The sequence below is a fragment of the Sorex araneus genome, chromosome 1, assembly GCF_027595985.1.
Source record: "Sorex araneus isolate mSorAra2 chromosome 1, mSorAra2.pri, whole genome shotgun sequence".
NCBI lineage: Eukaryota > Metazoa > Chordata > Mammalia > Eulipotyphla > Soricidae > Sorex > Sorex araneus.
In genome coordinates this window covers 178019302-178163480 of record NC_073302.1, presented here as the reverse complement: position 1 = coordinate 178163480, position 144179 = coordinate 178019302, and the positions used below count along the sequence as shown (strand labels likewise).

Below are 144179 nucleotides of genomic sequence, written 5' to 3'. Positions count from 1 at the left end.
AAAACTCTCATAAAATGGGCTTAGAAGAAGCATAGTTCAACATTTTAAAAAAGCGAAACAAAATACCACTTATGGAAAGCCCTAAAGACCATAACAAATATTACACTAAATATTTACACCACATCAAAGAACATACATATGTATATGTACACATGCATTTACATGCATTTGTCACATTTGTCACATCATATTGTCACATGATAATAAATATCTTATTTGGATTGCATTTATATATAAAGTGATGAACTATAATAAAGAGAAATTTAAAAGAACACCCTCAATTACAACCCTATCAAAGCAATGTAGCACTGTCATCCTGTTCATTGATTTGCTTGAGTGGGCACCAGTAACATCACCATTGTGAGACTTGTTACTGTTTTTGGCATATCGAATACACCCCAGGTAGCTTGCCAGGCTCTGCCATGTGAGCAGGATACTCTTGGTAGCTTGCTGGGCTCTTCAAGAGGGATGGAGGAATCAAACTCTGGTTTGTCGAGTGCAAGGCAAACGCCCTACCCACTGTGCTATCGCTCCAGTCCTATCAAAATAGCACTGTAGCACTGTCTTCCCATTGTTCATGGATTTGCTCAAGCGGACACCAATAACGTCTCCATTATGAGACTTGTTATTGTTTTTGGTATATCGAATACTCCACGGGTAGCTTGCCAGGCTCTGCCATGTGGGCAGGATACTCTCGGTATCTTCTTATCAAAATATCACTGTATCACTATCATCCCGTTGTTCATTGATTTGCTCAAGCAGGCACCAGTAACGTCTTCATTGTGAGACTTGTTGTTACTGTTTTTGGCATATTGGATAGGCCACGGGTAGCTTGCCAGGCTCTGCCATGCAGGCGAGATACTCTTGGTAGCTCGTTGGGCTCTCTGAAAGGGGTAGAGGAATTGAACCCGGTTCGGCCATGTGTAAGGCGAATGCCCTACCGCTGTGCTATCACTCCAGTCCCTTATTAAAATAATGAGAATAAATTACTTGGCAATAAATATAACTATAACAAGGCAAATAATATTTACATTGAAAATATAAGACTCCATTTCATGCTCATGGACCATACTATAATGGATGTTTTACCTAAACTAATTTTCAGATCAATGCTATTCTTATCAGAATTATAATAGCATTTTCATGGAAACAGAATTAAAACTCCTAAAACCTGTATAGCAGCTCAAAATATCTTAAGTAGCTAAATCAATTCAGAGGTAAAAGAGAAAAAAAAAGGCATTATGGTGCTTTACTTCAAATTATAGTAAACAAAACATCACGGTAGTGGGTGATAAACATAGATCTGCTGAAGCAGAGCAGAGGGGCTAGGAGTTGGCTCATGACTAAAGTACCCGTCTCATAAACACGAGGTCATGAGTTTAAATATCCAGTGCAATCCTGCACTCAGTGTAATCCCACTGTGCTACTGTTGCCTTTTTCTTTTCTTTCCTTCCTTTTCAGTTTTTGGGCCATACCTGGAGGTATTCAGGGTTTACTCCTCCTCTGCTAAGGGATCACTCCTGGTGGGACTGGGGGACCATATGTGGACTTCACTGTAACTCAGCCAGTATTCTGGAGAAAATACGGTTTTAAAACAATGGCTATGCAGTTCTTCCACAGGCTAAGCTGTCAACCCAAGTGTATATTGGCAAGTTTTACAGCTGGCTGGTGCTGTCTAGGAATACCTCTCGATTTTCAAATACAGTATGGCCCAACACTGCTGTATGTTGAATGAAATTAATTTCCAATTTTTATTTTACATTGAAAAATTGGAAGCAATAACAAATGTACAGAAAGATACAAGTACACAACAATGAACTTTTTCCTGGTCCATAAATAAAAAAAAAACTTGCTAACCTAATTCCCATCACTCCTAAACAGTTCAGCACGTTTTTCTTACAATCAACCCTTCACAGAACTGCAACACAACTGTGAGAATAAAGAAATTACCTCTGATATATTGCCACCACCTAACCTTCAGACCTCTTCTAGTTCAGTCAAAAAGGTCAAGTTCTGAATAATGCCTTACATTTAATTTTCCTGTCTCCACAGTCCCTGCTAGTCTGGAATAGTTTCTTATTTTTTATCTGACTTTCCTGACCCGAGTCCTTTAAAGATTTCAGGTCTCATGGTGTACTCCCTAACTTGATTTTCTGATGTTACTTCAGAGTTAGATGCAGATTATATATCTCTAGAAGTTTTCCTTGATACCTCCACTTACATAGCACCTTACTTCATTTATGACTATTGATATCTGTTCTCTTTGATGTCAGATAAGGTAAAATCTGCCAGATGTTTCCTTTGCAAATCATCTCCTTCCTCTTTATTATTGTTTTGTGGTGAAGTACTTCAAAGTTATGCAAAAACATTGTTTTATAAACTGATTTTTCTGTTTGTATCTGAATGGGTACAAAGTTTCCTACTTTGTTGAGTGGGTTGTTTTTTCATGATCATTGTTAACTTTGATGCCCAGATGTTCTGTAACTCTGCCAATGGGAGTTCTTTCAAACTAGTTTCTAAATCTTTCTGACCTGTTTCTCTCCTCTTATGCTTTTTTGGGTTTCATTTATTTAATTAATTTATTGTTTATTTAATTGAAGTTGAAGTCCTCCGGAACCCAGCCATAGCCATGCTCAAGGCCACTCTCCACATGTCAGAAGAGCCTCACACATGAGAGATCTCCAAGGCTGCTCGGATCGGGACTGGGCCTCTTCCACCCAGATTTCCCATTTTCCAGTAGCTAGGGAATCACACCCAGAAACTCCCCCTGCAACGTGTAATCCTATCAATGGCCAACATCCAGAGACTATAAAACCAAGCTCCCGGAAGCGCACAGCCAGAATGTGACTGCGGGACATCTGATAAACTAGTTCTCCCTCTTGAAAAACCTGGCAAGCCAGCAAGAGTTTACTGCCCGCACGGAGGAGAGCCTGGCAAGCTCCCCATGGCGTATTCACATGCCAAATACAGTAACAATGATGGGTCCCACTCCCCTGACCCTGAAGAGCCTCTAATGCGGCACCATTGGGAAGGATGAGTAAAGAGAGACTGCTAAAATCTCAGGGCTAGAATGAATGGAGATGTTACTGGGCCCGCTCTAGCAAATCCATGATCAATGGGATGACAGTGATACAGTGACTGTTTATTTAAACACAGTGATGTGCACACTTCTTTGCTCTAGGTTTCTGGGTATTTGATATTCCCACCTCCAAGTCCAAGCCCCCAGCCCCCTACTGCTCACCCCAGATTCTCTCCCACACTTCATCTCCCAAATTTGCCTTTCTTAATAATTACCTCCAGTTCCATTTGTTTTGCACCAAATTGATTTTATCATTTTTTGTGCTGAGTATATTCCACTGTTACATTATCCACTCTTCTGTTCTTGACACCGGGGCTGTTTCCATAACCTGATTATTGTACTAAATGTCACAGTGAGCACAGGTGTGCATACATCTTTTTGAATGAATGTCTTTGGATCTTTTGGGTAGATGAAAACGGGCAGTGGAATATTATGGTCATATGATAGCTCTATTCTCAGTTTTTTGCAGAACCTCCACATGTTTTCCGTCAGGGCTGAACTAGACAACATTGCCACCAACAGCACGTGAGAGTTCCTTTTACATCACATCCATGAAAACACAGCTTGTTCCTATCCTGTCTGATACATGCCATTCTCACTGGTGTGAGGTGATATCTCATTGCCATCTTAATTTGGATTTCTCTGATAATAAGTGACAATGAATATTTTTCCATATGCCTATTTGCCATCTGTCTTCTGTTCCCTCTACCCATTCTTTAATCTGGCCGCTGAATTTATTGATGTTGTTTTTTCCAAGTGTTTTGTATATCTTGGATATTAATCCTTTACCTGATATATCATGTGCAAATATTTTCTCCAAATAAGTAAGGTGCTTAATCTTAGCCTGTGTCTCTTTTTGCCAAGCATGAATTTTTAATTTTACATAGTCCCATTTTATTTTTGTTTCTGGTATCTTTGCCAATGTAATCATCTTCTGAAAACTTCCAATGCTTCATAATGCTTCAGGACCTGAGGAATTATGCCTATATTTTTCTCAGTGTATCTTATGAAATCTGGTTTAATGTCAAGGTCTCTGATCTAGTCTGAATTGACTTCTGTGTTAGTAGAGATTCAGGTCAAAATTACTTATTTTTCCATGCATTTATCCAGTTTTCCAAGCACCATTTGTTGAAAAGGCTATATTTACCCATGAACCCACTAATTTCTCAAAAAAATTTCCGTAGATCTGACAACTTTATCGCTGGATATTCTTTGGCAGTCTATCCTTATTTCAATACCTTGATGGGCTCTCCTGTGTGGGCAGGAAGCTCTCAGTACCTTGCCAGGTTCTCTGAGAGGGAGAAATAGGCTATAAGATGTCGCTGCGTGCTTCTGGAGCTTGGTTTTATAGTCAGTCTCTGGATGTTGGCCATTGATGAGATTACATGGCGCCAGGAGCAGTTTGTGGATGTGATTGCCTAGCTACTGGAACATGGGGGATCTGGGTGGAAGAGGCCCAGTCCCAATCTAAGCAGGCTTGGAAATCTCAGCCCTGGGTCCCGCACACCTGGGTTCCTCTGCCAGTTCCTTCATACGTGAGGCTCACCTAAACATGTGGAGAGTGGCCTTGAGAATGGCTGTGACTGTGTTCTTAAAATAGACATCACTCAGATTCAAGGGGTGGTGGGGAATCCTGATGGCCCCCAGTACTGTTAGGCCTCTTCACATTTGAAACTCTGTCACCGAGAGTGAAAAATCTGATTTCCCTTATCATTAATATAAGCATTCATTTTGTCAGCCTCACCTTGGGCATCATTAAGTGCCTCTCCTGCCACCACGCCACCCCCCACCCTGCTCACTGGACTCTGCTCTCCATACAGAGTGACCCACCAGATACCCCTGCTCAACTGGCGCAATGTGGACACTGTCCAGCCTCAGCACCACTGGACCATTCCCTGTGAGAACAGTCTCCACACCTGGAGGGCCTCATGTCCCTCCCTTGGGGACTGGACATGCCACACCGACTCCTCTCCTCAGCGGTGCCACTGTCCTGCACAGACATTGGAGCCTTCTGGGTCTCCCAAGGGATTCCCTAAGCCACACACTCCCTATTCAGCCCTGTGATAACTTCAGTGCTGAGCCATTCTGAAATAGAAAGAAAGAAGGAGGATTTTTGAGTTTGAGAGTAAATATCTTGTGCATTAAAAATATATCTTCAGAAAGAAAGGGTGGTGGGGGGAGGGGAGACAGATGAAAAGCAACAGGGGCCAGGTCAGGGCACAAAGGTGGTGTTAAGCAATGATAGAGCCAAGTATCCAAACCACAGCCAACCACACTGAAATCAAGAGGTCCAAACTTTATTATTTTTTTTTAAGATTCAACTAAAAAATTTTTACATCAAGATTTGAAAAACATTATTTTTAATTAAAAAATTAATCATTATAGTTTGGGTAACATGTCTGCAATGGTGTTAACATTTCTGGGGGCTTGGGGAGTATTTTTATATTGGAGCACCATAAGATACACAGTTACAAAGTTGTTCATGATTAGTTTCAGTCATATGATGTTCCAACATCTGTCTCTTCACCAGTGTACATTTTCTACCACCAATGTCCCAAGTTCTCCCACTCCCCTGAATCTATTGCAGGCTCTTTTCTCCTCTCTCTTCTCTCCTCTCCTCTCTCTCTCTTTCTTGCTCTCTCTATTTCTCTCTCTCTCTCCTCTTTTGGCACTATGGTTTGCACCACAGGTACTTAAAGATCATCATGTTTGTCCTTTGACCTACTTTCAGCACTCAGTTCTTGTCCAGAATGATCATCTCCAACTACCCTTGCAAGAGACCCAAGCACAACAGAACTGACGAAGGTCCCTGTCAAGAGGGCAGCTGTGTGTTTGTGTGTGTGTGTGTGTGTGTGTGTGTCTGTGGTGGAAAGTGGTGGGGGTGTGGGAGAGAACCTGGGCACATTGTGAAAAGAAGCTGACATTAGTAGTGGGATTAGTTCTTCAATATTATATATCTAAAACTCAACTGTGAATAACTTGGTAAATCATAGTGCTTTCGTTTTAAAAAGGTGAAAAAACTCAGTGAAAAGTGTCATAGAGGCAGGCTGGTGGGGGTGAAGGTGGGGAAACTGGGAACATTGTTGGTGGGAAAGGTACATTGTTGATAGCATGGGTGCTGGAACATTGGATGACTGGAAACCCAATCGTGAACAGCTTTGTAACTGTGTTATCTCACAGTGATTCCATTAAATGTGAGGCTGAAGTGGAGCCATGACAGGATCAGCTGTCATGAAACTCAGCAGGCCTAAGTCTCAATTTTCCCCATCAAAAAGTCCCAGCTTCTCAGAAAATAATATAACCGTGGGCAGATAAACCGTCCCGTGTCAGCAGCCTATCTGAGTAGGAGGAATGGGCGGTGGCGCCCAGCCAAGCAGAGAGGGCCTAGGGAGTGGAGTCACAGGACGGGACAGAGACCAAGAATTGGAAACAATGTTGGTCCCTGAAATCATGGGACCAGACAGAGACAAGGATTGGAAACATATTGCCAGTTCCTAGAAAAAAAAAAATGCTGTTATGTAACCAAACCCTATATAAACTGCTTAGAATCGGGGTCCTTGTCAAGACTCCACTGCGCTGGATGAGACTGGACCCTAGCTTGAGCTAGAGATAAAGGGGCCTTGCATTTGCAGCCTCGTGCCTGGTCTGGTCAAAGTGTGAGTAAAACTCCCTTCCCAGGACATAACATAACAACAACAACTATATATATGGATGAGAGCACCACCACATCAGGGGACCAGAGGATTGAACCACCGGGCCCTCACAGCTGGGACGGTATGATTGGGAGTGGCCCTGGGGGCCAGAGTCTCCCTGTCCTTGTCCCAGTACCAATAGCTTGGGTATTATCTTTGATTGCAGAGAAAGAGCCGGAGGCCTCAGGTTGTGGTTGGGTCTAATGCTCTCTGTTGAAGGGAATAGGTTAAGGGAATATGTGAATCTCTAAAGAACTGGCTCTCAGCAGGGTCAGTCTGTTCCCCAGCGTGGGTAGGAGGCACGTCAGACCTAGGACCACCACACTTACCCCTACTCTTGGGACTGCATCAGAATAGCTGGCACCCACAGTATCCTTGTCCGTAGCAGGTGGAGTGAGCATGATTCAGTGGTGTTCCTGGGCCTCTGGGCCTACACGGCTGACCTCCTTGACTAACCAAGTAACCTGACCTTCAAATATATTCTTTGCTGAATAATAATTTTAAAAATAATATTTTGGGACTGGAGCGATAGCAGAGCAGGTAGGGCATTTGCCTTGCAAGCGGCTGACCCGGGTTCGATTCCTCTGTCCCTCTCAGAGAGCCCGGCAAGCTTCCAAGAGTATCCCACCTGCACGGCAGAGCCTGGCAAGCTCCCCGTAGCATATTCGATATGCCAAAAACAGTAACAAGTCTCACAATGGAGACGTTACTGCTGCCCGCTCAAGTAAATCGATGAACAAAGGGACAACAGTGCTACAGGTCTACAGTTTCATAATTTACCTTCAAAGTTTTGAAAACAAATGTGAGTCTTGTGGGTTGTGCACTAAATGGAGCCCCTATGGTTTAGCACAGTAGATTATTAGCTTAATTATATACTAATGAATTCCATGAAAATCTGGGTGCTCATCTGGACAGAAATTTCAAATGCTTATAAAAAATAATTTTTTAAAATATCATTGTAAGAGATGCCCCTGGACCCTGCGCCAGGCTGTCTCATGTGGGGCTATCCAGAGGGGTCGGGTAAGTCCCTGCACCCATGCAAACAGAGGCCCAGCAGCAGAAATCCTCCAGAACTCAACCGCTGCCATGCTCTCAGCTGATTTCCACAGAGTCAGATGAGCCTCATCCATGAGTGAATCCGCTGAAAAATTCAGGCATGCGGATTTTGTGAACAAAATCTACAGGCTCACATAAAGTTAGGAGTGGCTAAGCTCCCCCATCTCTCTGTTATTCTGGGAACCTGGCAGTCATGCCCTCAAACTGCCTCTGGCACCATATAAGCTCATTAATGGCCATGATCCAGAGACTCACAAATAAATCTTGGAAGAGAGCAACATGCTGCAGAGATGCCTCCAGACCCCAAAGTCATCATCTAGTTAAAAAAATTAACTCCAGCAGTATCACCCTATTTAAAACTTTAGAAGCTTTTCCAGCCCCGCGCGAGATCGACCCCGGAGGCAACTGAACCACTTTGGACACGAGTGACGCCCCCAAAATGCCTCCAAACTGTGTGCTCGGAGCTTCTGGCCCAGGCGCTGCCAGCAGGGTATGGTCTTTTCTCTCTCAACTCTTTCTTTTTGAACGCAGCGAGGCAATAGCCGGTTTTTAGACTATGCAGGAACCGTGCGGCCGCGGCAGCCTAATGTCATCTAATCATCAGCAATATGAAATGGTTCCGTTGTAATGGGTTGGACTTTGGGGGGACCATAATAGGGTTAAAGTTTGTAGCGACGTGTAATTTCTGGCTGTACTTTTCCTGGACTTTATACAGAAATTCAAAGCCGCGAGACCGCTGCCATGGCCGCGCAACCTATTGTCATTTAATCATCACCAATATGAAATGGTTCCTTTTTAACGGGTCGGACTTTGGTGGGAAATCCTAACAATAATAGTAAGTCTTTTGCTGAAATATTGAAGGCTACCAAAGTGGTAGCCATCTCTATAGACTGAACTAAGGCATATCCCCACGCCAGCTGAGAAGAAATATCCTTCTTTCTCGGGAAGAAAGGCGGCGTGGCGTTAACCATAGTATGATGTCCCTTAAGCTGACATGGACCTGGTGGCGTGGGAATGGGATACAAGGGAATAAATTATTATGTACTTGGAACAGCAGGAGGCTGGTGTAATCTCGAGCCGGGGCTGATACCAGCGTATTACTTTTGGTTCCAGAAACTGCTTGCAGACATTCTACCAGACTATCAACTAAGCCAGAGCCCCACGCCGGCTGATGATGGGAAATAACCATCTTTTTTGGTTTGTTTTCCCTTTGTCAGGCAGCGTGGTGATTACTAAACAGGCGTGAACTTGGTGGCGTGGGACGAGGGGGGAAAAAAATAGAAAAGTTATGTAACAAACAGCGGGACTTAATATCTCTACATTCTCAGCAATGGAGAGCCATCAAATGCTTCCTTGACAGTGGTACTGTCTTTTCTTTTTGGGGGGGAAACCCTAGCAACAATAGTGAGTTACGTGTTGAAACATGGAATGCAACCAAGATAAAGCGTAAAACGAAGTGAAACTTATCACTTACAAGGGCGGGGACTGGGGGGGCGGGAGGGGGCGGGAGGTATAATGGGGTGGTTGGTGATGGAATATGGGCACGGGTGAAGGGAAGGGTGTTTGAGTATTGTATAACTGACAAAATCCTGAGAACTATGTAACCCTCCACATGGTGACTCAATAAAATTTAAATTAAAAAAATTTATTTATGGATTTGGTGAAATATTACCAAGTAACTTATATAAAATAAAATATTTCAAGAATAAAAAAATAAAAAATAAAACTTTAGAATTCTTGGAGCAACATCTCATACTACCGATGTTACAAGAGTAGCACACCTTACTTAATGTGGTGTAAAGTAGAAGACAATCAATATATATGTATGTATGTATATACATATATACACATATGCATATATATACACATATATACATATATATGTATATAGTATATATATACATACACACAACATACAAGACTCAACCTTACACAAGGATTTAATAGCTCCGGGTGAGATACAACAATCTTCAAACACTTTCCTCTAAGGAAACTGTTTTGGATCGGATCATTTTTAGTGGATTGTTCATAATAAGCAATGCAACATAAATTATTTAGGTCCTGCTTTTGGGGCAGGCTTTGGAAGTTGGGGTGGAAAAATTCAAAATATGTTGGTGAGAAGATATAATGGTGGTGGGATTGCTGTTGGAAATTGACTGTAATAAATTATTGCGAATAGCTTTATATAAAAATAAAATTAAATTTAAAAATTAAATTAAAAATAAAACAAAACAAAAATATCATTGCAAACTTATTTACATACAGGAGTGATGGACTTGAGGATCAGACCACTAGTTGGAGGATGGAATGCAGGCAGATTATAACTGGGTATTTCTTGGCATTACAATAACAGTGAATGAAGGAAAACCACCTTTCCACCAGTCTCAGGAGTTCAAGGGCCAAGGAGAAGTTGCAATGTGAATGTGGGGCCTTGGTTTTTGCCTCCCAAGAGAGAATTTACTTAGACAACTCTGGCTAGGAAAGAGAGACAGAAGTATTGTTGCAAGGTGAATGAAAGAATACACTGCGGATATGCTTAGCGCCAGCTAGCCCTGGAGGGTTTGGCTGCGGATTCACTGTGTGGGTTTCATCTGCCCTTCTCTCCGTTTCCTCTTCCCGAGGGTTCCAGTTCCAACGACAGCGTGATTTCTTGAAGGCATGTCCTAGCTCCTGCTCCCCTGCCCAGCGGAAGATGCACTAAACTGCGTAAACGATGGGAATTCTGGGCATTTTTTCCCCATTGTTAATCAAATTCCATTTTTGGAATTTAAGATCCCACACCCCAGGCCATGCTGTTTCTAGCCAGTTTTCGTGGGGATTTCGGATGTGGCCCGGGGAGCTTTCCTAAGCCCCGTGTCTGACTCAACTAGCTGCACTGGCAGTTTCACCGCTCTCACAGAAGCAAGTCAGCTGGGTCCCAAGCAGTCAATGAGTCCTAATTATGGAAGGTCCTAAAGTAAAGGTCAAGAAAAACAAATCCTAAGATGACAAGATGACAGGATCTCTCACTTTCAAGGTAATGTTCCAAAGAAAATTTTATTAACAAATGATGAAGGGTTTTTTTGTTTTTTTGTTTTTTCTTTTGGGGTCACACCCAGCGATGCACAGGGGTTATTCCTAGCTCTGCACTCAGATTACTCCTGGCGGTGCTCGGGGGACCATATGGGATGCTGGGAATTGACAGGCCGGCCGTGTACAAGGCAAACACACTACCCGCTGTGCTATCGATCTAGCCTCTGATGAAGATTATTTTTTTTTTCTTTTTGGGTGACACCCAGCGATGCTCAGGGATTACTCCTGGCTTTGCGCTCAGGAATCATTCCTGGCAGTGCTCGGGAGACCATATTGGATACTGGGAATTGAACTCTGGTCAGCTGTGTGCAAGGCAAACGCCCTATCCACTGTGCTATCACTCCGGCCCCTTTTTAATCTTTTTTTTTCTCTTTGTGATGAAGATTTTTAAGGAAACAGCTAAATAAAACTTTATCTAGCAATTCACTTCACACATAAGACATAATTTCAGTAAATAATTTTGCTTCCAAAAATAATAGGTTGCTGGAGTACAGTAGGTAAAGTGGTTATCTTGAACTTGACCTGAGTTCAATCCCTGGCACCACATATGGTTCCCTGGGCCTGCCAGGAGTAATCCCTGAGCACAGAGCTAGGATTAGTTCTGAGCACTGCTGGAGGTGGCCGCAAAACAAACTAAAAAACTAATACAACAACAACAAAATAATAGATTCGGTAATTCCCTGTGTGTTTGCCTTAAAGACTTTTGCTAGAAAAACAAGATTGCTCCAAACTTTAGTGTGCCTGAGTCTTGCCCTGTCATCTGTAATAAGTCAGACTCTTTAGTTCACCCCACACTATTTCAAATGGTCCAAAATGTATGAGAAACAAATTAGAAGAGAGAATCTGACCTAAGGGTTGAGTTGTCAGGGCGCCTCCCTAAGAAAGTGACAGATCAGAGAGTTTGTCTGCAGAACTGAGTTTAGGATGGTGGAGGTAGATGGGAAGGTCTTTGGGGGATTGGTGGAGAGAAGGGAGCACTTTGGTGGTGAGTGTGCTGTTGGAACATTGTATGCATGAAACTGTCACTACAGTACTGTAAATCATGGTACCTCAATAAAAATGGGAGAGAAAAAAGGAAATATTCATTAAGCTATGGAAGTAACATAAAATAGCTTATGAATAAAACTAGTGTAATTCAGTTACCAATAACTAGTTATTATTACTATTGTTGATGGGTGACTCCAAGCTGCACTCAGAGGGACCGGGAGTCCCACCATGATTTCCGTGCTGTTGGTTCCATGCAAGGGCCCAGGATGCAATGCTGTTTGGGTCCTGCAGTACTGAGAATACCTGGACAGCCCCAGTAGTGCCTGGGCCTCCAGGGTCACACCTGGCAGTGCTAAGGACTCGCCAGAGCTGTACCCAGCCACACCCATAGGGTTCACATGGTGCTGGGGCTCAACCCTTGGTCAGGCACATGCTAAACACTGTATTTTCTCCTGCCCCTCTGCTATTATTTTATACCCACCTTTTGTTCAGACTTGATATGTTCCAGTTTTTCCTGTTTTATTTCATACCTTTTTTTTATCTTATTTATTAAATCACCATGAGAACAGTTACAAAGCTTTCATGTTTGAGTTTCGGTCATACAATGATCAAACACCCATCCCTTTCAGTGCACATTTTCCACCACCAAAAACCCCAGTATCCCCCATCCCACCCCTACCCATGGCAGATAATTTCCACATTACTCTCTCTCTACTTTGATTACATTCAATATTTCAACACCAGTCCCACCATTATTATTTGGAATTTTCCTCCAGCACTCAGACCTGCCAAAAAGGCAATGTTAGACAACCTGTTTTGTACTACTGGTTGTGAGTAGCATATGATGTCATGCAGGGGAGCAGCCATGCGGTCTTGGAATTCTGAAATTTTAATAATTAGGTCTGGAGATATTTCTACCAAGAGCCTCTGGGTTCTGGTTCCGAGATTTGTTTGTGAGTCTCTGGGATCATGGCCTTTAAGGAGCTTAATAAGTAGCCAGGGGCCATTCGTGGGAGTCATCTTTTATTTCATATCTTATCTATGGTCTCCACCTGTTTTGCTAAACATCATGGTAACATATTAAATGTGGCTTTACTAATTAGTTTCTCAATCATTTACTTTATCATGTCCTATGGTAAGCATTTTGATTTGCTTCCAATTTTGTACTTCTTTTGGGTTCCTAAGTTAGATTCCTTTGATTCTGAGCACCTTGTTTTTGAAAATCTATGGATGTTTCTGTCAGTGAGAATGGCAGGTCAGCGAGAACATGGATACAGTCTACTGCTCGTAAGAGGAATGTAATTAAGGGTCAGAAGACAATGAAATTTTCATTCAGTCCAAATTACTAAACGATATTAAGATGGAAGATTTTTTTCTGTATTAGAGGTTGTCAAGGTGTCTGGAATGATCGTGCAAACAAATGAACAAGCAAACCTAGTAATCTTGCAGAGCTCAGAGAAGAGCTTATGAAGCTCTTCTTTATAAGGAAGAAAAGGACAAAAAGAAAGGAGAATGGAAAATGAAGCAACTTGATAACTTGATAACAAACCCTCTGAATGGTATTACCAAGCTAGGGGTAGTACAGGGGGAGGGGATATATAGGACTGTACTGTATGTGGGGCCGTGTTTCAATCTCCAGCCGGTATAGCCCAAGCACAGCAAGGTGTACTTGTGGAGTCTGCCAGTCACGTTAGTGAAGGAAAACATGTCGGTAGCAAATAGCATGTGATATGTGTGAGGTAATGGGATCAGGGTACAAGACGGGGCCGGGGAAGCAAGTCAGTAGACTATCCACTGCCAGTGAGGGTCCACGTCAGGCAGAAAAGCCTGAGCAAATATTCCAAAAGTTCTGTGACAGACTGCATGGTCTCTGTTACAACCAGGGGCAGCGAGTAGAGGCCAGTCCCAGGTGACCACTGAGCTACTGACTCACTCCACATTCATTAGAATAGCTTAGCACATCAAAACCATGCACACTGGTGCCAGGACAGTTTCACAGGCACCACATGAAAGCAGTCAGGACCTCAGACCAAGGCATTTCCTCCCACTGGGGAAGGGGTGGGGACCAAAGGGAAGGTGGGGAAGTGAAACAATGGAAAAGGCAAAATAGCGACTGAACTGAGGGCTTGAGTTGAGGCTCACGCCTTGCATTTGGAGACCCCACTTTGATCCCTGACACCACATGGTCCCTTGAACATAACCAGGTGCAGATCAAGGCCTTCAAGCATCTCTGAGTGACTCCGGAGGCCATTGAGCACTGCTGGACAGACCAATGTAGCCCCTGGCCCTGCATGACCCAGTGGCACTCCTACCTTAGTCCCTCACATTAACCTCCAGTGCAGCTGCCAAAAATCACTGGGAGGGACCCCAAGTCTCCTAGCAGTACTTGGGAGCCCTTCCCTGAAAAGATGCAAAATGAGGGCAGTTGTGGTGTGCCCTTTTGTACCCCACTGCCTGCCCATGCCAGAGTCTCTCTGCTATTTTCTCTTTCTCTGAAGTAAGCACTCTCTTCCACCTGAATTGATGCTTGAATTTCTTCAACTTCTCAAAGAAACAGCCCTTTATGTTGCTCATGAAAATGATTTCTGAGAAAAGCACAAGAATCAGGGGCAAGCTGGCAGGCACTGTGTGGATGCAAGCAGGTCTGTATCTTGGGGCTCTCATCCTCAAATGCCAGACAGACTGGCTGAGGACAACTGGGCACCATGAACACTGCTTGGGAGGCCATCTACCCACCCACCCATCCATCCACCCACCTACCCACCCGTCCCTCCATCTCCCCAAAATAAAATTTAGAAAGCAGCATGGCCCAGAGCAGTTGAAGAAAAAGAAAAAGCCCCAGGACAAGATCCAGTGCCACTTGGGGCCACCAGTTAGACATGTCCGTCTCCCTGCAGGCCGAGGCCCCTGAGCACAGACAGAGGGAGATCCCATGGGCTTCAAGACAGAAGAACTTAGAGTCCTAGCCCCAGGCTTACCAAAGCCTGGTAGGATTCCCACTAACCCCACTATCACAATGAGGAAGCACAGGAAGTCCCCTGCACTAATGGATGATGTAAAAGTATGGGGAGGCCCCAAACATACAAGAGTTCTCAACTCTTCCCAGCGAAGTGCAGGACACGATGTTAGCTGAAATGAAGAAAACAACAGAAGAGAGCTTCAACAATGAAAGAGAAAGTATAAGAAAACTTTAATCAGAAGTCACCGAAAGAACATTGCAGAATAAGAACAAACAAATAGCACAATGAAGAGAAGTAATTGGAACAGAGGAATGCATCCATGTGCTTAAGAACAAGTCTCAGGAAAACCATCCACAAGTAATAGTAGGGAAAAATGATGAAAAAAGCACCAGAACTTTATGAAACTACAAGAGAAACAATATCTTAATTATAAGGATCCCAGATGGCATGGAAAGAGAAAACAAAAAATAAGCTTTGGTAGAAGAAATTGTAACAAGTGTTTCCCCAATCTGAGAATTGACCATAAACATACATACAGGAAGCACAAGCAGTACCAAACAGAATCAATACAAACAGCAAAATCATTCAGTTGCATTATAATCAAAGTGACAATAGTCAAAGATAGAAATATAATCCTAAGAACAGCAAGAATGAAGCAAAATATTACCTATAAAGCAGTTTCTTTGAAATTGATAACAGATCTTTTGAATGAAAGGCTAACGGCTAGGAGGGAATGGTATGATATAGTGAACATACTAAATCAAACAGGCATTCAAACAAGTATCCTCTAAGAGCTGGTTATCATTCATGTTTGAAGGAGCAATATAAAATTTCAATGACAAACAGAAGCTAAAGAAGTTCATGGACTCTAAACTAGTACTGCAAGATATACTCAACAGTTTTTACAGAAGGCCAATTAAATGCTACAGAAATGGAGATTATACAAATATACAGAACCCACACAAAGTAATGATAACTTGCTTTGTTTAAAAAATTTCCTTAAAAATAAATGGCCTGAACTCATGATCAAAGACACAGAGTGGCCAGATGGATCAAAAAATTGAACTAATGGGAAAATAAAGAAAATTGAGCCAAGTGGTCTGCTGCTTTATATGTGTTTAATATGTGTTCATGAAACACATAAAAACCATCAAGGAAAACATGGGCTCAAGATAAAAGGCTAGAAAACCATCATACTGAGAGATGGCAATTAAAAACCATGGCAATTAAAAAGCCATGGTTATATATCAGATGCAATAGACTTCAAACCAAAACCCTCCTTCTTCCCTCCTTCCCTCCTTCAAGCTTCCCCTCCCCCCTTCCCTCCCACCCCGTCTCCAGTCTGTCACCTTGACAAGTACCCTTTAAGTTTGGTTGTTGGAGCTTGGATCTCTTGTTTTCAGTGTTTTTGACTGTGGCTTGGATATTTGTTATACCACTCCTTAACACCACTATGTACTGGAACCCCACTGACCCCTGTTCCCCATTGATTTCCATCTATCTCTTCTTCCCCCACTCAATTTCTTTCTTCTCTGTCCTACTTTATACACTCTGTGACTAAGAGTGACCTAAGCATGCCCCTTTTCAAACATTGCATTCACTTGTCCAGTTATTCTCTATGTTACATATGAGTGAGATAACCCTGGTTTGTCCTTCTTCTGACTTACTTCATTTAACATGAAGTCTTCCAGTTCCATGTTGAATCATTATTACTTACAGCTGTATAGTATTCCATTGTGTATATACACCACATCTTCATATACACTTATCATTGGACACCTAGGTTGAAGAAACCTGTTATATTCTTATATGCAAACAAGAATGCAGAAGGGGAATAAATAAAAACCATCCTATTTGTAATGATATAAAAATAACCTTTAGTATCTAGGAATCAATCTAAAAAAGAAAGTAAAAGAGCTGTTCAGTGAAAATTATAATTCACTCCTGGAAGAAACAAAAGAAGATACAAAGAAATGGAATCAATTTCTTGTTCAGCAATTTAAAGGGTCAACATCATCATTTTCATATTACCTCAAGTGAATTACAGATGGAGCACAGAGAAAACTTCTAAAATTTATATGAATCCGTAAAACTCCCCAAATAGTCAAAAAGATGGGAAGTATTGGATTCTCAGATTTTTTTCTGCTTGTTTTTTGTTTGTTTTTGTGAAACACCCAGCAATGCTCAGGGCTTAACCTAGCTCTGCACTCAGAGATCACACCTGGAGGGCTGAAGGGACTGTATGGGATGTCAGGGACTAATTTGGGATTAGCTGCATGCAAGGCAAATTCCCTATCTACTGTACTGTAGTTCTGACCACTGGGTTCCCAGACTGTAATAATGTTTGCTTTAAGCTTATAACAATTAAAACGCTATGTTCTGGGAGAAAGAGACACTCTCAAATCCCTGGAATAGAATTGGAAGTCCATAAACGAATCCTCAAATGTATGGACAACAAATTTGTGACAAAAGGGAATAGTGCATGAAAAAGAGTGAGGAGACCTTCTTCAACAAACAGTGCGGGGAACTCTAGCCAGCCACATGGAGAAATGCATTTAGATCTCTACTCACACAATTCACAAAGGTCAATTCAAAACGATCAAAGACCTCAGTATGAAACCTGCCTCTATAAAATATATTGAGGACAATGCAAGTAGTATCCTTCAAGATCTTGGTCTCAAAGCGGTCTTCATTAATGCAACTTCATTGGCAAAGAAAATAAATGCAGAAATAAAGGATATGATTTCACTGTCATCCTGTTGCTCATCTATTTGTTCGAGCGGGTACCAGTAACGTCTCTCATTGAGAGATTTATTGTTACTGTCTTTGGCATAACCAATACACACGGGTAGCTTGCCAGGCTCTGCTGAAAGGATATGATAAGCAACTAAAAAGATTCTACACTGTGAATATAATGAGGCTTAAAATCAAAAAGACATCCCATACAACCTACAAAGGGATAATATCCAGATTATATAAAACACTTTCAAAGTTCAACCAAAACAAAACAAAAACATTAATTAAAAGTGGGGAGTAGAGAGGGCTGGAGTGATAGCACAGCAGGTAGGGTGTTTTCCTTGCACGCAGCTGACTCGAGTTTGATTCCCAGCATCCCATAGGGTCCCCCAAGCACCGCCAGGAATAATTTCTGAATACATGAGCCAGGAGTAACTCCTGTGGAACGCTGGGCGTAACCCAAAAAGAAAAAAAAAGTGGGGGGTAGAGATAAACAGACAATTCTTCAAATTTCCTCTCAACATAAAGCTGACCAACAGTCATATAAAAAATTGTTCATAACCTCTGATATGAGAATATTAAAATGAAAATGACAGTAAGATATCACCTCATGCACTGTTGTGGGACAAGATATCACCTCATTCACTGTTGGTGGGACCACAGCATGGCTCAGTCTCTCTGGAAAATGGTTTGGAGACTCCTCAGAATATTACAAATAACTTCCATATGACCCTGCTATTCCACTCCTGGGACTCTACAACAAAACATTCATTTGCACACCTATATTCATCATAGCACTATTTATAATAGCCCAATTCTGGAAACAGCCCAAGTGCCCACCAATAGGTGAGTAGGTAAAGACATTGTGGTATACATACACAATAGAACACTCACTATGAGAAATGATGAAATTTGGAAGTTTGCTGCAGCTTGTATGGAATTAGAAGGCATCATGCAGAATGTGAATCAGAAAGTAAAAGATAAATACTGGATGATCTTGCTCCTCTGTGGAGCATAAAGAAAGAAAAGAATTAGACAAATCTGGATGGAAACAAACCTTGAAATATAATCAATGAAACTGGGATCTAGGGGTGGGGAAAGTAACTGTGGTTTAATGGTGGAGGGACTGGCGTCATGCTCCGTAGTTACAAAATAATGAATTTAATACTATTGTAACTGTCACTGTCACTGTTATCCCATTGCTCACTGATTTGCTCGAGCAGGCAGCAGTAATGTCTCCATTGTGAGACTTGTAGTTACTGCTTTTGGCATATCGAATACGCCACAGGTAGCTTGCTAGGCTTGCCGGGATCTCTGAGAGGGGCAGAGAAGTTGAACCTGGGTCAGAGAAGTTGAACCTGGGTCAGCCTCATGCTAGGCAAATGCCTTACCCGCTGTGCTATCGCTCTAGCCCACTATTGTAATTATGATATCTAATTGAAAAAACTCAGGAAAAGGATACCTACTATTTGAATGCTCTCTGTTGGAGGTTTTGAGATCAGAATAGCAAACCTTTCCCTTCTTAGTTGCTAAGCAAACTAAGAAATAAGACAAAGGATGAAAAATAATGCCCTTTAGAGAGAGTGAACAAATTGGAATGCTCTGCCACAGAGGTGGAGCAGGGTGGGGGGGATAGGATAGGGGGGTGGGAGGGATACTGGGTTCATAAGTGGTGGAGAATGGACACTGGTGGAGGGATGGGCTCTCGAACATTGCATGAGGGAAAAACAAGCACGAAAATGTGTGAATCTGTAACTGTACCCTCATTGTGACTCACCAATTAAAAAATAAATAAGTTATAAAAATAAAGAAAGAAAAATAATGCCCTTTGTATCAATAAAGGCTGAGACAGGAGAATGGTTTATTTGTATAAGCAAATGTCTTTTTCTAAGGCTATACCTGTCATGTTTAAGGCCCTGGGAAATAATAATTTTTGTTAGGTTCTTTCTATCACTTGTATCACTGTCATCCTTTTGTTCATTGATTTACTCGAGCAGATACCAGTAACGTCTCTATTACACTCAGCCCTGAGATTTTAGCAACCTCTCCTTACTCTTTTTTTCCCAATGATTGGAGGCTCTTTCAGGGTCAGTGGAACAAGACCTATTGTTACTGTTTTTGGTGTATCAAATACGCCACGGGTAGCTTGCCAGGCTCTGCTGTGCAGGCAGGATACTTTCAGTAGCTTGCCGGGCTCTCTGAAAGGTATTTATATATCTGTTACTGTGTTTGGGATATGAATATGCCACTGGGAGCTTGTCAGGCTCTCTTGAGCGGGCAATAGACTCTTGGTAGCTTTCAAGTTTCTGTGAGAGGGAGAACTAGGCTATAAGCTGTCCAAGCTTCCGGGAGTCTCTGTATGTTGGCTGTTGATGGGATTACACAGTGCCAGGGGCAGTTTCTGGGTTTGACTGCCTCGCTACTGGAAAATGGGGGATCTGGGTGGAAGAGGCCTAGTCCGGATCCCAGGAGCCTTGGAGATCTTGGCCCCGGGTCCTGCACACCTGGGTTCCTGTGCCCGTTCCTTCTTGTGTGAGGCTCATCCAAACTAGGTTCTTTCTATATATTATAAAATTCAAGGTCCACATGAGGTACTTTATCATACAAGAAACAGAAATAACAAATGAGGGAGATATACTTAAATATTCCCAGGTTAATTAGTATGTCTGTTTTTTTTTTCCTCACTGTCCATTTCTTTCTGTCCAGGCATAGGAATCGTAGATTCCTGCAATTTGTTGTCCCATTTACCTGGTGAGCTCTGAAAGCAGTATTATAAATCGTGATGCCACGGTCTTCCTGAACTTGCATGAACTAAATAACACAGATCCTTCTGCCTCTGCAGTCCACTAATTCCAGCTATGCTGGTCACACTAGACTCCTAATACGAGATCACCTTAGTCCTGCCTGGAGGAGCAGTTTCAATGACCCAAACAGGCTGCCCTGAGCTTCATTCATGGCAACTGCAGATGCAAGTCTTTTCCAGGGTGTCAGGAAAATGCAGACAATCATTCCCATTCCAGCTATGCTCAAAGCACTGTTCTGAACTTTAGAGCTCAAGCAAGACTGCCTGCCTTCCAGCTGAGTCGGCCTGGAAGCCCTCCCTGTGCGACTGCGTTCCTGGAATGCTGTCACATCTGCTCCGCTGGGGATTGGCAACTACTGGTGGGGGCAGGGTTCGGGGGTTAGGGGGGTGGGAAGAGCACTTTTGTTTGCATGAAGATTTGATCTCTGGGGTCAAGAGACAGCACAGCAGTTAGGACGCCTGCTTGGTGTGTGTGCGACCCTGCCAGGGCGGCCCTGGAGGGCCCCTGCAGCTCTGGAGTCTGGCACCACACGCCTGGCCCCGCGGCTCTCTCGGGTCCCACACTAAACATTGGTTGAGTATTTCCTGAAGAGGTCCCTAGCCCCCTGAGCACTGCTTAGGAGACTCCACTCCCCCAAACTATGATCCCTCAACCAGCATGAGTGTGGAAGGAGAGTTCCCAGCCCAGTGAGTGCCCAGGAGGACTCGGTACTTCACAAGCCTTCACAGTGACCCAGCAAGAGAAGATTCAAGACTCACATGTCACAACTCAGTGGGAGGCTGAGTGCGAGGCTGAGTGGGAGACTGAGTGAATGATTGAGTGGGAAACTGGGTGGGAGGCTGGGTGGGAGGCTGAGTGGGAGACTGAGTGGGAGCTGAGTGAATGATTAAGTGGGAGGCTGAGTGGGAGACTGAGTGGAGGCTGAGTGGGAGGCTGAGTGGTAGCTGAGTGAATGGCTGAGTGGGCAGCTGAGTGTTAGCATTCTGTCTGATGAAGGGAATGAGGGCAGGAAGGAGAAGAAGGAGGAAGGGATAGGGAAAAGTCAGAGAAGGGCAGTCAGTACTTCTGAATAGCAGGAAGACTAAGGGCTTTGTCTTCCCCTGTGACTTGGCTGAGTCTGCTCTGAGGAACCCTAAAATGGTATTTGCATTTGAGTGCAAAGAGCTTCTCCCGTTCACTGATGCTCCAACTTTTGTCCATCTGGTCTCTGGCAGTAGCAGCTTTACTAGAGAAAGCTGCTAAACGTATGAGACACAATGTTGCCCGCACTCATTTATTTCTTTATCCAGCAGGTATCCTTCAGAACCTGGAAGCAATCAGCGGACTCCTTCAATATTTTCACTGTCATCCCATTGCTCATTGATTTGTTCGAGCGGGCACCAGTAACATCTCTCATTGAGAGACTTATTGTTACTGTCTTTGACATATCCAATACGCACGGGTAGCTTGCCAGGCTCTGCCGTGCGGGCTCCATACTCTCGGTAGCTAACTGGGCTCTCCGAGAGGCAGCGGACTCCTAGGGATTATTAATCAGTATTGCCATCCTCAAAAAGCTCAACATTTTGTTCCGTGCTTTCATCTGAATCAGAGTCCCACTGCCAAACCAGTGGCCAGCAAGCAGAGGTAGGCTCAGCAGAGCCCAGTGTGGAGGAAGTTTCTGACCTTCAAGCCACCAGTCTTGAGAAACTGGAGCCTTGGCACCTCTTCAGGGCGAGCTGCTGTGGCAGACAGGCAATGGGCATCGTGGGGAGTTTCTGCACAGTCCACCCTCGCAGGACAATGGATTCTTGAAGGACACGATCTATGGGTGTGGCCTGGATGCACACAGGCTCTGGCTCTCACAGCCGGCGTGGGCAGCGAGGCGGTGAGGACGCAGGGAAGTGACCGGGAACAGGTCTCACCCTCCCTCTCTCGCCCTGGCAAGACCTGCTCACTGTCCCCCTATGAGTCACGGAGGCTGAGATCAAAAACTTTGATAGGGGACACGGTCCTTCCTGTGTTGCCCTTGTTTGTGTGGGAGGGGACCCCTGCAGTGCTCAGAAACCTCAAGGTGCCAGGAATTAAACAGGGGCTCCTAAAGCAAAGGACACACCTCAGTTCTTTGAGTCCTTTGAGTCCTCTCCATATATGTATATTTGCTATCTTATGTGTTGTTAAAATACAATTAAAAAATTTTAAATGACATTTCTATTTTTAAATCCTTTAGAAGTTTGGGGCCAGAGTGAGAGTACAGCAGGTAAGGCTTTGATTGCCAGATCCCAGGTGGCCCCTCCAAACGTGCCTGGAGTGATCCCTGAGCTCAGAGCCAGGAGTAGGCCCTGAGCACTGCCAGGTACGGACCCGGCATGAACACACAAAACCGAAATCCTCTAGAAGTTTAACATTGATGTTTTGTGTCAAGTAGCTACTGGTAAATTCTCAGTTGTTGGAAGCTGGATTTGTTCTAATTTTCTCTCGCCCTAGTTCTGCTCTCCCATCCTGTGTTCTTTTTTCTCTCATTTCATCTCTAGTTCTATCTCTATTTTCCTCTACACTTCATATCCCAGGTCTTTCTGAACTTAACACTGACCTGAAAGGGAAACAGGAAAATAGGAAATCACAAGCAGATGTCTTGATGTTTGTCATTCTTTCCCCACTCTGCTGGCATTTGAACACCTATCCACAGTTTATTTCCCTTATATTATAGGGAAATACAAGCCACTTCTGTATATCAGAAAAGAGCTTCTGTAAACTTAGATGCTGGCCTGAGTCGCTGTGGATTACTCTGCTTGGCATAAAGCAAGCAGGAACGTAGCATTCACCACGGGGAGAAACCAGGAACCTGAATTTAAGTGTTACTGTATCATTTTCAGGCTGTGATCTTGGGCAAGTCAATGCCTCCTCAGAAGGAAACAGATCAGTGTTTCATCTTCAAGCTTCATTGGCTCTAAGTACCAAGAGTTTCTGAACATTCTACTCTGGAAAAGCCGTGTTCTCTGGGGAGCACGCATTCCTCACATTTCTTTAAGTGAATTTCCTTCCACAAACCCATTTTCCTTTACTGGGGGAAAAATTCGGCCTCTGAACAGGAAAACATATATTGCCATGTTGTTCTGGTCCTGCTCTGCGTGCTCTGCGGTGGGTTAGTGGGGGTGGGCCTGGGGCCGGGCTGTCTGGACTGAGACCACTCAGGACAGAAGAGGGCCCAGCACAGTGGCTTCACACGAACAGCAGGGCTTGGCTGTTTGCTCTCAATCAAAATCTATGCATGACGAAGGCCTTATGCTGCAGAAATACGAGTCTGCTCTTTCCCAACACTGCCCCGGTTTAGGTGTAAGCACGGTGGGACCTGCATGGGTCGACGAGAGGAAAATGCAGACAGCATTCTTTCCAGAGTAAATTTACAAGTAACAAACTTCTGCAGCTCGATGCTGTTTTTGGTGTTGCTGGGACTGAGTTCGGTGCTCAGATATGCAAGTTCTGTCCCCAGCCACGCTCCCAGCCCGTTGTCTGCCTCAGCGGGGAGAAGAAATCCACACCTGGAATTTCGAGAATTATTAATACAGATAATTATCAACTTCTGCGTGGCTTCTGGTGTAAATGTTTAGTGCTTTTATTTCAACTCAAACTGTTTTGGGGAACATTGAACTTCCAGGTGAGAGTCTGCCAACGTCGGTAAAAGGAAATACTGCATCTACACTGACCTTGTTGGTTCACCCACAAGGAGGTGAGCGACACCGAGCTGTCCTGGCTTCCGCTCTTCCTTCCAGTCCCCTGGCACTTACCTGACCACCAATGTGTCTGTAGACTCCAAGTGTGCCACTAGGAATTTAGGTTAAGACCAGCCAAAACAGTGCATGTAAAACCCATCTCCAAAGTTCCTAATATATGGAACACATCCAACAGTGGCCTGAATTCGCCCTCTCTGCTACTCCCATTCCATCACGGGGCTGCCTGCAACTGATATCCCTCCTTGTCTGGAGACATGAGGAGAATTTTTTCCTGCAGAGACTTCCTTTCCGCCCAACATAAGTGAAAGAACCAGCTGGATCTGCTTAGCTTCAGCAGCCGGTCACCAACAGACATGGTCTGGAGTGCCGCCCTGGGTCTGCCCAGCTGTGGCCTGCCCTGTCCCCTCCCTGCAGCGCTGAGAGACAATGCACGTGGTTTCTTGTTTCTCCTGTCTTCTAATAAGAGCACTGCTGGCTCTGTTCAAAGATGTTTGTTTAGAAAAGTCTGCTTCCCCAGCCCCCGAAGAGAGCAAATTCTGCAGACCCAATGGGTGGTGTCCTGCCCTGGGATACAGGCATGTCCGCTGCCAGCAGCCCCTGGCTGAGTGCGGTTCCTAAGCTCAGGTACTCTCATCTGCAGCACAAGATCATGTGTCATGCATACACCTGGGTCAGACTCCGCATCAGACTGAGCAAGCCGGAGCCAAGTGAATGGAGGCAACTGGGAAATTCCCACAGCCTGGAGTGATGTGAGGAATAAAATCTGAGATATGTTAAATTGCAAATTAGATAAACTCTCAGCCGCTGCAGTTCTGGGACAAGAAGGGATATTCACAGCACGAAGGTGGTGGCCTATGCTCTGACAACATCTGCTGCAGCCTGGGCCCTGTGTCTCACAAATGTAGATCCAGTCTTAGAGGGTTCGAGAGCCCTGTGTGGAGAAAAGTGCATGCACAGCCATGGAAGCATGAGATTCCCAAGGACCGTGCAGCACTTCTTACCCCGTAAGTGAGTGTCGGCATCTCTGACAAGCCCCTTTGACCAGGATCCAGACTCACAAATAAATCTCAGAAGAGGCAGCAAGCTGCAGAGATGCTTCCACACCCCATGAATTCATCGGGGCATGGAGCGAGGGGGTGAACCCAGCCCCAAAAGAGCCCTGGCAGCTGAAAACTTCCAGAGCCCATCTCCACAGGGTTGAGAGATGAGAATGAATCTGCTGAAAAACTCAGGTATGCGGGTCTTGTGACCAAATCTCCAAGCTCGCACGGAGTCCCATATGGGCAACCTCCCCAAACCTCCCTGTGCTTCCAAGGCCCGACAGCCACACCCACAAAAGCTGACATTCTTATTCTGATTGGCCACAATCATTGATGGAACAGAATGATAACTGACATTCAGTAAAGGCACTAATCAGGGTTTTCCTTGGCCAAGATTGGGATGAGGAGTTCTCTTTCCTCGGTCAATATGATAGTAGAGAGGGAAGCCCCTTGGGTTTATTCAACAAGTAATAAAATTGACAAACAGAATGAGGATGAAGCAGCATTCCAGAAAATGACTCGAAATAAACTTGTGCCAAATGTCTTTTCCGACCTGGGGGTTGTTTTTTACTGAGCGATCAAGTGTTTAGAGTAAATGTCCATGGCTGCTTAAGGAAGGAATCCAGGCTCTTCCGAAGAGTGGCTAGTCACTGATACAGGCGGTCACATCAGTGAGGTTTTCCTGTTTGAAAACAAAATGCCACACAGCTCCCAGGCAGAGAGAGGTTCTCTACAGAAAAATGTAAGGCCTTCTACACTATCAGGCAGACAGGACATTCTCGGCAAGTATCACTGTGAGGACTTGAGCCCTACTACACTGGCCACCAGCATATAAGCATTGGCCAACAGCTTATTAATAAAGGAAAAAGTTTCTCTCTGTAATTTCTCTCCACAAAACAGCATAACAAGGGAAAGTCTTGTTGAAAGTCTCAGTACACTGAACAAATTCCTTCCCCTTGACTGCTCTTTCAAAATTCCCATCTGCATTTCAACCAACTCTCACTGCTGATCTACGGCAGAGGCAAGGCAAGGCAGGGAGGCCCCTTATCCTGCTGAGAATCGAGGCTGAGTTCCTCAGAGGTGACTCAATCTGTCCAGGACATGCACCCTCTCTGCAGATGCACACTGAAGACAAGGCCGGGGTGCAGGCCGTGCTCAGAAGGCACTGCAAGAACAGTGGAACCAGCCAACAAAACCCAGCGGGCGTGCTACTGCAGTAAGTAGAGCTTTATAAATGGAAACTATTCTTACACTCTAAAAAATAAATTGTTTATTGAATCTTATTAGTAAGAAATGTTTGTTATAATGAAAAGAAATGACCACAAAAAGTTATACTGGAAGGGCAAGAAATCATAGTGGCAGGCAGCCTACTTCCACTCACAGGGAGATGGCTGAATAGTTGCAACGGTTCTAAGAAGACAAAGATCACGCCACTGCCCACCTCCGATTTTTACTATAAACACTGCATACTTACAATTAAGAATGCCAGGTCTAACAGATTGGAACACAAACGCATATTTAGGTGAATTCAGTATAGCCTCCAGGTGAACTTAGTATGAATCAAGCCTCATTTATTCTGACTTCAGTGAAGTTCCCTGTCAACTCTCCCGACTCCTTAGAGGGATCTTAGGATGCTTTGGGGATTTTCAATATGAACTTTCACCAATCCCAAAAGGCAGTGCTGAAATCGAACAATGACAAGCAATCCTTATTTCTCATGATGCTGTATATCAACAAAGAATATTCACCCACCCCCTACCCCTGCCCAAACCTTTAACAATGAGCAAATAGTAGTTAACCTATAATTTAGATTTGGTAGCAAACAACAGAAGCAGAGGAGTTGACTTATCAAGGTCTGTTACTTTAAGTATAATTTTTGAGAGAAAAATATTCCAGAATTTAATAAAAATGAGGATGGCTTTGATTGCTTACTGAACTGTAGGGGAGAAAAATATACAATGTATGTGGTCAGTTGGGAAAGGAGGTAGTATAGTTTCACTAACAATGAGGCATTTCCAATGACAGTGCAATTTCTTTGCCAGCCAAACAACACAATTCCTTTTAAGAAAGAAAATACATGATTGCTAGCTGCTTCAGTTCCTGACCAATGGAATTAGAGTCACATAAAGATATTCTGAAAGAGATACTTCACTCAGTTCTCTGCATTATCAATAATTTGGGAAAAGTTACTAGTTATTAGATGAAGCATACCAAAGACATGCTTTATCAATATTGAACTGCACAAAACTAAGAGAAAGAATAATGCATGTGTGTATTTGTATGTATTTACACATGTGTAAAGAACACGACTAGTTTAGTAAGGGTGGATTTAGTCCTTCAGTTAAGCAGCAGCTGTTACCTGCCAGGCCGTGAAATCAGGCATGAGAGAGTGATGCAGGGGACTCGCCATCTGACGGTAAGGGTCAGTCACTTCAGGTTGGTAATAACTCAAGGACTATGGTTGTGAGCAGCCCTTTAAGGAGATGGTAGCAGAGCCCCCACCAGGCTTGGCAGGTGCAGACCGAGAAAAGTGGCCCTAAACAAAAGGCAGGTGCTGTTTCACATGTGTGCTACTGGGTGTCACACTTGGACCCATGAAATGACACCTTGTAGGGATTCTGAATGACTCCAGTTCCTAAAGCAGTGACCAGATGAACATCCTGTAATAAACACTTTTATGTTTAGGATGTAGGTGCTACAGAAGAGATTTACCAATACTGCTAACTCTAACACTGTTGAACTAGCGTATAAACTGTTATTCTATTAACAGAGAATCAGAAATTTTCTAAAGCTTCTAAACAAAACGAATAGTTCTCTTTTAATGGAATGCATAGCCTACTCTGGGTGTTCAATGTACCCTTCTAAAATGGGGGAGAAGCTGGGGGCCTTTGGTAGTCCTGAGAAGTTCTCCTAAAGCAGATAGCTCTGACCATGCTTCATGGCTGCTCAGGAGGAGCCCGAGGGCCTTTGGGGCCATGCCCTCTCTAGGCCGGACTATCAGTAGGCAGGAGGAGGCAGGGGCTGCTCTGGTGGACCAGAGGGAGGTCCACCAAGCACTTCTGTAAATCCTGGCTTCAGAAGGGCCTTCTTGGATCACTGCGCAGGAGGCAAACTCATGCGCTCAGAAGTCGTCTATAGATTTCCTTAAGAGCTGCTCCTTGCCATAACCCTATTCCTGTGGGTTTACAATGACAGAAGTGATATGACTGCACATTAAATGTTGGAAAAGACCACTGAGTATATCCTGTTTATTTGTTAATGACTTACACGGAAAATGATGACTTGGGGTTGTAGAACAAAAAACTAATCATTACATTTAGACCTGGGCTTTTGAAAAACTTGCATTCCATTTTAACAATTCATATATATTTTACAGCTTATATATAAATCCAGATCACAATCTTAAGAATTAGTTTGCTTAGAGATAAACAATTAAGAAACACAAAAGAAAACCACATGGTCTACCTTTAAATATTAGCATTCATATTATGAGAAAAAGAAAATATTTAAAAATAAAATTAGATCAAGTCGCTTAACAGAGAAATGAGAAAAACAATTTTATTAACATTCATACTTATTTCTACTTTCTCATATAATCTCAACTTTCTCAAAAGGATCCAAGTTATAATCAAACAATATTTTGGTATTTAAACTTACTAGCCTTATCATCTATCAGTTTGTTACAATAAAAATGCTAAAACCTGAATTTTTTTTTAAACAAAAAGGCTTAAGTCAACTCTTGTTCAACTCTGCTCCTTCACAGCAGCTGTTTGGAGACAATGGGGCGCCAAGAATGAAGGAGGGCAGCAGATGGATGCAGAGAGCGCAGCAGCTCTCCTCAGTTCAGCTCCCAGCACTGCTCAGCTAGGGACCACGCGCCTCAGCAACAGGAAGACAAGAGCTAAATCTCAACAGGCGGAGAATTATTTTCTTTGGGACAGCTGCTATCTAGGAGAAGAAAATCAAGGTCCCTTAATACTGCCTAAATATAATGTGTGGCTTTTATTAGAGAGAAGTCTGGCGTCGTGAGCTTAACCAGTAAGTGCCACAGTGGATAAATATTACTTAAAACAAACAAACAAAAAAATCACACTAGCCACAAAGTTTTGAAAATAAACCAAAAAATTACACTAACCACAAATTTCCACGATATACACATGAGAAGTAATTTTAATCTGATTTGAATCCTTGACACTGACAAATCATTAGTGAAATATGGTATGGAAAGATCAGAGTAGAAAACAAGCAAGATCAGTTTTTACAACAGTGACTATATACATCAGCAGGGCAGCATGCTAGCTAATGCAGTATTAAGGCCTGAATGTCAGCATTTCCAAAGCCATAGAAGCCCCCAAAAACCCCTAAATTACAAATTCACCACATTACATGCATGCAATGTTCAGTTCTTTTTACCCATTAAAGGCTACACAGTATTTTATTTTTTGCTGTAAATACCAGACACATTTACAATATATGCAAAAATTAGAATGCAAGTATTGTATTAAGCCTCCAATGTGCCAACAGCGAAAATTCACTTATGAACGAATAAAACAGATGAAATATAGAGAAATTACACAAACAAAATTTTGCTTTGGGGAAGCCATGTATTCTTTTTATATATTCGGACTAAATAAATAATTAATGTACTACTTGGGTAGATGTGAACTTACCAAGTGCTTTGCTGTTTTCCTTGCTCAAGTGTGTATTCTGATGCCCATCATTCTCGGGTGCTGATCTCAAATCATATATGGAAGTTACATATTATTTCCAGATTTGCACATATTTGCCTACTATTAGTGCGATCACACAGAAAGAAAGCTATGCAATAGCAATTGGGGTCTTATAATCACAAGATGACCCAATGGATCACATTTCAATAAAGAAAGAATAAGGAAAGCTGTTTCCCTTATTTTTGTAGACATCTGTGAAAAGAACTCGTACAGAGGGCAAATCTGAGGTCAGAATCTCCTTATCTCTTTTAGAGAAAGGAAAGCAAGAAAGAGATTATGCACATATTTGTTCCATCCACACTAGGCAGTCATCCTATCTACTCCCTTCTTCACCATGGTGTAATCGGCTTACCTTAAACTACCTATTTTTTATTTCAGTTCCAGGTAAATGATATTACCAAAACACATTATGGTAAAACAAAGCAACAAATACCAAGAATTTAATAGGAACACTCCTTACTCCAAAATACTTTTGAAAGAATGAATTCTAACCTAGGTATAGCTTAGATATGCTTTAAAAATGGTACTAATGGCCATTAACAGTCTTATTAGTTTCATTTTTTATATAAGTTAGTACAATTAATATTCTAGCTTTCTGACGTATTCATAATTTCCTTCAGAACATAACAGAGTGTTAAAGCTTTTATGCATGTTCTCACACTTCCCAAAATACATCAGAACCAAAATTATCTTAGACTATATAAATTACCAAATATTTATTAAACTAATATGCCTCAAGTGTTCTGGACCTTCAAGTAAAACTTTATCCCACAGCCCCTAAGCCACCTCACAGCACTGAGCACCAAGCACAGTCCTTATGCATTACTAGTTCTGCCTCTAGCTCCAGACACAGCAATCATGCTGCATGTCTTATTAGTATCACTCTAAGTACATCCACCACTAGAAGAAAATAACTTATTTTATTATCTATAATTTCAGACTTTAAAATTTTGTAATGCTCTACTGAGAATTTTAGCTTTTGTTTGACTTTGTAAAAAGTCCTAATTTTGATGGGAAAGTAGATACTTTCCAAAAAAACCACTCAGTATTACTTACCAAGAGGTTTTAATGTGGCAAAAGTAAAGGAACCAATGCAAAAAAACCATGTTTTAGAAATCTTTTTATTTCCAATGAAACCAAATTTTACCACTGCTGTGATCACAGTCTTCACATTTGATGCAAATAGGAGAGCTTAATCATAATCACTTAGTGGCAACACTCAGACGAAAACAATATTATATGCCACATAGATGATTATTTCTTCTGGAAGGAATTCACTGATAAGCTTGACTTTACAGTTGAAATGTGAACACAGTCAACTAAGGATTCAACATTCAGGTGGAAAATGTTTAGCACTTCCTGCAACCTAAGTTTGGTTTAGAAAGGCGATTCTCTCTCTAAACCATGGCACAGACTACACAGAGCATTTAAATATATTTCTATATAATCATCTGCACGTCGGTCAGGAGGGATCTGCTGATGCACTGCGTTGGGTCTTCTTCACGTCGGCCTTAGGAGGCGGAAGGCGGGGCGTCGCGCTCGGGCTCCGGCGGGGAAGCTGCAGAGGCCTCCACAACGACGGGCGGGAAGTGGCGGCGGCACACGGGGCACGTTCCTGACTGCAAGGAGCCAAAAAGCAACAGTTCAGAGCAAGCAGGGAGACCCTGACTGCCACGAAAGGCCTAGTCAGTACCAAGCTGTACCCTTCTCAAACAACCAAGCGTCAGTCCGACAGAGCAACGCGGGCACTACCGCCACACACCGACCACACGGGCTGAGCTGGCCTGAATCCCGGCTCATCACTGCCAGGCTGGTGAGAAAACACGCAGGGATCGCTCAGCACTGCCGACACAAAGCAGATGTCAGGTACTGCGACCTATCCTCCCCAAAATCCGAGGATATTTTGGGATTTTAAAGAAATGGGATATTAAGGGCAAAAGAGTGTAATTTCAGGTGAACCTTCCTAAATCAAGTAATGTTACAGAAGGGAGAGGGAAGATCGTGCCAGGCTGAGCGAGTCAGAGCAAATGTACAGAGGCGTGATGCTGAGGACAAGCGGAGGTGAGAGAAGCATGAGATTCGCACAGCAACAGCAAATGTTTCTACTTAGGACGCAACAGAAATTTCTAAGTAAGACTAATGAACAAGGATCATCTGTGAGTAGATGGGGGAAAAAAGCCCCCTCGCCCCCCAAAAAAGGACAAAAGTGAAAGAAAAGGGAAGAAGGAGGAGAGAAGGAGGGAGAAAGGCTGTAGGGAAGACCATGTGTGTAAGTGAAGCAGCCGGGCAGGGGCTTGGGAATTTTTTTTTTCTTTTTGGGTCACACCTGGAGTTGCACAGGGGTTGCTCCTGGCATTGCACTGCATTGCGCTCAGGAATTACTCCTGGCGGTGCTCAAGGGACCACATGGGATGCTGGGAATCGAACCCCAGTTGATGGCGTGCAAGGCAAACTGCCCTACCCGCTGTGCTATCGCTCCAGCTCTGGGCTTGGGAATTTCTATCCTTTAGGCAAACTGTGTCCACAGAAGCCTGGGGAGGGTAGAAGTCACTGTGAGGTGATGCCCAGTGTCGCGCGCAGGCACCATGCACAGAGCCTGGCACAATGTCGGGCCTCTCTGCAGCCCGAGGTGTGACCCCCGTGGCACACAGGGAAGCATGTATGTGAGTACTGGTCACTGAAAAGGAGAACGGAGAGAAGGGATGGGGGAATGTGGCCACACGATAGAGTAAAGGTTCTTCTTAAGTAAAAAAAAAAAAATTATCTAGAATTCTTTTAAGAAAATTTAATGATAGCATATCGAGAACCAGACTAAGAGGTTCCTGGTGGTTTACTAAAATCTGCTCATTTACATTTTCAGATACAATGTTGACATTAGCGGGGCACCTGCATAGTCTACAATCCTCCGCAGAGTACCAAAGGCTGCTGCTTTGCTTGAGATGCGTTGGAAATACCATTTCAGAGATAACCATTGAATGATGTTTCTTATACTGACTAATTTCCCAAAATTTAATTGTCCTAGGAAATGCCAAGTGGTTATGCGCCCATATAATTCTTCCAGGAATGTTAGTGAAGAAAACATTTTCTTATAACTAACTGTAAACGTTAAAAGATAACTACCTAGAACACTAAAGTTAGAGGTAGTATAAATACGCAGCTAAATTAATTGAAAAAGACATTACGCTATTACCTTACGGGAGAAACTTAGAACCTAAAGGGAAACCAAAGTCAATCTGGTGCTCACCTTCTGGAGCCAAATGGAGACGCAAGGTTTGTGGAAGAAGTGGTGACAGGGTAGCTCGGTGGCAATGTCGTCCTTGATGTACTCACTGCAGCAGATCGGGCAGCACTGCTCCTGGCCAATGGCTGAAAGGATGAGAAGGTTACCTGCCAACCACGCCCCACTGAGACCAAGATGGAACCAACCAAATCTACACCTATCTCAGGAAGGCAAAAGGCACCAAACACTGACTCCTGAAACGGCAAGACGGCTCTGTCTGAGTTGGACTTACTAAACACTGCTTCTGTAGGAAAGCTGACTGAAAAATATCTTTCTCAGCCAGCCACTTAGAAAACAGGAAATATTCTTTTACTAAGTGAAAGTTTGTCAGAATGTGGTTTAGAAACATTTAATAAAACTTTCTTTTTGTATTTTTTTTCCAGATGACCTGGCAATGGGTGACCTGACATCAGAGATGAACAGGGTCTTTACCGGTGTGATCTTCAAGAACCAGAGTCTCGGGAAGCCCATCGATGCTCTCCTTGCTGGCTGGTGGGTTGGCCACCTCCACATCCACCGCAAGAGACTCCAAATGTGCCAGGGCGGTCTACAAAGAAGTCACAGTTCTTTATTAGCAAACAACTTAAAAAAAAAAATCCCAGGCAACACTGGCTCACCAATTATTTGCATGTCTTAGGACTGCAAAGTGTGGACATCCCTCTAACCCTGTCCAAGGCCCTGTCAGTTCCGAACCCCTGGCCCAGGTAACCAACTCCTGCCATCAGAATCGGGCTTTGCTCTCAGTGGGTTTGCCTCCTCCCTTCTTTGTCTCTTCACATAGTAACTATGAATGACATCACACGGTCGTCTTTTCTCATGGATGTGGCAGCAAAAAAGTACACTCCATCTTTTCCTATAGCTGAATAATATTTCACTGTCCATGAATAACACAACTTGATGCATCTCTCATTGGGCACTGGACCACTTCCACCCTTTGAGTAAGGGAATCCCTCCACCTGTACCAACACGCATGCACCAGGAGGGCTTTCTGCTAGTTAAGGCAATGCAGACAAGCATTTGGTTCTGTGTGTAGACACCGTGGAAAGAAAAGGAGTGGAATGACTGTCTCTCTGTTGTTCACGGCCGTGAACTAGGTCTGGGCCTTTTAATACCTCCCCCTTGTCAGAAGACGCTGGGGAGACTCCATGGGAAGGAAGGGCTCTGCCTCCTGGGTGCTAGCTATGTCTGCAGGGCTGAGAGCAATGGCGAGGGTGCCCTATTGTGGGCTCCCTCTGCAGCATGGAGCACTCCAGCAGGACATTCCTGCCATGAGTGGACGAGGTGGACTGGCTTCAGCAGCTTCCCTGGGCCCCGAGAGGGATGACTCTACAGCACAGTGCTTCCAGTCACCAACTGGGGAGCTTTCATCTCTGGAGGGACGATCTTTGCTGAGCTCCAACAGGCAGATCACAAGGAGGATGAGCCAGCCCGGTGCCGTACCTGAGAGTTGCTCGTGCCCACCAAACTGGGCATTGGCCCGGGGCACAGGGGATGGGAATGCTTTATCTCAGAGTATCTTTATCTCAGAGTATCGAACACTGCGCTTTACAGCTGAGATTCCTTTATTCTTTAGTATTCTCTTTACTTCCTACTAGCCTAAATGGGTACTAGCAGACTCCTGTCTTTATACTCTAATCTGGTGTTATAGTTATTCTTTACATTAAAATCCTCTATTCAAGGTCTATTTTCCTCTAGAGATTGATCCAGACTGACGAGAGAACTGGTTTTAGGAATGGTTCCTTAAAAAAGCAAAAATGGTATTTGACAAATGGTTTGGTTAGGTGTTTTGACTTGAATTCAGTGCTGAGGCACTTGCTAATAGGAAAGGGACCCTCCACCCCTGGTCTGTAGGCACAGTGAGCAAGACTATCACTATGAATGACTGCAGGGAAGTGTCAACTTAAGGCATGTCTTGGGGGCCCAGGAAGCTGCACTTAACCTTTTGGCAGCAACATTAAAACTGGATGTGAGATGGATTTTCTGAGTGCCCAAGTGAGCTAACAAAGGAAAGAGGACAAACTCAGCCACAGAAACTCCTAGAGTAAAACACAGAATGTAAACCAAGGCATGTTTAAATAGCCCTATAAAGAAGCCTTCTGAAATTAAGACATAGGAGGTAACCATAAATTGTTGAACTAGAGAGATCAATTCTGAGCCAGAGAGATAGTAAAACTGGTAGGATGCTTGCCTTGCACGTGGCCGTCTCAGGTTCCACCCCCAGAACCCGTATGGCCCCCCAAGCCCTGCCACGAGTAAGCCTGGAGCACTGCCATGTGTGCCCCCAAATCAAAGAGGAAGAGAGAGTCTTAGTGTCGTCAATTTCTCAAATTATAAAGAACATAATTTTGAAATTCATAATGGGAACATCAGAATGGACTTAGACGTAACTCTTCTGAGTCTCCAAGTCTCCTATTATTAGGGGTAGGAGCTTATCCTCCACAGACCAGACTTCTTTCTACTTGAGGTTCTATGATAATGTCACTTGAAGTATACATCTAAGTATGTCACCAGAAAAAAAAAACAATTGTCAATAAGGCAGAATGATCAAGAACACAGTCTTTGAGGTGTACTTGGCTCACTCCAGCCAGGCAAGTATCTTCAACTGCTGACAGAAGGAAAATATGCAAGGAGTTACATAGGAGGAAATCCTATGTACTAATACAGTTCTGTGCTTGTATGACCAATTACAGAGAATTATATACCAATTATATACTTATAGACCAATAAGAATAATAGTTTTGCATATTGTCTAATGCTTGTTACATATGCGTTTATGCCTGCATGCCATTTTTTCTCCTTCCCATTTTAATTTAATAAAGCAGTCAATTTTACTGTAATTTTTATTAAAGAGAGCCCTCAAGTGATAGACTAAATTTATAATTTGCAATTATAAGGCCAGCAGTGAATACAACCTCTTTTGGAACTGTTTTTTCATCTGTTCATGCTGGGGAAAGGGAGAGTCTTTGGTCTGGGGAGTAGCTGCAGCTTGTTAGGCAGAAATACAGCTGTACTGTCACTGGGTGACAGCTCACAGGTGTGCGGGAAAGAGCTCCATGGCTGCCAGACAGCCAAAGGGCCGCCGGCTCCCGTTACCAACGCCGGGCTCCGCCCACAGTCGCCATTTCTATCAGCTTTGTGAAAGTGGATCTGGGCCACTTCCTACTTCTTCTCCCGATGTCTGTGGACTGAGGCCAGGGCAGAGGCTCTGCAGGAGGATCTGCTGCGGCTCCTGCCCGTGACCAGGCGGGGCTGTGCACTCAGCCAGCACAGCCTCGGCAGTTCTGCAACGTCTCACTGACTCCTCACAGCAGTGTCTGCTGAACAGAGCAGTGCTGAGAGCAAGTCTCCAGGGAAGATCCACAGCATGTGGCACGCGGGCCTGTTCCTGGTGCCCTCGCACAGACCTACCAATCTCACTGTACTTACTTACCTCAGGAAATTTTGAGATAAAGATGATACGCTAATGTTCCTGAAAATTTTAGACTTTTAAAATATGAGGCACTGTGATTAGTTGTTCATAGTCGAGTTTCAGGCGTCCAATTTCCCAACATCAGTCTCACCACCGACGTGGGTTTCTCTCCAGCAAGGAACCCAGGCTCTGTCCTGGCCCCACACCCCTCTTCTCTCCGACAAGCACATTTTTAAGTGTGGTGATTGTACTTTAGATCTCATGCTTTCAGATTTGCTGGTTCTGTGGTTCAGATATAAAGTTATGCCACACCTTTTCACTGCCAAACGTGTCCATTACCTCCCATCGACTTCTTGCTTTCTCCCCTTCAGCTTCTATCCTTCATGTCCTCAGCTCTATAATCCAGGGACAGGGCAACCTCAGCATTCCCCCCCTTCCATACCTCGTATTCCCTTGTCCTGCTGTACTATATACCACAGGTAAGTGACACCATCTGGAACTTTTCTTTTTCTGACTTTATGCAACATGATTATCCTCCAGTTCCATCCAAGTTGCAGCAAACTGCATGACTTCATCCTTCCTGGCAACTGAATAGTATTCCACTGTGTATGTACCACACCTTCACACCTTCACAAGCCACTCCTTTGCTGTTGGGTATCTGGGTTGATTCTGTATTCTAGCCACAAGTATAAGAGCTACAATGAATAATGATGCACATGTCCTACGGAGTGAATGTTTCTGTGTTCTGGGAGTAGATAGCTAAGAAGGACAATTGCTGGGTCATATGATCACTCCATTCTTACTTTTCGGAGAACTCTCCATACTGTTTTCCACAGGGCTGAACTACACATCATAGCAGTGGGAGAAAATTTCTTTTTTGCCCACATTACCGCCAACACAGATAACATTTTTGTTTGCTCATCTTTTGAACATTCAAATTAGTTTCTCTGAAACACTTTATAAACTGTGGCTTTTCTATGTGTGGGGAGGTCGGTGTTTGTGGGGGAGTTTGTGTCCTGCCCGATACACTCTGGGCTGACTCCTGGCTCTGCACTCAGGGGTCACTTCTGGCAATGCTCAGCCACATGGGTTACCAGGGATCGGACATGGGTAGACCGTTTGCAAGGTAAGCTCTTACCTCTGTACTATTCCTCCAACCTCTAGAAACTATGGTTTAAAGATGAAATCTACTAGTCCAGTGAAAAGTTTCAAACATGAAAATGGACTTTCCACCTTAGGCGAAGACAATTATGAGCAAGTTTCTCTGTTTCAGTTATATTAAGATAAAGAAGGCAAATCATGTTCTACATATATATGAATGTATGCTTGTGGTGATGTGATGAAATAAAAATCCTAATGGCATGAAGCATCAAAAAAAAAAACATTTGAAAGTCATGGGAACAAAATCTATACAGAGATCTTCATTTTCTTTTTTTTCTTTTTGGGTCACACCCGGCGATGCATAGGGATTACTCCTGCCTCATGCACTCAGGAATCGCTCCTGGCGGTGCCTGGGGGACCATATGGGATGCTGGGAATCGAACCCGGGTTGGCTGTATGCAAAGCAAACGCCGTACCCGTTGTGCTATCACTCCAGCCCCAAGAGATCTTCAATTTCATGTCATAAATATACTTGTATTTCAGGTTAATATACTCATAATTCAGTGGGAGGAAAATGTATTTTCTAGGTGTAAGCAGACTATTTTCCATCCTGCAATAAAAACCGGAAAGCACTGCAATCCAGGCAAACTGGCAGCAATGAAGACTCAAAAAAGCTGCCACTGAACTTACAGAAAACTTCACCTTTAAAAGATAAAGACCAAATAAACCTTAAACCTTGAATTTTTATCATTCTGCACTTTGAGCATCAGAAATACCTCCATAGCCTGGGCCAAGCGTTCTTCCAGGGCCATGTACGTCAGGAACTGAGGATCCACGTAAGAAATTGCTTCAGCAACTCCCAGTCCATCCGCAAAGCCATCGAAGAGGCTGGAAGAGATACACATGGTTTGAGGAGTTTTTCAGATGGAGACAAGTCTATTTCTATACTGATGCCAGTAAATACATTCTGAGCAGAAAACCTTAAGGAATTTTCATTTAAATTTTGTGGGATAATTCTTGGACAACCAACCAGTCATGGCTGAGACCTCCTGGGTGATCTTGGGAAACCCTGGGTTATCTTGGGGAGGCCAAGTTCCAACTTATCAAAGTCCGGCAGCCGCACTCACACCCCAACAGCCACCACCATGCCTCAGACCAGACTTTCCAGTTAAGAATTCTCGATTTTCTGGAGCTGTGGCCACGAATGCAGCCCTGTGACATCTCCAAACTATAATGCTAACAGCCCAGTAGAAGCACACCAGATTGAATGGGGATGCAATGTACAAGCCAACCAACTCAACTAACAAAACGTTAAAGTCTCCACTTGCAACAGCTTAGTAAACCCTCGGAGAAAGACTTAATGTCCCTGTTGTGAGATACAACAATTTTCAGAAATTTCATTTTCCTGAAGTATTTTTTGATCATTCTATTGACCATTTAGTGGTACCAAGCAATACATTTAGTGGTACCAAGCCCTGTTATGCGCCTCTTTGGGGAAAGGCTTCAGAGGTGGTTGAAAAAATGGAAGAGAGTGGTGGAAGGAAGGTGAGAGTGGTGGTGGGCTTGAGGTTGGAATACTGAATGTCTGGAACAAATCATCACCAACAACTTTGTAAACCAGTGTTTAAAGTGGGAAAAAAATTTTAATTAAAATTTGTTGGATAAGGAAGACCTCATAAAAAGGTCTTCCTCAAAGACCTCAAAGAGAGAAAAGCAGCAGTGTTGGCCGAAGCAGCAGAAGCCAGGAAAAATATTCGCAACGCTTGTCTGTCCTTCGCCAACTACAAGACCAAGATGACTGCCCTCTAACATCCTGATGGATCTATCACATCTTCCAGAAGGGCAATGGAGAGGATTATTCACGACTTCTACTCAGATCTCTTTGACAGCCACGTCCACCTGCCCACATACTAAATTCCGCAGGATGGATCCTTCCTTCCAAAATCCGACATGCATACAGCACCTGGTCCAGACAAGGTCAGACCCGAACACCTGAAGAATCTGCTCCCAGTACTCCTCAATACACTGGCTCGGCTCTTTACACGCTCCCTGTCTGAATGCAAGGTTCTGTCCCAATGGAAAACCAGGATCGTCCTGTTGTACAAGAAGGGAGACATTCACGACATCGGCAACTATTGCCCAATCTGCCTGTTGTCCGTCATCTACAAGTTGTTCATTCGAGTCATCCTGAATAGAATAGGCAGAACACTAGACGAAGGACAACCATGCAAGCAAGCCAGGTTCTGAAAAGGATTACGCACAATTGACCATTACCAAACAGTGACCAAACTCACTGAAGTTTGCGAGAGTTCCAGATGCCACTCTGTCTAACGTTTATCAAATCAAAGAAGGCCTTTGATTCTGTTGAGACTGAAACGATCATCGAAGCCCTAGCCAAACAAGGTGTTCAAACTCAGTACATCAAGATCCTCCACGAGTTGTATTATGGATTTACCAACAGGATCTCACCATTCTACAAGGAAGTGATCATTGACGTAAAGAGAGAGGTTCGGCAGGGTGACACCATTTCACTGAAACTCTTCAGTGCCACCCTCGAGAATGTCATTCAACAACTGGAATGGGAAGGAATGGGAGTGAAGACAGACGGTCGGCAACTATTTCACCTCTGCTTCGTTGATGACATTGTTCTAATAATACCAAACATTGGCCAAGCAGCACAAATGCTGGTCGACTTCAACCATGAATGTGGAAAGGTTGGACTGCAGCTGAATCTCAGCAAAACAATGTTCATGAAAAACAAACTAGTTCCTGGCATTCCATTTGCTCTCAATGGAACAAACATCTCCGAATGCAGCAGCTATGTATACCTGGGTTGAGAACTTAACACGAGGAATGACTTGATGCCAGAACTGAGCAGGAGGAAAAGAGCAGCGTGGAACACCTTCAAGAGTGTCGAAGAAGTGGTTAAGAGGATGAAGAACCTCTGGATCTGGGCATATCTTTTCGACTCCACTGTTCTTCCTGCACTAACATACGCCTTGGAGACCTGAGCCCTATGAAAACAGGATGAGAACGCTATTCGGGTATCCCAAAGAGGAATCGAAAGAGCTATGCTTGGAGTATCACATTTCACTCAAGTGAGAGAAGCAATCCAGAGTTCCAACCTCTGTCGATGATCAAGAATCAGGGACGCTGTCTCATTTGCCAAGGCGTCAAAAATCAGATGGGCCGGACACGTACATAACGCGATTCAGAGAAGACCACTGGACTAGAGCTGTAACTGACTGGATTCCACGGGACGTCAAAGACTGCCTGGCTGTCCACCTACAAGATGGTCAAACTTCTTTGTCAAAACCCTGGATGAACAGTTTGAGGCTCTTCCTGTTCCTGGATCGAGCAGATATCACTGGGCTACACTAACAGACAACGGGGACTAATGGAGACATTACTGGCACCCCCTCGAGCAAATCAAAGATCAACAGGATGACAAGTGATACAAGTGATTGCTGGATAAGGAGTAGAGAATATCCGACAGGAAAGTTAACTGTTAAGCATGAAGAGTAAACACAGCACTGCCCTTTCTCCAGCAGGCTATGCACTATTGCCCAGTCTGCAGAAAATGATGCCTGGATGCTTCCAGCTCCAACTCAGGGTTACTGGCAGCTGCAACAAAGACAGCAGTACTTCCACCTCTGATCTTCCCTTTGATTTGTTTTTAGTTCCCCACTAATATTTAGGGAAAAACTGAAAGAGCCTCTAATGCGGCATCATTAGGAAGGCTGAATGGAGAGAGGCTTCTAAAATCTCAAGGATAGGACGAATGGAGAAGTTACTGAGCCCGCTCGAGAAATCGACGAACAACGGGATTCCGTGATTGTGATCGTGATTGTGACTAAAATTTAGGGAGGCCTTTTAACATGGTCAGTGAAACATCTCATTTATTTTAATTCTATCGTAACAACAGCAAAAAAAAATCTCTTTCTCTTTTCTAGCCTTGTATTATGACTTTGGGCTTTAAAATTATTTTATTTTTTTCCATTTCCCTCCCTTGCTCTTCTCCTCATTCTTTTTAAATTTTTTTGGTTTATTTGTTTTTATTAAGGTACTGTGATGTAGAAAGTCAGTCAGAGTTGAGTTTCAGGCTTATGTTTCAACACCAATCCCATCAGCAACTTCGGATCCCCCCTCCCCCCACCCCAGCCCCTCAGGGTGCCTGCTGACGGGGTGGAGTTTGGATCTGATGCCTTCAGTGTTGCTGGCTCTCCAGTTCAGGTGCATACACATCACCTCCACAGCACACCCAGAGGGCCCTCACCTCACATCCTTCTAGTCTTAGGCCCAGTCCTAGGTTCTTTCCTTTCCTCTCCTCCTAGATTGAAAATCGAGGATAAATGTAACCTTGCATTCCCCTGTACTGGAGTTCTGAAAGTCACATCACCTTGTTTTTTCCTTCTTCCTCTGACTAACTTCTTTTAACCGTTCCATCCAAACTGCAGTGAATTGCATGATCTCACCGTCCCTTGTGGATGCATGGATTCCACTGTGCCCTTGTGCCACAACTTCAATACCCACTCATCTGCCTTTGGACACCTATGTTGATTCATTCCACATCCTAGTAATGCAGCCAGCAATGACATGCTAGGCCCTTTTGAAGGAATGCTTTTGTGTCCTGGGGGTGATACCAAGTGGAATTGATGACAGCTCTATTCTTCTTCAGAGAAATCTCTCAAACTGATTGCCATCGGGGTTGAACGAGGCAACATTACCACCACCACTGCATGCAAGTTCCTTTACACCACATCCCGGCCAACTCAGACAGTTTTCAATTTTTTGTTTTTCTAAATGTGCCATTTTCACTGGTATGAAATCTCAGTGTTGTCCTGGTTTGGGTTTTCTTGCTGATACATGATGATAAGCACTTTTCCATGTGCCCAGTGGCCATCTGCCTGTCTTCAGAGAAATGTCCATTTCATATTTTGTTGTTGATCTCTTGAATTCTTTATGTATCTTGAATTTTTACCCTTTATCTGATAAGTACAAATAGTCACTCATTTCACACATTTAGTGGGTTTCTTATTTAAATCGTATTTTTTTCTGTCATGCAGAAGCTCTTTAATTTGAAGTAGTCCCATTTGTTTGATTTTGTTTCTGCTGCCTTTGACTTTGGAACCCTATTGCTGCAAACAACTCAGGTCAAAATCTTGAAGTGTTCTGCCAGTATTTTCCTCAATATGTGTTGCAGATTCTGGTCTGACCTCAAGAACTTTGTTCCAGTTTGACTGACTTTTGTGTAAGGTGTGAGATTATGTATCCAGCTTTTTTTTCTTTTTTAGTATATGATTACCCAATTTTCCCCACAACACTTGCTAATGAGGTTATCTTTACTTCGTGTGCCCAGCTCCTCACTCGAAAGCTACCTGACCACAGATCTACCAATCTGTCTTCTGGGTACTTGATTCCAAACCATTGGTCAGAATCCATCCTTTTTCCAATCCTGTACTGTTGATCACTATAGCTCAACAATATAGTTTCAGTTAAGTAATGAGTTCCCTTTGAATTTCCTATTTCTCAGTATGGCTTTGGCTATACAGGGTGCTTTATGATTCCACACAAACTTTATTATTGATTGATCTAGGTTACTGGAAGGTATCATCAGAATCTGGAGGTGGGCTGCATTGAATCTATGCAATAGTTCAAGAAAGACAGTTATTTTTCACAATATTAAATCTTCCAATCCATGAGCCTGAGTATTTTTTTTTCATTTTTTAAGGTCTTCTTTCTCTTTCTCATGTGATTTATAGTCTTAACAGTATAGATCTCTCACCTCTTTTGTTGAATTGATTCTTAGGTGTAATGTTTCTGGACACTTCGGCATGTATTCTCTTTGATATTCAATATTCATTTTGATCTCTATTTTAGTTCACTATTTTCATATAGCAATGTAACAGATTTTTGTTTGTTCACACCGTACCCAGCTATTTTATTGAGTTTTTGTTTTTAGGAACTTTTTAGTGGACTCTTTAGTGCTCGTCTATGCATCTGCAATGTCATCTGCAAATAATGATAAGCTAATGTAGTCTTTGCCAATTTAGATCCCTCTGATTTCTTTTACTTGCCCAATGACAACTGTTGACTTCTAATACTATACTGAATGAAAGTGGAGATAGTGGACATAATTGCCTTGTCACAGATATCAGAGGGAACATTTTCAATTTTTTAGAGTGAGAATACTGGCTGTTTGTTGTAGATGATCATTATTATCTTAAGAAAGATTCCTTCCACTCCTATTTTGTTGACAATTTTTTATCATGAATGAATGCTGAATCATGATGAAAGCTTTCTCTGCACTGATTATAATCCTATGATTTTTATCTTTCCTTTTATTGATGTGGTGTATCAAAAAAGATCACCTACTAGGGCATAACTCAAACATATCTTTAATTTACAAAAATATAAATCAAACTATATAACCTCTCAGACCAGAATGCCATGAGTGTAGAAATTAACCATAAAAAGAAGTTGGGGACAAACTCCAACACCTGCAAACTGAACAAAAATAACTGGATTAAAGAGGAAATGGAGGAAGAAATAAAAAGATTCCTTAAAATTTATAAAAATGAAGAACCAAAATATCAGAATCTATAGGACACAGCAAAAACTATAGTGAGGGGAAATCCGTAGTAATACACACCTACACAAGAAAAGAAAAAGCTCAAATCAACAAGATAATAAAACCTTAAATAACTGGAGAATGAGCAACAACTAAATCTCAAAACTAGTAGAGTGGAGGAAATAATAAAAACCAGAGCAGAAATCAGTAATACAGAAGTCAAGAAAGCAATACAAAGAGTCAACGAAACCAGAAGCTGGTTCTTGAAAAGAATAAACTAGATCAACTTTAGCTAAAGTCACAAGGAGGGAGAGGGAGAGAGGAAGAGATGGGGAGGGGGAGGGAGGGAGAGAGAGAGGGAAGGAAAGGGAGAGAATGAGAACGGAAGGGGGAGAGAGAAAGAAGAGAGAGGGAAAGAGAGGGAGAGGGGGAGAGAGAGAGAGAGAGAGAGAGAGAGAGAGAGAGAGAGAGAGAGAGAGAGAGAGCTAAATAAACCAAATAGAAGATGAAAGGGAGAAGTTACATTCGGAAATCAAAGACATCAAAGACATCATGAGGGGTAACTATAAACAACTTTACACAGTTGGAGAACCTGGAGGAAATGGACAGATTCTTTGAATCATTCCACCTCCCAAAACTGCAAGGGGAAACAGAAAACCCCTGGAGACCAACCACAAGAAAGGAAACAGTAACTAAGAGTCCCTCCAAAACCTTTGGGCCAGTTGGGTTCACTGGTGAGTTCTATCAGACCTTCAAAGAAAACTTTTACTCTTCAAGCACTTTCAAAATATTAAAGAACAGGAATCCTTCTTAGTCAATACCCAAATAGGAAAAAAAAAAATTCGACCAATTTCTCTGCTGAGCACTAGTACAAAAATTCTCAACAAAATATTAGCAAACTAAACTCAACAGCCTATCAGAAAGATCAAGCACCAAGATCAAGTAGGTTATCCCAGGCAGGCAAGGATGGTCTGGCACATGCAGGTGGGTAGATGAACACGCCGTTTCCAGGGCAGGAGGCTCCAGCCCAGGAGGTCCAGGATTCAGATACTTCCTGAGGGAAGTGCACTGCTCCGCCTATTCTCCTGCCCCTTGCAGACCCCACAGCTCTCAGCAATTCTTTTCTTCTCAGGCAAAAACAAACCCAGACACTCACACCCGGTTATAATGGTTATATTTGGTCAATGCAGACTACTTAGCTAACATTAACATCTCTAGCACTTAACTACTGTTAATGCTAACAACTGTTTCAAACAGTAACACAAAATGATACTGAAAGTGTTAGGTGTTAGTTGGTGAAGAAGTGGGGTTTTTATAAATGCTTGTCTTTCCAGTAGTTCTTGATTATAAAGGGATGCCTGTAATTATGGAAGGGCACCTACACAGTGGGAAACTCTGGATGACACCATCCAGTGCAGGGGTCAGAAGTGACCTCAGCAGTCCTCACACATGACTCCAGAACTGAGAACAAAAGTTCACTTTCACCCGGAAAAATTTATAACTCAGATCTGTCATTAGTAAATGCAAGGGCCACAAAATAAGTGGCCTGTACTTTCCACTAATGTCAAGGTAATGAAAGACAAGGAAAGACTGAGAAAACATTTGAGATCAAGAGACTAAGGAGACAGGTTGACTAAATATGATGAGGGCTCCTGGGATGGACAGAAAAAACATTTTCTTCAGAGCATTATGGGACAACTGTAGACAGTTAAAGTCTATAGGCTAAATAATAATATTTTGATTTATTATACATTAATATTCTGATTCTGTAATTTCAGTGTGCTATAAGAAAACATCCTTATTTTTAGAAAAATTCATTCTCATTTTTTATAGGTAATAAATATAATAGCAAGCTCCTGGAAGCACACGGCTGCTTCGAGGCCACGTGATATTTTATAGCTTCCTTCTCCCTCTGGGAGTACCTGGCAAACTACCGGGAGGTTCCTGCCCACATGGGAGAGGCTCGCAAGGTCCCCATGATGTATTAATGTGCCAAACCAGTAACAAGCTGGGTCTCATTCCCCTGATCCTGAAAGAGCCTCCAATGCGGCATCGTTGGGGAAGGACTAGTAGAGAGAGGCTTCTAAAACCTCAGGGCTAGGACAAATGGAGATATTACTGAGACCACTCGAGAAGTTTGACGATCAATGGGATGATGATGTGATGATGATGATGATGATGATGATGGAGAAGAATAAATATAGTATCTGCAACTTAGCAAATGGTTAGGAGTTTAAAAACGGCCATAAATATATAGAAAGAAAGGATAAAGAAAAAATGTGGTAAAGATTAATATTTAAGAAATCTCGCTATATGGAATTCCTAATCATATTTTCTGAAAGTCTTATTTCAAATTAGAATAATAAAACTATTAACAAACCATGGTCGAAGCCAAAGAGATAGTAAAGCTGGCAAGGCCTTAAAAAGCTGGGTCAGCCTTGTCCAGGCCTGACCTGCATCTGATCCTGGCAGCAGGGTCCCTGAGCACTGCCTGCTGAGAGCCAGGAATAAGCCCCGAGCACAGACAGGTGTGGCCCCACCCAAAACAAAACAAGAAACTGAACAAACAAAAACTCAAGCTGTGGTCATAGCCACACAATTTAGCTTAATTATAACTCCAATTTCTTACACAAAGATAGGTTAATTGGTTTGGTTTCCTTTTTTAACAAAAAGTTTGAGGACACACCTGATGGTGCTCAGGTGCTACCCCTGGCAATGCTTGAGGGGTCCACATGTTCCTGGGGGTCCGACTAGGCCTCCCTCACGCGGAGCATGCATGCCAGTCCCCCAAGCTCTCTCCAGCCCACTGCAGTCACGTAGCTAGCCAAGAACAAGTAACAGAAGTCAGATTTATTTAAATCTAAAACCCACGCTTCCCCTACATCCACGTTTACCTACTATGTTATGAGAAATACTCTCTGGACACTCTGTATGTAATACTCTGTGGTTTTTAAAACAAGCCAACTACTGACAGAGGCCTCTTTCTACTTAAAACTATAGAACTCAAAAGCCTTATTTTTTTTTTCTAAGCAGCAATGAAACTTAAAAAAAAATACTATTAAAATTTGACTAGAGACAAAAAATTGCTGTGGTGCCATGGCTTTTCTTTTTTAGTTGCCAACATTGTATTTTATCTTAATAATGAAAATCAAACCATATTTTCACTTCAGCAACTTTTAAAATACTGAGATGTTGGCACATGTAGAAATTCAAAACAGTTACCTTTAAAGACGCCATTTTAGTGCCAGAGAGGTAGTTCTCGGGGGAGCATCCCAGGCCACCGCCAGGGCTACACCACACTTGGTTCGCAGCACCGCCAGGACTGACCCAGGAGCACAGAGCCAGGACTAAGTCCTGAGCAAAGTCAGTTGTGCCCCCCACCAAAACAAACAAAAAACCCAACTTGGTTTTAAAATCAATGCAAAAGCACTTTTCATTTAAAAAATATTTTGCCATTTAAAAACCACAGCTACTATGAAGCACTCCAGACCCGACGATAATCAGCAAGTCTCTAAGACTTTAACACAAGAGCCACATCCAGAAGTAACTGTCAGAATCAAAAATAAAAATGTTTTCAAATTTAAACTGAAATTCTACTCAATGAAGACTTCTATTATTCCTTTTAATTTTATTTATGTAACATCATTTAAAAGTTATTTGGAAATGCATACCAAGATATTAAAGCAATATTTATCTCAGCAATGTCATTTCAATTAGCTTATTCTAACAAAATAGTACCAATACAGAATAAACTCTGGAGAGAGACGGTGGTTATGGAATTTCAGAGTGCAATGGTCAGTTAAATTTTAGTGCATCTACAGGATTGAGCATCTTCATAATGGGATTGCTTTTATAGCCCTGAAAATGTACACTAGAAAAATATTTCCTCATATGAAATTATAAGAAACGTAAACATGCACAGATGGTGATGCACAGATGATTCTGTCATGTGCTGGGTTGGTGAAATGACATAAAATAATGGAGAGACGACTTAAGAACTCTGGGGTCAAGAAGGTGGCTCTGCATCTCGCATCAGCAATGTGGTTTGCTGATAACTGCAGGGTTGCCCCTGCTCCCGCCGCCCCCCCCCCTCCATGTGCTGGCACCTCTGGCTGTGTGGCCTCCACAATGATTCTTTAAAATAAGGATGGACAAGGTTAACAAGCACAGTAAGATGGTAAATGGACACATGTCAGGGGCAGAGACTGCTCGAGATCTGCAGAACCACGAGTAGGTGACATCACTGATCTCCCAAAACATGAGGAGCAAAAATGGGGCACGAGGGCGGGGTAGGAGTTAAGCTGCTCATGCAGCAGTGATAAACCGCACTTCTATTTCCACAGAATAACTGACAAAGGTCTCCACTGCACATACAATTTTCCTCTCTGAAGAGTGAAATTAGGAAAGTCAGGAGCATCTGAGAATCTGCTGAGTTTCATGTCTGGAACAAGTTGGAGAAATATAAGGAAGTACTGACATATAGAAAAACCGAACACAGAAAGGATGTCTTAGACACAAACCTAGAAACCCCTGGTTATGAAACACACACAGGAAGTCTAAAACACATGAATTCTAGAAATCCACATTTATCAGGAGATAGAAGCTTTTTGTCTTCATTTTTCTATATTTTCAATAATAGTATTTTAACAGAAAAAGACAAATTCTATCTATGCAGAGAAACTTGCATTTTGTACATTTCATTAATTAGCTACTGTATAATGTTGTAAGTGAAAACAGTTAAAATATGAGCATTACCAGATGTAACGTTTATAATCTACCTAATATATATTCTTCTTTTAAAGAAGTCCACTGTTACTTATCAGCAAAACCTAAAATAAGTAACACAGCAGAGAAGATACAATAGTATCTTCTATACTTTACATGTAAAAAAAAGAACTGTGAAGGAAAACTATTGTTATGACTCTGATTCAAGCACTTCTTAAATTCTTCTGGTGGCATTCATTGAGGGTTTTTTTTAATGAGAGGTTATATTAATCTTAACATGTATGGTAAAAAGTGAGAAGCTTGTAAATAACTAGCCTGTAAGATGAGCTTCAGGGTAGCTGCAGGTGGAGAAACAATTCACTGAGCAGAGTTAGGCGGGGAGTTTGGCTCACAACAGTACAGTGGGGAGGGCGAACGCCTTGCATGCAGCAAACCCAGATTCTCTCCTCAGTGCCCCTATGCTCTCCCGAGCCAGGAGGGAGCCTGAGCACAGAGCAGTAGTAAGCCCTGGGCACTACTGGATGTGGCCCCGAAAGAAAACCCAAGCAGTCAGGACAAATGAAAGGGGCTTTGGAAGAAAGAAGCCCAACCGCCCTGGAGCGAGAGAGGAGAGAGGAAGAGACACCTGCACATGCATACACACCTCCAATCCACATCCAGGTCTTCGCTCACACTGGAGTCGTCCTCGAGGTTGTTGTTGCCGTCCAGCATGAAGGCCTCCGGGGGCTGCACAAACTCGCCAGCAGGCTCATTGCCCTCGTCACTGCTGCTCTCGTTCACCTCGCTGTACTGCAGCCAGGGCACCTCCCCCTCCTCCAAGGATGTCTGCTCCCTAACAAACATCCCAAGGGGAGGAAACATCACTTAAAATGCATCGCACTGTTCTTTAAAGAATTCTAGTAAGTGCAGGTAGGATCTTGAGTTCTTTCCACTTGAAGAAAATTAAAATTAACTACAAAAGTTTTCTAAAGGAAAGCAAGTTTAATACAGGGTCACTAGCACACAGCGATAGTTCCTATCAGCCTATGAATCGACTTAACTTGATTTATGAATTGTTTTCACTCCTCTATTCTCTTCTTTTCAGGACAAAGATTCACCTTAGATCATACAAATTAATTTTAAACATAATAGTTTTCCTCACGCTTAAACTAAAATCCAAATTCCTCAACCTGGTCTCTAAATAAACACAGGTAACATGCTTTCTCCGTGGCTACTTCCCAACTGTAGCCCGTATGACTCTCTCTACTCCTGGAACACAGGAAAGTTATTTGCACCTGATGGCCATTTCCTCTACCTGAAATATGCTTTCATCAGATCTCTGAAGACCTATTTCCCCTTTATACTCAGGTCAGGCTCAGTCCCGCCCTCTCAGGAGGGCTCCGGAAACACTCCTTTTAATTACCTTACTAAAGGCCTTGGCTTCCATCAGCACTCCACATGGCTTTATTAAAATGTGTACATAATCTGCGCCCATCACTAAACCAGCAAAGTCTTGAAGTCATAACCAGATTGATAATATATCATTATGAAATACTCATAGAAAGGTAAAAATGTCCAAAATTTGAACAAGAAATCAATTTGTTAAAAATTATAGTACAGGAAGCAGAATTCCTAATAAGGAAAAGTCTAAAAGGCTAAAAAGTAAACCAATAAGAAAATTATGGAGGTGGGGTGGGGGGCTGGAGAGGTGGGGGGGTGGGAGGGAGGTTTACTGTGATTCTTGGTGGTGGAATATGTGCACTGGTGAAGGGATGAGCATTGTATAACTGAGACTTAAACCTGAAAGCTTTGTAACTTTCCACATGGTGACTTAATAAAAGAATAAATTAAAAAAAAAAGAAAATTATGGATCTATTTCAACAGAAATAGAGCAAAGGACACAAGCAATTGGCAAACAAAAAACTTCTAATGGCTCTTAAATATATGAAAAGATGTTGCACTTTACTTACAACAATAAAGTGAAATATTGGCAAAATGTAAAATCCTGATAATACAGTATTGGTGAAGCTTTGATAAAAGGTAATTTACATAGTTTTGATTAAGAAAATACCCATACAATTTCTTTGTAAAGAAACTTGGCAATAACTATAGTATATGTGCATTCACTGAACTATTTCCATAACTTTTAGATATTTCTCCTAAAAAAAAAAAGAAAGCGGAGTGCTAGAGACAGCACAGCAGGTCAGCCTGGCATGTGGTCACTCAGGTTTGATCCCCAGCAACCCACATGTTCGCCTGAGCCCACCAGAGAGATCCCTGAGCACAGGGCCAGGAGTAAGCCTTGAGCACTGCTGGGTGTGGCCCCGAAACAAAGCAACCCCAAAGTCCCCACATGGTCATCTCTGCAGCACTGCTTGAGTGAGAATGACGAGACCTCTAGATAGGCTTCGTGACTTAAGTCATGACATATCCAGCTCGTCCAACTAACATGGACTTTTAGAAGAATGAACTAGATCTCCATGGATGGGGGTGGGGGGACACGAGGCTGCCCAACACATAGTCCATCAGCAGGCTCCAGTGCCAGAGACACAGCTGATGCTGCGACCTTGAATGAAACACCAGAGCCTGCCTGAGCTGACACTTGGGAGAAGCAGGGTGACTTCCAGCAGGAGAGGGATGTGCCATGGCTGAGAGCCACCCACTCAGCAGTCCTGCCTGCACCTAGGTCATCCTAGGGGGCCCGAGGGGCTGCCAATTTGGTGAGTCAGGTCCACACAAGCTCAGAGCCACTACCACTACCACTCACTACCCAGAATTTGCACATGGACCTCTGGTCCTCAGCTGGGTTGGCTGAAATCTGGACCCTCAACCCTAGCTTTCCGTGGCACCCAGCACATGAAGGAATGAGGACTCCATGTGCATCAACAGATAAAGGTATCAGTCTGGGCAAGGACCTGAAGAATTGCAGCCCTTCCGACCTCCTTGATAAAGACTCCTGAGCAACAATCCTAAGGACATTCACCGAGTATGGCAGACAACTTTAGTAAGCTAAATGATGAGAAATCCAAACAGTCATGAGCTAAACACAGAAGCTGAACTTAGAAAACAATCAAGGGTCAAGAGCGTCAACAGCAGAATGAAAGGGGCTTGAAAAGGTAGAGGAAACCACCAAAACGGAAAAAAGCAAGGGCTGTCCAAAGGGCTACAAGTGCTTTGTCAGCTTAAAACCTCATCTCCCTCTGACTCCCCGACCCACAAGCATCCCCGAAAGCAATGCTGGGTATATCTGGGTGCTCCCTGAGCATCAGGAGCACCACACTGCTGGTCTGAGCACCTAACCATCATGCCTGCATAGCTGGGCCACATAGAAACAGAAAAGTTACAAATTAAAAACTGGAGAAAACCTAAGAGATTAATGCGACAGCACCAAGGGAAATAACATTAAAATACAGGGGTTCCAGGATGAAAGAAAAAAGAGAAAGGGGAACTGAATAAACAGCCAAGAATTTCCATAATCTGTCTCTGGATGGAGATATCCCAGATCCAAGAAGCTCAAGATCCAAACAGACAAATACCATAGCACATTGCAATTAAAATGACAGGAACAAAGACAGAAATAAAAAACAAAAAGCAGTGAGAAAAGCAAAGGCTCCATGTAAGGAACTCACACAGACCTTTCAACTGAAATTCAACATGACACAGGAAATTGTTATGGAATACTCATAGACAGTGTGAAAAAAATCTCCAACCATCTGATTCTTCCTGAAAGGAAAAAAAAAAGATCTCTAATCAAGAATATACGAGATTATTGCACAAATCTGAGGGTGTGATAAAAAAAAAACGTTTTTTACACAAACAACACTTAAAGGAATAAATGGGCACTAATCTGACTGTTAAGAAATAAGATATAAAAAGCAAAGAAGCCCTACACAGAAGCAGGAAGATACATAAAAAACATAAGACACAATGAAGCAGAGTAATAATGGGGTCTCAAAGAATGGACAACTCAAGTCACAATTGCTTTAAATTTAAAATGGATTTTAGGGGCCGGAGTGACAGCACAGCGGGTAGGGCATTTGCCTTGCACGCGGCCGACCCGGGTTCGATCCCCAGCATCCCATATGGTCCCCTGAGCACCGCCAGGAGTAATTCCTGAGTGCAAAGCCAGGAGTAACCCCGGTGCATCGCCGGGTGTGACCCAAAAAGGAAAAAATAAAAAATAAAAAAAAATGGATTTTAAGTGCAGAACTTTAAATATAAACTTCAGGGGAACCCCACAAGAAATAGTATTGGTAAGTAAGATAGTCACATGCAACAGAGTAAAGCTGGACCACTATCTCAGACCATGCACAAAGTTAAAGTCCAGTGGATTAAACATTTGGATATAATCACAAACAAATGGTACTATATCTAGCTAAGAAGTTTCTGCTGCAAAGAAAATTACTGCCAATACAGAAAAGCATCATACTCAGTAGGAGAAAAAAAACATTCAAATCATCTCATATCAAAGATATAAAAAATACAATAAAAATATCATAAAAATCCCATCAAAAAAATGAAGAGAAGAAAGAGCTTAACAGACATTTCTCCAAAGAAGATATACAGACAGTCATCAGGCATATGAAAAAATGCTTATCATCACCAGTTACCAGGAAAATACAAGTCAAAATGGCAATGAGAGAAAATTTCACACCAGTAATACTGGCCCATAACAAAAAGAAAAGAAACACAAGTGTAGGAGGTGAAGAAAAAATAACCTTCATTCACTGCTGGTAGGAATATAAATTGGTACAGTTTCTATGAAAACAATGAAAAGGTTTCTTAAAAAATTAAAGCTACTCTATGATCCTATAATTCTACCACTAGGTATCTAAATCAAGAAATGAAAAACAGGAATCTGAAGAGAGATGCACAGCATGATGACGTCAGTTATGATCTGGACATAATGCAGTAGCCACCAGCAGCTGAGCGGGTGTGGAAACCGGGACGCATACACGGGGTGGAACACTACTCACTCACAGGAGATGAAACTGAGCCCTCTGTGTACGCTAAAGCATGGGTGGAAACAGAAGGACCATGCTAAGTGAAGCCAGTCAGAATGAGAAAGAACTACCAATACTGTGACAAATATATGCGGGAACACAGCAGGGGGTAAACAGAGTCAATCCCTCCTCTGGAAGTTACATGCTGCATGTGTGTGGGGAGGACAGGAAGGATTACAGAGAAAGGGAAGATATAATATTGGCTCTTCGGTGGTGGTTGTGGAATGGTAAGATTTGTTCCCAAAACTTACAAGCCACTGTTACCTCAAAAATAAAATTTAAAACAGAGAATTAGAAAAGAATCAAAATATCTGTCTCTTACAATAGTTATTTGGATATAATAAAAACATGCAGTTAGGTACTGCTATTGGTAACACTTGACAGCTTCTACTGTCATTACACTAATAAACTTATTCAGTAATAAAAGAATATATAGATGCAAATCATCATCATCATCATCATCATCATCATCATCATCATCATCATCATCATCATCATCATCCTATTGATCATCGAATTTCTTGAGTGGTCTCATTTCTATGGTGCCGCATAAAAGGCTCTTTCAGGGTCAGGGGAATGAGACCCATCAGTGTTACTGGTTTTGGCATATGAATAACCCATGGGAAGTTTGCGGGCTCTCCCATGTGATAGATGCAAATACTGAAACTAAAATATTAATAAGCAAAATAAACAGAAATAAAGTACTAAGTAGTACCATTCTTTTATACTAATTTGGAATGCATGTTCATATTTACCTTCATATATCTTTCTTTAAATGTAGACAAAAGCCACAACTGTTCATACAATTTTAGAGTTGAAACTGATTAGATAACAAAGCTCCAATATTAAAATCAGTAAGTTCAAAACTTAAGTATTTTTAAATTTGAAAATCGTTCTATCTCACCAGAGTTGTTAAGGGCTTGCCTAGGACTGACTAAACTGCATGCTGCTGGCTGAACCGTCCGTGCTACTCTCCCATCTAGTCTGGTTCCGGCATGGAGGAACTAGGTGACCGGAGCCCGCAGGTCTCTGGTCTGGGCTGGCATGTGTGGGAGGCGGGCAGGCCACCTCAGCTTTGGGAAGTACAGGAGGCGGGAGAAGGTCACCTGCCCCCGACTCCTGGAAGGCCCCGGAGTTCTCAGCTTGGGCAGCGGAGTACCTGAGACTATCTGCAGTGTGGTGTATCTCAGGGAGTATTAGCACAGGGCTGCCGGGGCTTCTGACGGGCGAGGAGCCTGCCCCCTCCCGAGACTGTCCGTGAATTTTAGCTGCATGGCAGCATCTCCTGAGAGATTTATTCCTGAATCTTTAGTTTTTTTAATAATCTTTAAATTTTATTTTCATAAAGTTGTTCACAGTAATTGATTCCATTCAGCATTTCAACACCAACCCCACCAGCATTACACCTTTCCACCACCACCACTTGAAATTTTCCCAACGCCACTCAAGCCTGACCCACAGGCGGATGCTAGATTATTTATTTTGTGTCACTTTGTTATGAATAGTGTAAGATGTCTGTAGGGTCTATCTCACAGTGACGACAAAAAAGTAAAAAAAAAAATGATGAAACGTCGTCACATGGCCGCTTTTGCAGCCGCATGCTCCTGGAATTCTAAAATTTTAAATAATTGGGATCCAGAAACACCTCAGTTGCGAGCTGCTCAGTTCCAAGATTTATTTGTGAGCCTCTGGACCGTGGCCGTTAGTACGCTTAAACTGCACGTGTCTGTCTTTTAACTTCGAGAGGAAACGGCAGTGTCCGTGTTTCAGGGCTCAGCACTGAGCCCACGGTAGGTCCCAGTTCTGTGCCATGATGGTTTCTGACTCTTCACAGGTCACAGTGGAAGACCAGCTGGCCCCACTCTCGAGAAGGAGGCAAGTTGTCTTTGACCCCAGCACCTCGAGCATGAGCCCCTCTGGCAGGTAAGAAGGGGCATGTCACATGACAGAAAGGCAGGTGTGTGCCGTGAGCCCAGCAGAGCAGCAGGATACCTGCTCATCTGGCAGAGAGCCAGCCGCATGCTGTGGAGACCAATAAAGAGGGTGGCCTCGTGCACGTTTCTTTTAACAATCAGTTGTTTAACCATGATCTGACTACTATGTTTTGGTGTTTGCTTTACTATTTTCAACTGCTTTATCTTTAGTTTCTTACTTTGGGGTTCCTATGTTCATCAAGGAATTGTCCATCTACTGTCCTACAAAAGTCCTACTCTGTGTCCAGCTTGCTGCTCACTTAGCAGGGCCACAAAAGCTGCTCTCCCGCTCAGGTCTTGCGCAGAAAGAACAGGTGCTGATTGGCGAACGAAGAATTACTGACCAGCTTTGCCGAGTGTGTCTCTCCCTCTGCCTCTAACCGTGTTTATAGATCTTTAGTATGTTTATCCAGCCCTATTTTGAAATGTGTCTTCTTTAATCAGAAATTCAACTAGAAATAGCTCTCTTAGCAATCGATTACTAACAATTTGTTAAAAAAAACCCTCCAAATTACTAAAGCCTCTGTAATTAAAAGGTAATTAATCTATATTCAGTCTTACAAATATTTCAGAGACCAACCCTTGACCAAAGTAGAACAAGAAATGAATCTTTAGTTATGAGTCATATAACCAATTACTCTGGACACAACTGTTTCTATATTTAGTGAAGTCAACAGATATTTAACAGATAATATCTGCTAGCATTCTGAACATCTTTGTTTCCTTAATTTCAACCAAAGTACACACTCTTTTTTCCTTTGAATTGGTAACTAAGCTTTATTTATTGCACTTACAAATTCAGGTTTCCAATCACTGTGTTTTGGTTTTTTGACATGTACTTTAAAATGAGTAGGTTTATAATTTTCTTCAGGTTTAACGATACAAAGGCCTCAGAAAGTTCTTTTTATACTTCCTTGAAAAATATAGTAATATGACTCTTCAAAATTTAGTTAAGAAAATCTTAAGAGTATTTAGGAGAACTCATAAAATCATCTACTTTTTTTTCCTCCAAGGGAAGATTTTTATTATTGATTATTATACTTCTGTACTGATAAAATTATTCAGATTGTTGCCTCCTAAGTAAATTTTGGTAAATTCTGATTTTCTTAAAATTTGTCTATCTTATGTTTATAAAATTACTGGTACAAAATTTAGAGCACATTTTTTAGTCTATCCAATCTCTATTGTTTTAGTAATTACATACACTTTTGTATTTCAATAATATTATCCTTTTCTTTTTGTTCACTATCTGATCTTTTCATGAAATCAACATTTAATTTTTTTGTTCTCTATTGCATTTTATCTTTGCTATTTCGATTATTCTCCTTATTTTCTTTATCCCAGGATTCTTGTTCTACTATAAGGTAAATGCACAATTTCTCCTCCAGTTTTTCTCTTTTCTTGTCTTTATAGTAAAAAAAATTTTTCTTTTAAATAACACTGAAACCCTTATTTATTATATTTAGTCATTATAGGATTTCGTCCTATAACCTGTATTTTTCATCTCTACCTCTTACATGATTTTTTATTCATTCAGTGAAACTGGGTTCATTTTCAAAAATGTTTTAAAATGCCTTTACTTCTCTCACTAATACCACCACCCTACTCCATACGTCTGGTTTTCAGAATGCATATTCTATATCCTAGCAGTCGTTATCCTTGAAATCTCCTCATATGAATTTAATCTGTAACCTTTTAGCAATTAAAAACAGAACTTTTACTCAAATAACTTATGAGTTCCAGGTATGCATATTTTTTATCTATCCCAATTCGTAATATGCTGCAATAGTTTTTTATTCAACTAAGGAGTTGCAAATATTTTTATTCTTATTTTCCCCTATTTATAATAAGCTAGGGTACTTCCCTTAAGCTTAAAATCCAAGTGTCCAAGTGCTTATTTATGACTTATCTTTTTACCTGGCATGGAAAACTTCACTTAAGTGTCCCTAATTCTTAGTCCTCTCCCCATCTCCATGACATTAATATTTACCAAACACCGAGACCAAAAATCCAATCCAGATGGATTCTTCACTTTCCTTGATTCCAGCACCCTTCAACCTATTATTAATAATAATACTCAATTCAATCTATTTTCTCAATTCAACTCTAATTATACAACTAGTAACATAATCACTTTTCTTTTTCCTCTTTATTTGATTTTTGGGTGACACCCTCTGTGTTCATGGATCACTTCTGGAGGTCCTTAAGGATCCACCTGTGGTGCTGGGGATCAAACCAACTCAGGCTGGTCTCGTGCAAGCAAATGTGCTGTCCACTCTCTGGCCCTCTTTTTCCTGTTTGGTTCTGGGCTAGACCAGTGGTGCTCAGGCCACTCCTGACTGTCCTGGGTGACTCCTGGTGCTGCTGAGAGGAATCTCAGGTGCAGGAGATCCAACCAGTCTTGGCCACAGGCAAGTGCCTTAGACTCCTATACTAGCTTTTGGCTCTCTACTTAGACTCTAAGCTTGAATTTTTCCCTAGAAAAATTTACCAAAATAGGTCACAATAAAGATAAAAATTAGAAGTAATTAACATGGGGAAAAATTATCAAAGGATATACTTTCCTGGAAATGAAGCAGTAAGCCTAGAGATTTTCATAAGCAAAAACTAACAGCCTTTACTGGAATAAATAATCTATCTAAAGTCCCTAAAGATATAAGCCATTTAAAAATATGCTATTTAAACAAACAAGTAAAGAGCAAGCATTTTTTAAAAGGCATGGTCTATTAGCAAAACAAGTGCCAGACTATTATAGAGCCATTGTATTTATGTATCTCAATATAAAAATTCATTGTAAAATATTAACACACAGAATACAGCAGCTCATTAAAACAGTAACAAAGTCTAAGAATGTAACATTGGGCTCATCTCAAGAAGCAAAGATAGTTGAAAATTATGCAATTTAACAACACAGTCCTCCTCATGGTCATTAATTCAATACTGAAAAACATCATCATCCATTCTTGTTAAAAAGATGTGAACAAAGTTCAACAGACATTCGTAAGAGCTCTATGAAACGGAAACAAAGTATATTTAATTGGCTCCGTTTTGGGAGAGTAGTGTTGGGTCCACCCGCGGTGCTCGGGGCTTACGTCTGGCTGTGCCAAGCAAGGCAAGTGCCCTCCTGCTGTGCACCCGTCCAGGCTCCCTGGTGGTGTTTTCCTCTAAGCGGCCTATTTATGAGCAGGCTCCAGGGCCGGAGCCCTGCTGCGGACAATCCCAGCCGGCAGGTACAGCGGGGAAAGCAGAGCTGCATGGCCTCCTCTGTGGGCAGCCCCCTCCTCCCGCTAAAGCAAACTGTGCGGAGAGACAGCCACTCACTAGCATTCGGCCTCAGCTACACCAACAGAGCTGAGTAACTGCAACAAAACCCCACGTGTCTGCTCTCTCGCCTCTCACAGTCTTAAGTCTGACGAACAGGCCTTTCCTGTTAGAGACAGGAAAACAGATGCTTAACAGCAGCACGGGAGGTATCAGCCAAGTAACTGGACAGGAATACTAAAGCTGTTCACTTCCCAACTGTTCCTGTGAATGGCCGCTACCTGCCACTGAGGAGACTTCCCTTTCCTTTGCTGGATCAATCCCCAAGCCACAGAGAAATGCAGCTCTAATTTATGCAGACCTAACTCCATGAAACTAACCTTCTCAGTGCTCGTGTTTTAACAAAGCAAAGTCAAAATGTTTAAAGTATAACAAAATGCACAGAAATTACCTGAATTTTCAAGTTCTTACAAAATACCAAAAACATAATAAAAATATATGAAGTGGGCCAGAGAAATCATCCAGCAGGTCGGGTGCTTGACTTAAGTATGGCTGAGCCAGATTCAACCCCCAGCACTTCGCAGAGTCCCCTCAGTCTTGCCAGGGGTGTGACTTGAGCACAGCTGGGTGTGACCCCCAAAGAAAACAAAATCTGAAGAATCTGCTGGTTGGATACAGTGCTTGTAAATGCAGTTAATAGCATGCCCCATTTAATGTAATAGGTACTGTTCTTTATTCACATCTTTTTTGGTTTGGGGCTATACCTGGCTTTGCTCAGGGGTTACTCCTGGCTCTGCACTTAGGAATTACTCTTAGTGGTACTTGGGGGAACCACATGGGATACCACGGATTGAATCACATGCAAGGCAAACACCCTGCCCACTGTACTATCATCCCAGCCCCTTGCACACAGTTCATACAGAACACTTAAAAAGGAGAAAGAACACTATTAAATCTCACCCTTCCTGAAGAGATAACTCCTGGTTTTCTTCCTCAGGACCACTGCTCTCACTCTGCAGCTCAGGCTCATTCTCATCCTTGCCAGGCAGAGTCTCCCAGCTCTCATCACTCGAGGACTGATCTTTCTCTGTGCCAGAAAATCTATGAGGCAAAGAAGCAGACCACTCGCCATCACTGCACTCTGAACTGCAATTGAGAACAGAAACAAAATGGGCCGTCAATAAGGGTTCATTCATTCTAACACTTGAAATGTTAATCAGTTGTCAAGTCCCAACATAATTTTTAGAATATTTTTAAAATATAAAAATATGCAGAAGAATATAACTTTTCAAACATATAAAACACGGTAATTTATGGACTATGTCAATTTATTATTTTCTTCACTAGACAACTGCATGATGCCTCGATATAAACTCTCCATATTTTAGACATACTGCTGTGTTAAAATGAATCATAATTTGGTAATCATAAACACTACCCACAGTAAACCACAGACTACTTACTTGAACTAACTAAAATATGTTTAAATATACATTGATAACTAATGACAGATCTGATATAAAACATTGGATTTCCATTATTACCATGTTTTTAAAAACCTAATTAGTTTTTCCTTGTTTTTCTACAAAAGGATGTGTAGAAGGATGTGTTCTTTCATAAGAGCAAAAAACACTACAAAATTAATAAAGTCATCATGCAGGACTATAAACACAAAGTAAATCTCAATCGGTAAAATGCCTACATTAGGAACCAAAAGGCCCATGATACATAAGGCTAATAGAGAATCTCAAAAGATAAGTTGCTTTTGGTCATACTTCAGTGAATTTGGCTACATTTGACTACTGTTATTCTTCAGGAACTAGTATCTCATACCAAAAACTAGCATATTATTTACTTATCAATGCTGAAAGTAAGTTTTAAAAGACCCTTCAACTAGATCAACAATTCTGCTCAAGAATTCTCTGAAAGATTTCCCTTTGATTACTGCCTTTTGGGATGGCAAATAAAACTCAGTTTATGTTTTTGAAAGATAAAAATTTCTACTTCCTTTCCTGAGTATTGTATATGTGATCTCGAGACTAAATGTTTCATCCTTCTGAGGCACAGGAACCCAGGGTCAAGATGCTATCAACAAAGCAGTAGCACAAGCTGAGATCTGACAAGTCAGAAGAAGTTTTTTAAAAAAAAAAGTCAACTTCAATTTAGATGAAGTAACAAACTGCAGGGTTCTAGGTGACACAGCCCTCGCAGGAACATGGAAGGTGCTCTTTCACTAGGGGAGACTGCCAAGCTGCTTATTATCATTCATGTCAAAATCAAACACAGGAAATATGAATTTGGGGGGAGGGTGTCACTCGGAGATCAAGACTTACTTCTGGCTCTGTACTTGGGGATCACTCCTGGTGGAGTTCAGGGGACCGCATGGGGGGTGCCAGGGCTCTAACTCAGGTCTGCCATGCACTACTACTGCTCCAGCCTCACACACAGGGAAATATTTTTAATAAAGTGAATGAGCTAAGTTTTGAGACTAAAGTTTCTCAAAATTAAATGCAAATTACCAACTTTGTGATGTGTCCTTAACTATTAGCTATGATTTCTCTATTTGTCGCATGGTGAATTGAGGGGAGGGGGCCACACCCAGCTGTGCTCAGGGCTTATTCCTGGCTCGGTGCTCAGGGGACCATCCTGGCAGTGCTGGAGGAACATATGCAGCGTCAGAAATCAAAGTGCTGGCAGTATGCAAAGTGCTTTACCTGATGTGTCTACTGTCTTTCTAGGCCCAAGCTTGTAGAAATGTTTAACATATCTATTTCTAAGAAAAATCATGTTTAAAACATTCCACTCAGTAAAATCATGTTCAGAAAGATAACGTAACAATTCTGAACTTTTGGGGAATGAAATTAACAATGCAATTATCTCCAAATTTCAGTATAAAATATAATTTATATTCCCAAAACAACAAACTGATGTCAAGGATTTGTATAGGCTGACAGTCAACTGATAGCCTTTGGAAAATATGGCCCTTCTACTTGTATTTTTTTTTTTAGTAGTTTGTAGGTTAAAAAAATGGAGGAGAGGGCACTATTTACATGCTTAGTATTTTTTTTTTAACATTGAATAGAAATGTTTATTGGAAAAATTTCTCCAATTATTTTGTTCAGAAGGGTTTTTTAAAAAATTTTTAAAATTTTATTGAATCACTGAGATACATGCTTAGTTTTGAAGTTGCCTCTTTGTCAACAAAAGCTAAAATATTTGGCTGAAGCAATTAAGAAACAGCTTACAAATTGTGGCCTAGATTATGATGTATATAAATAGTGTTTGTGTGTCTAATGTAGCAGCAATTTTGTATATTTGACATATTATATATAAGAGAAAACTGTATCCCAGCATTGACCACTATACTAAGCTTTTATAACTGCTAACTGCTCACTTACATTTTGAATTTTTATAACAAAATTCACTTACCACATAAATTCCTTTCTTTTTTTTTTTTTTTGCTTTTCGGGTCACACCCGGCAATGCACAGGGGTTACTCCTGGCTCTACACGCAGGAATTACTCCTGGCGGTGCTCAGGGGACCATATGGGATGCTGGGAATCAAACCGGGTTGGCCGCGTGCAAGGCAAATGCCCTAACCGCTGTGCTATCACTCCAGCCCCCCCATAAATTCCTTTCTTAATTTTCTATTTGCTAATAGCATTACTCTCCATGTAGGCAGCAAAACACTTATCCTTCTGACTCTTACAAACTGCCCACGCAATTTCTTTTTAGCTTCACTTATCCTGTATAATGTTCATGTCCTAGTTCCTTTACCTCCATCTTCCATAAAAAAAAAAAATTCTGATTCAAATGCTATCTCCAAAACCAGACTTCTATAATTACTACTTGGTGTCCCTAAATTTAACCCCACTCTTTTAACTTAACAATGCATTCTAAACATCACATTTTCCATCTATATCAAAGTAAATTTCAATGTTTATAAATGTTACAATAAAAATACTTAATACCACGTTGAAAGCTTCAAGGATTCTTTTCCCTAGAGCAGATTGTCACAAACTTAAGCCATTTCCCTTGTGCTATCACAATTTTCAATGCTGCGCTATTTTAACATTGTCTGTCAGATCCAAGGTAAGGAATACAGATTCCAGCTTCCAGAGTCAGTCTGTCAGAATCTGAACCCAGTGCTACTATCTGTGAAAAAAAACACATAACCTGGGAGCCCTTATCACCTCATAAGCCAGGAGCATAGAATAACAATACTTACTGGGATCCGTTTGTACAAAATTGATTAATTTTGAGATCAGTCTGTACAAAACTTTCTAACAGTGCCTGCTAAATAAGTCATTAGTAACTATTATCTTTACAAAAACTGTTCTACTCAAATACACTCTCTCTCCCCAAAATAATAAACTTAAGTCATATTCAATGTGTTAGTTATATTTTTCCCAATTCTCTTTTAAATAAGTGAAAATAAAACCCAAAAGCTGTGTTGTACTGTTTTCGTTTTGGAGAACAATGGCATAGAGAACCAGCTGACGCTTTCTGTGGCCTTTGTGACGCCTGCCTTATTTCCCAGTTCCGAGTCTGCTCCCGCACCCTCTCCCCGGACACTCGGGGCTGGGCCTCCGCCCCTGCTGTTTCCACTCCCGGACTAGCCAGCCCATCTCCAAACCTCACCCCATGCAAGTGCCACTGCTTCTCGGTCCTCAGTCACTCTGTGGGCCAGACTTCTTGTTTATTCGACCCACATGACCTAGTCCCAGATGCCGTGTGATGGTGCAGGGAAGTGCGGTCAGTTCCTGGCGTTTACGAGGGCTGGACAGCTGCAAAGTTTTCAACAGAGGACGTTGGGTGCTAGCAGTTTACACGTAAAGGGCAACAGCCCTTTACAGTGTGTTCGGGAAATCAGTACACACTTGTGATAAATATATAGATATCTATCTATCTATAGATGTCACATATATAAACACACACAAAGGATTTCCTATTAATATCTCATTTTAGACATTATCTACAACAAATTTCAAACATAATTCCTTACAAATCTGTAGTCCTAAAAGTCTGAAGTGGATCTGGGAGCTAATTAGAGGGTACTACAGAACTATGATTAAGATGTACTACTGTAATTAAAAAAAAAAACAAAAACCTAAAAACCAAGGTCCAACTGTAGGCAACTTCTTTACTGATGAAATGAAGATCTATATTTAAGACCAGGTGAAAGTTCCATTTGTCATAGTCTCTTTTTCATCCCGGATGGTAGAAGATTAAACTGCTATGAGCAAGCTTTGAAATAAGCCCGATCTGGGTCAGGATTCTGATTCAGAAGTTATTAGTAAAACAAAAGCATGGCAACCAAGCTCACTTTTCCTCATCTATAAAACAAAGATATCAATATTTACTTTTCTGCTCTACAGTGATATTCAATGAATACCACAGATAAAAAGAGCTGCATAGTTTTGGGAAACACAGAATAAAGGGAGAAGCTATTTCTTTCATCATATATATATATACACATACATGTATATATACATATATATATATATATATTATGCTGTCTGCTTGGATATTTCAATTGGTTTTCCTACTTGCACATCACACTCTATCAAGGTAAACTGATTCTACATCCTCTGGTTTGCTTTATTTAACGCAAATATTAGCCTTGTGCTCACCCAATCAACTGTACTTTCTGTCTGTCTTTGTATTACAGGTCAGCAAATTATGTACGCCCTGGCACATGAGAGAAACCCGAGCCCAGCCTACTCTTACAGGCAAGAAGGCTAAGAACATTTTCTTGGTATTTGTAAATGGCTGTAAGTGCCAACATAATATCCCAGATTTTGCCCTCTAGTTCACAAAGCCTATAATATTTATTATCTGGTCATCCTTTAAGAAAATGGATAATGAGAAAAGTTAACTGGCTGTGAACAACAGTAGGTTGCTGTGAACATTAAGAAACACAAAAATAATCCTGGGAGTTCGTTTTCAAAGTGGCTGGTAAGGATGGACAGTACAGGAATAAAAGCAGGATACAGAACATTTATTGTTAAAACTACGAAAGAGAAACAAGCCAAGTACAGAGAAATCAAGTGAATGTTTTTCTAAACTTACCCAAACATTGCTCTTTAACACATTAAGAATCGGGAAAACAACAACAACCACAACAACAACAACAACTTTCCTTTGGTACATGGGAGTGAGTTATATGTGATTTTATAAGAAATTTTACAGTGGTAGATATAAATGAGACATATAACAAAATTATAAAATAAAAACCAACCTGTTAATACCTGTAACCCAACAAGGAATTCATTTGTCTGGCTTTTTGGTATTTGTCACAACATCCCAAAAAAGCTAGCCTAAATTACACAGGAATTCAGAGAAAAGTAAGATTTTAGAAAATTTCATCTCTGACTTACTGAAGGGAAGGAGCGATAGCACAGCTGGTAGGGTGTTTGCCTCGCACGCAGCTGACTCGGGTGGCTGACCTGGGTTTGATTCTTCCGTCCTGTTCAGAGAGCCCGGCAAGCTACCGAGTATCCCACCCCGCACAGCAGAGCCTGGCAAGCTACCCGTGGCGTATTCAATATGCCAAAAACAGTAACAACAAGTCTCACAACGTTACTGGTGCCCGCTCAAGCAAATCGATGAACAATGGGATGACAGTGCTACAGTGTTACAGACTTATGGAAGATCCAAAGCTCTTTCTGAATTTTATTGAAAATAATGTGGATGGAAATTATGCTCAAACTCAAAGATACTATACTGAACGTAGGAAATCTGGGACATTGCAGTACCACTGTGTAAAGAAAGGTATGAGTCAAAGTCGTTTAAGTATGTCAAGGCTGCATGATACAGTGATTAAGGTCAAGGTGGCTGGGCGTTTTCAACTGCGCCTGCCTACCATCATTTTCCTCTCTTTTCTCTTAAGTCAGTTTATTTTAATCTGCAACACCCTAGTATGCCCAAGAAAGAAATTTCTGTTTCTTACTCCTAAACATCTACAGAACTATGAACTTGGAATGCAACATTTTGCTAAAAAAACAAACAATTAAACCCCAAACAACCCTGTAGTGCATGTACATTAAGACCTTTGCTTTGAAGGACTACATGTAGATATTTCATTTGCTGGGATATGTAGGGAGATCATAAGAGTTTTTTTTCCTTCTTGCTCTTGAGGGAAAGGAGCTTAACTTCAGCCGCGTGGAAATAAGGCTGGTGGCCCCTGGGACAGGGACCACTCCCATCCACAGGCACGGAGCCCAGGAAATGTTCAGACATCGAGGGGGATTTCAACATATCATTATTTAATGTATCAATCTGAAATCAACTGAAAGACTCATCAACTAATACTACATGTTGCTTTGGTGTCCCAACACCCCCATCAGCAACAAGGAAACTGTCCTGATGTTTTATCTTGGCAAGATATTTTACCTCTGAGACAAGATTAAGGTCGAAAGAGAGGAGAGCTGAAAGGAAGCTTCAGAGCCAGAGAACTGGTCTGGAGATGACGACTTCCCAACAGTCAGAGCCACAGTCAGAACGTGCTGCCGTGGCAGAAGGTTCTGTCAAGCTTCCCATCTTGTCCTTAGTTACTGCAGTTCAGGGTACACTTCAAAAGAGCAGAGAGTTAACCTTATCTCTCTGGTCTAATTCCAAGTCTGATAATTATATGCTGCCTATTAAAATTACCCTTGCAGTTCTAATTTAATAAGGTGGTGCTCAGTTCCTGTCAAATAACTAGGAGCATCCCTACCACCTGCAACGCGTTATCTCAGAGAGAACAATATTTCGGATGTGAGTAACTGATCATTTAAATTTTTTCAGGGAAGAAATGGGTCATGTATTCATTAAAGTATTTTTCACTTATAAAAAATATAGAAACAATATTAAAGTGTCAAATTTCCTATACCGTAAAATGTCACCATGAATTTTAATTATGTTCTTGATAAGAATCCTATTTGTAGCTACCATAATAAAAATATAACATAAAAACTCAAGGATATCATCTTTCAGTGTTATAAAGCAAAAAGGAAAATTGCATCAAAGCAGTTTTTATGCTTTCCTTCTAAAGATATTTATGGAAAAGTGTGCAAGTTTCCCCATTTCTCTAAACTGCCTATGTCAGAACTGAGCAGGACTACAGACAAACATCAAAGGGATGAACAGGCAGCAAATGAAAGTAAATAGGAGTGTAAGAACAGTAGCTTTTCATCCCTTAGCTGTCACCACATTCAAAGGTCCTCTGGCAACTCGGATCCTCGCAGGGAGCAAGGGTGGAGGAACTAGAAATAGAAGCACAGAAATAGAGGAGCTCCTCAAAATTGTTCAGAAGAGTGAAACGAGTCCTAGAACATATCTTAAAGCATGTATCATATATATATATATGTGAAAATCAGAATCTTCCCAGGATTCTGATTTCTTTCTAGGAACCATTATTCCTAAGAAATTGTTCAGTGGTGAGGCCCTGAAACAAAAACAAACAAAACATTTCTAAGTAGGGTATTTTGGGGGTGGGGGACTTCCCTGGAGGGACTTCCCAGAGATTCCTTCCTGGTCAGGGGCCAGCAGGGCCTGCGGGCATGCTGCCCTTGGGCTGCACGTGGTGCCAGGGATGGAACCCAGCTCAGCTACCCGGGAAGCATGCATCTAACCCCTGTAAAGCATCTTTGGCCATCACTGTGCTTTACAGAATGCTGCAGGGGACAGAGCAACAATACAGCAGGCCCCCACCTGGTCCCCCAAATCAACCAGGACTGACCCCTAAATGCAGAGTTAGGAGGAAGCCCTGAGAACCACCAGCTATGGCCAAAAACACCAAAAAGAATGCTTCAAATCTAGTTCCATATTGTAAGCATAACTCAACTAAAGATTTCTAAGTTAAAACATTACTAAAAAGACAAATAGAAAGATTCGTGGGGCAGAAAGACAGTACAGCATGTAAGTTCCTGCCCTGCACAGGGCTGACCAGGGCTCTGTCTCTACCACTCTGCCAGGAGTGACAACTGAGCACTGCAAGATGTGCCTTCCCCACCAAAAAAACAAACCTAAGTCTGAAGAGATAGCTCAATAGTACAGAGCATGTAATTTGCATGTAAATGGCCCATGTTCAATTTCCAGCAACATATGGTCCCGAGACCACTGGCCACACACACACACACACACACACACACGCACACACACATACACACACAGTAATTCTGAGCAAAACTTGTTGGAAAAAAAATCAATTTAAAAGTTAAGAGTCAAGACTGCCCTTTCTCTTGAAGGCAGCAAAAATGGTATGATCCATTCATTAGATATTATCAAACCTGGTGTTTGATTCTTGTTTGAAAACAAGTTTTTTTTTTTCACTTGTGTGTCTACAAATGAAGAAGGCAAAAGTGTTTTTCTTTAAAGAAAGCAAAAATATAACTGGAAAAACAAACTATGCTTATATTTTCTATAAGATCTATTACCCATACCATAAGTTCATTGTAATTTTTCTGGGGAGGGGAAGAGGTTGAAAATGCCCAGCAGTGCTCAGGACTTACTCCTCACTCTGTGCTCACACGTAACTCATGGCTATGCCTGACCAAATGCAGTGTCTGGGATCAAACCCAAGCAAACCGCTTCCAAGGCAAGCAAGGGCCTTACCTGCTCTGCTTTCTCTGCAATGTGTGTGACTGTTCTACTAGTCATCTAGAAGTACAACAGAAGTTCATCATCCAATCTAATAATCTTTAGTGTGCGCTGAATGTTTGGGATTTATATACTTTTCCAGAAGATTTAGAAATAATGAACTCCCAATGAAGTCTAAGCAAGCACCCAGTACTCCAACACATTCACATCTCAGATCTGCCATCGTACGTACATAAACATTAATTCAGTTTATGTCCACTGTTCTATAACTTTGTGAATCTTAGGAAAAAGTTTATGCTCTAACCTGAAAAAAATTAGAAACAAATTGGCAAAAACATTATAGTTTTAAAGAGAGCACATAAATATTGCCTGATAATCCTTTCAATTTTACAAATTCAAGATGATGTTTAAATAAATGTCACTGTCACTGTCATCCCGTTGTTCATCGATTTGTTTGAGCGGGCACCAGTAACGTCATTGTGAGACTTATTGTTACTGTTTTTGGCATATCCAATACGCCACAGGTGGCTTGCCGGGCTCTCCGCCGAGAGGGGCGGAGGAATCTAACACGGGTCATCGAACACGGGTCGGCCGTGTGAAAGGCAAACGCACTAGCGCTGTGCTATCGCTCCAGCCCAAAGAAATAAATGACATAAAATAAATGAGTGCATTCATATTCAAAATAATAATTTTCTTACTTTCTATTAAAGAAAGTAAGAAAGAAAGAATTACTTTCTAGACTAGCTAAAAATAGTCTAAAGCTGGGTCTGGAGCGGTAGAAGAGCAAGTAAGGCCGCTGCCTTGCACACAACCGACCGGGGTTCAGTTCCCAGCAAATATGGTCCCCTGAGCCCACCAGGTGTGATCTCCAAGTGCAGAGCCAGAAGGAAGTCCTTAGCACTGCTGGGTGTGGCTCAAAAATAACAAACAAAAAAATTTAAATACTCTAGAATAATTTATACAAGTTAATGAAACATAGACAACTGCACAGTTATTGAGCACTTCTGGGGATAATAAACTTGCTAAGAGTGATAAATGAAAGCTTGGTGTTTGGGGTGGTGAAAATTTTTGCCAGCAGTTGGGCAAAAATTGTTTCTTTTTTCTTCCAGTTGTCTTACAGTTTTTAAAATATGAATCTGTAAGAAAAGCCAGAATGCCTTTAATACAAAAAAGCTGTATATTGACACTCTTGGAAAGTGTGCCCTAGGAGCTGGAGAGAGTCCAGGGCCTGGCAGGCTGGCCACTACTCCATGCCCAACACCACCAGGAGCCCGTACACAGCCCTGCGCACCGCCAGGTGTGACCCCCTGCCCCCCAGAACAGAACAGAAAATAGTGAGTGAGAATGATGAGGAAAAGAGTTACACAATACAAAAATATTCAATGCAACTGCACTTACTACGTTTGTAACCCTAGAAACTTATTTCTCCTGTATTTCAGTTTCTGTATGAGAAAAAAAAAAGAGGATATCAGACTATGTTAAGTGGAACTGCTAATGAAAAACAGGAAAAAAAATTTTAAAATAAAGTGATTACAAAGGCAAGAGAGGGCTGGAGTGATAGTACAGCGGGTAGGGTGTTTGCCTTGCAGGTGACTGAGCCCGATATGATTCCCAGCATCCCATATGGTCCCCTGAGCACCACCAGGAGTAATTCCTGAGTTCAGAGCCAGGAGTAACCCTTGTGCACTGCTGGGTGTGACCCAAAAAGCCAAAAAACAAACATTTCTGTGATCAGGCTCGAGTACAGTACACAAGTAGGGCACCTGCCTTGCAGACAGCCAACCCAGGTTCAATCCCCAGCACCAATTATGGTCCCCTGAACCTGCCAGGAGAGACCCCTGAGTACAGAGTCAGGAGGAAGCCCTGAGCACTCCTGGGTGTGGCCCCCAAACAAAAATGAAACGAAACTTCTGTCTCTCATAATTGTATTTTAAATCCATAATGGCTTAGCATAGGATTTTTTAAAAATACAATAAATCCTTGCATTTCAGTAACTGAAATAACCATGTACTGAAACAATATCTGTGACCTTTCATAAGTCATTATCTGAACTTGTAATTCTGTAAAATTCTATAATACCTCAAAGAAAGTTTTGTGTACTAACGAATCATTTGTATGCATGGTTAGCACTCAATGAATCAAACCTGATTAAGTCAAAACATGTAAGTCCCTGCCCACATAGCATAAGACACCTTTGTTCGGACAGCACATGAACCCTTACCTGTCTTCATCTTTGTCGTAGAGCTGGTAGTAGTCTCCACAGCCACTCCAAAAGGCGCTATCCACGGCATCCGGCCTTCCTGCTGTGGCTCCACTTTCTGTTTCCCCTGGTGTCGCCCTTGCACAGGGTGGGTCCAAGAACATACACTCGTGTTCTCCACTGTAGTCGTCACACTTAGCAAGGAGGTCATCCGAGCTGTTCTCAACTTCCAAAGCCTCCTTCCACTTCTGAACACTTCTCTGACTGGCTTCATGCCTATTAAAACCTGATTCTTGATCCACCTGGCTTGCACTTACCACTTTTCTAACCTTGGGCCTAACCACCTGTTCTGGAGAATAGCCCTGGTTCCTGGTCCTGTCTCTGGCATTTGGTTCACTTTTACTATGAACCAGCACACGGGCTAAATCTTCTGGTGAATGTTCTCTCTGTCTCTCCTGGCTAATATGATTATGCGGTTTCTTCTCAACAATCTCATCTCCAGAGTAGGACACCTGAAATTCCTGACTGCTCTGATGGACGAACTCGGGATCCACAGTAGAACTTTTCACTATAGGTGCTGAATCTAACTCTTCAAGTTCATCTCTGATTTCACAGTTAAAAAAAGGAGCTGGTAGTGACAGACCAGCGTAGCCTTCCACTTTTCCATTTTCCAACACGAACACTGTATTACCTGATGCTTCCTGACATCTCTCACCTTCCACAACTTCTGTGGAAGGATGAAGATGGTCAGTATCCTCTCCATGTCTACTATCTGGAACATAAGAATCAGTATGAACCAACGCAACTCTATTTTCATCACTTGAGGCATTACAATCTCCTGGTGAGTATTCACCCTCAGAGTGATTGTGAAGATTCATACTTCTCCCTAAGGACTCCCTGCCTTCCTCACTACAGAGCATGGCTGCAAAGGGAGGACTGCTCTCCCTGAACGGACTCAATGCTGAACCACAAACTGGAATTTCCGTTTCATTTTTCTCTGATAAAGTATCACTGGGTAAAGAATGATGATCTTGATCCACTGGACTGCAACCTTCATAAAGAGTAAAAGAAAACATATTTGGAGGGATTGATTGAGATAAAATTTTATTTACTAGTAAATATTTAAGTGGAAGGCACACCTTCCTGAGAATACGCATGAATGTCATTCTCCTCCCTAGCTTAACTAAGAGGGTAAATTGGTTACCTCTGAGCTTATTTTCTGCCTCTGAGTACCTCTCTCACACCTCTTCTCATGTTTGCCAACTAAATCCTACTTACTGAAGCATTCCCCAAAAGACATAAAAGGAGAAGCTAATGAGAAGTTCCACAATGAGAAGCAGAAAAGAAGCTATACTACTCTCCAACTGCCGAGGCATGCAATTCAAACTTAAATCCTTTTATTTCCTTAAGGTAAAAATAAATATGATAGAAGTAATTATGATAGAAAAAATACAACAAAATACGTTACCAATCTAACAGAAATGACTCTATTGTGGCTTGATGTTAAGTCTCCAGATATGCAGTAGATATCACTTCCCCAAATGGTTTGCTATAACACAGCTCTAACCGTGACATGACTTTGGCTTTGTTATTACTAATACTGAAAACCAAAAAGTCAGTCTGCTGATCCTTTTTGTTATATTGTCAGACTAGTATACAAGACTAGTATCGGATCTGTTCTGTAAATTACATTAAGTACAAGTCATTCAACACAAAATCAAGACATTTGAAATTTGTTGGAACTTTATATACTATTAAAAAGTGAAGATAAACTATATACCACAAATCACTTTGTAGCTGAATTAGTTAATAATTCAGGTTGTTTATAATGCCAGCAAAAAAATACAATCATCAAATTTGTTCCAGACAAGAGGAAGACAATGCAATTCAAGAAAATGGTAATTATAGTACATGGATATCAGCGAAGTAACTTTTTAAATCACTTAATAATTAAGAAATATTAATTCAATAGCATCATTTAGAATTTACATTTTATATAAAACACTTATACAAATTATTCAAGCTAAATTAGAGACACAATTAAAATAAAGGTATATGAACATAATATGCTAGAAAAATATACCTGGTTCACATTAAATATAATTTGAATTAAAAGGTGAGGATTTTCTCTGGTGAAATTTATGACAATATAATCATTACCATGTCATAACCAGCTACATTCTATTTTCTGTAATAGTAAATGTACTATTTACAATATTTGTTTTTACGAACAGAATTTCTTATTATGAAATACACAGCAGCTATACTCCTAGACATACATACTCATACAGCCAAGTATCACAAGATTGTTTCCCACATACTTTTTAACAGCCCGTAAGTACTTTCATGTTGCATACCTGAGGAACTTTCCTTTGGAACATCATCTAGTTCCAACACTTCATAGTCATCACCAGCCCGACCCAAACTCCTTTCATGCCTAGTCATACATGGCTTAAAGCTGACATATGCATGTCTCCTTCCATATCTCCTGCCTGTAATTGTTTGATAGACTCCTGCTGGTTTGGGCCAGGCAGCTTTGCTGAATTCTTGATCCATTGCTGAAAATAAAAAATAATCAAAATGAGGGGGTATGGTGCCGCCAGCAGGTCAACCTGTACCTGCAGAGTGAGTGCATCAGCAACCTGATGGTGCATTCAGACTTTCATATACCCCAAAATTGCTGCTGTGCCTTTGGGCAGACCCTAACAACCTGGGGTCGTTTACCAAGAAATTAAACTGGCCAAAAGTTAGGTATGTGGGAGACACACCCACAAACCAACTCTGGCTCAGCTATATATTTATTGGCCTTATTTCAGAGACCCATAAGTCTCTGAAGAGATCAAAAGATGCAGTTAGGGTCTGTAGCATGGAGGTAGGTGGGAACCAGTGACTGAGAGCTCCAGGCCTGCTTGGATTGGGACTGTCTCCCCTCCCCCCACATCGTCTCATCAAAGGCCAAGGCCCAGAGACTATAAACTAAAGCTCCTGGAAGAGAGCGCTCACCGGTCACTTCAGAGGGGGAGAGGACTGAGTAGCCCTCTCCGCCCCAAGCAGAGCCCTGGCAGCCTCCAGAACCCAAGAAAACCAGAATCCAACCACCACCATGTTCAAGGCCACTCTCCACAGGCACAGACAAGCCTCACCCAAGCATCTCCACACACTCGGACAAGTATCACCATGGGGTGAACCTCACCAAACAGCGAACCAGCCAGAAAACCCAGGTACGCGGGAACCCGTGACTGAGATCTCCAAGGCCTCTCAGATCGGGACTGGGCCTCCTCCCCCGCAGCTCCCCAGTTTTCCAGAAGCTTGGCAGTCACACCCACAAGCCTCCCTCAGTGCCATGTAATCTCATCAATGCCAAGACCCAGAGACTATAAACTAAAGCTCCCAGAAGAGAACGACACAGAATTTCCTAGACATTAAATTCTATCCATAACAAGCAATACAAACAAATCGTCTAGAATTGCCTTTTGGGAGGTTTGAGTGGTAGTGAGACTGGTGTGAAATATCGAACATAACGAAAGTAGACAGTGTGGGGAAATTGTCTGCCACACAGGCAGGGGAAGGACTGGACTGGGAGAGGGGGTGGGGAATACTGGGGATTTGGTGGTGGAAAATGTGCACTGGTGAAGGAATGGGAGTTTGATGATTGCATAACCGAAGCTCAAACATGAAAGCTTTGTAACGGTATTTCATGGTGAATCAAAAATAAGGGGGTGGGGGAAAATAATAATAAAATGATAAAACAGGCTGGGTTCCCTGAAACACCCCCCACACACACACCCAGTGCCCCGCTTCCTGTCTCCAGGCTTCTCCACTTGCTGCCCTAACTCCGCACTTCCCAACCAGGTATCTGGGACCGCCCTCAGCCCTGCCCGCTGGCCTGAAGGAGCTCTCCCTCCATTCCTGAAGCAAGGCTGTCCAGCACCACCCCGGTTTCCATCTGCTTCCTCAATAGGTTGGTGGGGGCATGTCCTCTATGTCAGGGGGCGTGGCCTCAAAAGAGGCATGGCCTCCTGTAGGGCATTATTTTTTCTCCTTCCTTGCACTGCAAACTTAGGTCACAATCTGTATAATCTATTTCTTTGAAGAACACCCTGGCTATCTCAATCACTATATGCCAATAGTCCATTAGCCTATCCTAAATTCACAAAAACTGTCAGTGAACACAAGAAGCTGCACAAGCCCTTCCTAAAGAGATCATAGCCACAAGTCTTCACTAGAGGTTCTACATAAATTAGGAAGAGCGCCCGAGAGTAAGGAACTATTCTAGAAGGGGAATAAAACTACCATCATTGACTTAGCTCATCCAGAATCCTCTCTTGCAGCAAGAGGGAATAGGGATAGAGAACTGGAAGCTTCCACTCCTATAGTCCCATAACAACATGAAGAAACAGTGAAAATACCCAACACGAGAAGAGAATGATGAAAAGATTTCAGAAGTCTCAACAGGGGTTACCCACAAATACGACCTCGCACAGAAAAAAAAATTCAGAAAGGAAATTGTGAAGGTGGTCAACGAACTCAAAGCAACCATGGAACAGACAACCAATAAATTAAGGAAGGATATGAACGAAGCATTGGAACGGACCACCGAGAAAATACAGGAAGATATGAGGGCAGAAATTTCAAAGCTACAAACAGAAGTGAAACAAATAAAGGAATCTGTAAATCAAATAAAAAACTCAGTAGAAGCCTTCAAGAGTACAATGCTTAGAGCTGAAGACAGAGTCAGTGAGCTTGAAGAAGAGCTGCAGAAAGCTTACAGACAACAACAAATAAGGGCAAAAGACCTCAAAATGGCTCTAGGGCAAATCAGAGTCCTAGAGAATGACCTCAAGAGGAACAACATAAGAATCACTGGAGTACCAGAAGCACAGGGAACTAATCCCAGTGAAAAATCCACAGTTAAAGACATCATTGCTAAGAAACTTCCAGAGTTGGAGAATATAGGCATCCAAATCCAAGGAGCCCGAAGGGTGCCAGCTAAAAGGGACCCCAATAAAAAAACTCCAAGGCATATCATAGACAGAATGATGGATGCCGCAGATAGAGACACAATACTGCAAGCAGCAAGGTCAAAGAAGGAAATCACATACAAAGGAACACCCCTGAGATTTACAACAGATCTATCAGAGGAGCCCCTCCAAGCCCGAAGACAATGGTGGGACATAGTGAAAAAACTCAACAAAATGAATGCCTCACCAAGAATATTTTATCTGGCTAAACTCTCACTTAAACTCGAACGAACCATACACTATTTCATGGATAAACAACAGCTCAGGAACTTCATAGACTCAAAACCAAACTTAAAAGAAGGACTATAGGGGCTACTATAAGACAAGGAAAAGCCCTACAAGAATAACAAACCCTAGAGCAAGATGGCACAAAATCCCATGACAATAATCTCTCTAAATATCAATCAATGGTCTAGATGCACCAAGCAAGAGACACAGAGTGGCAAAATGGATTCGAAAACTAAATCCAATTTTCTGCTGCCTGCAAGAAACACACCCGAACAGTCAGAGCAAACACAGGCTCAAAGTCAAAGGATGGAAAACAATCCTGCAAGCAAACAACTCCCTAAAAAAAGCTCGGGCAGTCCTACTAGATCTGACAACATAGATTCCAGGTTGAAAAAGATTAGAAGGGACAGCGAAGGTCATTTTCTATTCATCAAGGGTTATGTACATGGGGAAGAAATCACACTCCTAAATGTATACGGCCATAATGAAGAACCAGCTAAATACTTAAAACAACTCCTAACAGACTTTAAAAAGGCAATTGCTAGCACCACAATAGTAATTGGAGACTTCAACAAAGCCATATCACCTCTGGATAGATCAACAAGAACAAATCTCAGCAAGGAAACAATGGCTCTGAAGAAGTAATGGAGGAGACAGGGCTAATAGACCTATAAAGGGCTTTACACCCCAAAACAAAGAATACACATTCTTTTCCAGTGCACCTGAAACATTTTCCAAAATAGACCATGTTCTGGGACACAAAACATACCTCAATAGAATTGGGAAGATGGAAATTGCATAAACTATATTTTCAGACCATGATGTGCTGAAGATAGAAGCTAATCACACACAGACGGGGAGCACCAAATCGAACACCTGGAAATTAAACAACTCATTGTTGAACAATGAGTGGGTCACGAAGGAAATGAAGGAAGAAATCAAAAGATACCTCAAAACAAATGAGAATGAAGACACAAGCTACCAGAACCTATGGGACATAGGTAAAGCTGTACTAAGGGGAAAATTTATAGCTCTGCAAGCATTACTCAGGAAGGAAGAAAGGATCTACATAGATAGCTTGACTTCAGAGCTCAAGATCTTAGAAAAGAACCAGAAAAAGGAACCCAAACCAGACCAAAGGAAAGAAATAATAAAACTTAGAGCAGAAATTAACGACATGGAAACCAAAAAAAAAAAAAATCTGAAAGATCAATGAAACAAAGAGCTGTTTTTTTTGAGAAAATAAACAAGATTGATAAACCACAAACAAGACTCACAAACTGAGAGAGAGAACCCTAATAACCCAAATCAGAAATGAAAAGGGGGACATCACAACAGAAACCAATGAAATTCAAAAGATCATCAGAGACTACTTTGAAAGTCTGTATGCCACAATGAGAACCTAAAATAAATGGATAAATTCCTTGATTCCTACAATCTCCCAAGACTGAACAAAGAAGATTTGGAATAGCCAAATAGACCCACTAATATCAAGGAAATTGAAACTGTATTCAAACATCTTCCCCAAAACAAAAGCCCAGGCAGGCCCAGCAGGATTCACTAGCAAATTCTTCCAAACATTTAAAGAGGACCTGTTGCCAGTTCTCCTCAAGCTTTTCCAGGAAACGAAAAAAACAGAAACCCTCCCAAAGAGTCTCTAAGAGGCACATATCTGCCTAATACCAACAGCAAATAAAGACAGGACTAACAAGGAAAAGAGGGCTGTAGAGATAGCACAGAGGTTGGGCTTTCGCCTTTCACGCAGCCGACCCGAGTTCGATTCGTCCGCCCCTCTCGGAGAGCCCGGCAAGCTACAGAGAGTATCAAGCCCGAGTGGCAGAGCCTGGCAAGCTACCGTGCGTATTGGATATGCCAAAAATAGTAACAATAAGTCTCTCAATGAGAGACGTTACTGGTGCCTGCTCAAACAAATTGATGAGCAACGGGATGACAGTGAAGAAGGAAAACTACAGGCCAATAACCCTGATGAACAAGGATGAGAAGATCCTCAAAAAAATATTAGCAAATAGAATCCAATAACTCATCAAAAAGATCACACATCACAACCAAGTGGGATTCATCCCGGAGATGCAAGGATGGTTTAACATTCCAAAATCAATCAACAAAGGTAACGATAAAAACCATATGAGCACTTCAACAGATGCAGAGAAAGCATTTAACAAGATCCAACACCCATTTATGATGAAAACTCTCACCAAAATGGGTTTAGAAGGAACTTCCCCAAGACAGTCAAAGCCATCAACCACAAACCCATTGCAAGCAATATCTTCAATGGAGGAAAACTTAGGGTCTTCCCTCTAAGATCAGGGACAAGAAAAGGATGCCCACTCTCACAACTTCTGTTCAACATAGTACTGGAAGTATTTGCAATAGCAATTAGGCAAGAAAAAGACATTTAGGGCATCCAGATAGGAAAGGAAGAAATCAAACTCTCACTATTTGCAGACGATATGATACTATATCTAGAGAAGCCTAAAGCCTCTACTAAGAAACTCTTAGAAGGAATACACTTATACAGTAAAGTTGCAGGCTACAAAATCAATACCCAAAAATCCATGGCCTTCCTATATACAAACAATGAGACAAAGAAAGGGACATGAAAAAAGCAATCCCATTAACAATCATGCCCCAGAAAATCAAGTACCTCGGAATCAGCCTAACTAAGGAGGTAAAGGATCTCTACAAAAAAAACAAACAAACAAACAAACAAACAAAAAAACATTACTCCACAAAATAAAAAAGAACACAAGGAAATGGAAACATTTCCTGCTCATGGATTGGGAGAATTAACAATGTCAAAATGGCAATACTCCCCAAAGCACTATATAGATTCAATGCGATCCCTATAGGACCAATGAAATTCTTCAACGAAATGGATTAAACATTCCTGAAATATATATGGAACAATAAATGCCCACAAATAGCTAAAGCAATTCTTGGGGAAAAAACGATGGGAGGCATCACCCTCCCCAACCTCAAACTTTACTACAAAGCGGTAACAATTAAAACAGCATGGTACTGGAACAAAGGCAGAGCCACGGACCAATGGAACAGGGTGGAATATCCCTACACACAACCTTAAATGTCCGATGATCTAACCTTTGATAAGGGAGCAAGAGATGTGAAGTGGAGCAAGGAAAGCCTCTTTAACAAATGGTGCTTGCACAACTGGACAACCACATGCAAAAGAATGGGCTTAGACCTCGACCTGACACCGTGCACAAAAGTCAGATCAAAATGGATTAAAGACCTCAACATCAGACCACAAACCATAAGGTACATTGAAGACAAGGTTGGCAAAACCCTCCACGATATTGAAGATAAGGGTATCTTCAAAGATGACATGCAACTGGCCAACCAAGTGGAAACAGAGATCAACAAATGGGACTACATTAAACTAAAAAGCTTCTGCACCGCAAAAGATACAGTGACTAGAATACAAAGACAATCTCCAGAATGGTAAAGGATATTCACCCAATACCCATCTGATAAGGGGTTGATATCAATTATATACAAGGCACTGGTTGAACTCTACAAGAAAAAAACATCCAACCCCATCAGAAAATGGGGAGAAGAAATGAACAGAAGCTTTCTCAAGAAAGAAATATGAATGGCCAAAAGGCACATGAAAAAATGCTCTTCATCACTAATCATCAGGGAGATGCAGATCAAAACAATTATGAGATACCACCTTACACCACAGAGACTGGCACACATCCAAAAAACAAAAGCAACCACTGTTGGTGTGTATGTGGGGGAAAAGGGACCCTCCTACCCTGCTGGTGGGAATGACAACGGGCCCAGCCATTCTGGAAAACAATATGGTCGCTTCTCAAAAAATTAGAAATTGAACTCCCATATCACCCAGCAATACCACTTCTGGGAATATATCCCGGAGAGGCAAAGAAGTATAGTTGAAATGACATTTGCACTTATATGTTCATAGCAGCACTGTTTACAGTAGCCAGAATTTGGCAAAAACCAGAGTGCCCGTGAACAGATGACTGGTTAAAGAAACTTTGGTACATCTACATAATGGAATGAATACTATGCAGCTGTCAGAAAAGATGAGGTTGTGAACTTTGCATATAAGTGGATCAACATGGAAAGTATCAATGCTAAATGAAATGAGTCAGAAAGAGACAGACAGGGACCCTCTGTGCCTAAAGACTTTGATTCCAGAGACCTAACGCATTCGGGCATCCCGCGCAGCTTCTTATAGCAATGCACTGGGACTGTGAACTGGGCTACAACTCTGTACTGCCCGGGTCGGATCTTTCCTCCCCACCCTGTCTTCCTGCACGGAAATTGGCAGCGGCAGCAACATCCACATGGCAGGAGCCATCTTCTAAGACTTCTAACCCATAGGTATACGATTTTTATACTTAGGGCTCCTAGGGAATCATGGGAAGTGGGTGTAACCAGCACACCCTCAGCCCAGATAAATTCGGAGCTGCTGAGAGTGAAACGGACCTTCTGCGCCTAAAGACTTTGGTGAGTCCGCGTGACTTAACATCTATAATTGTCAGCAATGTGAAACGGTTCCCTTTTAACAGGTCTGACTTTGGGGGGAGGGAACTCCAAATAATAACAGTGAGTTTTTGTTGAAATATTGAAGATTATTAAAGTACCAGCCACTTCTCTGGACTGTGAACTAAGCAATAGCCCCATGCCGGCCGAGAAGAGGAAATATCCCTCTTTCCCAGTTGTTTCCCATTTTCAGGGAGAAATGAGGCGTGGTGTCCACCATACTATGAGGCGTGGGAAGGGGGATGAGGGGAAAAAAAAAAGGGAAAAGGAAAAAGGAAAAAAAAAGAGTTATGTACTTGGAGCAGTGGGGCTACGTTATCTCTTCATTCTCAGCAATGGAACACTAATTATCAAATGCTTCCTTGGCAGTAGGGCTGTCTTTCTTGGGAGGAAACTCCAAGAACAATAGTGAGTTTTGTGTTGAAATATGGAACGTAATCAAGGTAAAGAGAAAATGAAGTGAAATTAATCAGTTATACAGTTGGGGGTGGAGGGCGGGGGCAGGGGTATACTGGGGTTTTTGGTGGTGGAATATGGGCACTGGTGAAGGGTTGGGTGTTTGAATATTGTATAACTGAGACATAAACCTGAGTACTTTGTAACTTTCCACATGGTGATTCAATAAAAATTTTAAAAAAGAAAAAAAAGAGAGAGACAGACATAGAAGAATTGCATTCGTCTGCAGTATATAAAACAACAAAAGGAGATTAACACCCAATTATGGTAGAAGTAAGTATCAGGAGGTTTGCTCCATGGCTTGGAAGTCAGCCTCACATGCTGGAGGAGAAGGCAGCTCAGATAAATAAGGGAACACCAACTAAAGTGTGGTTGGAGGACCTGCTCAGGATGGGAGATGCGTGCTGAAAGCAGACTATAGATTGAACACGATGGCCACCTAATTTCTCCACTGCAAACCACAACACTCAAAAGGAGAGAGAACAAAAGAGAATGTCCTGCAATAGAGGCGGGGTCGGGTGGGGGGGATGGGATGGGGGCAGGAGGATTGCTGGGGTCATCGGTGGAGGAGAATGGGCACTGGTGGAGGGATGGGTACTCGAGCATTGTATGACCGAAATACAAACACGAAAATACGTAAATCTGTAACTGTACCTGCACTGTGATTAATAAAAAAAAGAACAAATATAAATAAAATAAAATGATAAAATGAAATTCACATTCTGAATTAAAATGTTGGAATGGATTTAACAACAGTTGTCTTCATTCTAGTGATGGTGTGGGGATGGGAAGGAGGTGGGGGTAGGGGATATTCACATTTTGACATATTTTGACATATAGCAGTTTGCTAAATAGTGTGTTAGTGAACATCAAGAGCAACTTAGAACATGAATGGTTAGAGAGGTAGAAGCAGTTCAGTCCCTGGCATCATGTATGGTTCCCTGAGCACCACCTGAGTGAGCTCTGAGCAACTCCGGCTGTGGCCCCACACCTTCCCACCATGCCTGTACTAGACCCGCCCCCAAAATAAAAAACTTACAATGAAATATGTTTGGAGCCTTATGCTTAAAAGACTCTGTTTTGTTTGATAGCTTGTATTTTTGTATGGGGGCATATCCAGCAGTGCTCACATGCATGGTGCAAGAGATGCATGCTGGGTCCACATACTCCAGGCAAGGGCCTTAATCATTCCTTTACTATCTCCATGATTCCTTAAAGATATTTTTGAGTATAAATAATGTGTCTTTTAACTTTAATGCCCCTAGAGTAGTTCAGAGAAACATCATTAAGGATAAAAAATAAAATCCTCTAATTTATCTATAAAGTATCTAAATTGATGCTCAAACATATTTGTTGAGTAAATTACTAGAACATGATATAATAGTTTCAATTACATTAAGAATCGTAACAAAGAATTTCTTTATATGACTATCATTAAGGACAAATGGAGTACAATACAACAGATTTCAAAAATTAGGGTCAGATAAAATTCCCAAAAGAAAACAATCATAAGCCACATTAAATATTAAGGTACTCACCCACCCATGGAACATATTAGGAAAATCGACATGAGAACTTCCTGAATGTAAGTTTTGATGACTATGGGCTGGAGCAATAGCACAGCGGGTAGGGCGTTTGCCCTGCATGCGGCTGACATGGGTTTGATTCCTCCCTCCCTCTCGGAGAGCCCGGCAAGCTACTGAGAGTATCCTGCCCTCACAGCAGAGCTTGGCAAGCTACCCATGGCGTATTCGATATGCCAAAAACAGTAACAAGTCTCACAATGGAGACGTTACTGGTGCCCGCTCGAGCAAATCGATGAGCAATGGGATAACAACGATACAGCGACAGTGACTATCTGATGCAGAGGAGTAAACAGTAGCGCATATACAAACACACAGACACACGTTTGCTAAGTCAATTTCTGCATTATATATACAATATAAGACCTAAACAAAACATTTTTCAAAGTATATGGAATAGTTAATGAAAGTTTTTTTAAATTAAAATAAACAATTGCCTCCAAGCACTAATAAAACAACAACACATGTTTAAAACATACAATATTAAATTTTATTGCATTTATGCCCCTCTACAACCTTGTGAAGTAGGGACTGGGTTGCCTTTGGCAGTGCTCAGAGGCTACTCCTAGCTCAGGGCTTAGGGGACACTTCCGGTCATGCTCAGGCACCGCATTCGGTGTTGGGGTTCAAACCTGTGTCTACTGATGCACGGCAAGCACTTTCACCCTTGAACTCTCTCCAGAACTACAGGTCAGAACAAAAAATCCAGCCTATGGAAATATTCATTGTGTGGGTTAAGACTAGCCCTGACCTCCGGTGCCTGCCAGGCAGGGCCCTGACGGGCTTTCTGGGCAGAGACAGGAGGAACTCGTGCAGAGCAGAGATCACACACCCCGGCTCCTTACCTGCTGGCTCTTTCTCTGTGTACTGTGACATATATGGCAGCTTTCAGGTGCCCCGTCAGTGGAATTATGGATCTGATTTAGTCTTACTGATGTGCTGAAGAAGTTGTAAGAGAATCCTACAAAAAAATCATGAGTTAGCAGACACAAAAGAAACATCACAGAACTAATGCTTCTCCTAGCAAAACTATTAGTCCCATAAAATGTTTAAAATTTAATCAAACAAATCAAAAGACCTTAAAGCCATCAAGACAGCTATTGGAAAATACGTTTGTATCTTATCTTGAAAAACCTACCAATAATAAAGCAAGTTATAAGAAAATAAGGGAAAACCAGCAGACAAAGTGTATTCTGTTACCAACTACTTGGGAAACTGCATATTACTATTGTTTCTCCATGAAACAGTATAGTTCCTTTAGACATGATATTGTTCAAGGAAGTAACACTAAAAATGTGGTTCTTTGGCTGCTCCAGGTCAGACCAGGGCTCAGTGGCATCCCATTCCTGCTCCCCAAGCTACATTCTTTACAACTGTCAATCTGTCCTGATATTTCAGTCTTGAGTAAAAAATTTATCAAAATTACAAAAACTACAATTTACCTTTAACTATGAAGGCCATCTGTTTTGAAATTAATTCATTCACGATTTCAAAAGCTGCAACTTGTGCTTTAAAAACATTTTAGTAAGGGCTAAGTTTTTTAAATAGCTTTTTATACTTAAGCACATGAACTACTGCTAATTGCCTATTGAACTACTGCTAATTGCCTATCATCACTGAAATCTTTAAGTTGACATTTCTGCAAATGAGTTTAACTTTATGCTATCTCACCATGGACAGCTGCACAAATATATTAACACACCTCAGAGTATACACACACACACACACACACACACACACACTCATTCATATGAATGATAAATGCAACATCAAGTTCCCAAGCCTATTTTGCCTGCTGCTTTTCCAGAGGGCTGGAGCGATAGCACATCAGGTAGGGTGTATGCCTTGCACGAGGCTGACCTGGGTTTGATTTCTCCATCCCTCTCAGAGAGCCCGGCAAGCTACCGAGAGTATCCTGCCCCTGGCATATTTGATATGCCAAAAACAGTAACAACAAGTCTCAAGCAAATCGATGAGCAACAGAGGACAGTGCTACAGATAGTGCTACAATGCTTTTTCAGAAAAACAATACTCAATGCTATATCTTCTTTAAGCGAACTGAGAAAGACAGAAAGTGCCCCACCCTCCACTCTACCTGGGACAACCGAACTCTCCTGGATTGCGCACATACACACACACACACACACACACACACACACACACACACACACACACACACACACACACCTGTCAGAGGTATCAAGCCTCCTACCCCACCAAACCCCTGGGTAACACAGCTCAGTTATCTAAATCAAATCAGACTGCTGGGCTGGCAATAGCAAAGAAGTATAGAAATCTCTCCAAAAACGGGAACAGAACCCCCATAGGACCGAGCCAAACCGCTTCCTGGAACCTATCTCCAAACCACGCAAACATTAATTAGAGAGAACACGTGAAATATGCACACCTATGTTCACCGCTGCACTTAGGACAGAAGCCAATCTACAGAAACCACCCAGTGCCCAACTATAAAGATCAAGAAGTTGGAGCATACAGATTCATACTATAAAAATATAAAGTTCTAAAATAATCATGTGACTTGCTGCAACATGGATAGCAACCGAAGGATATCATGCTGAGTAAAGGCAGCTGGAAGAATAAGGACACACACAACGATCTTCTGATGTGGGACTTAAAGGGCCCAAGGCAACACAATGGGGGAACTGATCCACACAAATGAGTCAGGAGAAGGGGGTTTGAATGGAGACACTAGGGCCCTTGGGAGAGGGAGGGAGGATGCTGTCGATAAGCGTGGCATTGTACCAGAAACCACCATTAGCAGTACGGTCAACCACAGACCAACAGACATAAAAACATTTTTAAAAAGAGCATTACAAAATTCTGACTATACTGGTAGAAAAATACTAGTTAATACAACCTTAGTATTGACAGTAGTAATGTGAAACAATGAGAATCCTCTCAGATTCAGTGCAGTCCAGACTTAGAAATCACAACCAAGGGTTCAAATCTAAGGGACATCTGACCCAGTCTCGGCGACAGAATGGTGTCCTTTCCACCACGTTCAGGTACAGTTTTGAGCACTGGACAGCAAAAATAAACCAAGTGGAAAATATTCCTGCCTTCCCAAAACTACAGTATGAATATACATATTCAAGAGATAAAGCAGTAAATGTTCGATAATAAATAACATGCTTTGGAGTGAAATAAAGCGGAGCCCAGAGTTGCTGGAGGTGTAGAACTTAAAGTGGCTGGTGAAGGCCTGGGAAGGGTTCACGTAAGCAAATGCCTGTGAAGAAGGGGTATGTGTAAATTTGGGAAAACTAACCTCTCAGGCAGAATAAACAGAAAACTGAAGCAAGAAATTCTAGAAATGATCAAGTAATGGCAAGAAGTTTGAGAAACTATAACTGGAGAAAGCAATAGATGAGCTCAGAAAATTAAACAGGGAGGGGCTGGGAGGAAGATGGAACAGATCATATACAGAATCATAAAATAAGAATTTAAGCTCTGTTCTGAATGAGACAGAATACCACGAAGAGTTTTATGCTTTCTTGTTCTTTGCTTTTTTTAAAAAAAATTATTACTACTTTCAACAGTGGCTCTTATGAATAAAATGTATAAACTCTGTGTAGATGCTAATTATCTCTCCTTCATTTAAGGGAAGCTATAGCAAAATGCCTACAATGTTCCTTCATTCCCAGCTCTGAATAATAAAAAAAGAAGTAATAGAAGACGGAAGATGAATAATACACCATGAAGACTATAGCTGTACATCTGGATTACAGTGATTAATTCATCAGCCCCAGATTTGCACCAAGAACGAACTGGGAACATTCCGTTTCCCAAGTTCTCTTTGAAGATGTTTCTTTGCCAAATTAGTCTCCTGCTCTTGTGCTGCTCTAATAAATAACATATGACTTATTTGTACTTGTGATAATTACTCACTTCAGATGCTTTGAAGTTTTCATATACATTCAAATAATTGTACTATATTTCAATTCTTAACCTCAAAGTCATCACTCTTATCATCTGGACTAGGACAGTATGCCAGCAACTCTAGACAGAAACCACCACTGAAAGAAAACAGGGCAGAGACTGGAGAGGCACTTGCCTCGCACACAGCTGACCTCGTTTCAATCTGCGGCACCCGTATGGTCCCCCTCAAAGCACCAGGAGGAGTGAGTCCTGAACGGACTGGAATATGCCACAGGCACCGCCAGGTATAGAGCAAAACCATCTCCCCAAAGAAAACAATGGTGGTTGTGGCTCGGATGACAGCACACACCCAACACACCTGAAACCTGAACCCAGCACCCCCTCTCTGGCCACTCAGCACTGGGGTCTCCTAGCACCACAGGGTGTGATCCCTCTATGTGGAGACAGGAGCACAAGCAGAAGCAGGGGTATGGGATGGACAATTTCACATTCAAATTTAACTGAAGATTTTCAGACAAGTGCTCGAGTTTACTTGTATTTGAATAGATTTTGTCTTAATCCTATCTATCACACTGTTTAATATAAATATATTCAAATGATTGTTGAATGAACATATGACAAATCTGTGCCCCTTCAATGAAATACCTGTCATACTAAGAAAAGGAGAAAAAAACATACTCGCTATACTTGGATTCAAACTCTGAGACTTAAGCAAATTAAATGAAAGCAAGTGGCAGCAGAATAGGAAAATTAAAATCTAAATAGTAAACTCAAAAGAGACAGACACAATACTGCAATGCAGGCATGAAGAAGTACAGGAAGCTTCCGTCCTGAAATGCCTCAGCATCACCCAACTACCCGGGAGCACACACTTAATAACAGGACTTTTGTTATATTTATTAAAAGTAATATTTAGTACTATACAGTTTTTGATTTAGTATCTATCACAGTATAATAATACAGTGATTTAAAAATATGGCCAAAAATATTGTTACTTCTTCAAAGAGCAGTCCAGTCTGCCCCCCTTTAAGCATAGGCAAGATACTTAGGGACTTATTTCCAGTGCAGATGTGCAGCAATAACAATACACCTGGACTAGATGAATCTACCAGTGAATTTTACCAAACCTTCAAAAAGGAATTTAACCCTATTCTTCAACCCTTACAAGTAGTTTTATTATTTCCAAACATATTTTGTGAAACCAACATTACTCTGATGCCCAAATCAGACAAGGACATCAGACCAAAACAGGCAGGGGCACAAATAAGTATTTCTGATGAACACAGATGCACAGATTCTCAACTAAACGTGAGCAAATCGAATTCAATGATACATTAAAAGGATCATACACTTGACCAAAGAAACCTATTTTAGAGATACAAAATATGCTGCCATCAAGGAAAGGGAAGAAAAAGACACTTGACTATGTCAGTAGATGCTGAGGGCATTTTTACAAGATTCAGCATCCTGTTATAATAAAAACTCATCATGGGGGTTAAAGTAATATATCTCAATGCAATAAGGATCAAATACTAAGACCCCACAGATAATATGCTCAAGGATGAAAAGCTGGAAATTTTTACTCAAATCAAGTACAAGACAAGGCTGTCCACCCTAAAAATTTCTATTAAATTTGGTATCTAAGCACAGCCAAAGTAATTAGACAACAAAAAAAAAATTTTTAATCTAACTGGAAAAAGCTTGTAGAGGGTAAGACACTGTTTTTCTTTAAGTAAAAAACAAAACAAAACACAAAAAGTTATTAGACAATTATTATAGCAACGTATATGGCTAAATCAATATACAAAAATTCATGGCATCCTTAGCAGCAAATAGTAAACAAGGATATATCAAGAAAACAATGTATCCAAAAGAATTAAATACCCAGGGCTGGCACTACAGCCCCCTGAGAACTGCCAGGAGTAATTCCAGAGTGCAGAACCAGGAGTAACCCCTGAGCATTGTCAGATGAGAACCCAAAAGACAAAAAAAAAAAAAAAAAAAAGGAGAATCAAACTTATAAAATGCTAGTGTATTAAAAAAAAACAAAAACAAACCAGAACACAATAACTTACACTGAATCATAAAGTACCTCGAACAGCTAAAGTAATCCTCAAAAAGTACCAAATTGGAGGCAACTATGTTATCTGAATTTAAATTTTATTACAAAGATACTAATAAAAAATTGTTATGGTATTGAAATAAAAATAGACACAATCGATGAAACAGGAATAAAAACTCAGAAATAAACCAAAACATACGCTGGCAATTAATCTATGAGAAACATGTTATGATCATTGAATGAAAAATGTCTTCAACAAATGGTACCAAAAAAACTTGACAGCCACATGTAATAGGGTCAAACTGGATTACTTTCTAATACTTAAACAATACATCCAAAACAGATTAAAAATCTGGGCAAGTATACAGAAGCTAACCTATGTGAATGATTCCATAATACCAACACTGGAATATCTTAGAGGACTCTATCCTAAAGGATGGGAAACAGCAGCCAAGATAAACAATTGGACCAACGAAGTTGAAAAGCTTTTACACAGCAATAGAAAATACAAATAAAAAGCACAGACAGGCTGCTCACTGGGAGAAGACATGTAAGTGAGGCAGCCCCACACCTGTGAGAATTGCGACATCAGAATGAACATGGTCAGGAAGTAAAGAAAAAGGAACCTACAGGGGTGGGAAAGAAGGGGCATTTGTCTCACACATGGCCCACACGCGTTTGTCCCCCAACACCCCATTTAGTCCCCTGAACCTCACTAGGCATGATCTCTGAACACAAACCAAGGAGCAAACCCTGAGCACCACCAAGCGAGGCCCTGTACCCCTTCTCCCCAAAAGTCACCTTTATGTGGCAGGGAAATGGAACCTGGTGCAGCTGCCTCAAGAAGCTAAAAATGATCTGCGAGCCATCTGGATACCCTTCGAAGATGTGAGAAGACTTGCTGGACCGATACCCCACAAGGCAAAGTGCTAGCACTGCTTGTGACAGACCCCAGTTCCAGCCCCACTTACACATACGGATGTCCAGAGCTCCGCCAGGAGTATCCCTGAGCACAGTAAGATGTGTCACCCCCAAGTGGGGAGGGGCAAACACATGAAAGGATTAAAATGAAAGGTTCTAATCCCCCCTCCCCATTTATTTCGGTGTCATTTACAATAGCTAAGACGTTTATTAAAGAACTGAAATGTCCATCCACAGATGACTGTAACAATGTGGTAGAACTAGAAACTGTAGCATTATTCAGTTATTAAAAAAATGTAAAACTTTGCTATTTTCATCAAAAATGGAAGCACCATGCAACGAAGTCAGAAGGAAAAGAGATTTAACCACAAGTGCAATATAAAGGATAAAAAACAAAAAAGACCAACACAAAACAAAATAAAAATAAACCAGTGGATACTGACCACAGAACTCAGGTGATGAGATGCGAGGAGAAGGTTAGTGGACAGGGAGAGGGCCTGGGCAGAGAACTGCGGCTGGTCCAAGGCCAAGGATACTCTGTCAGCTCAGCTCAGAGAGGAGCTGGGCGTGAGGCAAGTCTTCCCCAGGACACAAGCCCTGGGCCATCTCTGTGCGGGCTGGAGGAGGCCAGGCCCCGCTGAGCTCCAGCGCTGCTGCGAGGGGGGCCGAGAGAGGGGACGGAGCACAATGGGGGGGGGGGCGCTGCTGGTTGTGGGACATACTAAGTCAAAAAAAGACATAAAAGGGGTAGGGAATGGGTGTTAGGTTAATACATTTCTTCTTGAAATGAAAGCAAAAATAAAAGCAGAGAGAAAACTCCTTTTCTAAATGGACCTGGTACAGTCTCCTCCCTGAATTCTGCTAACAGTTCCCGAAGTCCTAGAGAATGAATTCACTTCACCTCCACCAATATTTTTGCTTCAAAAAGTGTTTATTTCTATATAACATCTTCGGGAAGAAACCCATAGAAAGGAGTATTACGGAGAAAGGTGACCAAGGAAAAGAACTCCTTTGAATCTGGGAATTTTCCAATTTCCTCATCATTACTACAGACTCTAGAGGTCAGCAGTTTGGGGGCTGGTTCCCTTCTGCATTTTCCCCAGCCTCATTAAACTGAGAGCCTTGGAGCTGACCCCTTCTAACAAAGGGTGTGTACTGCCAATATAGTGCGTATCTGACTGATAAATTGGATTCCCAACATTTATGTGGGGGACTTGACAGAAGATAGATGGCATTTTCTCCTGGAAATACAGTATCATATGAAAGTTGGGTGCCTCGGTAAATTAATCAAAATGTCCCATAGAGTTCTATTTGGTGAACAGATAGGGGAAAGGGACAGCAGCATAATTGTATAATACTGTTAATAAAATTGGATGCCCAAGGAAGTAAATCCAAAAACTTTCTTGAGTCCGAGCAAGCATTATTTTAAATTTAGCTTATTCTATAAAATCAAGTAGCCACTGTCTTTAAATACCTTCTTGGCTTCTGTGTCTACTTTCCTTGGGCCAGAATCCTTTGGGGTGAAGAAAAGTGATATATTAGCACATGCTCTTAATCACATAGCCTTAAACCCAAACTGCACTTCAGTGACACACTTCAGAAGGATGCAAAGAAGAAATAAAAGTGTGCGTTGTGCATGTAAAGCTATGAAAAGTAGCATAGCTTCCACACTCCCTGGAAGAGAAGGCAACTGCCACAACGTGAGGTCACTCGCAAAATCGAAAGTAAGGTCCATAGGATGAGGCACTGGTAATGCCAGCCAGGAGCCATGAAGAATGGAGATCTCTTGGCAAAAACAATGCGACAAGTATCAACCAAGAAACAGATTCGTGGGCCCCATCAAGCCTTTAGCCGAATGCAGCTCCTGCCACCATGAGAAACCTGGAGTTTGAAGAGCTCACCAGGAGGCCAGAGAGAAAGTACACAGCTGACCCAGGTTCGACCCCCAGAACCCCTAAGTCCCACCAGGAGTGATCACTGGGCACCACCAAGTGTAACCCCAAACCAAAAATTCAAACGGCACTCACCAAAATAGCCTTTATAAATTTTTGAGTCATAGAAACTATGAGCTAATGCTTTGAATTAACAGGTCTAATGTAGCACCAAAAATATTCTGTAATAAAATAACTGAAATTACATGTATTTAGATACTAGCTTTCTACCTATTGCTACCTATTTCTACTTACTACTGAAACAAACAACCTGCAATGCCACTCACAGAAGTACATTTTCTCCCTTTGGAGTACCCACCGCTCTCAGCCTGGGAGCAGCGCTCTGGAGTCCAGTGCGAAATGAACTGTGCTGACCTGTTGCTAGCTGGTGATGAGAGACCCGCCTGTGCTCCCATTACCTGAAGATGCTGATTAATGTGTTTCTTTTTAATGATAATCTAAGACTGTATTTGAATTATTTCTTACACTTGCATACACTTTTTTCTAGACTTCTACCTCTAGATTTCCCTTCATGGTGGAAACAGTGTTTTAAACATGTACAAGACAGTGGCAAACTATTCTGGTAGATCTAAATAGCAGACACTTGCAAGAACCAGGGTGCTAATCCTATCTATCATATTACTGAAATCGACTGTAGTAAGGAAATAATCTACTGTAAACTTCAAAATCATGGGCTGTGATATAAAATTCTGGGAAATAAGACTTATTTTTGATCCTGGTACTGGTCTCCTGAGCATGTGCAGGAGTAACAACTGCTGGGCTCTGCCAAGTGTGGTGTAAAAACCTAAAAATGGTGGGGGGGAGGGGCGGGAAAAGGGATGGTGGGCAGGAGCACAAAGGCACGTCACCCCTAAGGAGCACAGCAACTAGAAAGATGTATGCCCCAGTGAGCATGTGAGAACGGTGTGCCTCGGCTCAGGACGGTCAGGAGGGGGCAAGTCTCAGTGGGCACTGTGACTAGTGCACCAGGACCACAACCCAAGTACAGCCCCCAAACTAGTACAAACATGTAGAGCACCATGGCCGACGTATGTGGGACCACTGGTCGTCCGTGTCTGACTGGCTCACTGGTCATCAACAACGAAGGCAAAGGCTAGGGGAGAGTGAATGTTTGTTTAAATCAAGAGCACGTGACTGTGATGATAAAGCGGAGTTAAAGAAAACAGGGCAAAATACTTTTGTAAGATGACAGACGCACAGGCCGTTCGAGTAATCCATAAAAGTGTCAAAGGTCTTTTTGTCTGTTTCTTTAATGTTTGGAAATAGGATCAGAGAAACAGCTCAGAAGGTTGGAGCAAATGATTTGCATGTGGTGGGTCTTGTTAGCACCCAGTAAGAAGATTCCCCAAGCATCAAGCCAGAAATAGCACTGAGCCCCTGCAAACAAAGAAAGTTTGGAGATTTTCACAGTAAGAACTTTCAGCGTATTTCCCTTTCCTCTGCAACCATTTGCTGAAAAATATTTTGCATATAAAGACCCTAGAGGGGCTGGAGAGATAGCACAGCGGGTAGGGCGTTTGCCTTGCACGCGGCCGACCCGGGTTCAAATCCCAGCATCCCATATGGTCACCTGAGCACGGCCAGGGGTAATTCCTGAGTGCAGAGCCAGGAGTAACCCCTGTGCATCGCCAGGTGTGACCCAAAAAAGCAAAAAAATAAATAAATAAAGTCGTCAATAATATTAAAAAAAAAAAACCCTAGAGTATACGAAACAGCAAACTTTTACATATAAATCTAGATGACTATCACCTAGAATATGAAGCAAAACATTACTATAACCACCAGTAACTCGTGCACTAGGGGTTCCTCACTTCATTTCCACAGATTTGTTTCTCCTGTTTTATTTTTATTTTTTAATTGCATCACTGTGAGATACTATTACACAGCTGTTCATGACTGGGTTTGTCATACAACGTTCCAACACCAGTCCCTTCACCAGCGTACATTTACCAACATCACCATCAATGTCCCTCCTGCCCCTGCCCCCATCATGCCCCACTGTCTGCCTAGATGGAAGGTACTTTTCTGCTCCCTCTCTTTCTCCCTCCACGCCCCTCCACTTGTCAGTTCTTGTCCAGTGATCACTTCCAATTATCACTGTCATAGGAGGCCCTTCTTTTTTTTTTTTTTTTTTTGCTTTTTGGGTCACACCCGGTGATCACAGGGGTTATTCCTGGCTCTGCACTCAGGGGACAATATGGGATACTGGGAATTGAACCCAGGTTGTCCATGTACAGTGCAAGGTAAATGCCCTACCTGCTGTGCTATCGTTCCAGCCCCAGTGGTCCCTTCTTTATTCTAACTGCATCCCCCACCCCCCACCCCCCCAGTTGAGGCAGGCTTCCAACTGTGGACCAATTCTCCAGGCCCTTGTTTCTACTGTCCTTTGGAATTAGTCTCATACTATGCTGTTTTATATCCCACAAATGAGTGCAATGATTCTATGTCCTGTCCCTCTCTGTCTGGCAATAGCAGAATCTGGAAACAACCCAAGTGTCCAAGAACAGATGACCGGATCAAGAAACTATGATACATCTACATAACGGAATACTACGCAGGCACCAGGAAAAATGAAGTCATGTATTTATGTCCATCAATGGATGGACATGGAGAGTGCTGAGTGAAATGAGTCATTTACCCTTTTTAGACTTCAAACAAGTGAAATCACACAGTGAGCACCATGCCTGCTACCTCTGCTCAGCACCATGCTTGCGGGTCATGTCATTACAACATGCATGTTTGGGGCACACAGCCTGCGCTTTTGGTCACACTACAGGTCTAGCTTTAGCTATAATAAACATATCCAGTTTCACAAAGTGGAATGACTACATTAGCAATAGGTCACTGTCACTGTCATTCCATTGCTCATCAATTCGTTTGAGCGGGCACCAGTAATGTCTCTCATTGAGAGACTTATTGTTACTGTTTTTGGCATGTCCAATAGGTAAGTCTATCAACTATTTCTTATCCCTGATAATACTTGATATCAACACACCCTAATTTCAGTTTCAGGTAGAGTATTACGGTACATCACTGTTACATTCGTCTCTTTAGCAATGGAGCACATCTACCTATGTGTACCGGCTTCTGGCGCAGAGGTGGGCCAAACCTGACTGTGCTCAGAGTTCACTCCTGACTCTGCTAGAGGGTTACTCATGCAGTGCTTGGGGATCAGCTGTGTTGCCAGGGATCGAACCAGGGTCAGTGGTGAGGAGGCCTTATCCTTCTTCATTTGGGGGCTCGGGAGATAAAAGAAGGGCTAAAGCAAATCTACACTCATGAAAAACAATGACCTAAATGTTTTTCCTATATTCTAATAAGATCTATCAAAATTATACACCATAAAATGTTCTTAGAAATACTTCCTCTTTTATTATTCTTAAGAGTCTGTACAAAAGAAACATTCAATTTGTCCAGATGTCTGGAAGAGTTACCTCTGAGGATAGCTGGCTTTGATTTCTTTGTGCGAGAGCTTTTTGTAAACTTAATTTACTTATTGAATATAATACTTACATTTTCTTACTCTTCTCATGTTTTAATATGCTGTTTTCTGAAGCATGATCTTTTATTCAAGTTATCTAAATTGTTCAGAATTCTTAACAGTATTTGTAGGATCTGTAGTGATGCCTACTCCATTAACAGTTTCATTAATTTGTGTTTTCTCCCAACTTTTCTTTTTAATTAGCTCATTACATCTCTGTTTTAAAGTTTTCAACAAAATTGGACACTTTCCTATCCCACTGATTCCTACTGTTATAGTTACCACTTCCTTCTTCATTAGGTATGTTTCATTGCTCTCTTCTGTTATAAACTGAAACTACTGACTCTCAATCTTTCTTCTTTATTAACATATACATGTGAAATTATAAAGTTCTCTCAAAGTCCTGATCATTTCAGTTATAGTTTACAAGTTCAGATAAAAAAAAAGTGCTGCTTCGAAGATGAAAATGTTTTTCTACTTTCTACTGTAACTTTAAACTGTTTAGAAATATCCTACTAATTTCCAAACATTTGGAACCTTTTTCTAATATGGAATTGCATTTAACTCCACAACAATCTGAAAACATGCACGGTTTAATTTCATTCCACTGAAATTTGATAGTTCTTTAAAAACCTGAATACTCTGGCAAACTTCCCATTGCACTTTAGAAATAAAAAGCAGTGATCAATTGTTAGGAGTGTTCCATACTATCAGATTTTAAATACAATGTTCTATAAATGCCAGCTGCATTGAGTAGATTAATCCATGTCATGTTCCATTGCCTTACTGATATATTTTAATCATTTTTATCAGTTATATGTTTTAAATCTACTGCTATGAATACATAGTTGTCTTAACTGGTTGGTATGTTAACTTACTACATTCAGGAGGTATGTCTTAGGTGATATATTTAAGGAGTATGTCTTCCTGTCAAATCGATTCATTAACCATTGTTATTTTCTACTTTGCCTTTTATAACATTAGTTTTTCCTGTACAGTATTAATATAATCATTTCCGTTTTTTTCACTTATATATACACGTTTTTCCTTTCACCTCATGTTTTTTTATATATAAAACAGAAGATAGGCCTTATTTATGAAACTCAGCAATATTCACACCTTCACTGAGGCATTTTAATTCATTTTACATTTAACAGAATTACCAATACAAACTGACTTAAGTATCATATTGCTATCATTTTCATTTGTCTCATCTATTCTTTCTTCCTTTTTTTCCTATCTTGAGTTCTTTGGAATTAATCATTTTCCTTTGCTATTTCAATTGGTCTACTAGTTTGTCTGATATGCCTTTCGGTATATTTTAGTGGTTACCCTAAAAATGACAAAAAGCATCTCCTTGCATGATGGATTTTATTTTCTAAAGGCTCTATATTGTTTACCTTCCTCTGAAAGAGTATTTCCTTCTTCTAGGCAGTTATATTGCAAGTAAAGACGAAGCATAATTTAGAAAAGTTTAGAAACAGAAATTGCAGATACTCTGAACACTGACGCCCACTAAACAGTTTCTGCCTTTGGATCTCAATAGGAGTGTGAAAGGCCTAGGAGACTCAGATGAAGTGAGCCCCTCCATTAGTGGAAGGAAGTGGTTGACTCCCAAAGGAAGGATGGAAATGTCACTACCTGAACTTTCACACCTAGGGAGAGTGTGGGTCACGAGCACTTGGGTGACGGGCAGTATCTTTGTGTACATCAATATCAGAAACCTGAACAATATTACTACTCTATCACCCAAAACATAGTAAAATACACATGCATTAATTAAAAATAAGCTTAGTATGTTAAACTTGTACAAGTGATCATCACTGTCACCTGTTGCTCATCAATTTGCTCAAGCAGGCACCAGTAATGTCTCCATTGTGAGACTTGGTACTGTTTTTGGCACATCAAATATGCCACAGGTAGCTTGCCAGGCTCTGCCGTGCGGGTGAGATACTCTTGGTAGCTTGCCAGGCTCTTCAAGAGAGGCAGAGGAATCGAACCCAGGTTGGCCGCATGCAAGGCAAATGCCCTACCCACTGTGCTATCGCTCCAGCCCATGTTAAACTTAAAGAAATGAATAAAAACCTTAACATAAAGTCAACAGGGGTTTCCCACTGCCTTTCACTGTGGCTAGGGTCCAATAAATCTGATAAAAAAATTATAAGAAAAGTTATATCAACAGAAATAAGAAGTAATCTTATGGACTCAAAAAAACTAGTCAATAAAAATATAAATGAATTTCAAGACATGTCATGAGAATCAGAGATTTTAAAGAGGAAAATAAAAAGGAGGATAGGGGAGGAAATAAAACAAGTCTCTAAGAATCAACCAGCTGTAACAAAATAATTATCATGGGAATCCTGCAAATGAGTGTAAATACTAGATTAAAACAACTCTGAGAATTTTCCAAAAATGATTTAATATTAGACCAAGCTTCTGGAGACCCTCAGAGACACCCATGCTCTCTCTCGAACACATACTTCTTTCTTGCATAAGCTTCTTCCCCTCAGAAGCCAGTACTCACTCTTGAACACCTACCTCTCTCTCTCCTCTCACATGTCTCTAAATTTCTTTCAATAAGAATTATTCTGCTTCACTATATATATATAATAGATCATAAATATCAAGGTGTTTTGCAATTATTCAGGATAAGAAAAAGTCTCACCAATTTGAAACAGAACGGAAACATCCTTAACTCAAATTTTACTCTACTTGTCCTTATTAAAAGATCAAAAGCTTTCAGACAAAATATAAGGCTAATTGCACTCTATATTCACAGTCAACATCATACTGAAGGTTCCAGCCAGTGCAATAAGGGGGGAAGGAGATAGGCGATAGTATGTACAAACTGAAATGATAGTTTTATAATCACAAATCATATGATTCTTTACATGAAAAATCCAACAGCTCTATGAAAAAGTCACTGAAATGAGTGGATTTAAAAAATTAAAGGATTCAGGCAGATATATATAAATCAACTATATTCCTATAAGCTATCAAAGACAGAAAAACTGAAGAAAATTTTCATTTACAATGGTATCCAAATAATTAGAATATAAATCTCTATATGAGCAATCTCTGTCTACAGAATGATCATAAGGAACACACAACTACATAAATGGTGATATCCTGTGTTCTCTGAACATGATTATTAAGATGTCAGTTCTTTACAAGTTAATTGATAAATTCCATATCATCAAAATTAAAACCCCTAGAATTGGAGGAAGTCAAGCTAAGTGATGTGAAACAGGAGAACAGGTGATAATCTTACTCATATGCAAAGTATTTTTTTTTTTTTTTTTTTTGCTTTTTGGGTCACACCCAGCGATGCTCAGGGGTTACTCCTGGCTTTGCACTCAGGAATTACTCCTGGCGGTGCTTGGGGGACCATATGGGATGCCGGGGATCGAACCCGGGTCGGCCGCGTGCAAGGCAAACGCCCTACCCGCTGTGCTATCGCTCCGGCCCCTCATATGCAAAGTATTAAGAAACCAAGCAAAATATCCAAGGAACTAGACAATCCACAAAGGAAATAACCCTGAGACTTGGTGAGAACTATGGTCTGAGGATGCCGAGCTGGGGGTGGAGGGTATGGGAAGGACCTGAGGATAATGTGGAGGGCTCCTGCAACTGCAGGGGTGGGCATGGTGACGGGGCATGGAAAGGAAGAAAGGGGGTAGCGGCGCGCGTGGGGACTTTGGTAGTGAAGGTGGAGTCACTGACATCAAAACTGTTAACACTCATCTAAAGGTAAAGTAAACCAAACTTCAAATTAACATCCTCTTGGTATTTCTGTAGAAACCTGAAAATGATCTCTAAAAAATTATAAAAAGGCAAAGAAATTAGAATAAACAAATTGATGTTGGGTTTACTGGTGGTGGAGAATGGGCACTGGTGAAGGGATGGGTTATCGAACTTTGTATGGGAGAAACATGAGCACAAAAATGTATAAATCTGTAACTGTACCCTCACGTTGACTCACTAATTAAAAATAAACTATTAATTTAAAAAAATAAACAAATTATGAAAAAAGCATAAATTAGAACGCTTATTAAATGATTTTTAGGTTTACTATAAAGCAAAGATCACAAACTACTGTTAAACTGATAAAAAGGTCAAAGAATTATCCAGAATAGACTCACATTAGTGGTGAAATGACTGATTTTCAACATTTCGCTCAATAGAGAAAAGTGTTTCCAACAAAAGGTACTAGAGTAAGGAGATGAGCCTTCAGTCTATCTCACACCAAATCCAAAAACAACCCCAATGAACAGTATTTCTTGATATAAATGCCATAGTTTTTTTTTGCCATAATTTCTTAGAGAATGAACTCAATTATGCCTTCATCAAGTTTAGAGGCTCATCATAAAACGTTAAAATGTGCATATTCAACTTAAACAAAAAGCAAAGTTCCTCCTTTTTAAAAAGTTAGGAAAATGGAAAGCTTCAGAATACAATGTGCCTATATGATGTACCTGTATAATAAGTATTGTACAGATTTCTAATAAATCACAATATAATGGCCTAAAATGAGCACAAAAAATATCACAGAGAAAACAAGCAAATAAACACAAGTACATTTTCAGAGAAACAGTAATCAGATAAAGGTAAATTATAATCATGGTGTGAAGACTATATACCCACTAAAGGCATTTAAATGAAAAAGAAAAAAACCTGAGATAACTGTAAGAGATGCTAAGGATATAGAGCAATTGGATCTATAAAATGGGAAAAGTTTGGTAGATTCACTTACTATACATACAACGGACAATCTCATTTTCTAGAATGTACCCAAAAACCATGAATGTTCACAGTAGCTTTACTAGTAACAACCACAAATATTGTGAATAGGTGGAATGGTCAAAAAGCTGTGTAAATCAACTTAGCTAAGACAGTCAAAAACCAGTTACAAATGCAAAAATACAGATGGTCCTCAAGAACACCATGCTTAGAAGAAAAAAAAAGTCATGTATGAAATTCTTGAAGAAATGAAACAAATTTATAGGGAGAGAAAAAGACAAGTGGTTTATAGAGACTAAAGGTAAAAACTGTGGAAAAGCATAGACAGGAAGTTTGGGGGATGCATTTCGATATTCAATACAAAGATTATTGATTGTGCAAGGAAAATATATTACTTTTGATAATGGTATAGTAGTGAAATAAGTGTACACATGAAGCACAACTTGTTTATTTTTTAAAAATCGATTTTATGTCAATTATCCTCAATAACATTAATTCCTTAAAAGGGAGCTCTCTTTAGGAAATAAAAACTAAAAAGTCACTCAGTGATGATGCCAAGTTATCTAGAACATGTCAAAAATATACAATATTTAACACAACCCTATACCTTATTGCTTTATAACTTTTTAAATGTCAACAGAAATATAAAACAGTACGTCATTTTGGAAAGCCAATACTTTCCAGTCATATTCCCTATCAGCAAACATCATAATTGATACTAAAACGTAGTGTCACTTTAGAGACACTGCTCTTGAAGAGTAAGAAGCACCACCAAGTTTTCAGGTATCATTCCTACTTTCAACATAATATAGAACGTACATTAGCCAAAGTAATGATGAAACTAAGTCATAAAAATTAAAAGTAAAAAAAAATGAAAAATTAGAAGTAAAGTGACACTATCTGTAATCAATTTCGTGAACTGATTACTACATACACAAGAGAAAATTCAAAACTTTCCTATAACCAAAATTTAAAAAAGGAAAACTTATCATTGAAAGTTTTCATTCACACTTTGATCAAACTATGAAACAGCTATAAATATGAAGAAAGAATGTCATGCCAAAGTAAACCAAAAATATAAAGCAGAAAATCTCTAAAACTATAAAGTAATGCAGGATGAACATAAAGTCTGGACACATATGTTTGAGAAGCTTCTTATCATAAATAAGTTATGTCCAAATTAACCTAAAAGTTCAACATAAATTGATCTAAACTATCGTAAGGATTTTTATTTAAATCTGAAGTTTTTCTGGAGAAGACTGCAGAAACACGGAAGTTAAGCACAACTTTTTAGAAAGTAATAAACAAGGAAAAATGATGGTCAAAATTTCAAATACGCATGCCCTTTAACCAATAATTGCATCTAGGTATCCACACCCCAGAAAAATCACAAAAAGACAAGAGTTTCCCTGAGCAGGAACTGGCCTAAGGAGCCACACCCAGGGCCGGGAAAGTGGACAGTCTCATGTTTTACCTTCCTCCATACCTTTTGGATTTGTTTAAGTACAGATGATCGAAAGCCTGTAATTAAGAATAATGAACAAATTCGTAAGTCCGCTTTATTGAAAGTATAATTTGTGGCAGCATTAAGAAACTGCAATGAGTTTAAGCCTTTTCCAGGGAATGGCTAAGCAAATAGCCCATTCAATTTAACGGAGCCTTTGCAGAACATCAGGGAGATCTATGTAGGACAAGTCATGATATACAAGATATGTGATTAACCGGAAAAGCAAGTGGCAAATCAATGTCTCATGCCCAAAGTCCCGAACGTGGCCTTCCAATACACGACGCTGGTGAGTATAGGCTGGAGAGATGCGCACAGACACATACATGCTGGACAGACACGCACAGAACCTGATATGCGGGAGATGCGCACAAACCCGTACAACGTTGGAAAGATTCGCAGGAACCGGTAGGTGCCAGAGAGATACGCAGGAACCCATACAACGTTGGAAAAATGCGCAGGAACCCGTACAGGATGGACAGAGGCGCAGGAACCCGTAGAGGATGGACAGACGCTTAGGAACCTGTATACCTGGACATGTGTGCAAAAACCCATATAGGCTGGACAGACATGTATGAACCCGTATACACCAGACAGATGCGCACAAACCCGTTCCTGAGACCCGAGGCCGCATGCACTGTCCAAGCTGTGGTACCTTCACCTCTACCTCCACTATTTTCTTGGCATTGCAGACTTTTACACAAGCTTGTAGCTCCACAATTAACTTTCAAAAATGAAACAGCCATTTCATAGAAAAATTACATAGATTCAAAAAAACAATCACAAAATTGGGCAGGGGTGGGGGGGTTAGACGCTTACTGACGAGATCTTCAAGTTACTAACTTGGTCGTGGCATGATCTGCAGTCTTGCACAGAGGTGATGCCATTTTTGAGAAACTGGACCAAAGAATTCATGATAAAAATAGCAATAGAGTTTTAAAAAAAGAAAGAAGAAGAACAGAAAACTTCACGACCGGGTAATGGAGAGCTGTGTTTCTACAGACTAAAAATAGAATTATAACGCATGCTGCAGAGGGAAAGTTCCTAAGCAGATTACTGGTGCTCCCTGGGGGGGAAGAATGAGGAAGGGGAAGAGGAAGGGGAAGGGGAAAGGGAAGGAAGGAAGGAAGGAAGGAAGGAAGGAAGGAAGGAAGGAAGGAAGGAAGGAAGGAAGGAAGGAAGGAAGGAAGGAAGGAAGGAGACTATTCACTCCTCTTTCATTCAACTTGGAGTGAGAGGCTTTCAACTCACAATTTTGTATGTGAGCAAAAATGACTCAGAGCAGAGACCAGCGGCTGCGGAGGGTGGGAGGTGCGTGTCCCTGGGTGCAGGCAGGGCCCGGACCGGGCGCAGGATGGGCCGAGCTGCAGGCAGGGGCAGGATTTGGGATCTGGGTGCACGGCGGGCCAGGGCCAGAGTGCGAGATGCACGCAGAGTCCGGGCCGTGGTGCAGAGCCAGGGCCGGGTGCACACAGGGTCCGGGCTGAGGTGGACGCAGAGCCTGGGCCGGGCTGCAAGCAGTGCAGGCCGGACTGCAGGCAGGGCAGAGAGGCAGGGGTGCAAGCAGGCCCCGGCGGGGTGCAGGCAGTGGGCGGGCCAAGGTGCAGATGGGCCCGGGCCGAGGTGCAGACGTGCTGGCCGGGTGCAGGCAGGGCCCCCCGGGGTGCAGGCAGTGCCGGGCGGGGTGCAGGCAAGGCCCGGGGCCGGGACACAGGCAGGGCCCAGGGTGCAGGCAGGCCCGGGCGGGGTGCCGGCAGGGCCCGGGGTGGGTCCGCGACCAGCCCCGCGGACAGCCGGGTCACCCGCAGAGCGGCGCTGCGGCGGTTCGGGTGGGAATGTGCAGGGAAGGGGAACGGGCGGCGCTGTGGGGGAGCAGGCGTCCAGCCAGCGGGGACGGCGGGGAGCCGGCAGGCCGGGAGGGCAGGCCTGGGGCACCGAGCCCACCCCGAGGGCCGGCGACCGCGAGGGACAGGCCGGCGCCGGCGGGTCGGCCCTGGCTCGGGGTGGGCGGCAGCGGGCTTCTCGGCCCGACCCGCACAGCTCCGAGAAGAATACGCCAGAGTCGAGGGGGTGGAAGACGAAAAAGCCCCTCACCGGAATGTCCAGCGACTCCGGGACGTCCAGCGCTGGACCCAGCCGCCACCACCGCCTCCTTCTCCGCCTCCGGCTCCTCCCCGCCCAACGCGCGGCGGCGGCGGTGGCGGCGGCGGCGGCGGAAGCAGAGGCGGCGGCGGCGCGGCCCGCCTCTTGCGCCGCGGCGAAGAGCGGAGGGGATGCGGGCCACGCCCCCGAACCCGCATCTACCAATCGACGCAGAGGACCTCTGCGGAAACACCTCCTTAGCCAATCGACACCCGAGCCGTGGGCTCACGTCACGGGTTGGGACGTGGCAGCTCAAGGGGGGAACTACTAAGGCGGCCTGAGTGTCAGGCCCCGCCCAGTTCCCTCGGGAACTGCTACGATTGGCCGGGGAGCGGAAGCACGCGCGCCTCGCCCCGCCCCCGTCGCGCTGGCCCGCCCCCGCCGCTATTCGTGTCACTGTGCGCTGCGACGTGTGCTGGGGGCGCGGCAGCCGCGGGGGTAGGGCCTGCCTGCGGGGAGGCCTGCGAGCCCGACGGATGAGGTCTCTGGGCGTCCTGGATGCTGACCCCGCGGCCTGCAGGGCCGGCCCCGAAGCCGGGGGTTTGCAGCTCCAGGCGGCTCACTGTCCAGCTGCGGGCCCTGGACACCTTTGCCCGCGCAGCGGAGTTCCTGGTGTCAGGGGTGCCAACTCGCACTTGCAGCCTGCTTGCTGACCGCAGGCCCTTCTTCCCAGTCGGTGGCCGCACCCCTTCCCCTCACTGGACACTGGCCCGTCCCTGGCCGCTGCCGGGTCTCACAAGAGGCCCACACTGCTTTTTTTGATGTGGTCTTTAGTTTTGATTTTTGCTGTTTTGGGAAAACAACTGATTCAAGCCTGAAATTTTGGTTATGTGAATGTGCTGGGCCTTTTGTGAAAACAAATCTTAAATCTCACCCCACCTCTCTCTTTCTTGTGTAAAAATAGTTTCCACTAATTATTTCTTTGCATGGGCTGGAGCGATAGCACAGCCGGTAGGCCGTTCGCCTTGCACGAGGCCGACCCACCAGGGTTGGATTTCTCCTCCCTCTAGGAGAGCAAGCTACCGAGAGTATCCCTCCCTCATGGCAGAGCCTGGCAAGCTACCCCTGGCGTATTGGATGTGCCAAAAACAGTAACAAGTCTCACAAGGGAGATATTATTGGTGCCCACTGGAGCAAATCAATGAGCAACGGGATGACAGTGACAGTGATTTCTTTGCACATGTGACTTTCTTCCCCCCCTTTGAACTCTCCTTGTTGTGAGAGAATTCAGTGTCATCACATTTTCCTAATTTCTCTCTACAATGCTGCATGTTAATCCCACTTTTACATTGTTTGTTGAGGTAAGGATCACCGAAGATTATGTATTTTTTCTTCCTATCGCTGTGTACCAGCCTAATCGCTGTGTATACTACTTCAATATTCTTTAATTTTTTATTTCCTTTAAACAATTGTATTTTTCAATTTCCTTGTGGAAAAACTTTTTAAGTATTATAAATGGAAGACTTGATTCAGATTTTTCACTTATCCTAAATTGAATGCAACTAAAAAAAATGAATATAAAACAGTATTTGTTTTTCTAGAAACTATTATATACTATAAAGTCTCTGAGCCTAAACCAACCCCGGTTTAAAAAGTGGCGGTTCCTCAGCGTTAGAGGCTTGTAAAAACGAATACAAATGGACATTTTTACCAGGATGCAATCAAAGAGTAGAAAAAAATAGAGCCAAGTGCTAATTACTCTCTAACCATGTGAGTGTGTTCTGGTCCTACGTGCCATCCCAACTGAAGTCATTTGAGGCATCAGAGGGACCTAAGTTATTTTGGGGAAAGACTCCTGCTGAGAGCATGTGCTCTCAAGCCATATTCTTATATAGCTCCTGCATTGTAGCTATATGCCACTAGACACACTTTTCTGGCCAAGAATTCCTATTTAAATAGGGGCAAAATTAAACTAACCAATTCAATGCCATATGACTAGATGTAGTAAGTTCCAAATATAAATTAGCTTATATATTTTATTATTACAGAGATAAAGAGAAAATCATGGGTATTATTAACTTAAGTATTATCTATTTCACAGTAGGAAGCATTTATGAAGACTGAAGATAGCACATGATATGATATAGTCATTATTAAAGTTTGGTACCCAAAGTAATAGCATCAGCATTGCCTGGGAACTTTATTTCAGTAGAAATTATCAGGTAATTCCAACCTCAGACTGTAATCAAACTTAGAAATGCAAGACCATCAATCTTTTGCATGCCTCCATATGTTTTGATATGCATAATATTTTATAAGCAAAGATGTAATAAAAAAGAATAGGTCAAGGAGTAAGGAACCTTGGTTTTAATTTGAATCTTTGAGCAACATCAAAAGTGAAGACTTTTTAAAATTTGCTTCTCTGTAAAAGCAATAAGAAGTGTCAAAATTATCATTATCAGCTTCTCTGTTAAATTAACCACAGCCTCAGCAATACCCAACACATTTATTCAATAATAATAACTGAATTTTGGTAAAGACAAAGAGCTTGCAACATTTTTACTTTCTTTGATTCAGTCCTCTCATCTCAAACTCTAGTGTAGCACTGAAAAATCAATAGTCCATAATCGTGGTGAAAATTGTCAGTTCAGTGAGATTAGGGCACCTTTAAAATCTTAACCCAAGGGGATAGTCACTATTTGACTTATCTGATAAGTCCTTAAAAGGACTCACTTGAAATTTTTTTCTCCCCCATTTGATTCTATTTCATTGCAAATTGCAGAAAGTCAGGAAGCATTTGTCAGAAAATGTGAGACAAAATTGATTAACACTATTGCCTTTTTAAACAGTGGAAACATTTGAGGGGGCAAACATTAGGTATAACAAAAAACTTAAAACAAAAAGCTGAACATTGTTTGTTGGGAGTTTGAAAATCTTCCTTTTTTCTGTGAGTCTACAAGCCATGCATGCATCATTCAAATTCCTAGACTCAGAAACCATCAGAGAAAATCATAAGTATTCACCCTAATCTTCTTGAAACTAATCTTCTGTATGAGCAAAAACTCAGACTAACAGTAAACTGCCTGACTTTTTGAGGCAGTCAAAGCCCTCACTACACATGTACTCCCCCCACACACACACTCACACATACACACCACTACCACCACCACAGTCACCCTCACAGCCTCAATAATCAGAGAGGCATGGATTCCAGAAATTAAAAAAAGCACTGCATAATCATTAGCTGAATGCTAAACTAACCAATCAGAATCTTCTGTATCTGTACATGACAAGCAATACACAAATTCTTTAAAAGTATAGAAATATTTTGGAAAACTCAGTAAGCTAACCAAAAGCAATAATAAGAACCATCAACAACAACGACAACAAAACCGTTCTTCTCCTTGGGAGGAGGAAGAATCTGATTTATAGATTCCACATTATCTTTAAAAGTATCTGATTACCAATTGAACGAAAATCTGGCTCTTCAAAGAGATCAACAAAATTTATAAATATTTACCTGAAAAATAATGAAAAAGTTACTAAAATTAAGAAAAAAATGGAACTATTCTATACAATGAAAATAAAAAGTTATTAAGAGAAAGCTAAGAACATATGAGAACAGATCAGAAGATCTGAACAAGATAGACACATTTTCAGAATGACTAAAACTATAAAAACTGACTTAAAAAGAAATAGAAGATATAATATGAGTTGCTGATTTATGAAATAAATGACCTTGGTTTAGGGTAATTTACCTTTTTAGCTATAATTTACTGAACTATAAAAATAGGAATAAAATAATTGCTATATCTAGCATTTTAATGAGGTATTTGATAACCAGAGAATCCATGAAAGTAATCCCAGCTATTGCAATAAATAGCACAACACAACATCTTTACAAAAATCCCATTTAGTAGAATTGTTTAGAAGCTCTGCTTCTTATTTGGGAACCTGAGCTCTATAATATAAAATTCATGGTTTTCATTCCAAGTCTCAGCATTAATAGAATGGAGGAAATATAGAGAAAAAGAACATGAAGGTTTTTTGAGGCTTTATTGGTCTAGTATGAAAATGAACTAATTGTTTATCAATATCGCCTTGAACTTGGAAGATTTGTTATTATTAGTATATAGTCTTTATCTCTTGGGTGTTGTTCTGGTTCTGTCGTGCTTTATGGATCTCAACTGAAGTCCTGGAATATTTACCAAGATTCCTCTCTTTGTGCAAAACTTGAATTCCTCTCACTGATTCCCATATCACATGACTGCTGAAATCTCTCTGCTCAGAACTTTATAACTCAAGTTACCATTTTTTGGTTGAGTTTCTTGGAGGCTTGCTCTTTGCATGCATCGTTGGAGAGTCAACCAATGAGGAAGAACTAAAAGCCTTTCTTCTAAGATCAGGAACAAGACAAGATTGCTCAACCTCACCACTCCTATTCAATACAGTATTGTAAGTTCTTGTCACAGCAATTAGGCAAAAAATTTATACCAAGGGCATCCCGATAGGAAAGGAAGAAGTCAAGCTTTCACTATTTACAGATGATACTATACTTAGAAAATTCCTAAGATTCTGCAGTAAAGTTCCTAGAAACTACAGGTTTGTGTTGAAAAGTAGCCCGGTACAAAATCAGTACCTAAAAATTCATGGGTTTCCCCACATACAAATAATGAAAGGGAAGAAAGAGACATTAAAAACAATCTTATTTACAATTGTGCCTCAGATAATCAAGTACCTCATAATCATCTTAACTAAGAGGATAAAGAAAATGGAACTATATCTTCTGTTCATGAATCAAGAGGTTTAACATCGTCAAAATATCCATAGTCCCCAGAGTACTGTCACTGTCACTGTCATCCCGATGCTCATCAATTTGCTTGAGTGGGCACCAGTAACGTCTCCATCATAAGACTTGTTATTACTGTTTTTGGCATATTGAACATGCCACAGGTAGCTTGCCAGGCTCTGCAATGCGGGTGAGATACTCTCGGTAGCTTGCCAGGCTCTCTGAGAGGAGTGGAGGAATCGAACCAGGGCCAGCGGCATGAAAAGCAAATGCCCTACCACTGAGCTATCGCTCCAGACCCCCAGAGTACTATTAGATTAAATACAGTATCTCTGAGAATATCTATGACATTTTTCAGAGAAATAATTCAAAACTCTTGAAATTCATATAAACAATAAAGCTTCACAAATAGTTAAAGCAATTCTTGGGTGAAAGAATATGGGAGGTATTACATTCCCTAACTTCAAACTATATTTAAAGCAGTAGTAATTAAAACAGCATGGTATTAGAATAAAGACAGACCCATAGACCTACTGAATAGAGTTGAATATCATGGAATACACGCTCAACTTTCTGATCATTTAATATTTGATAATGGAGCAAGTAATGAAGTGGAAGCCTCTTTAACAAGTGGTGCTGGGAAAACTGGGAAGCTACCTGCAAAATGAAAAGCAGTCAGTCCTCTTTCTTATGCCATGCACAAAAGTCAGATCAAAATGAATTCAAGTCCTCAATATGAGACCTGAATCTATAAGATTAGTTGAGAAAAATAAAGGTAGAACTCTCCTTGAAGAAGCTTCTGCATCTCCAAAATAACACTGACCAAGATAAAAAGACAGCCCACAGAATGGGAAAAATTATTTACCCGATACCAATCTCATAAGAGGGTATTATATATCCAAGTTATATAAGGCACTGGTAGAACTTTACAAGAAAAAATCCAACCCCATCAAAATTGGGGATGAGAAATGAACATAAACTTCCTCAAGAAAGAAATACACATAGCCAATAGGCACATGGGAGAAAAATACTCTACATCATTAATCATCAGGGAAATGCAAATCAAAACAACAATGAGATATCATCTCATACCACGGAGATTGGTGCACATCTCAAAAAAAGAACCAGTACTGGTGGGTATGCAAGGAGAAAGCTACTCTCTTTCATTTTTGCTGGTAGAGCTGACTGTATGGGAATTTCTCACAAAATTAGAAATTGAGCTTTCATATGACCTAGCAACACCAGTTCTGGGAATATAACCTGAGGAGCAAAAAAATCACATCAGAAAAGGCCATCTACACTTCTATGTTCATTGCTGCACTATTCACAACAGCCAGTATCTGAAAACAACCTGAATGCCTAAGAATAGATGACTGCTTAAAGACACCAAGGTACATCTACACAATGAAATACTATGTAGCTGTTAGGAAAATGAAGTCATAAAATTTGCTTATAAATGGATCAACACTGAGTGTATCATGCTGAGTGAGGTGAGCCAGAAGTAGTGGGACAAAGAATGATTGTGCTTTTTTGAGGGATATAAAAAATATATAGAATTAGTCATGGACAATAGAAATGAGGGCAAGGAGAACTGGCCCCCAGTTGAAAGCTTGCCAAAGGTGGGAAGAAGGGAAAGAAGTTAGTTAGGACAGAGAAGGAACCACCATGCCAGTGATAGTTGGAAATTATCACTCTGAACAAGAATTGAATGATAAAAGCAGGTAAAGGGAGATACATGATAACCTCTCTACAGTAGAGCCTTTAGAGAGTAGAGCCTTAACCTTTAGAGAGCCTAGCAAGCTACCGAGAGTATCCCACCCACACTGCAGAGCCTGGCAAGATACCCATAGCATATTCAATATGCCGAAAACAGTAACAAGTCTCACAATAGAGACGTTACTGGTGCCTGCTAAAGCATATCAATGAACAACGGGACAACAGTGTTACAGTGCAGTATAGTGCTATTGCCTTAACATTGGTTTTCAAGCCTATAAATGTTTATATGCTTAAGATATACGAAAATCTTTGATCACAAATGTGCCAATATCTCTCCACCAGTCTGTTGGTGTCTTCCAACCCACTTTCCCTCCCCATAAGCACACACACTTTAGCTCAGTTATGTGATCAGAGTCTAAGGTCTATTTTCCTTATAATCATCTCTACCTCTGCTTGCTTATTTTTTATACCAGGTGAGTAAAATAGTCCAATATTTTTCCTTTTCCTTCTGACTTATAGCATGTTCCCCTTCAGTTCTGTCCAAATTGCCATAAACTGTAAAACTTTCATCTTTTCTAATAACACACGCAAACATATCACAACTTGTAACTGAATATGCCAAATCTTTATCTACTTACCTGGAGTTGGGTGCTGCAGTTGTTCAGATTTTTGTCTATTGTGAACAGAATTGCTATGAACTGAGGTCTACATAGAGTTTTCAAATTAGTATTTGGAATAGATACTCAGAGTGGAATTGGTAGACTATATGGTAGTTAATTTATTTTTGTGAAATCTTCAGACTGCTTTGTATAAGAAAGTGAAACAGTCTACATTCCCACTGACAATGAATAAATGTTTCCTTTCTGTTTTGTTTTATTTTTTAGCTATAGAGTATCTCGCATGGCAGAGCCTGGCAAGCTACCCGTGGTATATTTGATATGCCAAAAACAGTAACAAGTCTCACAATGGAGACGTTACTGGTGTCTGCTCAAGCAAATCAATGAGCAATGGGATGACATTGATACAGTGATACAGACCATATTCATTGTGTGAGATGACATCTCACTGTTGATTCAATTTGCATTTCTCATAATCACAATGCTGATTTATTTTCCATGCTCCTGTTGGTCTTCTGAGTATCTTCTTTGGTGAAATGCTCAGTTATTCTCCTTACGTTTTGTTGGGGTTGTTTTTTGTTGTTGAATCTTGTGAGTGCTTCATAGGTTTTGGATATTACTCTGTCAGATAAATTCTGTGAATATTTATTTAATCACTGTCACCGTCATCACTGTCCCCGTTGTTCATCAATTTGTTCGAGCGGGCAAAGTAACGTCTCTCAATGTGAGACTTATTGTTACTGTTTTTGGCATATCCAATACGCCATGGGTAGCTTGCCAGGCTCTGCCGTGCGGGTGCGATACTCTCGGTAGCTTGCTGGGCTCTCCGAGAGGAGCAGAGGAATTGAACACGGGTCGGCTGCATGAAAGGCGAATGCCCTACCACTGTGCTATCACTCCAGCCCATTTATTCAATATGGTTGAATATTTGTTCTATTGATAGTTTTCTTTTCAGTACAGAAGATTTTTGGTTTGATTTAATTCTTTTATATTATTTGGCTTTTGTTTCCTTTGCTGATGGAATCAAAGACACCAGTGAAGCAAATATCACAAACTGTCTTGCCTGTATTTTCTTTATTGTAGTTTATGGTTTATGGTCTAACCTTCAAGTCTTTACATCTTGCCTTTTCTATGTGCATGATGTGAGACAGTTGTCCAATTTTATTATTTTGCATGTGGCTATACAATTTTTCACAGTTTGCTGAAGAAGCTTGTCTTTTTATGCTCTTAGTTTCACTTTATGCTCTGAGATTTTTTTTTATTATTATTAACCCTACATATGTAATGGTTTGCTTCCATTCCATTCCACTGGTTTGTTTGCTTTATATAGTGATAGCACACTATTTTTGATTACTATAGATTCATTGTATAGTTTAAAGCTAAAGAATATGATGCCTTACATATTAATTTTTACTCTAGATTGCGTTTAGTATTTTGAGTATTTTATGGTTCCATAAACATTTTAATATTTTCCTATTTTTTTCTCACCAATGTCTTTCAAAGTTTATATAGGTTGCATCAAATCCATATAGTTATTTGAGTAGAGGATTATTTTAACAACATTAATTATTTAAATCTATGAGTATGGAATACTTTTCCATTTCTTTCAAGACATCTATGTTGATTGTTCTCCATCTTTGTGGGAAAGATCAAATGTGCAGATATCAGTTTTGTTGTTGTGAAGTGTGGTGAAGATGATGATGCCCTGGAGTTAGGTAAAATGTGAGCATTTCCTTGAACTGCAAATTCTCTTGTTTGTTTTCTTTCAAGGGAAGAAATTCTTTTACTGGTGGCCTTGTCTTCCTATATATTTCATTAATAATTTCTTCCTCTCATCTTGGCACTGCAGATATATTCCATTTTTTCTTTTGCCTTTTCATCTCTTCTATTTTTCTAACTTCCTACATGTTCTTCAATCTTACCTTTACTATTTTTTAGTTTAATTTTTCAGTCATTGTACTTTTAATTTTTAAGGTTTCATCCATACTAGTCATTTTTTGGAGTATAATAGTATGTGTTTGTGATGATGTCTACTAGAATAATAAAAAATAGTATTTAACATAGCTCATTTTAATAACAATAGCCCTTTTTATAACAATACATTTACTTGTGGTTATAAAATTATTTTAAATGAAGTCATGAAATTAGATGGATAGAAATGGAGAATATAATGCTAAATGAAATGTTACAAGGAGAAGGACAGACATAGAATGACTGCACTCATTTGTGGTATATTAAAAAAACCAAACAAATAAACAAAACATAGTAAGAGATTAACACTCAAGAATGGTAGAAACAAGGGTCAGAACAAATGGTCCACAGTTGGAAACCTACTTCAAGGGCAGGGGGAGAGGGTAGTTGGGACAGAGAAGAGACCCCTAAGGCAATGATGGTTGGAAGGGATGGCTCTGGATTCGGAGATGCATGCTGAAAGCGGGCAAATGACCAGTCAGTATGGCCTTTCAGTGTGTGTATTGCAAACGATAATGTACAAAAGGGAGGATGGGAGAGAGAGAGAGAGAGAGAGAGAGAGAGAGAGAGAGAGAGAGAGCAAGAGAGAGAGAGAGAGAGCCATAGAGGCAGGCTTTGGGGATGGGAGTGGTGGGAGGGATATGGGGGATATTGGTGGTGGGAAATACACTGGCAGAGGAATGAGTGTATGGAACACTGTATGACTGAAAATCATGAAAGCTTTGCAACCATATCTCACGGGGACACAGTGATTCAATAAAAAACAATGGTAATACTTTACACAGAAGAATGTTAACTGGAGGACCCACTCGGGTTGAAAGCTGCATATCAAAAATAGACTATAGACCGAACATAATGGCCACTCAATACCCCTATTGCAAACTACAACATCCAATAGGAGAGAGGAAAAAAAGGGAATGCCCTGACGCAGAGGCAGGGTGGGGTGGTGGGGGTTGGGATGGAGGTGGTGGGAGGGATACTGGGATCATTGGTGGAGGAGAATGGGCACCGATGGAGGGATGTAAACTAAATACAAACATGAAAGTTCCTAAGTTTGTAACTGCACCCCATGGTGACCCACTAATAAATTTTTTTAAAAATGTTAACTGAAAAGACAGTGTCAAGTAATTAAAAAATAAGAAGAAAAATTAAAAGATTTATAGAAACATACTGGTTGATAAAGACACAATGAGTTACTAAACAAAACAAATGCACTTTCTCTATCCTCCAAACCCTAAGGAGTTCCAACTTCATTAAATCTTTCAAAGAAAAACACTTTAGTATCTAAAGTCTGACCTATTTGAGAACTTATACATACATACATACCTGATTCATCTATAGACAATTTATCTCCAGGCATGACAATTTAAGACAAACTGCAATATTAAACTGGCACTATTACAATTCTCAATTCATGACTTCATTTTTAATATGATCAATTTTATCTTTTTAAAATTGTTTTATTTTCTATGAATTATAGAGCTATTCATGAGTGGGTTTCAGGCACACAATGTTTTAACACAGATTTCTTCACTAGTGTCCCTCTCCCTCCACTAATGCCACCCCTCTGCACACCTCCAGTTCCCTTCCACCCACCTACCTCTCTGAGAGGCACTTTAAAATAAATAATAATATTTGACTTGACGCATGGGAGAGCCTGGCAAGCTCCCCGTGGTGTATTCATATGCCAAAACCAGTAACAATACTGGGTCTCATTCCCCTGACCCTGAAAGAACCTCCAATGCAGCACCGTTGAGAAGGATGAGTAAAGAGAGGCTTCTAAAATCTCAGGGCTAGGATGAATGGAAACGTTACTGAAACCACTCGAGAAAATCGACGATCAACGTGATGATGATAATGATGATGATTATTGTTAAATATCCCACAGAGTTACTGAAATATGACTGGCAAATTAAAATTGTATATATTAAAGTGTACATTTTGTGCTTTCATTTCCGTACACATTGTGAACTGTTTACCACTAACATATTTAACTGACATAGCATTATTATTTTAGTACAATGAGATGTACTCCCTGCAAATTACAAGTATAAATTTTAAGTTCTCATTTTTTATTCTCAGTAAGCTTTTGAAAGTTGACAATTTAAGTAAAATCACAGGTAATTATATTAACATCTTTAATCCTTTTTGAGTTTTTTTGTATATAGAAAAGGGGTTAATTTCTTTTCTTTGTATGTGGATGTTCAATTTTCTTAGCACCACTTATTGAAGAGACTATCATTTCCCACAAATATTATTGGTGCCTTTGCTAACGATTACTGAACCATGTATGTATGGGTTTATTTCTGAGATCAATTTTGTTCCTTAATTCCTGTCGGCATTTAGACTTCTACTATATAGTTTTGATTATTATAGTTTTATAATATAGTTTGAAATCAGGAAGTGTGATGTCTCCAGTTTGGTTCTGGTTGCTAAATATTACTTTAGTTATATAGTATCCTTTGTGGTTTTATAAAAATTGTAGGACTTTTTTCTTTTTCTGTTTAAAAATTTCATTGGAATATTTAAAAAAATATTAAAAATGCAGCTACCTCGCCTACTGCCAGAAACGCCAGAAGTCATACCCAAATCTCACAACTGCCACCATGTAAGCAATGGTCCAGGTTCACAGCTCCTGACTAATCTTGGGGGAGATGCCAAACCCAACTTCTGACACCCATGGGAACAGGGTCTTCAGCTGAAAACCTTCTGACACTGCAGGGGTTGGCGGGCTGAGTCCCTACTCTGTGGAAGCCCTGGCAGCTACCCAAATTCAACAGCTGCCACCGTTCAAACAGCCCAACTGCACTGTTTCATCACTGATCTCTACAGAGACATCAACACAACAAAATTCCCAAGTGTACTGGATTGTTCTCGGAGTCAGGGCAGTTCTCGGAGGCGGGCAGCCTCCAGTCTCCCATGGCTCCTAGCACCTATGCTCGTATTTTCTTTTACTTTGTGCCATAGACTTTGGTGAGTTTGTATATTAGTTTTCACATTTTTTCCCGTGGGTTTCTTAGGTTTTATATATATATGTACATATATATGTGTATATATATGCGTGTGTGTATATATATGTATGTGTATATATATATATATATATATATATATATACAGTTTTGCTTGTTGGGGATGGAACCTGGGCTTCCTATGAGCAGGACTGTGCCCAGCCTGTGGCGCTGTCACTACAGCTCTCACACTTCTTTTTATTTTTTTGGTTGCAAAATTCACTTGGGAGTTGTACCCCTCTGTTGTGGCATACAGATATAAATGCAGTGTGGGCAGAAATTCCTTTTAATACTGGGGGTCACAGGCAAGGGAGTTTATGGGGTTGCAGTCAGCGCATGTGGTGGCACCAGGGTTACACTTACGACCTTATGGTTGCAAAGGCATGTTTTCTAGCCAGAACTATTCCTCTAGACCCCGTAGGCTGCAGTTTTCTTTTTCTTTTATTGTTCTTGTCTGGCTTCATATCAGAGCAATAATACTGGACTCATAAAATATGCGTGTGAATACTCCCTTCTCTCAGTTGTTGAATGCTTTTGAGAAGGCTAGGCAGTAGAATTAACCAGTGAAGTCATCTGGTCCTGGGCTTATCTTTGCTATGAGAGTTTTAATTATTGATTAAATTGTCTTACTCATTAATTTGTTCAGATTTTCTGACTTCATGAATCAGTTTTGGAAGCTGTGTCCTTCTTGGAATAGTGTGCCCCATTTGTCTAACTTGTTGGTCTTAATAGTAGTTGCTTATGATTCTTTGTATTTCTGTGGTATCATTTCTAAGTGTCTTTTTCTATTTCTCATTTTTTAAATTCAAATTTTCTATATTTTTTCTTAGACTATCTAAAGATTTGCCAATATGTTGTCTTTAGAAATATCAGCTCTTAATTTTGTTGAACTTTTAAATTGCTCTTTTGGCTTCTATTTCTTTCTTAGTTCATTTCTTCTGCTAAATTCAGGGCTTAGCTTATTATTTTTCTAGTTCTTTAAGGCACAAAGTTAAATACATTAATGCCAAGATTTTGTTTTAGGTTCTTTAGATTTTCTTTGGGTGATGCAAAGTTATGTTTAAATTGTCTTGGAGCTAGACACTTGTATATTATTATAATTATTTTGAATACATCTACAGTGTCCAATATAGAAATATCTCTGTGACTACAGACCATTGAAATGTTTCTCAACTGAATTGACACGACTTCGTAAAACATAGAACTGATTTTAAAGGCTAGCATGAAAGGAAAAATATCTTCACAATGTATACATTGATTGCATTTGAAACAATATTTAGATATTTGGATTAAATTAAAATATGTTAAAACTATTTTCCATTACTTTTACTTGTTCATTGATTTGTTGGACTGGAGCAATAGCACAACGGGTAGGGCGTTTGACTTGCACATGGCCAACCTGGGTTCGATTCCTCCATCCCTCCCAGAGAGCCTGGCAAGCTACCGAGAGTATCCCGCCAGCACAGCAGAGCCTGGCAAGCTATCAGTGGCGTATTCGATACGCCAAAAACAGTAACAACAAGTCTTACAATGGAGACGTTACTGTTGCCCGCTCGAGCAAATCTATGAAAAACGGTACGACAGTGCTACAGTGCTACAGTGCTACACTGATTTGTTATGGGTTTTGATACTATGGATGTCAGGGATCTTGCTTCATACCTCTCACTGTGTAATGTCGACACCTACCCCAAAGTGGCAGAGTGTCACCTCCTCATTTCTCCCACTCCCTTGATAGATTCTGATACTGTATTTTAAACCACATATGTGGCTTAGTATATTTCTATTACTAAGGACTCTAGAGTTGTCAATGATCTTTTCTTTAGTCTTGGATCTTTATTTGTTCTTAGTGCAAATACTAAATTTCTCTGTAGTCTTCGAAGTTTGTTGATTTGCCACCTCAACTATAATTTCGTTCAAGTATCCACTGAGTTTTTAGATATATTTCCTGGTGTCAACAGTTACCATTACATCTCATTTTTTGGGAAATATGTTGAGATTATCTCAGATGTAGATATCCTTCTTCTTATCTTTACAATTACACACACGCACATACTCATGTATGTTTGTGTGTGTGTATGTGTGTGTGTGTGCCACACCCATCTGTGCTTATGGCTTATCCTTGGCTCTGTGCTAAGGGACAATTCCTAGCAGTGTTCAGGGAACTGATGGGAGGGACTGAAATGGAGACAGCTGGATTCAAAGCAAGTGCTTTAATCTCTGCATTGTTTCTCTGGCCTTGGAGTGTGTGCTCTTAACTTTACCTCTCACTTCTTGTATGCAAGTTCAGGATGATGAGAAGGAAACAGTGTGTTTTGAACACAGCAGTATAGATTAAATAGATAATAGCTCCTGTTTGGGGCATAGTAATATACATACCAAATTATTCAATCCTAGAGGAATTACATGGATCATATTCCCAGCGATGTCTTCAGCAGTGCCCAGCACAGAAGACTTTAAAAACAGTAAGGGTTTACAAAATTTATTGACTCTCACTTCTTAGAGAAAGAGACTATATAGCTAAATGGAAAGTGATAAATTCTTATTTTTCTTATGACAAGAGTTATATCAGTAGGGGTTTTAAACTGCTCTATTGAAGAAAAATATCACAATTATCTTGGGTGGCTCCCAAAAGCATAAAGATAAGTGACAAAGTGCGATTTGGGACAGGCAGGGATAGAAACTGGACCTGCAGAAACATGAGCAGGGCCACATAAGAGACTTAGAAGCACATCCTGTCACCCAGCAAGCCACTCTTGGCAGACCAATAAACTGTGTCCAACCAGGCAAAGCCCTTGGAGGTAACTAGGTCACATTCCAGTGAAAGGGGGAAGCAGGCTTTAGGTATTTTCTGATCCTTTAAAAGTAAGCCGTGTCCGGTCTTATGGTCAGACAAAACAGAATTCATATTTCAGATAATTAAAAATAAATGGCCAGTATCCTGAGTACATAGTCAATATTAGAGCAAACATTCAGCGTCACTTTTAGAAATATGAGCATTTAGATACCTCTACAAAATAAATCTCTAAAATTATAATAATTGATAAGTAAAGATAGACTGTGAACTAAAACACTTTTGTAAAGGTATCTAATTACCTGAAATATGAATTCCTGGGAATTGTTTTAGCTATCTGTGGGCATTTGTTGTTCCATATGAATTTCAGGATAGCTTGATCCATTTCTTTGAAGAAGTTCATGGGTATCTTTATAGGGATCGTATTGAATCTGTATAATGCTTTGGGGAGTATTGCCATTTTGACAATGTTGATTCTCCCTATCCATAAGCAGGGGATTTGTTTCCATTTCCTCATGTCCTCTTTTATTTCATGGAGTAGTGTTTTATAGTTTTCTTTATAGAGGTCCTTTACTTCCTTAGTTAAGCTGATTCCAAGGTACTTGATTTTCTGGGACACAATTGTGAATGGGATTGCTTTTTTCATGTTCCTTTACTCTGTCTCACTGTTTGCATATAGGAAGGCCATGGATTTTTGGGTATTGATTTTATAGCCTGCAAATTTACTGTACAAGCCTATCATTTCTAAGAGTTTCTTAGTAGAGGTTTTAGGCTTCTCTAGATATAGTATCATATCGTCTGCAAATAGTGAGAGTTTGATTTCTTCCTTTCCTATCTGGATGCCCTTAACACCTTTTTCTTGACTAACAGCTATTGCAAGTACTTCCAGTACTATGTTGAATAGAAGTGGTGAGAGTTGGCATCCTTGTCTTGTCCCTGATCTTAGAGGAAAGGCCCTTAGTTTTTCCCCATTGAGGATAATGCTTGCCACGGGTTTGTGGTAGATGGCTTTGACTGTCTTGAGGAAAGTTCCTCCTAATCCCATTTTAGTGAGAGTTTTCATCATGAACGGATGTTGGATCTTGTCAAATGCTTTCTCTGCATCTATTGATATGATCATATGGTTTTTATCTTTACTTTTGTTAGTATGATGGATTATGTTGATTGATTTCTGAATGTTGAACCATCCTTGCATCCCCGGGACGAATCCCACTTGGTCATGGTGTATGATCTTTTTGATGAGTTGTTGGATTCTATTTGCTAATATTTTTTTTAGGATCTTCACATCAGTGTTCATCAGGGATATTGGTCTGTAATTTTCTTTGTTAGTGGTGTCTTTGTTTGCTTTTGGTATTAGGGAGAAATGTGCCTCATAGAAACTGTTCGGGAGAGTTCCAGTTTTCTCAATTTCCTGGAAAAGCACGAGGAGAACTGGCAACAAGTCCTCCTTAAACGTTTGGAAGAATTTGCCAATGAATCCATCTGGACCTGGGCTTTTGGTTTTGGGGAGACTTTTGACTACAGTTCGATCTCCTTGATATTAATGGGCCTATTCAAGTATTCCAGGTCTTCTTATTTCAGTCTTGGGAGATTGTAGGAATCAAGGAATTCATCCATTTCTTTTTTTTAATTAGTGAATCACCATGAGGGTACAGTTACAGATTTATACATTTTTGTGCTCATGTTTCCCCATACAAAGTTCGAGAACCCATGCCTTCACCAGTGCCCATTCTCCACCACCAGTAAACCCAGCGTCCCTCCACACTCCCCAGTCCCGTCTCCCCCCACCCCAAACTGCCACTATGGCAGGGTATTCCCTTTCATTCTCTCTCTCTGATTAGGTGTTGTGGTTTGCAATAAAGGTGTTGAGTGGCCATTGTGTTCAGTCTCTAGCCTACAATCGGCACGCATAACCCTTCCCTGCATGACCTCTGACCACATTTTACTTGGTGTTCCCTTCTCTGAGTTGCCCAGAATGAGAGACCAGCCTCCAAGCCATGGAGTCAACCTCCTAGTACTTATTCTTGCTATTCTTGGGTGTTAGACTCCTAGTCTATTATTCTATATTCCACAGATGAGTGCAATCTTTCTATGTCTGTCTCTCTCTTTCTGACTCATTTCACTTAGCATGATACTTTCCATGCTGATCCACTTATATGCAAACTTCATGACCTCATTTTTTCTAACAGCTGCATAGTATTCCATTGTATATATGTACCAAAGTTTCTTCAACCAGTCATCTGTTCTAGGGCACTCGGGATTTTTCCAGATTCTGGCTTTTGTAAACAGTGCTGCGATGAACATATAAGTGCAGATGTCATTTCGACTATACTTTTTTGCTCCTCTGGGATATATTCCCAGCAGTGGTATTGCTGGGTCAAATGGGAGCTCAACCTCTAGTTTTTTGAGAATCGTCCATATTGTTTTCCAAAAGGGCTGAACTAGTCGGCATTCCCACCAGCAGTGTAGAAGGGTCCCTTTATCTCACATCCTCTCCAACAGCGGTTGTTTTTGTTCTTTTGGATGTGTGCTAGCCTCTGTGGTGTGAGGCGGTAACTCATGGTTGTTTTCATCTGCATCTCTCTGATGATTAGTGATGTAGAGCACTTTTTCATGTGCCTTTTGGCCATTCGTATTTCTTCCTTGGTAAAGTTTCTGTTAATTTCTTCGCCCCATTTTTTGATGGGGTTGGATGTTTTCTTCTTGTAGAGTTCAACCAGTGCTTTATATACCCTTGATATTAACCCCTTATCTGATGGCTATTGTGTGAATATCCTTTCCCATTCTGTAGATAGTCTATGTATTCTGGTCACTGTGACTTTTGCGGTGCAGAAGCTTTTTAGTTTAATGTAGTCCCATTTGTTGATCTCTGTTTTTACTAGGTTGCTTAGTTCTGTGTCATCTTTGAAGATACCTTTATCTTCAATATCGTGGAGGGTTTTGCCTACCTTGTCTTCAATGTACCTTATGGTTTGTGTTCTGATGTTGAGGTCTTTAATCCATTTTGATCTCACCTTTGTGCATGGTGTCAGGTCGAGTTCTAAGCCCATTTTTTTGCAGGTGGTTGTCCAGTTGTGCCAGCACCATTTGTTAAAGAGACTTTCCTTGCTCCACTTCACATCTCTTGCACCTTTATCAAGGATTAGATGATCATATATTTGAGGTTGTGTGTGGGGATATTCTACCCTGTTCCATTGGTTTGCAGTTCTGCTTTTGTTCCAGTACCATGCTGTTTTAATTGTTACCCCTTTGTAGTAGAGTTTAAGGTTGGGGGGGGGGTGATGCCTCCCATCATCTTTTTCCCAAGAATTGTTTTAGCTATCCGCATCCACACTTTTTTTTAAAAAATTTTTTAAATTTATTGAATCACTGTGAGATAGTTACAAGCTTTCATGTTTGGGTTACAATCTCACAATGATCAAACATCCATCCCTCCACCAGTGCACATTCCCCATCACCAATATCCTGGGCATACCCCGCCTTTCCCACCCTCCCCCTGCCTCTATGGCAGACAATATTCCCCATACTCTCTCTCTACTTTTAGACATCACCCAAACTTTAACAACATGTTTGTGATATCCTATAGAATGTCTTGATGGCTCCTGCCAAAATAGAACAATCTTCACACTGTTTCCTATATGAACACTTTTTTAAAGCATGTTCAGCAGTTCTTCATAACAGCCTATACAAAGTATATTGTTTCAGATTTGGGATGTAAATATCCCTAATTTGGTGGTGGGAAGATGTAATGGTGGAGGAATTGGTGTTTGAATATTGATTTTTTTTGCTTTTTTTTTGAGGGGGGTTCACACCTGGCAATGCACAGGGGTTATTCCTGGCTCTGCACTCAAGAATTACTCCTGGCAGTGCTCAGGGGACCATATGGGATGCTGGCAACCGAACCCGGGTCAGCCGCGTGCAACGCAAACACCCTACCCCCTGTGCTATTGCTCCAGCCCCCTGGTGTTTGAATATTGAATGTAATCAAACTGAACTAAGTTATAAAACTTAAAAAAATGCTTTTAAAAAGTAATGTGGAGTTCATGCCCAATTCAATCAGCTTAATCAATGGCTGAATAAATAGCAGTACTCCTTCATTACAATTATATATATACATATATATTTATTAGAAACTTCTCCAGGGTAGACATAAGCAAGTAAAAGTGCATGCAAGCAAGATAAATATTCAAGGGAGAATGCATCTTGAAGAGAAAGCTTGAAAGAAAATGTTCATTGGTTTTTACTATTTTAAATACATATTCCTATAAATATGTGCAAAAGTGTATGTGTACATATACATACATGTAGACACACATCTTAATTACAGATAGTCTATAAGGTTAGCCTCCATACATCTGTAGATAATATGTATTGTTTTTGATTCATCACTGTATCCTGGTGTATCACAGTGTATTGTCAGAGTCTACACACAAACACACATGATAAATTAAAAAGTTAAAGCATTTGGAGACTGAGCAATAGTACAGCATGTAGGGTGCTTGTCTTGCACCCGGCCAACCTGGGTTCAATCTCACTAAGCCCTGTCAGGAGTCCTGAGCACAGAGCCAGGATTAAATTTTGAGTACAGCTTAGTGTGGCCCCCAAACAAACAAATAACAACAACAACAAAACCCCAAAGTTACAGCATTTGTGCACCCTAATCATATATCTCGGCAAAGTCTGACACTATTTTTTAAAGTGCTGACCTTGAATTTCTGAAAAACGGAGCTGCAATAAAATAGGTTGCTATATGTCTTTGCTAAATTAAGTTAATAAAATCTTTGAAAAGTCACTGCTTTTTGGAATTTCTATTGCCAAAAGTTTAGAAATATTGACTTGGATATTGGAATAAGTAGCCAGAAATTGCTTTTGTAGAATTCCCCCTAATTTTGTTTTGGAAAGAGCCAAAGTGTAGATGAGGACACTGAGAGAGAGAGAGAGATATTTTGGACTGCAGAACCATCATTATGCAGATAATATTCAGCTTTATTCAGCCATACATCTTCCTCTCCTCTAGCCCAGATGGTGAAATGATTCATATCTTTCACTGGACAGAAAACTCAGAGAGATGGAAGAGGAGCTCTTGTAATCCAGAAAAAAGTAGATTATATTTCAGCAACAAAGGAAAAATATTTGTAGGCAATGGTGCTAATATGTTGATAGTACTTGGTAATAATTTATATTCTTTTTAATTAATTTTTTTACTTTTTAATTAATTTATTTATTATAAAATCACAGTAAGATGCACAGTTACAAAGTTATTCATGATTGGCTTTCAGTCATATAATGTGCCAGCACTTATCCTTTCACCAGTGTGCTTTTCCCACCACCAATGGTCCCAGTTTCCCTCCCGCCCCCTGCCTCCCGCACCTATCACTATTGCAGGCACTTTTCTTCTCTCTCTCTCTCTCTCTCTCTCTCTCTCTCTCTCTCTCTCTTTCTCTTTTTCCTTTTGGGCTTTATAGTTTGCAATACAGATAATGAAAGGTCATTAGGCATATTCCTTTACCTACTTTCAACACTCAGTTTCTGTCCAAAATGATCATTTCCAACTTTATTGTTATGTTGGTCCCTTCTCTATCCTAACTGCTCTTTGACTCCCCCCCACACTCTTCTGGTAAGCTTCTAACCATTGACAAGTCCTCTTGGACCCTGTTTACCCTGGCCTTGAATATAAGTCTCATAGTATATGTATCTATATCTATATCTATATCTATATCTATACCTATACCTATAGATATGTATATCCCGTTGATGGGATTACACAGTGCCAGGGGCAACATCCAGAGTCTATAAAACCAAGCTCCCAGAAGCATGCAGCCGCACAGTGGCTGCGAGACATCTTATAGCCTAGTTGTCCTTCTTGGAGAACCTGGCAAGCTACCGAGAGTTTCCTGCCTGTATCGAAGAGCCTGGCAAAATCCTCATGGCGTATTCATATGCCAAATAAAATAACAATGATGGGTCTCATTCCCCGCACCCTGAAAGAGCCTCTAATGTGGCACCATTGGGAAGGACAAGTAAAGAGAGGCTACTAAAATCTCAGGGCTAGGACAAATGGAGACGGTACTGAGACCACTCAAGCAAATCCACAATCAATGGGATGACAGTGAGAGACAGTGAGGTATATCCCACAAAGGAAGTCATTCTATACCTGTTCCTCTTCTCCTGACTCATTTTACTCAGCATGGTACTCTCCATGCCCACCTATTTATAAGGACATTTCATGACTTCATTCTTCCTAATGACTGCATAGTATTTCATTGTAGCATCGTTTTTTTATCCAGTCATCTTTTTTTCAGGCACTCATGTTGTTTCTAGATTCTGGATGTTGTGAATAGTGCTGCAATGAACATAGGAGTGCAGTTGGTATTTCAGCTGTGTGTTTTTGGGCCCCCAGGATATGTTAAGAACGTGGATAGAACATGTGTAGAATTATTTTTCTGAAAAACTATTGTTGCTCTAAAGGAAAGCTAATGGGATATAATTATGAGGTTTTTGTAGACAAAAAATAAGAGTGGGATAAAGAACTTTTATTTATATATACTTATTTGTGTATACTTAGCTTCTGTCTTTCTCATAGAAGTTTATGATGAGTCTTGTGTAGGGGTTTCTACATATGTTATCACAGGAAAATTATAACCTTGCCTTCTTTCTGAAAGTTATGGAGAAATATTTGATATTTCTACATGTATTATCACATAAAAATTGAATCTTGCCTTTTTTCCCCAAAATATGAGGAAATAATTGATTTCGAGGAAATAAGACTGGCTTTCTTTTATAACTAGAAGTTTAGTTTCTCATGCCAAAAAAAAAGCAAACAGGAAATATTTGTTTCTAGCAACTAATAAACATTTTACTATGATTACTCCACACCTAAAGTGACAATGCTAGCTGACCCTAAATAACGTTGCTGCTATATTTATTCTTTCCACCTGCCTAGAATGTGTCTTTCTTTCCTGCAATAATGTCTGGATTTTTCCGAGCACCTCCTCTCCTGTCTGACAGTCTCCAGGGCTCCTCAGTCATGTGCTCACTCACAGCTCTCTCCGTAGCAGATGCACTGCACAGGGCAAGCGAGTCACTCTACTAACCATGGAATTTAAATTTTGAGCCAGTAACAATAAAATTTCTCTTGAGTTGTTAAATCCAGAAAGGAGTGTTTCTTAAAAGATTCTACTTTCTTAAAAGATGTCTAGAGCTGTTCTTTTAAATTTTCTTTCCACATAAAAATTCAGCTTCCCTTATTCAGTTTTTCTGTAATTATATGAACTAAATATTTATTCATTAAATAAATTCCCTATCTTCTTGACTTGGAGACAGTCTCTGTTGCTTATAAACAGAGTACTGATGTTGTTTGTATTCGTCAGAATAATGGCTCTCTAAAATTGTCCATGATTTCATCCCTGAACCTGTGAAAATATTAGGCTACAGAGCAACAGGAAATGAAGCTAGAAGAAGATATTAATATTGCTAAGAAAATGACCTTAAGATGAAGAGCTTTTTCTAGTGATGCAATGAAACGAGGTTGTACTTATATGGAGAAGTAGGAGGTAGAGGTTTCGTACAGACAGAAAACTTGTTTAAAAACACAAGACTGAATATTGTCTTCACAAATGGAAATGGACCGTGAGTCAATGATCAACTCCTAGAAGCTGAAAAACTAAGAAAATGGAGTCTTCCTTTGAGCTCCATAAAGGAACAACACATTCTTTTAGCCCAGTGACATGTATGTCATTATCTAACGTCAAAACTGTTGGATAGTAAGTCCATGCTGTGTGTACATTGGCATTCTCAGGGACTGCAGAGCCACTCAGTCTGCTTGTGAGGAGGCATCCTGTCACGGGGATCTAATTCAGGGCCTCCAGTCCATGATGTACATCTAACACAATTTTTTGCTCATTTTTCTACTGTTGGACACTTTGGTTGTGTTTAGATCTGGCTATTGTAAATATTCTATGATGATCATAGCTTGCTTCTGTCCCTTTAGATTAATGTTTTTGCATTCCTGGGGTATGCCTGGGAGTGGTCACGTGGAAGTTTTGTTTTTAATATTTTAAGATGTCTCTAAGCTATTTTCCCTAGAGGCTGAGACAAGTAGCATTCACAAGAGCAGTGAATGAGAATGTCTCTTATTCGGCAGAGGAAGATGGGGGTTGCTATTGGTGGTGGGGGGGAACATCCTGCAGTGCTCAAGACTTACTCCTGGCTCTATGTTCAGGACAATTCTGGCTCTTTACTCAGGGGGATATTTGCAGTGCTTGAATTGAGCCCTGTCAACCTTTCCCCCACCCTAGACATTTTTATTGAGGTACCAGGATTTACAATACAGTAAAGTCATAGTTCCCATGACTCTGACTATTTTATCTCATATAAAATCCCTTTCTCAGTCTCTTTCTCCTCTCTTCTGTCTGTCTGTCTGTCTGTCTGTCTGTCTGTCTGTCTCTCTTATTGTGGAGGTGGTGACACCTACACACATATAGATGAATAGAGCATATCTATTGAAATTCTACAAAATTGTAACTCAATGATAGGTTAATAAAATAAATTTTTAAAAAACATCTTTAGTGGTATGTAAATTAAAATAATAAGGATAATTTTGTACTAATTCAATTTAAATTTACACAAAATAGGTTAATTAAATAAATGTAAAATTTAGTGTGCAGATAATTAAGAAAATTTTGATGGAAAAAATAAGAATAAGCCTATAAAATTATAAAAATGTGCTTTATATACTGGTTTTATATTAGAAAATATTATAGATACTGCTTAAGCATCTGTGTTAATAAATAGAAGTTTGTAATAAGAAAACACCTATCAGACATAGAACATTCAATAGAAATGAGATATTAATTTGTTATTGAAAATGTATAAAATCCCTTAGCAAACTAGGAGAAGCATATCTTTCTTAATATACTAAGGGCAACTAAAAGAGCCAAGAATGAGTGCTACACTCAATGCCACATGCTGAGAATTTCGTCCTGTTCTGTAACTCCTCTTGCAAAAACTGACTTCAAGACTATGAATGTTCTAAGCTGCTCCCTATCTGTGAGGCTCTGTATAGTTCCTTCAAATCTAAACAATAATCTAGATAGACATGATGATTGGTGAGGTGTTCATTTCATCTTTTTGTACTATATTTTTCTATTCCCATCTGGTTTATTGTCTCATTTTATGGATCTGTTGTAAATTTTATGGGTTTTCCTTTGAATGTAAGTTCTTTTATTGACCTTGTTGCTTTCAATATTCTATCTCCTGTCTTTGGTTTTAGTCATTATAAGTCCAAGGTGTCTTAGAGTTTTCTTATTTTTGCTGGGACCATTCAGTCATCTTGTATTTGATTGCCTGTGTTCCTTGATTCTGGGAATATCTAACTTTGATTTGCTTTTCTATTGGTTCTTCATCAAATTCGCCTTCATGTTCCTCAAGGACTCTGATTCTTATACTGTTTCTCTTGAGCTCATCCCATAGTTCTCTGGTGTGCTGTCCATTTTCAGACATTTTTCCACCATCTGTTGTTTTATGGAGGTTTACTACATTTCATTTTGGAGTCCCATTTCATTTTGTCTTTTCCTCAGCTGCTCTTATTCTGCTGCTCAAAACTTCTATTGGGTGTTTTATATCACCTACCATCCTCTTCATTTGTCTTTTTTGATTGTATCTTTCTCATCTTGGCACATACTTTCTTGTGCTTTGCTTACTACTTGTGCCTTCATTTCTTTGAATTCATTAAATGTTGATAAATCCTCAAGATGGTGTCACTGAAGTAATTTCTGAGGATTTAAAGAGATGGTTGGTGTTCGTTGAATCTTCCTTGTTATTGTTTTAATTTACTGAACGTGGTGGGTTTCTATGCATCTTTTCCATTTGATTTGCTGTGTATCTTGTGTTAAGGGTGAATCTTTATACTTAGCCCCCCTGTGAAACCCTAAGGAATTAGGCTGGGAGTTCCTTTTTTCCTTTCCAGTCTGACTTCATCCAGTGACAAGAAACATACCATGAACAGTGAGAAATTTGGTGATTAGAGATTTTGGAAGACATGACACTTGGCCTGTTAATGTGGCATAGGTCAGCCATGGAGGATTCCCGGACCTAGTTAGAAGGGAGTGGAATCTGCATCTATTTAAAAAAAGGCTGGGGTCAGTCAGCCAGGAGACTAATCTCATTTGGAAAGATGGGGAAACAAGCATAGGTTTATGATGTGTACATTCTAGTGAGTTTGAGGTGATACCTCATTGTCATTTATGAGTTTCCCTGATAATCAGTGATGATGAACTTTTTTCCATATATTTGCCAATTTTATGATATCTTTTAAGAAGTACATCTCCACTCCTCATTTTTTGACGTGTTTTGTTGTTGAACTTTGGAGTTGCTTTATATTTCCTGGATACTAGAACTTCTGTTAATGTGTGATGTGCAGATATTTAATCCCATTCAGAGGAGATGTCTTTTTAAAATTTAGGCCTCATTTAAAATTCACAGTACAGTGCCTTTTAGTTTGATGCAGCTCCATTTGTTTTCTTCTGCTTTTGTTTTCTTTGTCATTGAAGATTCCTCTGAGATCAAGATCTTGGAGAGCCCTGCTTCTGTTCTCCTCAATGTATTTTATAGCAATAGGTTTGATATTAGTATCTTTCATCAATTTTTAGTTAACCTTTATTTATGGTATGCAATAGGGGTCTAATTCTATTGTCAGACACATGGCTTTCCAATTTTCCAAATACTATTTGTTGAAGAGATTCTCCTTAGACTTCATGCACTTAGCCCCTTTGTCATAATTAACTTCTCATTTAGATGATAGTTGCTTCCTGGACTCATGGAATCCATGGCACTGAGAGTCTCTTTGTTACAGTCCTATGCAGTTTTGATTACCAGTGCTTTGTAATAAAGATTAAAGTCTGAAAATGCAAGGCCTGACATTTTTTTTTTCTGTCACTGTCACTGCCACTGTCATTCCATTGCTCATCAACTTGCTCAAGCGGGCACCAGTGACGTCTCCATTGTGAGACGTGCTGTTACTGTTTTTGGCGTATTAAATAAACCACAGGGAGCTTGCCAGGCTCTGACATGTGGGCGAGATACTCTTGGTAGATTGCCGGGCTCTCTGAGAGGGGCGGAGGAATTGAACCCGGGTAGGCTGTGTGCAAGGTGAACGCCCTACCCGCTGTGCTATCAATGTGCTTCTTTTTTCTAAGGATTGTTTTTGAAACTCTGGAGTTTTTATGGTTACATACAAATTTTAGAATTATATTTCCTTTGTTCTTAAAATTTGCCAAGATAATTTTGAAGGGAATTTCATTTCATCTGTAGATTACTTTGGTAAGATAATAATTTTAACAGTATTGAATCTTCCAAACCATGAACAAATAGTATGTTCCTATCTTTTTGTGTCTTCTATTTTTTTTAGAAGTTATGTATAATATTCACCAAATAGGTATTTCATTTCCTGTAGGATAACATTGGTTTGCCCTTCCTCCTTGGCCACTGGGAGCTTGTGTTTATTGATTGCCCCCCGCAACCTGTCAATTACTTTTGTCTCCTGATCAGAAATTTGAGAATTTGTAAATATTGTCTGACTTGTAAATATTGTCTTTCTCTTCTTCTTAATGTCCTTTGATGGTTAGTTATTTCAGAACAATTGTTTTTTTGTATGGATACAGGAAAATAGTTAAAAAGACAAGCCTGTGGCTTGGGAGTTGACTCCAGATAATATACTTCATGGACATCTGTTCTCTCAACTTAAGCCTCAGTTGCCCGTAAAACTTCCTAGATCCCCAAAAGCAGGGTCTTGATGGGGGACTGGATAGACCAGGGGCAAGCGGTGAGCTATGAGCTACCCTGGCATCGAAATGGGCCTGGCCAAAGTGCCCGAATGCTTAAATATAAGTTAAGAGCTTGGTCATGGACAAATTCTGTCATGATCCAAAAGTAATAACTAGATTTGGACCCTGCTGGGGTTAGGAATAATTGATCTGGCCTGAGCACTGTAGTCTGAGTCTTTGGTGAGATGATCCCAGGAGAGTCACCATACAAGTCTAAAAGTGTCTATTACTGTGTCTATCACTGTATCACTGTCATCCTGTTGATCACCAATTTGCTTGATTGGGCCCAGTAACGTCTCCATTCGTCCTAGCCCTGAGATTTTAGCAGCCTCTCTTTACTTGTCCTTCCCAATGGTGTCACATTAGAGGCTCTTCAGGGTCAGGAGAATGAGACCCATCATTGTTATTGTATTTGGCATATGAATATGCCACGGGGAGCTTGCCAGGCTCTCCAAGATGGAGAACTAGGCTATCAGATGTCATGTTCATGCTTCCTGGAGCTTGGTTTTATAGTCTCTGGATGTTGGCCGTTGATGGGATTACAAGGCGCTGGGGGCAGTTCAGGGTGTGACTGCCTAACTACTGGAAAATGGGGAATCTGGGTGGAAGAGGCCCAGTCCCAATCCGAGCAGCCTTGGAGATCTCGGCTCCGGGTCCTGCACACCTGGGTTCCTCTGCCAGTTCCTTCATGCATGAGGCTCGTCCGAATGTGTAGAGAGTGGCCTTGCCTAGGACGGTGACGCATAGTTTCAGGTCCAATTCTGGCTGTTCCAGTTTCACCACTCTGACCCAGCCATATTTGTACAAGTCTTCTTCGTCATTGTTATTACACTGTCCCTTTGGGTGCATCTGCACGATCTCACCCTCAGCACTGAACGTGGCCCTGACTGCGTCCATGCAGAATGCATACAGAATGTGACTGTGTCCATACAGAATGGTAAATATTAGGAAGTAGAACTAAGTTGCAGGTCTAAGGAGAGGAGAAACACACTTTAAAGGCTGTTTTGCCCTTGTGGGCTGCAGGTTGTTGGGAAGACTGGAAAAATTTTTTGACCACACTTCCCGTGGGGAGGTGTGGTTGGGGAGGCGCAGTGAGAGGATAAAAAAGGGTGGCTGCGGGAGAAAGGAGGGATTGAAGGAGTAGATTGGAGAAGAGAGGGAGAGACAGCAGAAAGAGAGATAGAGGAGACGGATACAGCGGGAAGAAAGAATTGCGTGGTTAGAGAGAGATAGGCACAGAGAGAGAGCGAGAGAGACAGAGAGAGAGGGTTGGAGAGAGACAGGAGAGACAAGAGGTTGAATACATGGCAACTAATTAGCAACCAGCTTGACTCTTGTTCTTCTAAGGCCCAGAATGTGGGCGGCGAGACAGAGCCTTTCACAATCCTCGAGCACTAGCGGGCCTTACACAGCCTGAGATCAATTGGGGATTTACACAAGTTCCTCTGTTAAATTTATTCCTAGGTTTATTCTGAGATTTTTTGACATCATAGTAAGTGGAATTGCAAATGTTCTCTTTTCTATGTCATTGTTCATGCATAAGAATGAAATAAATAAAAAGAATATAACAGATCTTTGTGCATTGATTTTTATAGCCTGCTGCTTTATCATGTAAGTTTTGCTTGCTATATAATTTTGTTTTTTTCTTAGTATTTCTTTAAGATTCTGTATGTACAAAATCATGTCTTCTACAAATAGTGATATTTTCAACCCTTCATCAATTTGAATTCCTTTGATTTTTTTTGTGCCTAATTGTTGTGTCAAGGACTTCTAATACTATTTTGAATAATAGTGATTGGTGAAAGTGGATGTCGCTGTTTTGTGTCAGACCTTAAAGGGAAAGGCTTCCAGAGATTGTTCATTAAGGATGATGCTAACTGTGGGTTTATTGCATATACCCTTTACGATATTGAAATAAATTCCTTCAATCCCCACTTTATTGAGGATTGTTTCCAAAATTCAAGAAAAGAAAATTCAGAGCCAGAGAGATAGTACAGTGGGTAAGATATTTGCCTTGTACATGCGGAACAGGGTTCCATCCCTGCCATCTCATTTGGTTCCCTGAGCACTTCCAGGAGTGATCTCTGAGCACAGAGTCAGAAGTAATCCCTGAACATTAACAAGTGTGGTAACCTTCCACCCCCAAATTTAAAGAAAATCCTATTTGATTTCTTGTTGACCCAATATTTAATTTCATGTTTCTTGGTCTTCACACATTTGAGCTTTTCTCAGATTTCTTTTATGGTTCATTTGTATTAGTTTTCACTGTGATTCAAAAAATTCTTACATGATTGACCTTAACGGCTTTATTAACATTTGTTTTGTATCTCAACATTTATCTCAAAATAAAAATAAACATGTTTATTTTTGAGAATGTGTGATGTGCAGTAGAGAAGAATATGACATTACTCTTATCATCATCATCATTATTATCAGTTTTGAGACTATACCAGATTAGGCACAGGGCTTACTCCTGGCTCTGTGCTCAGGAATCACTTCTAGTGGGTCAGGGGTTAAATGTAGTGCTGGGAATTCAACACAGGTCAACTGCATGCAAGGCAAGCACCTTACCCACTGTACTATCACTCAGGCCCAGATTTGGCTTCTTTAAAGCTGAAGATTCAGTAAATATCTATTAAGACCTTCTAGACATTTTGTATGTTTGATACTTTTTTAAAACAATTTTTATTGCGGTACCAGAGTTAGAATATACTGTTTTTACACTTTTTATGCATTATTCCAAGGTAACAAACATCACCAGAGTGACTCCTTCCTGCCACAATGTCCCAGGGCCCACCAGCCACTCTTTTACAGAATGTAAACTCAATTCTGTGGATAAAATTTCCAGCTCTGATGTCTGTGGCCATTTGTTATCACCTTACTATTTCTTTATGTCCCTCATATAATAAAATATTTTAAAATTTATTGTGGAGGTGATGACACCTACACACATATAAATGGATAAAGCTAAAGTCTTGAAATTTCACAAAACTGTAAATCAATGATAAGTTAATAAAGCCTTATTTTCAAAAGCTGTATATCTTTGTCTTTTTACAATATATAAATTAAAAAATTAATAGCATGAATAATTCTATGCTAATATATTTTTAAAATTTACATAAAGAGATAAATCCTACAAATACACTATATATTAAAAATGAAGAGAGCAGAATTAAGAAAATATTAAGGGAAATTATGAACAAGCCTATATAGGTATAAAAGTGTTTTTTACTATAATTAGGGAATATTGGCTTTAATCCTTTCATGCTATATTTAGACATTGTGGTTTACAGAGTTGTTCATGATGATTTGTTTCAGGCATTCAATATTCCAACTCCAATCCCACCACCACTTTCATCTTCCCTCCACCATTGTCTCCATTTTTCCAACCATTTCTCAAGCCTGTTCCTGTGGCAGGACCAAAATGATTTATTTTATATTGCTTGTTATCACTAAATGGCTAATGGAATGATCAAAAAATGCTTTAGTAAAAGAAATTTTTTGAAAATTGTTGTATCTTGTCATGGGGATATAAAGCTTACTAAGCTTTTATTGCTATTAAACCTTCTGTGTTAATGTTTTTGTTAGTTGAGTTTACTTGGCTTCTACATTAGATTCCCATTCAATCTGGTGTGCTCCTACTGGGATGTAAGTATCGTAGAGTTTGGGGACGTCACTCCAGAAAATCCAGAACATTTAACAGGGCAGTGAGCTTCCATGACAGCGTCTGTAGAACATGGATGTGGCTGCTGGGACTTCCCGAAGCAAGAGGAAGTGGGCAGAGGTCCCCCACCCATCAGAGGTCACCAATCTAAGAAGGACTGGAGTTTTCATAACCCCAAACACCTGGTGTTCCTGAAATGTCAGCAGCTTGGCATCTCTGTGGAGCTCAGCAGTGAGATGGCGAGGTAGGCTGTAGCCTGTGGCAGCTGTTAGGGGTTGAGTGTGGCTGCCTGGGCTTTAGTGGGGTGGAATTGGACCTCCCTCTTCCCTAGTTTACTCTGCAGGTCTCAGCAGGGACCTGTGTATCCAAGGAATTTTGTGGTTAGTTGTGGCTAGCAGATGTCTTTAGAGATTTAATTATTAGTCTCTGGAATGGGGCCAGTAAACGAGCTTGCAGAGTGGCAGTGGTGGGATGTGGGTGTGCAGCCGGGGCTCTCAGAAGCATGGGGAGTGGAGGGGAGGTCACCTATCCAAACTCAGAGAAGCCTCTGAGTCCTCAATATTGGCTTTATTTAAGAAATTAAATTACATGGCTGCAGAGATAATACAGCAAGTAGGGGCTTACCTCGCTTGTGGCAGACCCTGGCTTTATCTCCAGCACCCCATGGAGTTCCCTGAACCCACCAGGAGTTATCTTTAAGCTCAGAATCAGGAATAAGCTCTGAGCAGAGCTGAATGCGGCTGTAAAAACAAAAGAAAAATATTAAATTATAGAGAATGCTTAAACATCTGTATTAATAAGTAAATTATTGTAACAAAACTCTCTAGATGTGAAAAACTGGAGAGGTATAGAGCATTCACTATAAATGAAATGTTAATTCATTACTGAACAAATATAAACTATTTTAACAAGTTAAAATACTTTAACAAATTAAATTAGAGTATTTTTGATCTAGCAGAGGACAACTATAAGTGCCATGAGTGAATGCCATACTCAATAACAAAGTACTTATAAATTTTTCTTGTCTTTTTTTCATTTGTCTTTTGAAGACACACCTGGTTATGCTTAGGCCTTACTTCTGGCTCTGTGCTCGAGGATCACTCCTGGTGGTACTCGGGATTATATGGAGTGCTGGGAATACAGCCTTGGTCAGCTGTCGCTGTCGCTGTCATCCAACGGGTGACATCGACTTGTTCAAGAGGGCACCACTAATGTCTCTCATTGAGAGAATTTTTGTTACTGTTTTTGGCATATCCAATACACACGGATAGCTTGCCAGGCTCTGCCTCGCGGGCTCGATACTCTCGGTAGCTTGCCAGGCTCTCCAAGAAGGGTGGAGGAATCGAACTCCGGTTGGCGTGAAAGGCGAAAGCCCAACCACTGTGCTATTGCTTCGCCTTGGTCAGCTGTGCGCATGGAAAGTGTCCTACCAGTTGTACTCTCTCCAGTCCCTTTGTCTTTAAAACAAGCTTCTTTGGAACGGCCTCTCTGGCTCCTGATCAAGTTGCTTAATGGCCATGATCCCAGAGACTCAGAAACAAATCTCGAAACACAGAGGCTTTGGGCAGAAATGCGTCCAGACTCCGCATTAGGTTTTCGCCCCCCGAGCCACTCTAGGTGGGAAAAGGTGCTGGTCCACCTCCTTTTCCCTCTGGCGGCTTGGGGCCAGCCATCTTCCAGAGGCCAATGGACAGACAGGTTTGGGCGGCAGTGAGAGGCACAAGGGGCTTCACGGGATGGGAGTGGAGCCGGCCCTTTCTTCCCCCTGCCCCAAAGAGACCCTGAGTTGCCGCCCACAAATGGCCCTTCCAGCTGCTTAATAAGCTCCTTTACAGCCGTGATCCCAGAGACACACACAAACAGAATCTTGGAACCTAGCAGCTTTTGGAAAAAATGCATCCAGACTTAATTATCAAAATTTCAGAATTCCAAAATCGTATGCTATTCATAATCTGCAATAGAAAACAAAGTGTCTAATGTTGCCTTTTCGGCAACTAAGTGTTGGGGAAAAATCTCTAATAACAATCGTGGGTCCGGTGTTGAAATATTGAATGTAATCAAAGTAGAGAGATAGTAATGTGGAAATCATCTGCCACACAGGTAGGAGGAGGGTGTGGGATGGGAGGGTGTACTGAGGTTTTGAGTGGTGGAAAATGTGCACCGGTGAAGGGACAGGTGTTTCCTCATTGTATGACTGAGACTAAACCTAAAAACTTTGTAACTGCTCTCCCAGTGATTCAATAAATAAATTTAAAAAACATAAAACAAGCTTCTTTAGTGTTTCTTACAAACCTGATTTCAAAGCTATGAATTCCCTATGCTGTTATTTGTGCATCAAGCTCTGTATTATTCTTTCAGATGTGAATGATAATCAGATAATTTCCTGGTGAGGTGTTCATTTCAGAGTTACATCCCACCATTTTCTTCTGGCTCATGGGGTCTTTGCTAAATCTTCTGTGAACCTTTAGGACTTTACTTTGTTTCTATTTTGATGTTATTCTGCTGCTCAGATTTTCCATTGAATTTTTTTCAAATATAACCAATTCTCTTAATTTCTGTCATTTCTGATAGTGGTTTTCTCATTTCAGTTCTCATATCTTATTGGGCCTTACTATCTATGCTATAGTTTCTTTGACATAGTTTAACAATCATTAACACCCTTATTGTGGTGTCACTGAAGTCATTCTCTACGGGTTTACTGGTTGGTTGGTACCGATAGAGCCTTTTCTGATATTATTTTCACCCATTAAACTTGGTGAGTGTTGATGCATCTTCCCTGTTGGATTTGTAGTGTTCCTGTTGTGCTGAGGTTGAGTCTTTGTGGTGAGCCCCTTGTTGAATATCTGAAGGATAAAGCTGTGTGAGGTTTCTACCCTTCTCTGTCTTCACCCAGTGACAAGCGTGAGCAGTGTGAGATGTGATGAGGAGAGCTGTCAGGATATGTGGAGGTGGGCCTGCTGAGATGGCGGGGTGTTGTGGAGGTTACCAGAACCCTACTGGAAGGGATGACAATCTACTTTGAGTTCCAAAAATGCCCGATTGGTTTTGGCTGGGAGTTTGAAAAGTTAGATGAGCAAGCAGTGTCTGAGATGTGGAGGTGGTAGGACATCTTGTATAGTGCTCTCATTTTCTTATTGATTTTCTCTCTAGTTGATCTGCTCATTGGGGAAAGTTGTTGTCTCCTCCTACTACAGCATTGCTGGTTGATGTTTCCCTTCAGTTCTATTAGTGGCTTCACACATTTCTTTGCTCCTTCATTTGGTGTGTATGTTAGAGTCTTAAGGCCTATTGATCTCTTATTCATTTGTGACTTCATCCATCTTTTACTGCCGTGTTTAGTTTGGAATCTATTGGCCTGATACAAGCATGACTTTCTCTACCTTTTTAATTTCCCTGTATAATTGTTTTCTAACGCTTTCATTTATTTTTTGAAGCCACATCTGGTTGTGCTTGGGGCTTAGAGACTATTTATTGTGAAATCTTAAGTCTGTGTCCTAGAAGTTGTAAGAGGTTGGGTTTTGTTTCCTGATCCATCCCACCATTCTGTGCCTTTTGTTTGGTAAATTCAGGCCATTGAGGTTTGAATTTATCAATTCAGGAATTGGTGAAACAAGAAATATAAAAATATAATTTGATTTTACTATATGCACTCTGAGTGTTTATGTTGCAGTTGTGAACGTAATGTAAGAATCACGTGCTGACTCCCAGATGTCTTCAGTTTTACGGCTCTTTATTTTACAGCACTCTAGGTACACCGTGGTGGGCTGACTCCTCCATGCAATCAGCAGCAGCAGGCGTAGCAGCAGCCTCTGTGTCGGATAGCAACAGCAACCACTCTTTCCCTCTTCCTCTGGGGACCTGTGTTTACGTGTAGGATAAGCTTCCACTCCTTCATTGTTCTGTCACAGATAGCAAAACAGCCTATGTAAATGACAGTCATTCTATTGGGATAACCAAGTGGAATATGTACTACCAATTTAATCGCATATGTCCTTATACAAATAAGAGTGTGTAGGTAGGCCAACCAGTTAGCTCATGTTTGAAAGTAGTGGACCAATTGGAGGACGCCTTGATTAGCTTACCTTCCTCATTTCCTGTGTTACCTTATCATAGTTCCTCTCTGTTATTTTGTTTTCTTATGTTACCCCATGGCATATTTGATATGCCCAAAACAGTAACAAGTCTCACAATGGAGATGTTTCTGGTGTCTGCTCGAGCAAATCCATGAGCAACGGGATGACAGTGATACAGTGATTCGTTATTTCCTTGTTCATTGACATCTGTATTGTAGATGTTGAGATCAGGCTACGTTTGCCTTTTCTTGTTCTCATTTTCTGTGTATTTTTTCTTTTTGGGATTACCATGAGCTTTACATCTAGGGTCCTAAGGTTATAACACATTTTTAGTTGAGTGCAAGTAAATCTTGTGTATGCTCCCTTCTCTACCACATTTTATGTTAAGTATCTTGATACTTTTCATCACAGTATCTCTTTTATGAAGATAGCACTTAAATATTTCATGGAATCAGTTTAGTGACCACAAGTTCCATGAATTGCTGTTTATCTGTAAACTTTCTTTTTATTAGTACTTCAAATCTAATAATATAGCTAGAAAACTATTTTTTTTTTTTGCTTTTTGGGTCACACCCAGCGATGCACAGGGGTTACTCCTGGCTTTACACTCAGGAATTACTCCCGGCGGTGCTCAGGGAACCATATGGGATGCTGGGAATCGAACCCGGGTCGGCCGCGTGCAAGGCAAATGCCCTACCCGCTGTGCTATTGCTCCAGCCCCTAGGAAACTAATTTTGATTGGAGGCTTTTCACTTAACATTTGAATATGTCGTGACTTTCCTTTTTAATACGACCTGTAGAGTTTTACTTGACAAATACATGATGATAGTCTTATGAAAGTTCCCTCGTGCATTAGTGTTTTTTGATTTTCTCTTGATGCTCTTAGAATTATCTCTTTATCTTTGACTTTTACTATTTAAAATATAATGTGCATTAATATTTGTCTGGATTTATTTTGTTTTGAATTCTGTGAGCTGCTTGGGTTTGGGTATTATATCTCCTTTCTTGGTTTTCAGAAGATCTTGACTATTATTTCTTCAAATATGAAATCTACCCTCATTTCTTTTTTTTTTTCCTTCTGGAATTCTTTTGATGCAGATGATTTTTTCTTTATGTTGTTTTACAGTTACATAAATTTTTAAATGTTCTTTTTCTCGTCTTTGATAGTCTCCTCTGTTGTTATTTAGTTCTTTGATTTGATCGACTTCTAAATTGTATTGTAGAGATTCTCTATTATTATTTTAGTTCAATTACTCAGTTCTATATCTTATTAATTTCTGTTCATATGTTTCCTCATAATTTTTTGTTATTAATAGGGTTCCCCATTGAGTTCTTCATGAAGCATTACATGTGTTTCTTTGAAGTCTTCGCCTAGTTTTTGTAGAACTAATACGCTTGGAGTTCTGCCCTGATTTTGATGTATGATGACTTTCTCAATTTTCTCATTATATCTGGCGTTCATGGCAGAGAGTCTCTTGCCCATACGCCTAGCTGTCTTCCCCGGGGGCCCCCCGGAGGAGATGGGGTCCAGATTTCCTCCCCACCCCAGCAGAGCTCCCAGCAGCCGAAGACCACCAGAACCTAGCTACAGCCATGCTGGAGGCCCCTCTCCACATAGGCCTCATGCATGAAGGTACCGACAGAGGAACCCAGGTGTGTGGAATCCCATCAACGGCCAACATCCAGAGAGAGACTTAAAAACAAGCTCTCAGAAGCGCTTTAGCCTACTCCTCCCTCTGGGAGAAACTGGCAATCTTCTGAGAGTTTCCTGCCCACATGGGACAGCCTTGCAAGCTTCCCATGGTGTATTTATATGCAAAATCCAGTAACAAGCTGGGTCTCATTCCCCTGACCCTGAAGAGCCCCCAGTGTAACAGTGTTAGGAGGGCCGAGTCGAGATAAACTTCTAAGATCTCAGGGAAAGGATGAAGTGAGATATTACTGAGCCACCCGAGAAATCGGTGATTAACTGGATTTCGTGATTTCGTGATGCGTGATCTGGTGTTCATGATTTCCCCAGTTCTTGGTTCCACAAACAATGAAAAAAGATAGAATTATCCCCTAGAGTTGTCTTCAATGGTCCCACTATGGTGGTCAACAACTCCATGTGGTGTGGGTGCAGGACCTTTAACACCTGTGGACAGGTCAACAAGCAGGTGCACAACTATGGTGTATACATTTTAAAGAAAAACTATGGAAGGGTGAAACTCAAAATAATTGACAAAATTAGAGAAAGAAACCTAAAAGACAACTCACAAAAATATTTAAAAAATAACTTTTGAATATATGAAAATTATTAAATTTCATTCATATTTATAAAAATGCAAATTAAAGATTGATAATTTGTATTTTTAGATTGTATTTTTTATTTACTTTGTTTAAAACGTACTCTTGCACCGACCAATTCATCCCTATGAATCTATTTAAAGTTATAGTCATAGCTACTTGATATAGACTAGCCATTCAGTCATTATTCACAAATAAATCGTTCTCTGGCTGTGGCAAAAATACATTGGATGAGATTCCTATTCATAAATGTATTGAAATTGAAACATAGTCCTCTCTGATTTTAGAAATAAGGTAGTAGTTATAAAATATACATAGTGGAGAAATTCTGGAAAATGAGCTATACTGACATTGGGACACATTCTTTTATTCATATCTGAAGATATTTTATTAGAGTAGGCCAGGGTATATGACTATATATAAAAGAACTATAACTTTGTTCCCTTTCTCCTACTACATCTATAAAATTGACCATGATAGTAATTATTTGTACTGGTATTATTTCAATTTTTTTAGCTATCAGAAAATATTGTTTACTCACAGATACACACACTATTTGTGCATGAAATTAATGTATGTGCATGGAAAAACACCTGCTGCAAGGGCTGCTTCCTGTTTCTCCCAGGTTCTGGAGAGACGCTCAGGTTTCGGATGGCCTGACCCACTGAATGGTGGTGAATTCTAAGCCCTGTGAGATCAGTCATCCTCAGTCACTTTTTGCTTAAGTTATGGGATTTATCCACTCTACACACTTTTCTGAGGAATGTCCATTGCGACTTACTTTCAAATCCAATACAGATATTGATGAATAGAACAGCATTTGCAAATAAGCTAAGATCTAGCTCACTAATGTACAGTCAGTATTAGGAAGCCAATAACATTGATTCAATCAGAACTGCCTATAGGACTGTAGGAAATATCAGGATGTAAATTTATTGAGTTAAAATAAAAAATATCTACTGTAAGAGATGGGAGACCTGCAGCCAAAGTGAAGAGCTTACTCTGTGTAGTCTAAGTGCTACATGTGATTCAAGGAGACGAACACCAGGCATTTATGGTCCTAACAAAGCGTATGTGCATACATCAATGGATGTAGTTTCACCCACGGAATCAGGCTACTCATAAATGATGCCTAGGCTGTCAGATCCTCCAGAGCCTCTTGGGAGGAATGCTTCTAATTTTATTATCTATCACTCTTCTTCGCACGCTTGGGAAGGACACCACTATTCTTAAGGACTCTCCTGCTTTTGCCTTGACTGACCTGACCAGGACACGTTTAAATATCTTCTTAATTGTAGTTCTAGAGGTATGGGAAATTTCTCTTTTGCAGAAGAATTTGTTCTTCAAGATGTGGCAATACTATTTCTCATTTTACAGCTTAAATCTCATAAAAACAATCCATTTAATTCATTTCAAAGTTCTTGAAGTCATCTCTGTATAAAGCTCTCAATATATACCACATTTAACTTCTGATAAGTACAGCCTTTTCAATTTGTTATCATATGGAGAAACATTTGCAAGAAAATAATAAGTAATAGCCTTAGACACTTATGTTTATGTCATGGAATGTAACAGAGAGGGGAAAGATATGTTGAGTTTCCATGTTAAATTATAAAATATAAGTATTTAAAATAATCAGAATATAAATGTGTTAAATTATGAAAGATACATCCATAAAATATTCAAAAATAAATTTATTCTTAGTTTAGACAGCAAGCAATTCTTTTGGGTCATTTATTCTGCTGTGACTTAGTTGTTTTTATTATTTGCTGTATTTTTATCTTAATATCTTTATAGTAGTGATAAATTGTCAGATGAAGATTTAGTGAATCTTGTCCTAAAAAATTTTTAAAAGCCATAGTAGTTGAAAGAGCCAAACAAATTAATAATATTAAAGGAATTATGTTATTAACTAAAAAAATTCCATGTGCCATTGCCCATACATTATTTTTCTAATATAAGAAAGAGTAATACATTTTAATTATTTTTCAATTAGACAAAGTTTAAAATTAGGAAATACTATGAACTCATTTGAAGTTTCATATTTGACAATTTTCCAAGCTAAACTTCATTTTTCACCTGGTCCTTATTTTGGAGCAATTTCTTCAGGGTAGAAAACAATTCAATTATATTGTTCCTAGCAAATGTCACACCAACAATATAGCCTATTTATACACTTTGTCGTCTTAATAGTCAATAAGAATACTGCCTTTTCACAAATTACTTAAGTCCAAACACATGCAATTGAATAGAATTACTGTTAGAATACATTTAAGTGCACTTCACAGAAACTGCCATGCACCTGCCACCTATTTAATGAAAACTATCAATTATGTAAATTCTTATTATCAATTTTCAATGAATTGAAAACTTCACTTTATACAGTTTAGAGTTGAAAACATCTACTATCTTTCCAATAAAATTAATTTTAGAACAGAAATATGACTTTTACTATAATAATTTTAAGACAATGTATCTTCCACATTGATCACTTGATTATGATTACCTGATTTATAAATACAATTTGAATCTAAAATAAATGGCTCAGAACTTGTGATACCAAGTGTTCAATGAGTTGTAGAATTTTGCCAAAAGCTTTGCTACTTCTTCTGTTATTAAGAATGCATCACTGTGAAAATTAAGATTAAATAATGATTCCAGTTTTTATATTTTTCCATTCAAATACCTGATTATCCAAACAAGAGTCAAATCTCTTGAATTTCCCATTAAAAAACTTCCCATTAAAAAATTTCCCATTTAAATTTCCCATTTAAAAACTAACATTAGGGTTTTTAAAGATATGATATTTGATTTCACAAGAGATTTCCCACATTAAGGTCATTCTCATTCTCTTTCCCATGGATTTTCTGATGGCTACTAAAAGCTGCTCTGTGGTGAAACTTTTTCCCACATGCATTCACAGGGTTTCTCTTATGAGTAGCTTCTATAGTTCATAGTGAGGTTTGACATTTGAGGGAAGACTTTTCCACATTTACTACACTATTAGGTTTCTCCCCCAATTTAATCCTTTGATGTACTGTGAGATAAGAATTCTGAGAGAAGAATTTTCCACACTCAGAATTCTCTTAAAATTTCTTGCCATTTTGCACTCCGTTGTTGAAAGAGGGATCAGTTATGGGGAGGGATTTCTACCCCTCACCACAACCACAGGGCATTTATTCTGAGTGCCTTCTATAATGCACATTTATAGATGTGATTGTGGTTGTCTTCTAGTAGGACAACTCGGGATAATTTTCCACGTAGATTATGTATAGAATTTTTCTTGGGGAAATAATGGGTATCATGCCAGTCACTACCTCCTTTAAGAACCAGGTGCTTGAACAGAGTGATCACTTCCTTCTACTTTGTCCTAGTGGTCCCTTCCCTGACCTGACCCCCCAAATTTTAACCCCTTATTCCAGTTTTCTATTAAGACTCCTGTTTTTATATACAGATCCCTTTCTGATGGCTTATTTGTCATTGAATTTGAAGGCATTCTGATTAGCATAAGTTCCTGATTAACATCTACACCCACATTTACACATGAAGAGTGTAAAAAAATTTATGGATGCTTCAAATCTACCATAGTCACACAATTTGGTCAGTGACAATTTGGGAATAAACCCAAGAAGTCTGAGTCTTACCAGGTATATCAAATAAATCTATCAGAATATGGTATTATATGTATGCCCAAAATTAGAAATTAAAATTATATTCAGCAGCAATTTTCAATATTTTCTTTAGCATCGGGGTCCTTTAAACACAGACATTTAAATTAAAATGAAGCATATTTTTAAAAAAATCTCCTATTGGTGAAGATGGAATTTTGGCTGGAGAAGGTATGATAAGATATTGTCCAAACTCAAAAACCTTTTCAGTATCTCAGAAGTTCTGGGTTTATGAGTGATGGTTTGAATGCTTCTACACATAACTCCAAGGGGATGTGAAATAGAGCTGGCTAGAAAATCAAGTTAAAGTAGTGTGTGTCTGGAGTGGGGCGGCGCCAGCCCAGCC

General features: G+C 40.8%; 1 protein-coding gene across 2 annotated transcripts; it reads right to left on the bottom strand.

Moving 5' to 3' along the window:
* Positions 1–28354: 28354 nt before the first annotated feature.
* On the bottom strand, positions 28355–103598 carry PJA2 (praja ring finger ubiquitin ligase 2). 2 transcript variants are annotated; one of them, XM_055131220.1, is made up of 10 exons: positions 103441–103598; positions 83635–83750; positions 73308–73508; positions 70972–72001; positions 60129–60314; positions 49596–49784; positions 38433–38544; positions 33579–33693; positions 33111–33232; positions 28355–31485 (listed from the first exon to the last, which is right to left on the bottom strand). In XM_055131220.1, exons 2-10 carry the CDS (start codon positions 83663–83665, stop codon positions 31378–31380), a joined length of 2094 nt encoding a protein of 697 aa, XP_054987195.1. In that variant the 5' UTR covers positions 83666–83750; positions 103441–103598; the 3' UTR covers positions 28355–31377. The 2 variants fall into 2 exon arrangements, with proteins under 2 accessions (XP_054987195.1, XP_054987202.1); XM_055131227.1 differs by lacking the exon at positions 83635–83750 and having other exon boundaries at positions 103441–103596.
* Positions 103599–144179: the final 40581 nt, after the last annotated feature.

Bases quoted from the DNA above. Each gene is read 5' to 3' on its own strand.
- PJA2 (XM_055131220.1), bottom strand. From the start codon at position 83,665: ATGTCACAGTACACAGAGAAAGAGCCAGCAG. The intron at 38,545-49,595 runs GTGTGTATGCAT...TATCTCTTCCAG, and splicing joins GACCTGGATGTGGATTGGAG to CCTCTTCGATGGCTTTGCGG. The intron at 33,233-33,578 runs GTAAAGACCCTG...TCATCCTTTCAG, and splicing joins GGTTCTTGAAGATCACACCG to CCATTGGCCAGGAGCAGTGC.